The sequence below is a fragment of the Camelina sativa genome, chromosome 11 (assembly GCF_030686135.1).
Source record: "Camelina sativa cultivar CO46 ecotype springtype chromosome 11, ASM3068613v1".
Taxonomy (NCBI): domain Eukaryota; kingdom Viridiplantae; phylum Streptophyta; class Magnoliopsida; order Brassicales; family Brassicaceae; genus Camelina; species Camelina sativa.
The window spans coordinates 29465888-29582421 of record NC_141890.1 but is presented as its reverse complement, the minus strand read 5'-3'; the positions used below and the strand labels follow the sequence as shown (position 1 = coordinate 29582421).

The following is a 116534-nucleotide window of genomic DNA, read 5'->3' as shown; positions in this document are numbered from 1 at the left end:
TTCTAAAGTAGTATAACAAATTAACATAAGAAATTCTTTTAAATAGACAGACCCACTTCGTAAAAGAATCAGACTTTTTTTAAAATTTTTTTTTTTTATATAGTCCAATTTTTGGACTTCTAGCGGAGTGGAGATTCATTCCAGTAACGATAAGTATTGACGGCTGCCTTTACTTCATTCTTTCTTTCTTTGCATTCCTGAAAGAATATTTAGGTAAACCTTATTCTTTATATGAGTTTTACTTGGGAATTGAATATATCTTGCCGGTATAAGCTTGAATTCAGAGCAAGTCACGCAACAGAGTTTTCTTGAAGTAGTTATGATCGTTGTAGGAAGTGTTTTCGAAGGTCTCTTTCTCGTGGGTATCGTCTTATAAGTTGCCTTGAAGATAGACCAAGCTAAATGAGAGGAATAAACTGAAGAAGCAAGGCAAAGGAATCTCAATAAATATTTTTTGAGGAATTGGTTCTTCTGTGAATATAAGCAGTTTGACCACTTCTAGACATTTTCAAGATAACGTACAATCATTAACAAGTTGTTTTCACTCATCTTTTAGACGTATTTGTAAATGATTAATCGATTACAAATGGTAAAAATAAAATTGGACATCCGAAAATGTAAGTCTAAAGCAGTATAACAAACAAAACAAATTATTTTAACGAGACAAAGCCAATTCATAAAAGAATCATATCTCCCCTTATGTAGTCCAATTTGTGGGATTCTAGCGGAGTGGAGACGACGACTATAATCCATTCCAGTGACTATAAGTTTTGACCGCTTCCTTGGTTCTCATTCAAGGAGAGAATTAGGACATGTTAAATTTGTGATACCATAAATTGTTGATTTCTCCATTAATTCATTAATTGTTTCACATCTTATTATATAAAATATGGTTTTCAAAGTTAGTAACTCACGTGATGGTGACATGTAAATTTTGTCGATAAGAAATTTGGCAATGTATGATAAAAAAAATTAAAAATACATTTTTTTTGTCATTTTCAGTTTTTTCTTTTTTTACACAACAACAATATATTAAATTAAATTTTAACATTTTTTTTTGTCAGATTTGGATTCTCTATTTTAAATTTAGTATATAGTTTTGACGGGTAGAATTTAGTAATTGGAGTTTAAGATTTAGAATTTAGTTATTTTATATATATATATATATATATATATATATATATATATAACAGACAATAAGAAAAAGTGTTTTTGCAAAAGGGTATAGAAAGAATAGTATTTTTGCAAATGCCCATCAAAATTTAAAGTTTAGGTAAGTTTATAAAAGCATTGATTAAGAGGAAACAAAGTCTCAACATAGTCATATAAAGAAGAAAAAAACGTGAAGTGACCTTAGTGTTGTGGCAGAAAGTAAGTCCATTTGTAAAAGGCACTATCACAATCGAGTCCCGGTTGTTACGAATGTAGGAATTTGGCTAATGGGCCGGCCAGTTGTGGCCCAATGGTTGAAAAAAAAAAAAGTCCTGAAATTGGTCTTGACCTTAATAATTAAATTTACCAGTCTCCAAGTTATAAGTGAAAATCTTCAGAGCTTCATGTCCCAAATACTTCAGTGTCCGTTCATCTTTCTCCTTGTGTATCCCAAGTAAAGCGACGTAGTTTCTCTGAGATATCCTAGACATCATCGTACTGCAACTAAACCTCGGGTCAATCCTTTAATTCTCTTAGGAAAAGGCTTGTACTCGAATGTCTCGGACGATAGATCAAAACTAAAGATAGTTTTGGATTCCACTCCGTTCTCCGGGTCGTTATTCACATGCCAGAAGATTTTATTGCCTGGAAGAGTCCGATCCCTCTTTTGTCGAAGTAACGACGAATAAAGAAAATGATCAATACTCCAGCGCGAAGATGACTTCACTGTGAAAATTTCGCCTCGAGACCAATGTTTTGGAGCCATGCATTATGGTTTCAGACAATGCTGAGAAGGTCACGATCTTGTAATCATCAATTGAATGATCATAACCGAAACCTATCATATCATTAGAACTGATTGGCTTAGAAGATTTTGTTGATACCTTTCTTACTTGTCTCAGCAACGGATTCCAAACCGCTAAAGTTCTTTCTTGGAGCCGAACAGTCCATCGCAATGTCCGAGCACATCGAAGTCGACCAAACGTTTGTCACCGCACGTTAGATCAGCCTCTTCGGATGTCATTTTGGGATGACCGTTGTTTTCTTGTTCGTAAAGGATGCAACGAGGAAGAGAATCCCCATTGTCTTGGATCGCAAGAAGCTTTCTTGGAGCGTAAGTCATTTGCTATTTGATGAAGTTCTTGCTTCTTAGTAGCGATCTCCATCTTTTGCAGACACATATGAACGGGACCAGATCCCTTAACTGGAACCCTTGCGAGTATATATGTCAATGATCAACTAAGAGGGTCGTTCGATACCAGCCATCGATTTATTCTGAGACGATAGCCCTAGAGAGGAATCTGATGTATATATTTTGTAATGTATCATTATCAATTTCGAATCATTAATACTATGGATTAATGGTAAAAAGTTGTAAAATAGATGACACATATCATCAATCTTTCAAAAAATATCACTTATAAAAAAATTAAACTGAATATTAAATATTTGCTTTTAATAAACCAAGAGAGGAGCTTTATGTGAAGGAGACGACAACTCTATGGTTCCTAAAATGTCCACTTTGTCTTCCTTGGTTTTACCCCACAACACCATGTAAAATCCTATTGAGATAAATATTCCTCCTATCACACTGTGTAATCAAACAAACCAAAAAAGAGGAGAAGTGAGAAATAAGATTATGGACATAGTGAAACTAATATCATGAAGAAAAAGAGATAAGTTTGTGTTATACCTTCCAAGGTAGAGTGCCTCGCCGAGGAAAATGAAAGTTGATGCGGCTGCGATCAGTATAGATACCGGTTTGAACATTGACAAATACACAGGTCCCTTATGACTCACAGCCCACGAATGTATAACATAGTATCCCGAATTCAAGGTCCCCTATGAAAAATTGTTTATTCCATTTATCATCAAGACCAAGAAAAACCAACAAATATAATTAACAAACATCTAAAACCAAAAAGTAATGCAAAATTTTGTAAATACCGTTGCTACAACGCTAATCAAAGTTATGTCAAATCTTATGATCCATGCCTTGGGTCGTCCTTCTCAGCCAAAAGACTAACGAATGCACACACAACAGCGACGAAAACATTGTGCACGAGCGTCACAACGACCGCAGATGGGTACCGGCTCATTGTGTGAGCCTGTAATTAATCACCCGAATACCAGAGTAAACTAATTCAATGATATTCTTGATATAACATTATCTTGTAGCGAGAATGTGTTTTTTTTTTTTTTTTTAAGTGGAATAAAAATGTTTATGTGTATATACCATAACAAGGTAAGAGACGGAGACAAGGATGTATTGAAGAGCAAGAAGGCCACCGCCGATGACCCAATCGGAATGTGAAGACATTAACATTGGACCGTGGTAAAGAGTAACAACAAGTGCACCTATTATAGACACTATTGTCCCCAACACTTTGGCTATACTACTCTTTGTCTTAAGAGATATTTTCTCCATTCTCCACCAAAAAAAAGTGTGCAAGTTAATTAGTAAACGTTTCATACCTTATTAAAATCAATATTGAAATAGTTTTTGTTGTTATGATTTGATTGGTAAAGTTTCACTAGGTACCAACCCGTGTGGGATAAATCGATTTAAATAAAGTATTATGTGCAAAATTATTATTTGAGATTTAAGATTTATTTTGTGTAAAACAAAATATGTAAATAAAGTTTTTTTTGTTTATTCAAATTTGCGTTTACTTTCGGTAAAATTCGTTTTACCCGTAAAATATTTGAACTTGGAATAGAATTTTAAGGTGGTGTATAAATTTTTGATGTGTTTTTGTATTTCTAAAAATCAAATTCACATATTTTATGTTTAACATTATCATCTACATCACTATACCATTAAATAGATAAAAAATACTTTTTAGACTAATGGATTTAATTTAAACTAATCATAAGTTTAAAAATGCAATGAGAAAAATGTATAAAAGTGGTAAATAAATGAATAATTTTTTTTTGTTTGTGAAATGTAATTTATTGCTAAGAATTAAATATGTTATAAAAAATTGATAATTAAAATTTCTGGATTTTAATTTTTGATTAATTTTTTCATTTTTAAAAACTTATAGAAAAGAACATTATCTTTTATATGTCAATGATATACTTTCTCTGTCTCACAAAGATTGATGTTTTGGGATATTTTTTTGTCCCACAAAGATTGATGTTTTGTAAACTTCAAGAAGTAATCATTGAAAATATTTAAAATTTTTGAATTGTTATTAGTTTAAAATTAAATAATATATCTTTAGTCAAAGAAAAAATATATTTAAACTCATTAATTATTGTTTTCTTAAAATGTGTAAAATATTCTAAACATTAATCTTTGTGGGACAGCGGGAGTATTTATATAAACAATAATGAGGTGAGAGGAGAGGATTATAGATTTGTTTTTTTTATGATAAATTCAATGCCAAGAATTGTAAATAAGTAGATGTTTTGAAAATTATTTGATAAAAGTGTTTTGAGCTATGTAACGCTGACACATCAGTTTTTTTTTCAATTGTGCTTTTCTATTAATATATAGGAGATACCTTATTGTAATTTGCATTCCATGTTTCCACTGAGTGATGCTTTGTCAACACGTTTTCGGTAATATTAAAAAGGAACTTCTACACATTGTACAAATTTAATCTAATCCCGTGGACACAACGCAAATCTCGCGGCGAGAAACGTGCCCCTGATGTAACCATGATTGGAGAGATTATTTGGACTAACTTTGAGAATCAATAACTACATAGGCAACCAACCTTTATGAAACAGTTTAAAAAGCTAAATAATTTCAACTAACTATTTGGGATATTTAGGGGTAGGTCTGGGCATTCGAGTACCCGTTTGGGTTTGGTTCAAGTATTTCGGATTTTCGGGTTTAGAGGTATAAGACCCATTCGGGTATTTCTAGACTTCGGGTTCGGATCGGGTTCCGTTCGGGTATTTAAGGTTCGGATTCGGATTACCCAAAGTTCACAAAATTCAAAATCTTAGTATCTAATTTAGTCTAAATTATTTAATAATACGTAATATATATAAAATTTTAGAGTACTTTTTAAGTTTACTAAGAAATATTTAAATACTTCAAATTATGGAAAATATCTAAAAATCTTAATATTTTAGATACTTATATTATTGAAATTATAAATATTACTAATATATTACTACTATATATTAGTAATATCGGTATATTTGGATACCCGTTCAGATTTTGGTTCGGATCGGGTTTGGGTTCAGGTTTTCAGATTTAGAGATTTAGAACCTTTTCAGGTATTTTACAATTCGAATATGGGTTCGGATCGGATTTTTTAGATCGGATTCGGATCGGATCTTCGGATCCGGGTATTTTGCCCAGGCCTATTTAGGGGGAAAAGAGATTACCGGAAAATAACGGCGAGGATGAAGGTAAAAGCAGGATTGACATTGCTCATGGCCGAAGATAGAGTCGGCGAGCTGTATTTGATCCCATTGTCGCCTGCGATTTGAAACGCACTTCTGTTCTCTTTATGAAAACAAATTCAAATAAAATGAAAGTATGGGATGTTATTAATAAACAATATTTTTATAGAAAATTAAGAATTTATTTGAATACGTGTTATTTATGCATCGCTTTGTAGAGTATACAACACACTCGCACAAACACGGCTCAAGTATCAGATGCAAGAAGACAAGAACCATTGAAAAACTTAAATGAAATAGAAATCTTCTATATGCAATTCAAGAACCAACCAATAACTGGTTTTGAAACCTAGCTAGGAAGATGTATGAATTCAAATTGCTTCTAAATTTAGGATTACTAAATAAAATAAAAAGTATACTTACGCAATCAGACCAAGAATCCCCATGTTGCATAGGATTGAAAACGTCAACGGAGGGAGAGATCTTGTTCTGTAGAGATAAGGCTATATATAAGAGCAATTACTTATTAAAAACTTGAAACAGAGTGGTGAGAATGAGAAGTGGAACCTGAAGGAGAAGAAGGTAAGTGGAAGAAGAAGAAGAGATCCAAAAGTGTAAGAATACACAAGAACCACAAATGGGCTAAGTCCTTTGGAAGTTGCTGCTTTGACAAGAGTGTTTACTCCGACGTTAGAGAACTCCGTCGCAACCATTGCCGTCAAGATCCAGCCATCTATGTTGCATAACCTTCCCAGAGCCATTTTTAGGGTATGAATGGTAACCATTAAATGTAGTTTTGGAGGTGCGTTTTTTTTAAATATACTAAAGTCATCTTTCAACACATTTAAAACAAATTTGCGTTTTCTTAAAAAAAAAAAAAAAAAAATCGCAGATTTTGGGGAAAATTAACACAAGACCGCTTTTCTATACTAGAAGAGTCTGATATGTAGCGGTCCACTACAAATCCGCAATCAACAGTTATTTTTTTGATTTTTTTAAATTTAAATAAGCTATATATACGGATATGCATATCTCAAAAATCACAACAAATTTATCCCACTTTCCCTATTTTAACTCACTTCCCAAAAAGCACTCACAATTGAACCCAAAAAAAAAATTATTTCCTTGTTTATAACAATTAAATACTCCCTCTGTTCCAAAATATAGAATTGTTTGGCTAAAAGCACGCTTATTAAGGAAAATTTTAACACAAAATAACTCATTAATTGGACACATTAATTGACCACAAAAAAAGAAAAAAATAGAATGGATAATTAAGAATATTAAGAGATACGTTTTATTCCACTTAAATAGGGGTTGTTAACAAATTACAAGAAAAAAATTTCAGATGCCAGCCATATTTTTGTAAACACATAAAATTGTTTGACCAAAATTGTTTTAATACTTGCATAGAAATCTGAGAAAATTCTATATTTTGGAACAAAAAAAAAAGCTAAACAATTCTATATTTTGGAACAGAGGGAGAAATAGGTTATATAGCTTTTAAAACAATTCTATATTTTGCAATTTAAAAATTTGTTATAGTAGTAGTAGGTTATATATATTTCATTAATCTTTAAATAGATACATATATTTACTATAGATAGTGTTTATTAAATATTTAATTTAAAATAGTTCATAACATACAATAATATATAAATATACTAATTATTAATAAATTTATTTATAATATATAATCCGCACCGCTTTTCTTTTTTTTACCATTCACACAATTAATACTGAAGCGTAAATAGTTTTTCACCAATCAAATATCATTATGTACCGCTTATTTTGTATAAATTGCACTTGTCCTGCAAACCGCATATACCACAGTTCATACGTACCGCACTCAAAAACCGCTTTCCCCGCACAACCAAATAAGTAGCCACCATTCAAACCCTTAGTAGTACTTCTTTGCCTTCTTCTTCTCTCTCAAATTTTAGATTTTTATTAGTATTACATATATCATTATTTTGGTTTTTCTTAAATTTATTGGGGTCCTTATGAGAAAAGACCGGTGAAACAGTCCCCATCAGATTAATGATTAATGTCATCTTGTAATCATAGTTGGTTAAACATTTGTAGTGTCATCTTCAAATGCTTTAGATGTAAAATCATGGCACCTGTTTAAATGTGAAAATTGCAAGAGTAAATACTGTAATGTCATTTTTTCTTTGTTAAAGAACAAGAGAATTTATCACTAAATTTTCAAAATATCCACAACATAATGCTATCTTTTTTAAATCAAAAATAAAACATAATATCATCTTTCAACCTTTTTTTTGTGTATTCAATTATTTACTGATTAATATAGTGATTGATCAGATAGTTTCCTAGGAAGACTTTTTTTTTGTTAAAAAATAAATAAGTAGAAAGAACTGAAATCAAACAAAAGACACTGGAGTATTATATTAGTCCGTGTTAATAAAATGTATAATTAATTTAAAAGACGGAATTTGATGAAAATAATAATATACGTTTGGACATTTGGTGAGATAATCAATAAATTACAAAACCTATAACGCGTGACGTAAAATATAGATAGACAAGGATATATAGCGGACCATCTTCAAATGGTTACAAAATCAGTTAATGACTCCAAAGAGAGATAAAACTAATGTTTGTTTATAACCATGTAAAATATAGACAATAGACAAGGACATCTTCTTCTAATGGGTCCATATATAAGTATCCCACTTGCATCTACCAATACCATATCTTCATGGTAATGTTTTCATCTTCTTTGTTGTGATTAGCCAACAAAAGTGATTGCTCAAAAAGACTTGCTGTTTTGGTTGCATCCACTCTTGCTTTTGCCCCCAATCAGAGTATACAATCCAAATTAGCTCAATATCATTGATCCAATTATCACAATGCCCACAACACAGAGATGCAAAATAGTAAACATGAGGCTAAATATTTTAACAAAGTAGAAGTAACTTTTTTACCACTGATGTTTCTCAGGAAAGAGACACACTATAATCGAAAGATATGGTAGCTCCCAAGGTTGAGTGCAGCGCCAAGGTATAAAGCTCCCATGACGACTGCAATTGCAAAAGACCATGGTTTGAACAAAGGATACATAGACTGGACCCTTCAGATGCATACCCCTTGTGTGGATAACTGATCAGCCAATGATGAAACAAAATACTCCCTGAAATAGAATGTTCGTTTTTTGAGCTTAAAATTAGAGTCAGTATTTGAAGCAAGTCATATAAGGTTTGACTTCCAACTGAGTATATGACTGCAGAGAGGGCCATATTCGGTTGAAGCTACCAAGAAGTAGAGTCTTTTTCTGCAAATAGACATACCGGTGGTGAGATTAGCATTGCACATAAGTTGTAGAAGAAGATTACGGTTATTTATTCAGGGTATGATCTGATTCTGAATCATGTACAGCCCCCAAAGTTGTAAAATGGATGACACATATCAATATATCATCAAACTTTCTAAAATATCACTTATAAAATTTTAAACTGAATATTAAATATGGGTTGCTTTTAATTAACCAAGAGAGGAGCTTTATGTGAAGAAGACGACGACTCCATGGTTCTTAAAATGTCCACTTTGTCTTCCTTGAGTTTATGTGAAGGAGACGACGACTCCATGGTTCCTAAAATGTCCACTTTGTCTTCCTTGGCTTTACCCCACAACACCATGTAAAATCCCATTGATATAAATATTCCTCCTATCACACTGTGCAATCAAACAAACCAAAAAAGATGAGAAGTGAGAAATAAGATTATGGACATAGTGAAACTAATATCATGAAGAAAAAGAGATAAGTTTGTGTTATACCTTCCAAGGTAGACTGACTCGCCGAGGAAAATGAAAGTTGATGCGGCTGCGATCAGTATTGATAACGGTTTGAACATTGACAAATACACAGGTCCCTTATGACTCACAGCCCAAGTATGTATAACATAGTTTCCCGAATTCAAAGTTCCCTATGAAAAAATGTTTACTCCAGTTATCATCAAGACCAAGAAAAACGAACGAATTAACAAACATCTCAAACCAAAAAGTATTGCAAAATTTTGTAAATACCATTGCTACAACGCTAATCAAATTTGTGTCAAATCTTACGATCCATGCCTTTGGATTGTCCTTCTCCGCGAAAAGACTAACAAATGCACACACAACAACAATGCAAACATTGTGCACGAGCGTCACAACGACCGCAGATGGATACCGGCTCATTGTGTGAGCCTATAATTACCCGAATTTTGAGTTAATTATCATATATTAGGCCAAAGTATACTATTTCAATCATATTTTGGATATAACATTATCATGTAGATTGTATATTTTTCTTAATCATATATATATATATATATGTATATGTAAAGATGTGTGTTGTATATCTATACCATAACAAGGTAAGAGACGGATATAAGGATGTATTGAAGAGCAAGAAGGCCACCGCCGATGGCCCAGTCGGAATGTGAAGACATTAACTTTGGACCATGGTAAAGAGTAACAACAAGTGCACCTATTATAGACATTAGTGTTCCCAACACTTTGGCTACGCTACTTTTTTCCCTTAGAGATATATTCTCCATTCTTCACCAAAAAAAAGTGCAAGTTAGTATATATAAAAAGTCAAAAGCTACTCCAGTGTCTTTAACAACAACAAAAAGAAAAGAAAAAAAAACAAAATCTACTCTATCGATATACCGTAAAACCCCTCGACAAACTGAATAATCAGGTCTCAAACTAATACAGTATATACATACATTTCTTTCCACGCGTTATTGATAATGCTTTTCACACACATGCATCATGCATGTGCACACGTTTCAATAATATTAAAATGGGACTTGTGTGCTACACACTTTTTTTTTTTTTTTTGCTACACACTTTTCAGTTGTTATATATATTACACAATTAATTGTTAAGCTTAACTAGTAACAAATATCCCGTGGACTCATCACCGCGAGCTAGTCTATACCATGAAGAGATGTCTCTCTCTTTTCTATTATACTTTTTCCATTTCCTTTTGTCAGCAAACATATTACAACTTAAAGTTTACCGTTGGCCTCCTTAAAGTATAAGCAATCTTATAACGTAAAGCAAACAAAATCAGAAAGCTGTGAACGATTTCAACTAATTACTAACTATTTGGGATATTTAGGGGGAAAAGAGATTACCGGAAAATAACGGCGAGGATGAAGGTAAAAGCAGGATTGACATTGCTCATGGCCGAAGATAGAGTCGGCGAGCTGTATTTGATCCCATTGTAGCCTGCGATTTGAAACGCACTTCTGTTCTTTTATGAAACAAAATATCAAAATGTAAGTAAAATATCTTCCATAAACAATTTTTTATAGGTTCATTGCATAATTAGTTTTTTTTTTGGGGGGCAGAGCATTGCATAATTTAGTTTGACTACGTTTTTTTCTTCTTCTAAATAGTAATAAAACTAAGTAGAGACCTATACTTGGTTAATGCGAAAAAAAACAGAGAGTTCACTTCTAAGTCATTGCAAAAGGTAAAAAAAAATTATTTTTTTTATCAATTATCCCCTCTTTATTAATTGGAAAGTACACAATAAAAATAACTTTCATAAGGGTATAGATTTATTAATCCAAAGGATCCAAAGGCTCCCATCCAACGCACTGGGGCAGCTGTAAAGCAGGATGCACAAGCGATGGTACAGCTCCGAACGTATTTGCCTCGGGGCACAAAAACGGCAAAGAAGCAAAATTCAACTCTTTCTACTCAATCAACCAGGAATAACCCTGGAGATCAGAGTAAGAAGCCCTCTCTTAAACATTAATGTCAGGTTTCTATTGGAATGTGCGCGGTCTAAATAAATCTTCAAAACATTCCGTAATAAAACAGTGGTGGGAGGGAAATAGGTTTCAGTTTGGTTGTTTGTTGGAGACTAGGGTTCGAGAACGATAGGCGTTGAGGTTGGAAAGTCGTTTGTTTCCGGGTTGGTTTATATTAACGAATTATGAGTTCAATAGTAGGGGTCGCATTTGGGTTATGTGGAAGGACACGGTGCGATTGGATCTGTTCTATAAGAGTGAGCAGCTAATTACTTGTTCTGTGAAGCTTGATGATACAACAAAGGAGTTTTTCTGTTCATTCGTTTATACTCTGAATACAGTCGAGGCTCGTAAAGTATTATGGGAGGAGTTGCGTGAGCACCATAACTCACCTATTGTACACAATAAGCCTTGGATTATATTTGGTGATTTTAATGAAACGTTGGATATGGTTGATCACTCTAGAGTTGATGCTCAACCGCTAATATCAGGGGGTATGCGTGATTTCCAAGCGGTAGCTAACCATTGTTCTCTTCCGACATGGCTTACCACGGACCCTTGTTCACATGGTGTAATAAAAGGGATAATGATTTGATTCTAAAAAAGTTGGATCGTGTGCTAGTTAATCCTGCATGGACAAGAGTGTTTTCCCAGGCATACAGTGTTTTCGCTGCAGGAGGCTGCTCTGATCACTTGCACTGCCGGGTAATGATAAAGGGGGATGTAGATAATCCTGCTCACAGGAGAAAGCCTTTCAAGTTTGTTAATCTTCTGACTGAGATGGGGGATTTCAGACCGCTAGTGGATGGGTACTGGAAAGAAACTCAGCCTCTGTTTCTATCTACGTCTTCACTCTTCCGGTTCTCAAAAAAACTCAAGGGGTTAAAGCCAGCTCTGCGGAGTTTGGCGAAGCGTAGGTTAGGTAATTTGGTGAAGAAGACTAAGGATGCTTTTGAAGACTTATGCAAAAAGCAACAAGTAAACCTTACAAACCCCTCTCCTACGATGATGGCTGAGGAGAATGATGCTTATAAGCGCTGGGAGTTCTTAGCGGGCTTGGAGGAGAAGTATCTAAAACAAAAGTCGAAGTTGCATTGGTTGAAGGTGGGGGATCGTAATAATAAAGCTTTTCACAGAGCTGTTACTGTGCGCAAAGCCTCAAATTCTATTAAGGAGATTATGGGACCTGACGGACGAATGGTTGTGAGAGATGAGGAAATAAAAGTTGAAGCTGAAAGGTATTTCCGGGAGTTTCTGCAGACAGTTCCGACAACTTTTGAGGGCACAACAGTGGAGGAGATGGAGCTCTTACTACCATTCCGCTGTTCTGCAGCAGATCAACAGAGTTTAACTAGAGAAGTTTCTAGGGAGGAAATAAAAAAGGTCTTCTTCTCCATGCCTAATGATAAGTCACCTGGTCCTGATGGTTTCACTTCGGAGTTTTATAAAGCAACATGGGAGATTTTGGGAGCAGAGTTTGTCCTAGCTGTGCAATCTTTTTTTGCTAAGGGTTTTCTGCCTAAAGGTATAAATTCTACCATACTTCCTTTAATCCCTAAGAAAGTCTCTGCACAAGAAATGAAAGACTATAGGCCCATCTCTTGTTGTAATGTGATCTACAAGATCATTTCGAAGATCATTGCTAATCGACTTAAGAGAGTGCTTCCAAAATTTGTCTTTGGTAACCAGTCTGCCTTTGTGAAGGATCGTTTGTTGATTGAGAATGTGCTGTTGGCTACTGAACTTGTGAAGGACTATCATAAAGATTCCATCTCTGGGCGCTGTGCTATAAAAATTGACATTTCAAAAGCGTTTGATTCAGTACAGTGGTCGTTCCTCTCTAAAGTCCTCTCTGCACTGCAGTTTCCACCGATGTTCATCCATTGGATAATGTTATGTGTCACTACTGCATCATTCTCTGTTCAAGTAAATGGTGAGCTGGCAGGGTTTTTCAGAAGTTCTCGGGGGCTTCATCAGGGCTGCTCCCTATCTCCGTATTTGTTTGTCATATGCATGGATGTGCTCTCTAAATTGTTGGATAGGGCGGCGGGTGAGCAGTTGTTTGGATATCACCCTCGGTGTCGTTCACTTGGTCTTACTCATCTTAGTTTTGCAGATGATCTTATGGTTTTGTCGGATGGTAAAGCAAGATCTATTGAGGGTATTATTGAAGTTTTCACTAAGTTCGCTCAGCTATCTGGTCTCAATATCAGTTTGGAGAAATCCACTCTGTTCTTGGCAGGGGACATCGACCATCGACCTGACTCTGCATCGCTTCCCTTTGTCATAGGCTCTTTGCCGGTTAGATATTTGGGGCTTCCCCTTGTCACCAAGTGTCTTACCACCTCCGACTGTTCCCCTTTACTTGAACAGATCAGGAAGCGGATTGGCTCTTGGACAGTTCGCTCTCTCTCTTTTGCTGGTCGCTATAATCTGATATCCTCTGTTCTCTGGAGTGTCTGTACATCCTGGATGGGTGCGTATAGATTACCTAGGGAGTGTCTCGACGAGATCAACTCCCTGTTTTCGGCGTTTTTCTGGTCTGGCATAGAGATGAGTACTAGAAAGGCGAAGGTGGCGTGGGAGGTTGTCTGCAGACCGAAATGTGAGGGTGGTCTTGGCTTAAGATCATTGCATGAGGCTAATGTTGTATGTTGTTTGAAGTTGATATGGAGGCTAGTTTCAAAAGGAGACTCTCTATGGGTTCAATGGGTTTCTACGAATCTGTTGAAGCAGGATTCATTCTGGTCAATCAAGAATACTACAAGTCTGGGTTCGTGGATATGGGTAAAACTCTTAAAGTATCGTGATCTTGCAAAGTCTTTCTGTAAAGTGGAGATTGGGAATGGGGAAAAGACATCTTTTTGGTTCGATAATTGGTCAGGCTTGGGCACGCTAGCTGATGTGGTAGGGAACAGAGGTGTTCTAGATTTGGGGATCAGCTGGCAGAGCTCTGTGGCAGTGGCGTGGTCTCGCCATCGATCTAGGCGGCACCGAGCAGGCCATCTCAATGTCATAGAGGATTGTCTGTTACTTAAGTGGCAGCAACGTCAGGAGCAGGAGGACAGAGTACTTTGGAGAGGGAAAAATGATGTTTATCGACAAAAGTTTTCAACTCGTGACACTTGGAACCATACTCGTACTACATCAAGCACGGTGTCATGGCATCAAGGAATATGGTTTGGTCATGCAACGCCTAAGTACTCATTTTGTGTCTGGCTGGCGGTTCTGGATCGGTTGTCAACTGGTGCTCGTATGGTTGCGTGGAATGGGCAAGCAGCGGGACTTTGTGTTTTCTGTCAGCTTACTTTAGAAACACGGGATCATCTCTTCTTTGCTTGTCCGTTTGTCTCGACTGTGTGGTCTGCTCTCGCTAAAGGCCTGTTGCAGACATTTTATACCACAGATTGGTCCCTCCTTCTTGATCACATATCTACCTCGAATCTTCAGCTGGTGGAAGGTTTTCTAATCCGCTACTTATTTCAAGTAGTGATTTATACGGTCTGGAGGGAAAGAAATGGTCGCAGGCATGGTGAGCCACCGAAGCCTGCGGACACCATCGTTGCGTGGGTTGATAGGTAGGTCAGAGACCAGCTTCTTGCCATAGGTTTAATGGGGGATCGGCGATATGATGAAGGGTTTCAACTCTGGATGCAATCTCGAGCTTAACACCACTTATCTATTCTAATATTTTCAACACTTTTATTCTTCAAACTATGTTGCACAAGTTGTAAAAACGTTTTATTTTTCTTTTGAAATATAATTTAACATTAAATTCAAAAAAAAAAAAAAAAACTTTCATAAAAATAACAAAATTTGAACTCATTTTAAATACCAAGATCTTTTGATTTTCTTTATCCGTTTATGAATTATATATACTACCCGAGAAACATGGGCTAAGTAACTTGCTACCTTTTATATGTCATTCAGAAACCATGGAAACTTAAATGTGATAGAAATCTTTTTATATACAGTTCAAGAACCAACCAATAACTGATTTTGAAACCTAGCTAGGAAGAAGTATAAATTCAACTTGCTTCTAAATTTAGGATTACAAAATAAAAATTACTTACGCAATTAGACCAAGAATCCCCATGTTGCATAGGATCGAAAACGTCAACGGAGGGAGAGATCTTGTTCTGTAGAGGGGTCTTGTTATATATGTAAGAGCAAATACTTATCAAAAACTTGAAACAGAGTCGTGAGAATGTGAAGAGGAACCTCAAGGAGAAGAAGGTAAGAGGAAGAAGAAGAAGATATCCAAAAGTGTAGGAATAGACAAGAACCACAAATGGGCTAAGTCCTTTGGAAGTTGCTGCTTTGACAAGAAGGTTTACTCCGACGTTAGAAATCTCCGACGCAACCATTGCCGTCAAGATCCAGCCATCTCCGTTACATAACCTTCCCGGAGGCATTTTTAGTAGTACTTTTTGACTTCTTCTTCTTCTTCTCTCCCAAATTTGAGATTTTATTAATACATATATAATTATTTTATTTTTTCCTTAATATATTGGGGTCCTGATGAGAAAAGACCGGTGAAACAGTGTCATCATGTAATTTTGTTTCTTTCCTTTTACATCTAATGACATCTTCTAATTGTAGTTGGTTAAAACATTGGTAATGTCATCTTCAAATGCTTCCATTCTTATATAATTCAGTATTCAAATCATGTGATGTAACTTATTTAAATATGAAAATTGCAAAGATACAAGGTTCGAATGGTTATGGCAGGTTGAGCGAACAAATCCGGTCTACGGCATTTTATTTATCATTCATAAACTATAGTTCGTATTATTGTGAACCGAGAAAAAAAAAAAAAAACGTTGCAGACCAACTGTAAACCATTTTCACATTAAAATAAATTGAGTCAGCAACAGTTTGTTGTTCATCTAAAAAATAGAGCAAAGGATGAGTTCACATTAACCGCAATATCCATTCAAAGTTATAGTTTCCATTTATAGTTAAAATTTTAAAAGAAAATTATCAAGGTATCCATAACATAATATGTTCATTTTTTTATCAAAAATTGAATGATGTTATCTTTCAATTTTTTTTTTGGAGAAGTTTAGGAGGGGTGTATTCAACTTGACATTTTAAGTGATTTGTGTAAAATTTACAAATCATATGTTATTCAATCACGGATTTTAAAAACTCTATTAAAATTCACTGTTATTTAACTGATAATTTAAAAATCTACTTTAAAATCCATTGTTATTCAAAACAGTTTGTGGATTTGGATTTTAATAAGTTTTAGGGATTTGAGAGAATATGCAAGGATTTGTTTAGTTAAAAATACTGAAATCTAAATCTTATGGTTTTAGGTGGAATTTGAAAGAATTTTACCATAAATCATATCAATTTCCCTAAAATCTATCAAATTCTAAAGTTTCTAAATCTCATCTAATCCTCCAAAATCATAGTCAATACATCCCCTTTATTTTATTTTACAAGAGTCAAGGACTTGCACTATGTACTACTTGGTCGAGATTACATATAATATCTTAGATCATTTCCAATGGTGATTCTAAGAGGTTTTAAATCAACTTTTCTAAACTCAAAAATATTAAAGTTAAATCAAAATGTCCAACAAAAAAATAAAGATGGTTCTAAATGTAGAGGTTTTGGAACCAAAAATTTAGTTTTATATTTTTTTAATTATAAAATAAATAAAACTTCCAAATTTGGAACTATGGTTGGAGATGTATTTAGATTCAATGGCATAAATATATACATTTCTTGACCAATAATATTGAAACTTATTTTTTTTCTTTACATTCAATTATTTTACTGATTAAAATAATGAATGATCAAAATAGTTTACTATGAAGACTTTTTTTTGTAGTTTTTCTAAAGAATAATGACTATAAAGCATTGAAATCAAACAAAAGAAAAAATCTACATTAGACATTATAACTCCGGATAAAAAAATGAATAACAAATTAACAATAATAACATGTGACGTTTGCACATCAGTAATTAACAAACCTATAACATGTGACGTAAATATAGCTAGACAAGGATATATAGGGACCATTTTAAATGGGTACAAAAATCAGTTAATGACTCCAAGAAAATACAAGAGAGATACTAATTTAATTTTTGTTTATAACCATGTAAACATAGACAAGGACATCTTCTAATGGGACCATAAATAAGTACCCACTTGCATCTACCATAACGTGTTTTCATCTTCTTTGTTGCGATTAGGCAACAAAAGTGACTGCTCAGAAAGACTTGCTGTTTTGGTTATATCCTCTCTTGCTTTGGCCCCAAATCGCAGCATATAATCCAAAGCGCAATATTATTGATCCAATCACACTGCCTTACCTACAACACAGAGATGCAAAACAGTAAACATGAAAATCATGAGGCTAAATAATTTAACAAAGTAGAAGTAACTTTTTTTTTTATCACTGATGTTTCTCAAGAAAGAGACACACTATAGTTGAAAGATATGTAGCTCCCAAGGTTGAGTGCATCGCCAAGGAAGAAAGCACCCATGACGACTGCAATTGCAAAAGACAACGGTTTGAACAAAGGATACGTAGACGTACTGGACCCTTCAGATGCATATACCCCATGTGTGTATAACTGACTAGCCCAATGATGAAACAAATACTCCCTGAAACAGAATGTTAGTTTCTGAGCTTAAGATAAGAGTCAGTATTTGAAGCAAGTTATATAAGGTTTGACTTCCAACTGAGTATATTGACTGCAGCGAGGGCCATATCCGGTTTAAGCTACAGATTACGGTTACTTCTTCAGGGTATATCTCCATGACCTGACTCTGAAATCATGTACAGCCCCCAAATTTAGCTCAAGTTTATGTGTCATCAACAAAAAATCTTACTCATCAATCTGTTCAAGTATATGTATCTGAAGGCCTCCAATTATCCAATTTGACTCGTATGAAGTAAGATATGCAGCAGCAAGAATTTTTGGAACTTCATAGAAAACAACAACCAGAGCATCCATGCGAGAGTTGAACAGATTGATACTATTGTGCCAATGATCTGTGCGAGAGTTGCAGAGCTTCTTAGCATTACTTCTTCCATCCTTTACAAGTCAAGTCACCCCAGTGATAAGATTGGATGGTACCCGAAAAATACTCATATTTACTACCCGACAAGCCCAAGTAAGAAAATCTTGATGATGAGAATGGCTGCAAGAAATGTTCTTGATCTGCGAATGAAAGTATAACAAGCTCAGATGCTTTAACATTATATACCCGGAAAAGAGTAGCTAAGGAGATTACCTTCCAAAGATGAAGCAAACTGGAAGAAGGGGGAAGTGTACGACAAAGACATAATAGCTTAATCCTCTTAAGGTCGCAGCTTTGAACAGTGTGTTAGATTTGACCATGGTACACTCCACTGTGATCATTGCAGCAAATGGTACAACATCTCTGCAAAAGTATATCAATGCCTTGCCACTGTCTCTTCTCGTAATTGTCTTGAAGCTTGAGATATTCTCTAAAGTAAAAGATGAGCTCAGAAGCAAGCATAGCGAAGGTAATAATATGGCAATATCAGTCGTCTTCCATTAAAGAAAATATCCATATATATCCGTGAAATAGAACACGAATTTTTATAATTATTATATGTACAATGCAAGATATATATACGTTAACATCAATGGGGACCATTCCCATCTCTGAATGGCTCCATATTAATAAAGGAATATTATAAACAGATTCCACTTGCATCAGTCACATCTTATGATGAGGCTTCATATTCTATGGTGTGTGTAAGCAACAAAGGCAACTGCTCAGAACCATTCACCGTTATGATTGCATCCTCTCTTGCTTTTCCCCAAATCACAGTGTAGAATCCTAAGCTCAAAATCATTGATCCAATGACACTGCAAACAACACAAATATGGCCAAATATATATGGGTTATTATTGTCTAAAAGGCATGAAGAAATTATATATGGCGGTTGAGTGTGACTTAGATGATTAGAACCAGAAACCATTTAACTATCAATGTGATTTCATGAGTGTTATGTTTGTTTCTCAATATAAATATAGAGACAATATTCAAAAAAAAACTTCTGAGCGTGCTATTTAGGTAGATGGTGAAAGATATCGTACCTCCCAAGGTAAAGTGCATCGCCAAGGAATATAACACCCATAGCTACCGCTATGACAATAGACAATGGCTTGAACAAGGATATGTAGACTGGACCTTTCAGATGCAGACCCCATGTGTGTATAACTGTACCCAATGATGAAACTACGCCTCCCTGTAAACAGAGTGTTAATTTCTGACCTTACAACATAATCACTACTTAAAGCAACATTTAAGGTTTGATTCTGACCGAGTACATGACTGCGGCAAGGGAGAGACCCGGTTTAAGCATAAAAGAAGTCAAGTCTTTTTCCACATATACACATACTGGTGCCGAGATTAGTGTTGCGCATAAGGTGTACAAGAATACTACAGTTATTTCTTCAGGGTATAACTCCATGACCCCAGTCTGAAATCATATAGAGCTGCCGCATTTAGCAAGAGTTACATGTGTCACTAGTAAATTTAAAATATTCTCATACCTGAAGAATATACCAGACCGAAACAAGTAAATACTGTGTAGTGAGCAAGAGACCTCCAATTATCCAACTCGAATCGAACGAACTCAAATGCTGGTAAAGCGAAATGGTAGGTGATGGAGGTGTAAGAGATGCAGCAGTTAGAACTTTAGGGCCTTTATAAAGAACAATAACCAAAGCACCAGATATCGATACTATCGTGCCAATGATTTTAGCCTGAGTCGCAGAGCTCCTTAAGACTACTTGTTCCATCCTTTACGAGTCACACAAGGAAGCAGTAGTATAAGAGTAACATTTCCAGATGATAGTTACAAACACACCCCAAATGTACCCATATCTCTATCAGGACGACATGTGGGTGACCTTTACCATGTGTTTTGGCTTTGGTTGGTACCATACTTTTACATTGTTTAAACTACTCAGTACTCACTCACAAAAGGAAGCAAAGACTGTGATGTCAGAACATATCTTGGCCATTCAGAAAATCAAGAGGCTTATAAATTTGTACAGTTAAATAAGTGTGGAACTACCCCACTGTATATAAATTATCTATATACTATCCCAAAACGGAAAACGAAAGAGAAGGAGGTGGAACCTGAAGATAACAACAAGCGTGAATGTGAAAGCGGGTGTGAGGTTGCTGATAGCAGAGGCAAGAGTTGGAGAACTATATTCTATACCTTTACAACCAGCTATCATCGACATAAACCTGTTTCCCCGAAGTTAGCAAACTAGAAAAAGAAAAACAGGTAAATGCCCATAAATTTAGGAGTATTTCATTACCCGACTAGCGCAAGTAAGAAAATTTTGAAGAAGACAGGGGTCTTGGGTGAAGGTAATCTTTTTGACCTGCACATGTAAATTATGTTCACATTCTTGAAAATTTTATACTAGTCAAGAGTAGTTGAGGAGATCAGTACCTTCCAAAGATGAGGGAAAGTGGAAGAAGAACAAGTGTAGCACCAACATAAGTGTAGAAGACAAAGACATAGAAGCTCAATCCTCTCAATGTCGCAGCCTTAAACAGTGTGTTAGATCCAACCGTGACACACTCCACCGCGACCATTGCAGTGAACGGCACGACATCTCTGCAAAAGTATCTCCATGCTTCTGTCTGTTCTCTTGCTTCTCCTGTCATAGAGATCTGATGTCCAGACTTAAAAAAATTCTCAGAAGTCAAAGTGAGTTTATAACGAATCATAGTGGTTAATCCCATCACGTTTACTAAATGGTATCATTATTTAATTTAGATATATTAGCCCAACAACGTAACCAATACTTTACATCATTGTCACCACTAATATATACATTGACCAATACTTCACACCAACTTAACCAATACTTTACACCAACTAATAATATATACATTGTACTGGGATGATATCCAGGTAAGCAGGGATCCCAGTACAAGAAACTCTTTGAGCAGGGAGCTCTACAAATCTACTAAGACAAGAACGAAACTATTTGGCTAACTTCCACTTTAATATTTTCATCCAAGGATGAATCTACCAGAAACTTATGCAAAGATGTGACAAGATAATAAAAAAAAGACCAAATGTTTCTTATAGATTCATAATACGACCATGTAATTAAAAAAAATTATAATCATTGCATGAATCAAAGAAAAGGAAGCAGACGAAAACATATATATTCATTAACACAAGAAAAAGAACAGATATATCTTATACTGACATCTATAGAAGTTATAAACATAGAGGACCAACATTTTTACGGATCCATATTTACTATGGTATAAGCATTACACTTGCACCAATCCTATCTTAATGGAAAGGCTTCATCTTCTATGATGTGTGTAATCAGCAAAGGTGACTGCTCAGAACCAGCTATAGTTTTGATTGTATCCTCTCTTGCTTTGCCCCAAATTACGGTGTAGAATCCAAAGCACAATATTATTGATCCAATGATACTGTTCAACACAATATATGCAAAACCTATATTTGTTATTATTGTCACAAAAAGCTTATTGCAGTTACACATTAACCATGGAAATGGGGAGACAAAGTGTTTCTCAAACACAAAAATAATAAGGAATAAACCAATTATGAGAGCTCATGTTCATGTATATTAGAATCCAGACACCATATAATTCTCCGAATGTGATTACATTAGATAGATAGATGACACTAAGCATTTCAATAACCCAGTGATGAGTTCTATGTTTCTCAGTATAGATAAAATTTTCTGAATGCACTGGAAAGTTTGAAGATGAAAGAGATGGTACCTCCCAAGGTGAAGTGAATCGCCGAGGAATATAGCACCCATGGCGACTGCAATCGCAATAGACAATGGCCGGAACAAGGATATGTATACTGGACCCTTCAAATGCAGACCCCATGTGTGGGTAAGCGCGCTGAATAATGAAACGAAGACTCCCTGCAACAAAGTGTTAATTTCTGAGTTTAAAACATTATCAGTACTCGAACCAGATTTAAAAAATTTGCTTCTCACCGAGTATATGATTGCAGTGAGGGTAATATCCGGTTTAAGTACCCAAGAAGTCAAGTTACTTTCCGCAAATAGACATACTGGTGCTGAGATTAGTGTTGCAAATAAGTTGTAGAAGAAGACTACCGTTATTTCTTCAGGGTATACCTCCATGACCCGAGTCTGAAACCATTAGAGCTACCGTATTTAGCAAAACTTTTAATGTTTAGTCAAAGTTTATTTGGTGAACTTTTCAAGTATTTGTACCTGTATAATATACCAGACTGATATAAGAAAATACTGTGAAGCAAGCAGGAGTCCTCCGAGTATCCAGCTAGAATCTACTGAGGTCAAATGCTGGTGAGACGAAATGGTAAGTGATGAAGGTGTAGAAGATGCAACAGCGAGAACTTTTGGGCCTTTATAAAGCACAATGACCAAAGCACCAGATATAGATAGTATTGCACCAATGATTTTAGCCTGAGTAGCAGAGCTACTTAACATTACTCGTTCCATCCTTTAAGAGTCACCCAAGAAAGCAAAAAAGAGTTAGATAATAAGATTGATAGTAACAAACAGAAACAGACCTCATATCCACCCAACTTATCTCAGGAAAGAACAAGCAGAACATTTATAACCGACCAAGAATGACCACTAGGTACTTAATAATATTTACTTTTTGGCTTCGATAGACGTGGGAAGTTTTTTGTATCTTCTGGTATAAATTGGGACCATCAACTGATAGCAAAACCCATGATGTCCAAAAAATACAATCTTAGTCATTTAGTCATTCCACAAAGGTAAAAGGGGTAAGATTTTGTATGGTTGGTTTAGAGTGAAATCATCCCATTTTTCATAGTCCAAACTATTTCCCAAAACAGAAACGAAAGAGAAAGAGGTAGAACCTGAAGATAACGGCGAGTGTGAATGTAAACGCTGGTGTCAGATTGCTGATAGCAGAGGCAAGAGTTGGGGAGCTATATACAATACCTTTACAACCAACGATCTGCGACATGAACCTGTTCCCCCTCAAGTTAAATTTTAAAAAAAAAACTAGAAAACAAAAGCCAGAAATGCCTTTAAAACTAGAAGCAGGAGTAATATATTACCCGATAAGACCAAGTAAGAAAATCTTGAAAAAGAGAGGAGACTTGGCAGAAGGTAAGCTTCTTGATCTGCATGTGTCAAAAAAAAGTTCATAAACTTGAAAAGCTTAGACTGGAAAAAGAGTAGATGCGGAGATTAGTACCTTCCAAAGACAAAGGAAAGTGGAAGAAGGAGAGTTGTTGAAACAACATAAGAGTAGAAGACAAAGACATAGAAGTTCAATCCTCTTAAAGTTGCAGCCTTGTACAGTGTGTTCGACCCAACCGTTGTACACTCCACAGCAAACATAGCAGCAAACGGCACAACATCTCTGGTAAAGTATATCCACGCCACTTTCTCTTCTCCTATTTCTCTCATGATAGATAGATACTGATAGCTAGGTTCTCAGAAACTCTCTTGAAAAATTGAAGTGAACTCAGAAACAATCAATCATGCCTGCCACCACGCTTGTGAAAACGGTCATTGTTTAATAAATAAAAAACCAACAGTTCATCGTGAAGACGACGACAAATGTCGAAAAAAATATCAGCCTTTGTCCATAATTAATTATCCCAACTTCACCTCATATTCTAATACTCCAGGGGACCCCATGACAAGGCACTTTAGCCATTGAGCTCTAATACCTTCACCAGCTTTACTATCTTCCATTGGAATATTCTCCTCCACTGATGTAGACTTGTAGCTTTTGCTTTCGTGTTGCTGAATCATCTCTCTATCAACAAAGAATCCACCAAAATATCAATAATTCACTACAGAGCTCATAGATGATTCACCAAATCTAGAGTCACCTCACCTACAGAGAGTACAATCTTCAGATAGTAACTTAACCTAAATCAATCCTAGTTTCATTAATTTTCTTAAGCCGATTCCAAAGATCAATGTCATCGCTGACCTACGATTCCTCCAGCAACAGAAGATAAAGCAACTAAAAAGATCAGAATCGAACCAAATTCCCAGGCGGAGATGCTCACGGGAGCAGTTAATTTCTCCGGCGACTTTTCCAAAGCTGTCGGCGAGACGATGACCGTCAAAAATATTTTGATCAAACGGTTAGATTTTGAGACGCTCGTTGAGAAAGTGACACGCTTCTCATCAAAAGCGTAGATCCAGTACGATTCATTCAAAATTAACACGCTTCCCAAACTAAACCGAAAAAGACCGTAACCAAAAAATTTAAATCGAACGAAACCAAAACCATTCACCCTGATATTTTATCAATAAATCCAGTGGTCTAGTTTAAAACGTTAGACATAATAATAAAATCATATTAATTTCATTTTAGTAAAATAGATAAAACTGAAAACGAAACCAAACTAAAATACAAAGGATGTTTGTTATATATGATTTACAAAAACGAATAAGACCTAAAAACAAAGACAACCAAACCGAAGCTAAACCGGAATATTGTCTATCATATAGCTGGTCATGCTCTTAACAGTGGATTGGGCTGGATGGTCCGGCCCAGTACGGATTCTAATATAAGTCCAAAAACATAGGAAACCGTCATTTAAATTTATTTTGTCTTTGGAGTTGACCATCTGACATATCAACTCGTTCATCTCTATGCACGTGGACCCAAATCTAAAATAACACTTTTTATTTATTTATCTTCTTAAGGGTTCTATTTTTTTTTTTTTTTTAATTTTTCATATTTCAAAGCTTTTTACTTTTTTGTTTTTTTTAATTTTAATTGCTTCAATGTTGTTGTTTGCCTCGCACTTCGAGAAATTACAAAATCACTTTCCACTTTCTTCGGGTCTTCTATTTCCACCATTAAAGCTCAAGAAAAGGAAAGGTTGTAGAGATTGAGATATATAGAGATAGTGATAGAGATAGAAGAGAGATAAAAGCAAGAGGAAAGAGAGTTCCTTTACTCTCTTCTTCTTCTTCCTCTGCAAATCTGACATATATTATTATTAGCCCTCTTTCATTTAGGGTTTTGTGTCTCTCTTTTCAAGAATCATCTCTGGGGGACAGAGCTTTTAGGTGAGTTTTGTGTTTATCTCTCTCTCTCTCTCTCTCTCTCTCTGATGTTGATGTTATTGAAATTGGAACTCTTCCACTTAACTTGGAGTTGTTTGTTTTTTCTTCATTGAGCTTTTTGCGAGATCTTGAAATTGAGATTTTTTTTTTTTCATCGTTTCTGAATCTTACAAGAAGATGTCTTGGGTTCGATTCACGATTGAGCAAAAAGATGGCAACTTTGCATACCCACCACCGTTTTACAAAGACCCAATTCTTTCTCCGCCGTCTCCTCCTCCTCCGCCACCGTCGTCCGGTAACAGAATCAGTCCGGCGGTTCTCTTTGTAATTGTGATTCTAGCTGTCTTGTTCTTCATCTCTGGGCTTCTTCATTTGCTCGTTAGGTTTCTCATAAAGCATCCTTCTGCTACTGCTTCTTCAAGGTCTAATAGATTCCCTGAGATCTCAACTAGTGATGCTCTTCAAAGACAGCTTCAACAGCTTTTTCATTTGAATGATTCTGGTCTTGATCAAGCTTTTATCGACGCTTTACCTGTTTTTCACTACAAAGAGATTGTTGCTAGTGGTGGTGGTGCTCAAGAGCCATTTGATTGCGCGGTTTGTCTCTGTGAGTTCTCTGAGAAAGATAAGCTGAGATTGTTACCAACGTGTAGCCATGCGTTTCATTTGAACTGTATTGATACTTGGCTTCAGTCGAATTCTACTTGTCCTCTTTGCCGTGGCACTCTCTTTTCCCCTGGTTTCTCTATGGAGAACCCGATGTTTGATTTCGATGATATAAGGGAAGATGAAGAGTGTGTGGCTGAGAATGGAAGCCAGAAAACTATGGAGATCCAAGAGATCGTTGTGGAGAAAGGTGTTTTACCGGTGAGATTGGGCAAGTTCAAGAGGCTTGACAATGTTGGTAATGGTCAGGATCAGGATGTTGTTGTTGCTGGAGGAGAGACTAGTAGTAGTAACTTGGATGCAAGGAGATGTTTCTCAATGGGTTCGTATCAGTATATACTCGGTAACTCCGAGCTTAAGGTCCCCTTTGCCAACGATAGACTGCCGAGAGTGAAACCTCAGGACAAGGACTCTGAGCAGACAGGGAACTCATCATCAGCATCGGAAGAGAACAAAAAGATCAATAGTGTGGCTAAAGGAGAGAGCTTTTCGGTTTCTAAGATTTGGTTATGGCCAAAGAAAGACAAGTTCTCTTCAGATGCTCAAAGAAGGTTGCCTTCTTCATCACTTAACGTTGATGATCTTCCGAAACTCCCATGGATGGAAGATCATAAGAAGCTGGAGAACGACGTAAGGTAGTATCTATTGCTCATTTTTATTCAATCAAAATCATCGATACTTAGGGGTTTACTGATCATATTTTGGGGGGGGGGGGGGGGGATTCGTAATCATATGTTGTACCATATTGTTCAAAAGGGTTTTTGATTCTTCTTGATAAGAACTTCAGTTGCATTATGCTTGTTAATCATATGAGATCAAATTATAAATTACGCATGCTCAACAATAATGGATTCCAAAAGACTGATGCTTTAGCTTTATTTTTATTATCTTTGTCTCTTTATTTCTTCACTTTGGGAGTCACCGGTTCTCTTTATACTTTCCTTTACTCTCTCAACTAATTCACTGTTAGCTTTATGCATATATTATTGTATTTTGTATACAAATCTTGATAGTCATCGATTATAATATGGTTTACTTTTATATTTTTATAAGTTTTCTTGATTGGTTTTGGAATTTTTTAAGTAGGTATAGAAAACAAAAGGGAACTTTTGACTTGTGTTCAAACACAGTAGAGTCTTTGGTTTGGGTTAAGAGTCATTATTATAATCAAAAACAAATATGAAGTCTTTCAATACACCAATTACATGTAAGACTTTAATTTCAAAAGTCTTTGGCTCTAAATGGTTTATGTTGGTTGTTGTAGGGTCAATATGTTTTATTTGACTCTAACATAAAAACCATTACCCACTAGATTTTGATTGATTGCTCATATAAATTAATATAGATCCAAAAGAAAAATGAACTCTCTATTTGATCCATATACTTTTATGTTCTATAGACTATTCAAGCTAGGGTTGGACATTCGGGTAACCCGTTCGGGTTCGGGTATTACCCATTCGGGTTCAGTTCGGTTTGGGTACTATCGGGTTGGAGTCGGTTTAGGTTACAAATTTTAGAACCCGATTAGTACCCGAACTACCGGGTACCCGAAAAAATATAATTCAAATATAATTAAATTTAAATAAATTTAGTTAAATTTTGACTTATGTGCCAAAATATTTTAGATATTTTGATTATTTTTGATATTTAGGTATAAAACTAAATGAAATATTTAAAATTATAATCATAATTTTGGGATAATTGCATTATATTAATGATAAATATTATAAATATGTTTATATGTTTGGGTTTAATCGGTACCCAAACGGATATCGGGTATTATCCGACCCTAACCCGAACCCACAGATATTAGAAAATAGAACCCAATAGGGTAGGCAAACCCGTACCCAACCCGAACTTGGTTTTTCGGGTTGGGTTTCGGATTGGGTATACGGGTACGGTTTTTATGCCCAGGCCTAATTCAAGCTTTTACCCATGTTTAGAACAGAAGCTTAAAACTAAGTCTCTTGATCTATAAACTGGTCTCGGATTCGATGGCCGAACCCACCAGCTGAGTGATGATTCATCGTTCATGAACATGTTAGTGAGGTAATCTTCATTTGCTAATGGAGTCAAAGCTGTGGAAGAGCCCATAATTTCATCACCTTTGGAGTTATTAAGCTTATCTTGGAAATTTTTTTTGGGATTGGTTTAGCTTCTCAGTCAAAGTATGTAGAAACATGTCTGAATCTTGAGCTTAACTTCTGTCTTGGAAGCCATAAAATCTGTAGCTTTTACTTACTTTAGAATTGGGAATCTCATTCTCTGAGGTAACTGATTCATGTATTGCCAGGAAGGGGTCATCATAACAAGCCTTGACCTCTCTTTCGATTTGCTCAATCCTAGATCGAGCTATTCGATTCTGGAACCAAACAGCTACTTGACGTTGAGGCTATCAAAGCTTTTTTGATAACTCAATCTTTCTCCCTAGTCAAATAACCAGAAGTGATTAATATTTCACCGGAGAAAATACGTTCTTGTCAAAGTTTCTTTCATTTCGATGGCTGGTTTTGTTCATGATTTAGTGACAATGTTTCTTCCAAGTTAGATAATTTCACTGGAATTTTTCGAAATTTGAAAAGAAGAAACAAAGATTATCACCTACAAGAACAAGATTCTCAAGGGAAAGTGAAGTTTCTCACCTTGTAATTGGAGACTTTTGACTTAAAACTAAAAATAAAATCAATTAGGACTTTGAAATTAAACGATCTTGTTAAGAAAATCATGACTTTGTGGCGAAGAAACTCGTTGTCCACAACAACCTCGCCGGAGTTACCAACGGACAGAAGCAAAATCCGATCGTTAGAACACAAACTACAAAAGAGGAGAAAAAAACGACCAAAAATGTAACCGGAGAATGATTTTTAGTAAGAGTGAGCTACTTACTACTTATACGCAAGTTTCAAGGGTGATTTTTTTTTTTTTTTTTTTGGCTCAACTTCATTAACCAAAGGAATACATCCAAATTGAAGGTACATATCATTCACCTCTATAGAATTGGACCAAATGCAATGGTTCGATCTAGTATCACCCTGAAACACTAGCGGATTCAACGCTATCTGATCGAAAAACCATTGCATTTTTTAACCACAATGAGATAAAATAACACTCTACAACTCAGAGTGAAATCATCTCTTGAACCACCTAAATTTACCCTATGATACGAAAACAACTACTAACACAGAGAAGACCAAAATCTATACTAAAGATCAAAGCAATTCCAAGCTATTAGAACCTCAAGATCGGCGTGTAGGACTTGTCCAAATAGCATCGACACCAAAAGGTGCAGCATCAGCAAGACTTGGTTTCTTCGGCTTTCATTGTTCCGATCCTAAGCCAAAAACGGACACTACATCCGACTGACCCGGCCAAGGGTGATCTTAAATGACACTTTTACCGGTTTGAACTTTTTTAAAATCATAAACAACGAATAAATTAGAGAAGAAGTGGAAAAAAAAAGAAGAATATAATTCGAAGAGAACAAAAATAAAGTTTCTCGAACTAGTGCATTTATATATACTAGGTTCGTACCCGCGCTACGCCGCGGGATTGGTTTTTTATGTTATTTTTGTCATATTCTGTTTTGTTTTTCTTAATTCATAATTTAATATATGTTATTAGGAATCAATTCATAAGTTTTTGATAATTTCAATAGTATTTTTTATTAATATTATTTACATCATCATATGATACATGAGTTTTTATTTTATAAATTTAGTTTCTAAATAGATTTTAAATTTTATTACCAAATAAATTTAGGGATTACAAATCATTAGTTCTTGATTTGTTTTTCACTCACAAACCCTCTATAACAGTAAGACATATCACTCTTTGATTTCTACATTTTAAATATTATTGATGGATCTCTTAGAGTACTTTAGGTTTAGGCACTTCAACCTTTGTCTCATAAATCTGACATAAATCAAAGATGAAGCTTTTGAAATTTACTAAGATCGAAGGGAAATAAAAAATGATAATTTTCACATAGAGAATTCTAGAAGTAGTAGTAAGTAACATGTATTATACTAAACCTTGAAAAAGAAAACGTTATGGTCCAAAGCAGCAACTTGCTCAATATCATCTTCATTTAAGACCTAAGTCAACAAAGAAGAGGTTAGTCAATTTACACAAACACGAATATTTCTTCTTGAAGCAACCCTAAACGCTTGAATAAAAATGACATCTTTACCTCGATTGGACCTGCGATTATAAAAGAAATTAATGAACTTTGTCATGCCCAAGTTGCTCTTTTGTGAATTTTTTAATCTTTTGTATATAAGACGACAATTGTATGGTTAGCGAGGGGCTTACATGAGGAATTAATATCTCTGTTTCTCTTCTCTTCTTCCTTCTTCTTCACATCACTATGCGCCTCTTTCTCTATATTCTATCTTTTCAAATTTCTTCCTTATCCTATTTTTTATCCTCGCCTCTTCTTCCAAAGAGTTCTCGATAACCGGAGAATTTGATTGCAGAATCTGTAGATTTTGATGAAATTCTTGTTCGAATTAATCAAAGGTGATTTTGGTGAGATTGCTTTGCCTCTTTAACAATGGCCTATGCTTCTTCCATGTCTCTTGCCACATGAGTCGTGTGTTTTCTTCTCTTTATGTTTGTTTCATCGAAAGCAAAACTTTGTGACGATTGTTTTTTTTATTCTCTCTAACTGAATTCAAAAGCAGTCTTATAGTGTGAAGGAGAAGAACAAACAATTAGAGTCTTCGTGTTTTTTTTTATTATCTCGGCAAAGGTTTATGAAGTGAAAGACAACGTGATGTGACACATAGGGGTGTCAATCGGGCTGGCTCAGCCCGGTCCGGCCCTTCTCCGCCCGCCCCGAAATATTTCCAAGTCTTTATTTCAAAGCCCGGTCCGGCTCTAACAGGGCTGCATGACTTTTTGGGTTTTTTGGGCTTATTTTACGGATCAAAAATTCAAAATTATAAGTTAGTTTATAACATGTCTTAAAAACAATGTTTAAAGGTGCAATATAAAACAAATCAATCAAAATTTAAATAACTCATTTATATTCACTAAAACCAATTAAAAAAAACCAATTAGAATTTTATATTGTAACCAAATAAAAAAATATATATATAATTCATATAAAATATCACAGATAAAGATTTTAAAAATATTAAGTAAGGTTATTAAGTAAATATGAAATTAAGATTAGTCAATCAAAATATTTTTTAAAATCCCAAGGAAAACTTCTATCTTTTTAGTTTCTTTTTTTAAATTTTCACTCATCAATTTATATTCTAGTGTTAGATTTCATACTAATGGTTTCATCTTTAGAGGGTTTAATTAGATGATATATTTAAAATATTATATTCTTTTTCTATATTTTACTCCATTTAAACTTGAGTGCCAGAAAAGAATAGAGAATTAGACATGGATCTTTTCAAACTCATGACCTTGTGGGGTGAATATAGTAGAAGAATATTAAAAAATGATTACTTATAAGATGATAATCTAAATTAGGTAATGGAGATAAACCTTTTAAAACATCAAAAACAATGTAATATATATATATATATACATATATATATATCTTACAAATTCCAAAAATATAATTTAGAATTAAGCTTCTACAATGATATTTGATTTGATTTTTTAACCCATACAACAACAACAACAAAAAAAACACAAAACAAAACAAAACAAAAAGATTTGAGATATAGTAGAAGATGATGAGAGAATGAATGAATGAGAGAATAAGAAAATGAGTATTTATAGGAATAGAAGTGATGTAAAATTATATTTAGAAAAATAGGAGTTGCAATTCTAAGTTATTATGTGTTTTTAACTTTTAATTATATTCTTTTTCTATATTTTACTCCATTTAAATTTGAGTGTTAGAAGAGAATATAGAATCAGACATATATATTTTCAACCTCATGACCTTGTGGGGTGAATATAGTAAAAGAGTATAAAAAATGATTACTTACAAGATGATAATTTAAAATAGACAATAAAGATAAACCTTTTAAAACATCAAAAACTATGAAGATAAACCTATTAAAACATCAAAAACTACCTAATAACAACAACAACAAACAACAACAACAAAATTTGAGATATAGTTGAAAAGGATGAGAGAATGGGAGAGTGAGTATTTATAGGAATAGAAGTGATATGAAATTCTAATTTATTATGTGTTTTAATACAATTTAGTGGAGAAATATAAATAGGAGTTACAATTTTAATTTATTATGTGTTTTAATATAATTGAGTGGAGAAATTTAGTTAATGCATAATTTATATAATTTCAGTTTTATATTAAAATATGAGTTAAATGTCATAATAAAATATTTTTTATTTGTGATTTAAAATAAATATATTTTTTAATTATATTATCAAGTGGACCAATAATTACACAGTGAAACTTTACTTCTATGTATACATGATATCCGTGTACTGTGAATTATTAGTTACTTTTTTTTTTTTTTTTTTTGGTAATTTTGGCATATACTGGACCGGAATGATACCAAAAGTTCCCGAAACTCTCTCTCTTCTGGTTCCCGAAACCGTTTCTTAAACAGAGCCCTTCGTTTTTGCACAATCCTCGACCGGCGTCCGCTTCTCCGGCGTCGGCCATCGCCACCTTTCCTTCGAGCAAGTGATTTTACAATCAGTTTCTTCCAACTTCGGAGAGCAATTGTCGCTTTCCTTCCGTTGGGGCATTCCCCATACGGTTTTTGTTTCCAATCTTTGGAATTTAAAGTTCGTTTAAGGAAACCGCCATGGTCAATTGATTTCAATCTTCGATATGTTGCTTGTCGATACCCAAACATCTCTTCCTTTCAATCAGAATTGAGTGAAAATTCTGGATGCAAAGAATTATTAACCTTGGATTTGTTTATGCTTCGATTACGGTTGATGTATATGCACAAGAAATGACAATGATATACTGCCTTCTCGTTCTCATTATCTCTAGTTCATCCTTTAAGGATGATCTGATGAGCACTACTATTTCGAGGCGCTGGAAATATGTTCTTCATTGTTTCATCTTTGGTACGTGTCTACAATCTCTTCGAACCTTCCGATTAAATTTAGACTTCTCCAACTTGAGAAATGGAGTTTTAGTTCAGATATGGATCCAAAAGTAAGTGATTATGATTATTGGGTGTATATATTTGGATTTTGTTGGTTTGAGATGTCGAGATTACATTTGGATTTGGTAAAATATTGGCGAGAATATTTTATTGGTATTACTCTTATTGTGTGGTTGAGCAATGCATTTGCGATTCTTAAATGGAAATCTATCAACACGAGAGTATCAGACACTTGGGATATGTTGAAGAGAAGTACAAAGACGTCTACATATTTCAGAAAGACCATGGTACAAAAGCTTGGGTGCCACTATGTCTACAATCCATAATTAGAATTGGGCACATCGTGTTTAATATTACGTTTTGTGAAAAGAAGTGTTAGCCAAAAGTTGCTACATACAATTCATAACAAAGAGAAATCAAATATGAAGTTGGATAATAACAGATCTTGAGATCGGTTAGCGAGTAAGACTATTCTACGGAAAGCATCGTGAAAATTCATTCTGCTGTATTTTTCTTAGTGCCTGACACATATATGTGCGTCGTTATAATTATGTTAAATTAATTTTGCCTGTGTTTGTAATAACTCTTTAATTTCAATGGAATTTATTTTTGCCGAATAAAATAAATAAAAAAAATCTACTGGACCGGAATCGGATAGCAAAACCGAGATATGAAATTGAAATAATAAACCCATCCGGTTTATTTGCCGTGGCCAGCAAGTCTGAGAGATATATCATCGATCGCTCGTAGATTTTGCCGTGGCCAGCAAGTCCGAGAGATATATCGTGAATTGTGCTGTTAGTATCAAATGTTGTAATTACTTTCACAGCTGTAAAACCTATACGTAATTTCAGAGGTAGAATCAGGACGTGGCATGTAACGGAAATACTTTGACCGCACGACCACTCAAAATTATTTTCAGATTTGGAATCTTCTCAATTTTAATTATCAGAGAAAGAATTAAACAAATTTTTTTTTACTTAGATTTCAAATTTATCCATGTAATTAAGGCAATATTTATCTTAAGACTATATTACAAAAAAATAATATAAATGCAGTCTATGTTTATTAAGTTTATTTATATAGTCAAAGATTTTAAAATTATTGGTAGTTTGGTACATGTATTTTGTTTTACCAAATTATTGGATTCTTTTTTTTTTTGGTCAACAGACGTTATAATTTTTTTTAACCTTTTATTGCAGAATGTGATAATTACACCGTAAATGCGTTTTTATAGCTTTTTAAGATATTATCTGGTAAAAAAAAATAATTAAAATTTACTAGTTTTGGATAATCATATGGATAATACCTAAAAATACGACGATCATTTCCCAAAAAAAAAACACACACACATTAAATTAAAACGTTGAACAAGCCTTAATTAATGAAAAATGAAGACAGAAAAAAACTTATAATTATCCGTAAACAAATTAAAAAAAAAAAACCGATCGTAACAAACCAAATAAATGTAATTAATATTTTTAAATTTTTTTTTGATAATTCCCTAAGTTTAAGGAAATATTGACTCCTTGACTCAAACGTCTCTCTTATCTTAATCTTAATCTCTCTCTCTCTCTCTCTCTCTCTCTCTCTCTCTCTCCTATATATATGATAAGAGATGAGAGAGAGAAAACACTCACACACAATTCCCAAACGCCCTTGATTAGGTTTACTTCTACACTTCGTCTTCTTCGCTTAATAAAGCTCTCTTCATCTCTCTTCATCTCTCTCAATCTCTCTCTTTCATTGACGGCGATTTCAAAATGGTTGATGCTCAACAAGTTCGTTTCATCATCGGAGTCATCGGTATCACTAATCTCTCTCTCTCTCTCTTCTCCTTCGATTTCTTTTGCTTATTAGTTGCATCCGTTGATCTGAATCCGAAACCGTTTATTATTGTGATTCTTTTTTCCCAAATCGATCGCTTTTGATTCTAATGGCGACTCTATCTTTGTATGTATGATTCGTAAATACTATATATATATATATATATCGATCGTACGTGTGTGATGTTGAGCTTGATTCTAATGGCGGTTCTAATCTAGCTTCATCGATGCGTTGATCACATATATGTTGTTTTTGTTCAAATAGTGCGATGTTATTAGATTTGAGGTTTGAGGTTTTTGCTATAGCTTTCGTCGTGATGATTGATCAATGTTTCATTTCTTGATCCGTTCGATATACATACGAAGAGATTAAACGATGTGATTAACACAATTTTTTTTGCTCTTGTTTAATGCTGTGTGCAGGAAATGTTATCTCCTTTGGTCTCTTTGCCGCACCAGCGTAAGACTCCTTAATCCTCTTTATTAAACTCTCTTAATTACATGTATTATAATCCTAATTGTGAATATTTCGAAACTGACTGAGATGTAGTTTGAGTGCCCATATGTTTAGTATGTAGATGGTTGAGTCCATATGTATATTAGTGTTAATGTAGGTGATTATTTGATAATGTGTCGCTAGTATGCTGTGTTGTATTGTGTTGTGGTTGGTTTCTAGGATTAATGTAGCTATGATTAGATAATTATTCTATGATGATGTGTGCAAATGTGTTCTGTAACTATATATTGATTTTTTTTTTTTGGTTTATCTATTAATAGGAAGACATTTTGGAGGATCTTCAAAAAGAAGTCAGTTGAGGAGTTTTCATATGTGCCTTACGTAGCGACGGTCATGAACTGTATGCTGTGGGTGTTCTACGGTCTTCCTGTGGTTCACAAGGACAGTATTCTGGTTTCCACCATTAACGGTGTTGGGTTAGTCATCGAGCTTTTCTACGTTGGTATCTACTTGCTCTACTGTGGTCACAAGAAGAACGCTAGAGTGAGTTATTTTGATTAATTAACCTTGCAATTATTAATCGATCATGGTTTGCGTGTGGTTTCTGATTGTATTGTGTTTTGATTTGTGCAGAGGAACATAGTGTCATTCTTAGCTCTTGAAGTTGTTGCTGTTGCGGGTATTGTTCTGGTCACGCTCTTTGCAATCAAGAATGAGTTTGCTAAGCAAACATTCGTTGGTGTGATTTGTGATGTCTTCAACATTGCTATGTATGGAGCTCCTTCATTGGCCATTGTGAGTCTAGCTCCTCTCTTGACCCTTAATGATCCGATTTGTGTTTTTTGTTTTGTTTCTAATGGATGATACTTTAATGTTTTGTTAATCAACAGGCTAAAGTGGTGAAAACCAAGAGTGTTGAATACATGCCATTCTTGTTGTCTTTGGTCTGTTTCGTTAATGCTGCTATTTGGACTTCTTACTCTCTCATCTACAAAATCGATATCTACGTCCTCGTAAGTTCTCTCTACTGTGAATAAAACAAAAAAAAACTTATATTTATTTTGTAAAATTGTGTGATCAATTTTAAACAAAATTACAGGCAAGTAATGGGATGGGGACCTTGTTGGCTCTTTCTCAGTTGATAGTGTATTTCATGTACTACAAATCAACTCCAAAGGAGAAGAAGCCATCTGAAGTTGAGATTTCAGCCTCAGGGACGGACAGAGTTTGAAGAATTGTTTTTCTTCTTTTAGATATTTTCTCTTACGTACATTCATACACACAAGAGTGTTGTATGTGTAGGCCCTTTTTTGTTTTTAATATCTTTTGGATTTTTTCTTTGGTTTGGTAGAATTTTTAATAATAGACTTTCAATTTTTTTTAGTTTCTGGATTTTGAGGATTTGTCAGGATTTTTTGTTTTTCCTAATACATTTTTAGTGTGAAACATTTCAAAGGAAATATCAAATTTTGGATTTCTTTTCAAGTATCTTCTGTTATACATTTTTTATTTCTGTTATAGTGCAATTCCGTTTATATGTTTTTATGTGTGTCAATGCTTTTTTTATCTTGTTGTAAATAATTCATCATACAGAGAATTGATGAAAAAGCATTGACTAGGATTATTATTATTAAACTCTTCAAGTCTATATTTTCCTAGTCATCTTCGGTTTTTTTATATCAAAACCAGTCATATTCTGTTAAATATTAAATTTTGACCTTTATAAATACATGAATGAGTAAATCTTGACTGGGGAAAATCAGCAAGCTTTTGAACGAAACAAACCAAAAATTATACATATATGGATGAATTCAAAAATACATCAAAGATTTTGGAGTTTTTCTAAAATTAGGTATTATTCAATTTGTGATTTTAAAATCTCTCTGCAAAATAATTCATGCAAAATAATTCACAATCCCTTGTTATTCAATCAAAAATTTATAAAAATCATATCAAATCTACTGTTATTCAAACTTAACAAGTATTATTCAAAAACTACTAAAAACTGATTTTGAAAGATTTTGGATACATTTCTACTTGAAAAATAGGAATGAACAAATCTCACCTCTAAAGGTGTTATTTTGAAGGATTTTTAAAAGAGTTCACAAAGACGGAAGATATATTCTCATCATCACTCTCGTCACAAAATAAAGAAATAAAATAATCTCCCACAAGTCTTCACTATCCTAAAACTGAGCTTCAATGGAGAGATTCTCTTTTCAATTTCAGATTGAACCCAGATTTTGATTCTCCAACCAACTTCATATCTTCCACTCTTCTTCTTCAAATCCTCATATTACTTTACTCAAATACCAATTGATCCTCTGAATGAGCTTTGAGGATTCCATTTCATAAACTATATTATGTAGGCTCAACAATCTAACTTATCAACAATTTTCTCTATTCTGATAATTTCCACCTAAGCAAAACAAAAAGTTTTAGATTGAAGATTTTAAGGCTATCCACACCTACTTATATTTATATTATTCCTTATAATTCTTAAGCTGATAAACAAAAGCAAAAACAATAATGTAAAATGATAATAGTCATTTCAGTTTTTGTTATTTTTGTCTATTATTCCTGTGTTTCCTTATGGTTTGCTCATTTTTCTCATGTTTGTCAATTATTTTTCAAAAATCCCATCTCTAAATAGCATATTTCCATCATTTACAACTATAAAACACCATACCACCAATTTGAAGGCGGATTGCCTTGCACGGTCGTCTAAATCTTTAATTTCTGGAACTTCCTTTGTAAACATTTATCAACCGGTTTGACAACCAATAGTAGTATTCTTTTCTAAATAGTGTTTGGTTGAGGAAAAAAAACACCATACCACCCACTAAAAGAAAAATACTTAGGTTCACCCCCTCTCCTCTCAACCAATCAAAATCTTCTATCTAATATTTCATTTAAAAAATAAATCAAAATTAAATTAAAAATCAAAACAAATTAAGGAAACAAATTATGTATACTTTTAATTAAGGAAAGTTAAATATTGGCTTGGTTTAGATTTTTAAAATTAGAACAAAATTATTTGTCGGTTTGGATTTATAATAAGGTGATTAGAGTTTAGATTTTACAATGAAAACGAAATTATATGTCGGTTTGGGTTTACAAATGAAGTGGTTAGGGTTTAGATTTTACAATGAAAATGAAATTATATGTCGGTTTGAGTTTACAAATGAAGTGGTTAGTGTTTAGATTTTATAATTAAAACGAAATTATATGTGGGTTTGGGTTTACAAATGAGGTGGTTAGGGTTTAGATTTTACAATTAGAATGAAATTTAATGTCGGTTTGGGTTTACAATAAGATGGTTAGGGTTTAGATTTTACAATAAGAACGAAATTATATGTCGGTATGAGTTTATAAATGAGATGGTTAGGGTTTAGATATTACAATTGGAGTGAAATTATATGTCGATTTGGATTTATAAATGAGATGGTTAGAATTTAGATTTTACAATTAGAATAAAATTATATATCAGTTTGGGTTTATAAAAGAGCGGTTTAAGTTTTTAATTTTATAATAATGTATACAGATTTTATTTCCTTATTTTATAAGGGGGGTGAATGAATAGGTTCACCTTAGAGGTGAACCCAAGTATTGTTCCCATTAAAAACATAATACCATAACCACTATATGTAGCTGATCAAATCGATATATATATATCTCTAAATTTTATTTTGGGATAGGATTTTAATATGAACCCAATCTATTTTAATTTAATTATTATTTTTTTCTCGAACTCTAATTTAAGTTGTATCCAACAATTTTTAAAATGTTTTACCTTTATCAATTTGCGGTATTACGCTATTATTAATATTAGGAGATATGAACTATGTTTTTCCCAAAAATTATTGTGACATTTATTTTAAAAAGATATTTTGTCTGAGATTGTATTTATTTTTAATATTGAAATTGTTTGGTAAATTTACATACATCTTTTTGAATAATAATTATTTTAGAATAATATAGTATTTTAATTTGTTTGATGTATGTTACAGTTTTATATTTTTTGTTTATTGTATTTTGCATTATTATTTTGTGAAATATTTTAATGTAGTAATTATAATACTGTAATTGTGAGAAAATAAAATTTCTTAATTTATCAACAACATAAACTTATTTTTAACAACACACATTTCTTTTTCATATTGAGTTATATATCTTTGTTTTTAAAAATTCAAATCACAACATATGCAAAACAAATTCTACATATTTATTAATCATAAGTATTATATGATAATTCAAAACAAATTGTAAATAAAATAAAATAAAGATGATAGGAGAATCATAATCAACAAAATCTTCCAAATATAGTTATTAAAATAATCACACTGTATACTTATATATAAAAATCTTAGTTTTTAAAATTCTGATTGGTTTATAAGTTTTGAATTAATTAGTAAATTTCGTCAATAATTAATTAGAGGGAAAATAATTTTTTAACTAATAATTATTTAAAAGATTTTATTAGTCTAATATATTTTTAAATTTATTAAAAAAATAAACATTTGCTTTAAGACCAATTGCATGATAATGTAATTTACTAATTTTTTACATTTTGTAAGGTTAGTTTTATTTTTGTACTTCTCAGTTAACATAACAGGATATATAGTTGACTATGCCATGTACATACTTTAGTTGATATCAAAGTTGTCTACATCATATATAAATATAAAGAAAAAAGATGGGTAACTACACGAAGTATAGGAGAATACATGGTCACACATACCAAGTATACTATTGTATACTCAACTACACGAAATATATGTATTACATGGTCACATGCATGAACTATATGACGTTATGTGATCAACACCATAGACATACAATCCGATACACCGGTCGATTGACTCCGGCGCAGACCGACGTTGACTCCGGCGAAGACCGACGTTGACTCCGGCGTTGACTAAAAAAATTGTATTCTAAATTTTTTTAAAAAAATTATATTAAATCATTAATAGTTTTTCATGATTAAAAACATATTCAATTCAATCTATTAATATTTTTATATATCTCAAATGTATTCATTCTTATAATTAGTTAATTTTTATTTTTAAAACATAAACTAATAGTTAAATAAAAATCATTGATAATTATTTTCAAGATGTAATATAAAGGTATTTGCAAAAATATTCTTATTTTATACCCTTTTGCAAACATACCCTCTAGATTGTTTAGCTAAAATCAATTTTTTGTATGTTTATCTTTTATATATTAGAAGTAAATATTGTGAATTTATTTTGTTGTTGTATACATGTTATTAAGAGTATGCAAATTTTATAGTAAAAATATCTAAAATTTTATACAACATTTACTATGCAAACTATAAAGTAAAGAGTCATATACTCAACCTTTTGCATATTATTTTTTATAATGAAAGTAGTTGAATTTGATTTTATGATTTTGTAGTATTTAAATAATCTTATTATCAAAGATTTATAATTAATCATTATTTTAGCTTTAAAAATAAAAATAAACTAATTATAAGAATGAATAAATTAGAGATATATAAAAATATTTAGATATTGAACTGAATATATTTTTTAATCATGAAAAACAAAAATGTTTACATAATATTTCTTATTTTTGAGTTTTAATAGAAAAAAAATTAATACATTTTTTTGGTCAACACCAGAGTCAACGTCGGTCTTCGCCAGAGTCAACGTCGGTCTTCGCCGGAGTCAGTCGACCAATGTACCGGATTGTATGTTTATGGTGTTGACTACATAACGTCATATAGTTCATGCATGTGGTCATGTAATATATATACTTCGTGTAGTTGAGGATATAATAGTATATTTGGTATGTGTGACCATGTATTCTTCTATACTTCGTGTAGTTAACCTTCTTTTTTCCTAAATATAAATACTGTTCTTAGAAAGAAAGGAAAGATCATATCAAACTGAAAAAGCAAGTGTTAAATATTTCAATATATATATTAAGCAACCAAACAATATTAAAGGGAATACTTAAAAATTTACTGGTTACAAGAAGTTTCATACTCGACTAGGAGCAGTATAATGATGTGCAACACAATTACAACTAAAAGATAACAATGACTAGATAAGGATAATACTATAGGCCTTCCCCAGTGGGAGGTTTTAAGGGAGGTTTTAATACAGTAGAAGGAAAAAAATAATTCAGATAGAAGAAAAAAATATAAGAGAGCCTCTAATTTAGTAGACTCGAATTTGAAATAAGAGCCCTTAGGTGTCACTTATCTGTTGGGCAATCAGATTAAAAGAGAAGAATTTTATTTTGATGGACGATCGGGTTTTTGTTTCTTTTCCTCTGTAAATCTCTCTCTTTCTCTCTCGATCGGAAGTCTCCGAATTGACGAAGTCCCGAATTGACAAAGTAAGGAGATGGAATCAAAGGAAGGAGATTGGGGTCGGAGGAGATGCGAAGCGTCGGATTGAATCGGCGGAGGCCAATCAGAGGAGATACGACTCCAAAACCTTGAAGCGTCGGATTGAATCGCCGATTGATTTCTTCTCACTGGACGTTGATCCCAGGAGTAATGATAACGACGTCGAGCCTGTAACCCCGGTGGTGGTGGCGGCGGCGTCGTGTTCGAAGAAGAAGAGTAAAAAGAGGAAGAAAGATGAAGAAGCTGAGCAACCTAGATTGGAGAGTAATTGGTTTAGTGAGAATAGTTTCTCTAAGATCCCAATGCTTCAGTTGCATAAAGGTAATGAAGCTCAATATCATTCAAAAGTTTGAATCTTTTGCTAAAATGTGGCTATGAAATTTAGGTTCTTGTTAGTTCGATTACTTTGTTGAAAGTGAAAAGCTTTGACTGGTGTTTGATTATGCTTTTTGGTGTTGTATCTTCACAAAGAATCTTGTTGAGAAAGCTTTGATCTTGATTTGTTGCAGAAATAGTAGATTTCTGTGATTTTCTGTTACCAACACAAGCAGAGAAAGTTGAGCGTGATGCGGCAGTGGCGAGTGTGTCAAGTGTTATTAAGTATATCTGGCCAAGTTGTAAGGTACAAACTTTCGAAACTTCAATCTCTCTTTGAGCATTGTTTTATTTCAACAACTGCAATCTCTAATCTTTGCTTATTCTCTTTGTTGCAGGTTGAGGTTTTTGTGTCATACAGGACAGGGCTTTATCTTCCAACAAGTGATATGGATGTAAGTTTATAACACCACTTTGACTATGTGGTGTACATAATTAACGAGAATACCTTAGAACAGCTTAACACAACGTTTATCTCCACATCCATTTTGGAGTTATTATAATACTGTTTTTGATACTTAGACGTTAGTTGCTGTATAGATTAGTGTTAGGAAAGATCTTCATGTCTAAATCTTCATCCCTTTTTGCTGTATATATAGGTGGTGATTTTGGAATCAGGTCTCACAAATCCACAGCTAGGTTTACGCGCACTCTCCAGGGCATTGTCACAAAGGGGAATTGCAAAGAATATCTTGGTATTTTGACTTTTTATTACTACTATTATATGTCAATAATTAGCTCTCTAATTGTTCAGGTGATTGCTAAGGCTTGTGTACCAATTATCAAGTTCGTTGAGAAGAAAAGCAACATTTTAGCATATAGTTTTGGTGTATCCTTCTAAACAGAAAGTGGTTGTTAATGTGAAGTCAAAGCTAAAGTCATTATGGAAAGTGGTGATGTTCCCTCATTCATCAAGCTTCTCAGCTCTCCCAGTGAGGAAGTCCGGGAACAGGTATCAGTTTAGATTTTGATTTTTGTATAATGTTTTGGCTAAGAAGCTGTTATATCATATTGTTTGATGACTCTAAATTATGAAATGCAATAATTTTATAAACATTCTTCTAAATATGCAATAGTTTCATATTGTATTTTCATTTATTTATTTTCAAAGAAAAAAAAATTCAAATTAAGAGACTCAATATTATAACTCACCATTGGAGGGGAACATTTTGATTAGAGTTCCCAAAGTTCTTATTCAACCAAAAATATAAAATATATTAATTAAAAATTTTAAGAGCCCAAAAAATATAACCTCCCATTGTGGATGCCCTTATATATAGTTGCTAGATATGCCAAAATAACAACTAGTACAAAGGAATTAAGGAAGTAACGATCAGCAAGAAAAGTAATGTTGGGGTGTCGTCGGGTATTATCATGCTGTGCGAGGGTCCTGAAGACCACCACACAGACAGCAGTATATGTTACACCAGCCGTTAAAGGCCTATTAAAACTTGACCAATAAGGCAATAATAAATGAATAAATAAAATAATGAGATTGACTGACTATTATAATCTGCAAAGCTGTGACTAAAAAATATATGTTTAAAACGGTTCCGAAATATTAAGAAAAGGTGCCTTGCTTTTTCCTTTACGTGTAAAAGAGTCGCTGTCTCTAAGTCCAAGGCTTCGGGATCGTGAGTCTAACGCATACTAGTATATGTACACACATCCGTATATAAAAAGTTCCTAGACGTGAAATAACCAAAATAAAACCATGAAATGAATTGCGGCCACGTAACTACATAATACGCCTTTTCTTTTTCTCAGGTGTTGCGTGTACTTGAGCTTTGATTCCATACGTTCTCATTTGGAAATTTTCAAATGCTTCCGAAACTGCTTCCACCTGTTCATAAATTTTGCAAAACCAATAATAAAAACGTTACTTCCTGTGCTTCACTCGAAACAGTAATGTAGAAAGATAATGATGATGAGGGTTCATAATGATAACAATCACATACCAATTCTGGTTTTTTGGCATATACTCTCACTATCTTGTCTTGATATGTTGTTGGTAACAAGTGACTGACTCGGTCCTCGGGTATCACAAACTTCTCTGTACTATCATAATCCTGTAGACACCATAAAAATCAATTGGTTTATTGAGAGATTCTGTGTTATTTTCAAGTTTTCCTCTTTACACATTTAGAGAAACAAAAATCTGCATATCAAGAACATAAACTTTTCATGTATGTATGTACCTTGAAGAAGTTGATGCTGAAGAAGTCAGTCAGATCCACCACAAAGATAAGTTGGTTAGAATTTTAATGAGCGAAATTGAGAAAACAAAGAAGCTAACTTGTGCTTTGTTTACCATTCAAGAGGATTTTCTCTCCCACGAGCCAAATCAATCTTGACGTTTGAAACAGCGATATCTTCTTCTTTTAGTGTCAAGCTTGTGTGTTTCTGTTAAATCAAAAGCGATCTAAGTATGGCAACGGACTGTAGATATAGTCTTCCTCTATGTAAGTGCTAAAGATTACAAACCTGAGAACATATGATATCTTGAGCAGTGACAGCTTTGAAATGATCGATTTTGTCCTTTGGAACCGCATACTCGTTACAGAACTGCAAGTAAAAATCCATACATCAGTCTTTCTTCAGAAGGGAAATTCTTAGCCTAATTAAGCATAAGAAAAGAAGAAACCGGGTGAAATTGTATATACTTGGTACAACTGCCTTCTGCGAACACGGAGTATCAGCTCTTTAGCTTCTGCAAGCTCTGGATCTGGAGCTATTTCGATCGTTTTGAGGATTGTGTCGTCTAGCTGCATTTGTCGAGAATAAAAACTATGAAAACTGACAAAAATAATTTTTATTGAGAAAGGGAAAAATTTGCGTCTGAGGAAGAACTGTACCTTCCAGTATTCAGATGGGTCATTAATCAAAGAAGTAATTTCCAAGAAACTGTTGGCTTTGACCATGGCATCTACTATCATAAGCTCTATCGCCTGCAAATGAATGGAAATAGACAAGTGGGAAAGAGAGAAACAATAGAGAACAAATAGAGAGAATGATAATGGTACAATACCTTTACTTTCGGATGCATGTAGACAGTTCGATAAAGATCAGCTCGAGTTGCAAATAACTTGTGGACATTACGATCTGCAAAATTCACCCCGTTTTACAAGAGGACAGAAGCAAACGCATATACAAGAATATCAGCTGGACAAAACTCACATTCCTTGGCGGGATAGCAGATTTCATTATCAATGACTTTCATCGTCTCTGTTAGTCTAGAAACATCTGAAAATTAGCACCTTCCTTATTAGCAAAAACTGAAATGACTTTGAGTAGTATGAATACCTCTGGAACTGAAAATTGAACCCCAGTCCACAAGCTCGAGAATCACGAACAATGTAGTCAAACCTATAAAATTTTGTATACATTTAAAGTTGACTTCTCAAGAAAAAGGTGCAGAACTAAGCATCATGATGAGTGAAACTGAAAAGGGGAAGAAAGCAACTGTAGGCAAGTATACAACTAAGGTTAGATCGAATTACTTGTCCACATCAATCCCGTTTCGGCCATTAGCAACAATATCATACAAGAAACGTTTCTCTGCATTGCTCTGCATATAATGAAAAAGGGAAAATATATACAAAAGCATAAGTAGTTGTTCATGTTTGACTAGAATAGAGTACATGACTGTTATAAAACTTACTTTCAGCTGTGAAAACTCAGTACTAGCTAGTATCATATCCTGTTAAGTAAACATTTGAGAAAACTATCAGCAAAGTGGGAAAAGAAGCAAGAAATATTTGATTAGATTTGTAAAGACTGAAAATAATGTCACAGTTTCCAGTTTCAAATTCCAGAGGTCATTTGAAAGAAGCTAAACAGTCTTGAGAATGAAAACTACCTTCACTCTTTTCAGCATTTGTGCATCAACATCAATGTGATGTGTATCAACCATATGGTCAATCATGTTTACAGACATTAACTCATGAGACCTGCATCGAAGAACTGGCATATAAGGAGCTGGAGATAATCCATAGATACCAAACACTAATTTTTAAGGCATAGTTCTTATATCATATCAAGTACACCATGCCATTGATCTTTTCAAGGAATGTGAAAACATACCACTGACTGTCACTTATGACCTTTGGAAGGAATTCACGCTCAAACATATGACTGAAAGGCCCATGACCAATATCGTGGAGAAGTCCTACATATACAAACAAATATCAGAAATTCTATCAAGTAATAATGTAGTCATTGAGCAAAGAATAGTTACCAGCCAGTCTCACAGTCTGAAGATCATAATTGTCAATACCAAGCTCCATTCCCTATAACAATTTAAGCACCTACATTACAATCTTACCACACTTAACCAAAATGTGACTGTACCACTGACATTTGTCCAAAATATCCAAATACCTGGAAATTTTTTAGCTTCTGAACATTTTCGCCTGCAAGCCAATACACGCCTAGAGAGTGCTCAAATCTAGAATGCACAGCTCCTGGATATACCATGTTCGTCACCCCTAAACCATGCAAGAAAATTTTCTCTCAACGAAAGAAGATAACCACTATAAATAAATCCTTGCTGCTATAAGGAGTAACCAAAGAAAATAATCTTACATACTGGATAAAAAGATTTCAATGAAAATTTTCTATATTTGAACCTAGCATTTCATACAGTGATTCTCACAATAAATACTACTTCATCGAGGAGTAAAAAGATAGACATAACAAGACCATCAACTTAAACAAGAGAAGAAGGAAACATGAGTTGAAAGAACTCACCGAGTTGCTTTAGTTCACGAAGCCTGCCACAAGGAATTGGAATAAAAGAATCAGAACACAGTAGTAGTCATTAAAAATAATATAACCATGGAAGTGAGCACAATCCAACAACTTACCTCTGAAACTGCTCAGTGTCAATGAATTTTAAACAAAGCTGCAAACCAAAAGTGAACTATTAGTATAGATTACATATTTAAAGCCAATAGAAAACGTATGAACAGTCGTTAGAGAATTTTGAAACTTACTCTAAATTGGAAAAAAACTCACACAAGTGCAGTAATACAATTACAAACAAGAATCACCGAAGATTCAATTCGATTTCTAGCCAAAATCCAGCAGTTAAATATTCCGATAAACAACAATCTCTAATCTAATCCATAACTCGACAGTTCCATAAATTTCGGCGATAAAATTAGAGATGACGATAACATTATCCAGATTAACAAAAGCTACCGGAAATTTCACAGAAACCTCTCCGTCAAAAAAAAAAAAAAAAACAGTTACAGAGGGAACTCCTTATCTCGCAAACGAACCATTAGGAGTCACAGAAACAAGAAACGAAGGAAGACTATAAAGAAATCAATCACTTACAGGATCGAGATAGATGTTTCCATGAACGTTGTCGTATACATGCTTGCTGAACCGGAGCTCGTTCGCCGGAGCGCCGGAAGAGTAACCCGGTAAGCTAGTTAGGTCTTCGTTACAATACGCTCCCATCAGTTGAAATTTCACGTCGAACTCTCACACAATCGCTCGCTCGATGTTGGGAGGGAGAGAAACTGTTATGGTGGTACCCGACAACGAGAATTGAGAAAGGGATTTTAAGCGCTGCTGCACAAGTCGCCAAAGAGGAGAGAGAGAGAGAAAGAGAGAGTCTCTTTTATTAAATTCCTTTTTGACGTTTGTACGCGATTAATATTCCCATCATTAATATGGGAAAGTTGTAAAACGAGCCCTATACTTTTATTTAATTTTAAACAAATCCATATCCTTTTAAAGGTATAAACTAAACCTGTCAAGTTTTTTATTTATTTGAAGCGTTTCTGACAAACAGATTAGCAATCACACAGGCATATGCTTATATTTGAAGCGTTTTTTACTATTATTTTAATTCTCATTACGTCGTTTTTAATGTTATCAATATTCTGATTACGTCGTTTCTTTAGACTATGTTAAATAAATTATATAAAAAAAAAGGAACTTTAAAAATTAAGTTTCATAGTACACTCGGTCAAAGTCAAATTGAATAAACAAAGCTGTCGCTCTTACGAGCCTTGACAAATCAGCAGATTCTCAACACCGTTTGTAGAAATTGTGTTGACGTTTTTTGGTCTACACATTACTGACTTTGTGGTTTTGTTACGCAGTTTTTAGTACAGGTTTGTTTTTACATAAATTAAAAATATAGGGCTATATTGCAAATTTCTCTTTTTATGTAGAGGTTGCTTTGGTGGTGGTAGACTGGTAGTGGAGACGTGGTGACGGTTCAGAAAATCCGGAACGTGATAATTGTTTCTGAACCGAACAGCTATGCGGTCAATTAATTTCGGTACCCTTAACAAAACCGAACCGGCGTTTAACCGGAACCAAATTGGCATTTTAGAAGAGCGTTTAAAGAGTGATAGGACTCAGACTTGACCGGAGTGGACTCAATCGGCGAATCTGACTCGGACGCGGCGGAGTGATGGAAGAGCTTCCGATCGAAACAGTGAGTCAGCGCGAGTAGTTTCTGGTGGAGAACGATGTGTTCGGGATCTTTGGATACTTCGACGCCAGCGATATTTCTACTCAGGAATACATGTAAGTTCGCCGATTATGATTTGATTTGATTTCCGAGTTTTTTTTTCTTTTTTCTTCATGATGATGAGTTTTTAGCAGCTGTTTTGAAGTGTGGAATGAATCATATTGATGGAAGTTGTTGTTGTTCCTAGGTTGAATCATACTGATCACTTGGATCTAGTCGGATAAGATGAATCAGATACACTTGTGGATTAGAAAATTCTCACTAGTTATGATCAGTAAAATCGAACTCTCAGCTTAACAAGGCCAGATCTCTCGAATAAGTCGGAGATTCTCACGCCGATTACAACAAACCTCCTAAGGAACAGAGAAAGAAGGATAGCAACAATATATGCTAATTTATCAGGTCCAATAATAGATTTGTTGTTGCTCTCAACGGGACTGTAACGTCATTGTACTCAAGGGGACTGTAACGTCATTGTAACGTCATTGCTCTCAAGGATTTGCTGATAGTCTCCAGCACAAGTCTGACCAGGCTAATTTAATCTCAGTGAAGGTATAATTTTAAAAAATTCAAATATTTTCTTAATCCGGCTATTTCTGTTGTCTGTTTCCTTTTGCTCCTAAGAGTGGTGCTGCCAACACACGTGGCTGTTATATTCAGGAGGCTGCCATAAGAAAAAAGAAGACGCTCTGTGTTAGCAATCTCCCTCTCACAACTACTTTATCAGATATGTAAGTAGCAAACCTTCATTTTCCACTTTCCTTCTCTGGGAGCAAGTTTTTTATTACTGATATTTTACCCTCCACTTTTACAGCCTCCATTTCTTCAAAGATGCTGGAGAAGTTGTTCGTGTTCGAACTATCCCGCAAGTTGGCTAAGAAGTTGTGCTTTGGCCGTGTTGACTTTGCATCTGCCAACGAAGCAAAGAAGGTGAGAGTAGTTTATACTTTATGGTTATGATGAAAAAAGTATTCAAGTAGTAATTTGAAAAGTAATGTATTGCTTATGATAAATACCTGATTAAACCTTTTTATACTGTAGGCGCTGGAAAAGAAGAATGGTGAATATTTGCACGACTATCAGATATTTCTTAGAGAGGATTATAACGCTCCATACCCTTTCCGACCCAAGTAAAATTATTTTCCATGTTATGGAGATTTGTTTCTCTAACTTATTGCTTGAGTTTTGATGCCATTACAGAAGACTAACGCTATTTAATTTTGCTAATTAGATATTGCATGGAACACAAGGTCTGGTAAGGGATTTAACTATTTACCCCTCGAGTTTGTTATCAAGGATTTGGTATGATTTGGTATACATGGAGAGATCACTAGAGTTTTTGAATTTTCCAGGAACCTTCGACAAGAAAGCCTTCCGATAGAAGAAGATGGCACACCTCCCGATTTTGTTGAGGTACCTCTTCTTTTTATCTTCGAACTATCTCAGGCTCAGAAGAAATACTCGGCATTTAATAACACAACTGTTCCCACAAAGATTACTTATTTTTGGGATGAATCGGCTACTTTTTTGTTGTTATGCTGTTTAATTCTTTTTCTTCTTATAGTCGTTCTAACACACTTGGCTGTTCAATTCAGGAAGTACTCTTTGTTGCCAATCTCTCTCCCCAGACTAAAATATTGCATATGTAAGTAGCACCTTAGATTTCCGCCTTTCCTTCTCAGAGGAAGTTTTCCAGGACTGATATTTTGTCCTCCACCTTTACAGCAAAGACTTCTTCAAAAATGTTGGAGAAGTTGTTCGTGTTAGACTTATTGTAAACCACGAGGGTAAGCATGTGGGTTATGGCTTTGTTGACTTCGCTTCTGCTAACGAAGCAAAGAAGGTGAGAGTAGTCTTATGATAAAAAAATATATAAGTAGTTATTTGGAAGTACGATTGCTGTTTACACCTTTTATACTGTAGGCGCCGGAAACGAAGAATGGTGAATATTTGCACGATCATAAGATCTTTCTTGAAGTGGCTAAGACAGCTCCAGACCCTCCACGACCCAAGTAACTATTTTCCATGTTATGGAGATTTGTTTGTATAACACTGGTTGTGAGTTATTGGTAAAGTTGTCATACCATTCAGAAGACTAACCCTCCCTCTTATTCTTGGTAATTAGGTACAACCTTGCAGAGAAGCTTTGGTAAGGGATTTTACTATTTGCCTCTTGAGTTTTGTTATCAAGAGCACAGTTGGTGAAGTATTGGGTATACCTGGAGGGATCACTAGGATTTTTGATATTTCAGTTACGAAGACTATCTTCGACGACAAAACCTTGTGATAGAAGAGGACGTGGCAGTGGAAGGACTTGACGAATCTCCCAATTTTGTTGAGGTACCACAAAGTTCTTATTATCTTCAAAATATGTCAGGCTTAGACATTTAATAACAGAACTGTTTCCGCAAAGTCGAAAGTTGTCTAATTCTTGGGATGAATCTACTTTTTGCTGTTATCCAATCTAAGTCCTTTCTCGTTAGGGTCGTGCTAACTCACTTGGCTGTTAATTTCAGGCAGTTGCTGTAAGAAAATAGACGCTCTTTGTTTCTGGTCTCTCTCGCGAATCTGATATATCACATATGTGAGTAGCACCTTTAATTTCCTCTTTTGTTCTTCAACCTCTTTTCATGACTGATATTTTCTCCTCCGTTTTAAAGCATCAATTTCTTCATAGATGTTGGAGAAGTTGTTCATGTTCGACTTATTGTAGACGACACGGGCGAGCATGTGGGCGATGGCTTTGTTGAGTTTGCTTCTTCTCACGAAGCAGAGAAGGTGAGAGTAGTTTATAGTAATGATTAAAAGTATTTAAGTAGTCATATGAAAAATATACAAGTAAGTTATTATCACAGCATCGATTTCTTCAAAGATGTTGGAGAAGTTGTTTGTTCTCGACTTATTGTAGACCACAATGGTGAGCATGTGGGCTGTGGCTTTGTTGAATTTGCTTCTGCTAACGAAGCAGAGATGGTGAGAGTAGTTTATAGCAATGATGAAAAATATACAAGTTATTTGAAAGTACGATTGCTGACTAAATCTTGTATACTCTAGGCGCTGGAAAAGAATGGTTTCAAATTGCAGGATAATAAGTTTTTTCTTGACGTGGCTGAGATTGCTCCATACCCTCTCCGACCCAAGTAAATTAAATTTTCCATATGGAGATTTGTTTTTCTAACTTATTGCTACAGTCTTGATGTCACCACAGAAGTATAACGCTATTATTTTTGGTAATTAGGTACAACCTTGCAGAGAAGCTTTGGTAATGGATTTAACTATTTGCCTTCTGAGTTTTTGGTATACATGGAGAGATAGATAACTAGGGTTTTTTTGATATTCCAGGTCGAAGGTAGAAAGCCTTCTGATAAAAAAAGAAAAAGAAGAAGGAGAAGAAGAAGATGATGAAGATGATTTGGAGACCAAACCGAATCTGAAGAAACATGAGGTACCTATGATGGGTGGATACTGCAGTAAGAAGATTATTTTCTGTTTCAACGACTTATAGAAGAAGATGAAGCTCTTTGGTGTTTCTAACTGGTGTGATACAATGCAACTTTTTTTTTTTTTTTTACTACTTCGTTAAATCATAATCTGCCTTCATTATTACCTAATAATAAAGAGCTGTTTGAACTAATTTGGTTGACGAAACCATTATCTCCCGAGGGACAGAAATTTGATTTGCGAAACCATTAGTCGCAATTTTATTTGGGTTGATTCAGTCTTTCACTTCTTTCACCAAAGTAAAAAAGAAGTATTGGCAACTCAAGACCGAGACATTAGTTTTTGACGACGACGACTGATAGAAGAAGCTCTTTGGTGCTTCTAATTAATACTTGTATGATACAGTGCAACCTATTTTTATTACTTTGGTCTTTCTTATGTTCGTTTGTGTGAATATAAGTTAGAATACGCTTAACTATGAATGGTTTGGTGTTTAAATCATTATCTGCCTTTATTTATTACCCAAGTAAAGAAAGCCGTATATGAATGATTTGAACTGATTTGGCTGACGTAACCATAGTCTCCCGAAGGACCCAAAAATTACTTTTCTCGTCTCGTCTCAAATTTAATTTAGTCATATTAATTTCGGTACCCTTAAACCAAACCGAACCGGGCATAAAATCGGGACCAAATTGGCATTTTAGAAGGCCCAGCCCAGTTACATGGAGACGCTCGAGCGTTTTAAGCGTGATAGGGATCAGACTTGACCGGAGTGGACTCAATCGGCGAATCTGACTCGGACGCGGCGGAGGGCAATGGAAGAGCTTCCGATCTTAACCGTGAGTCAGCGCGAGCAGTTTCTGGTGGAGAACGATGTGTTCGGGATCTTTGGTTACTTCGAGGCCAGCGACGTCTCTACACAGAGATACATGTAAGTAAGCTCGCCGATTTGATTTTGATTTTCGAGTTCTTTACTGATGATCTGATGAGTTTTTACTAGCGTTTTGAAGTGTGGAATGAATCATACTGATGGAAGAAGTTGTTGTTGTTGTTCCTAGGTTGGAGATTCAGCGAGATAAGCAGTTGGATTATCTTATGAAAGGCTTCAGGCAGCTAGGTCGGGAGTTTTCTTCCTTAGATGCTAAGTAAGTGAATAATGACGGCTTGTTGTGTTCAATGGCTAGAAGTTGTAGGTTCAAAAGTTTATGTTCTTTGAATTCTTTTCATTTAGCCAGTCATTGTGTCCTCTTCGAGATGATTTGGGTGTTTCTTATGGAGTTTTGCACATATATTGTGGTTTGAGAGATGTATGAGTTTGTATGGATTTTATGATGCCAAGAGATTAAGTTTGGTTTTGGATTTTTGGGTTTTTGAACAGTCGACCTTGGCTTTGTTACTGGATTCTTCATTCAATAGCTTTGCTTGGGGAGTCTGTGGATGATGAATTAGAAAACAATGCCATCGAGTTTCTTGGACGCTGCCAGGTTAGGCTATATTTCTATTCTTCTTGTTTTTCTTCTCCTTCAGTTCAAGCTTTTGTCCCCATTCCTATTATTGTTACCTGTAAACGTTCAATTCGTACGTAGTTTTCTTTCACACGTCTCTTGTCAGGGCTCTGATGGTGGATACGGTGGTGGTCCTGGCCAAGTAAGTATATGCCTGTTTCTTTAAACTGTGTGGATCACTTTCATTTCATGAAAATAAGGACTAGAATTTGAGACCAGGTCGTTTCATTCTGCCCCATCTCTTTGGTGTACTTTGTTGATGCATCATCTCATTGTTTGATTGTGATGCCTTTAGTTCAATCAGCACAAGTAGTTTAAGTTTAAGTTTGGTTCTGCAAAGACATGGGCAACATGGCACATAAAGTTAGGATATATAATTATCCTGCGTTTTTTCAATTTCCGTTTTTTTGCTCTCTCTCTGTCTTCCACTAGTAACGGAGATCTTTTCTTCCCAGCTTCCACATCTTGCAACCACTTACGCTGCAGTGAATGCACTGGTTACTATAGGAGGTGACAAAGCCCTTTCTTCGATTAATAGGTGGTGCATTCCTTCTTCTTTTTTTTTATGGTCAGTTTCTCTTCAATAGGAGACAACTGATGCTTCCTATAGAAGAGACTTATATGTGACTCATACTTTTCAGAGAAAAAATGTCTTGTTTCTTAAGACGAATGAAGGATAGAAGTGGAGGTTTCAGGTTTGATTCTTTTTCTGCTTGAACTTTTTAAAGGCTTCATTTTTACTGACAGAACACTTTATGCATTCTTATCGTTGTTATTGTCATAGCTTCTGTCATATTGATTCTTCAATTTGTGCTTGTCTACTTTTCTATTTTATGCAATTTTTCTCACTGATTGTAGTCTTGGAGCTAAATTCTGACTCACTCACTGATTGTAGGATGCATGATATGGGAGAAATGGATGTTCGAGCGTGCTACACTGCTATTTCGGTGAGTTTACCAATTCTTAAACTTCTTGTTTTTTTCTTCTTGCGGACACCAAAGCTTTATAGGCTGAATAAGATTAACATACTCAGGACCCATTATGCTATGTTTATTCCAGTTTTATGGCTTAAACGTAACATTAGGATACTTTTAACTATCTTTTATTTGCACACTTGCGCCCAGCAGATACTTTGCTGAGAGATGACTCGTATTGATACTTACAAGTCTTGCATCCTATGGCTGGTTTTCTCCCTGTATGTTTGACTTTTCTTGTGACGCAGGTTGCGAGCATCTTAAATATTATGGATGATGAACTCACCCGGGGCCTAGGAGAATACATCTTGAGGTAGCTTTTTTGTATCACTTTTTATCTTTTAAGTTCATGATTTATTTTTTTCCCTTGTAAAGCTCTTTTAAATCACTTTCTTTGAGCAGTTGCCAAACTTATGAAGGCGGGATTGGAGGTGAACCTGGCTCTGAAGCTCATGGTGGGTACGGTCTCCTACTTGCTTCAATGAAGTAAAGTTTATATCCTGAAATATTGATTTGTTACTAAGGGAATTTATTATTTAGGAACACTTACTGTGGGTTGGCTACTATGATTCTGATCAATGAGGTTGACAGTTTGAATTTGGATTCACTAATGGTAACTACAATGCTGTTCAGTGATTATTAATGGAGTACTTTGATAGAGATACTTTTCTTGCAAATTAATTTCTCTATGATTCTAGAACTGGGCTGTACATCGACAAGGAGTAGAAATGGGATTCCAAGGTAGGACCAACAAATTGGTCGATGGTTGCTACACTTTTTGGCAGGTCAACTTTCTAATTCTCTTTTGTGACATTGTATATTCATTCATTCTTTTTCGATGATTATATATCCTATTTCAGAATTGTCCTCCACTCATTCTCGTTGTTCTTTTTTGCATGGTATGTGTTAAACAGGCAGCACCTTGTGTTCTACTACAGAGATTCTATTCAGCGCATGATCTGGTACATCATGGATCATCACATATATCACAAGGGACAGATAAAGATCACGAGGACCATCATGATCCTGAAGACAGTGATGATGATGATGATTCTGATGAGGAGGACAGTGATGAAGGTATGCACACGACTTTCTCATTCTCTCAGTCCATCTGTTAATCCAAAGCCACAACTGAATTTTGGTTAGCTTATATCTGCAGGTTCAGTGAATGGACACGGAGTCCATCATACATCCACATACATTAACAGGAGAATGCAACCAGTTTTTGATAGCCTCGGCTTGCAGAGATATGTACTCTTATGCTCTAAGGTCAGTTCTTAGTTTCTTGAACACCAGAACTACACTTCCCGACAAGTTTTTGTATTTATAACACACGCACACGCAACATACTTGTATGCCCAGATGCCTGACGGTGGATTTAGAGACAAGCCAAGGAAACCCCGTGACTTCTACCACACATGTTACTGCCTGAGCGGATTGTCTGTGGCTCAGCACGCTTGGTTAAAAGACGAGGACACTCCTCCTTTGACTCGTGACGTTTTGGGTAGCTACTCTAATCTCCTGGAACCTGTTCACCTCCTCCACAACGTTGTCATTGATCGGTACAATGAAGCTATCGAGTACTTCTTTAAAGCAGCATGACCGGTCCTCGCCAATGTATGGGAAACTCTTGGCATCAGAGAGTTTTCATAGTGTTGTACTTGTATGTAAGTTATCAACAGAAGTTTCAAGTTTCACTAATCTGCTAAAGTTTAAAAATTCACTAAAAAACGAAACATTTTTAATGGAACACAAAACGCCTTGGCTCTTATTTCTTCGATCACTGTTTCATCTCCGTTGAGGGTTTCGGTTTTTAAGCCATAAAAATTACGTTGCATCAAAATCTCTTTTCTAGTTGAGAAAGCCTCGCCTCTCAATCTCTCCTCAACATCACCGGTGAACTAGAGACAAAACGATTCCGACCATATCTAGGATCACACGATGTCTGTATTTCTATGAGAGTTTTCATAGTGGTTGTATTTGTATCGGCTTCATACATATGTATAGCTCCTTATTAATTGCCCAGCTCTGTATATAGTTCAGGTTATAGTTGTCTCCCTAGTTATATAATCTAGGCATAATTTTCATGGTAAACTTAAACTATTTGATATTTTAAATGCTCATCAGCTGCAAGACAAGCTTACAATTTTGAAAGATCGTATCTAAACCCAAATCAAGTTGAGACTAAATATGAGAAATATTATATTCGGGTCGAGATTATGCTTTTGTCAACCAAATCATTTCAAATCGTATACGGCTCCTTACATAGGTAATACTAGTGAAGGCAGATAATGATTTAACACCAAACCATTCATAATTAAGCATATTCTAACTTGGTTTCAGACAATAAAAAACTTAACTACAACATAAGAAAGAATAAGCGAAGTAATACAAATAAATTGCATTGCACCTCGTCTTCTATCAGTCGTTGTCGTCATATGAGAGGATAATCTACTTACCACAGAATATGTCCACAGAATCTTCTTTCAGACTCGATTTGGTCTCCAAATCATCACCATCAGTCGTCATAAGAGAAGATAACCTTCTTACCGCAGAGTCCTCCCAGCATAGGTACCTCCAGTTTCTTCAGATTTGGTTTGGTCTCCAAATCATCATCTTCTTCTTCTGCTTCTTCTGTTTCTTCTATTTCTTCTGCTATTTCTTCTTCTTCTTCTATCAGAAGGCTTTCTACCTTCGACCTGGAATGATAAAAACCCTTGTCAACTCTCCATATATACCAAATAAGCCACCCAATGTGCCCTAGATTATAAAACCTAAAAGGCAAATAGTTAAAATCCCTTACCAAAGCTTCTCTGCAAGGTTGTACCTAATTAAAAAAAAATATATAGCGTTAATCTTCTGTAATGACATCAAGCTATAGCAATAAGTTATAAAAACAAATCTCCATATGAAAAAACAATTTACTTGGGTCGGAGAGGGTATGGAGCTATCTCAGCCACGTCAAGACAAAACTCTTTATCATGTATTATTCGCAGCGCCTACAGTATAAACGATTTAATCAGCATTCATACTGCCAAATAACTTCTTGTATATTTTTCATCATAAGCATATGCTACTTTTTTATCTTCAAATGACTACTTGAATACTTTTCATCGTTACTATAAACAAACTACTCTAACCTTCTCTGCTTCGTTAGCAGAAACAAACTCAACAAAGCCACAACCCACATCCTCACCCCTGTGGTCTACAATAAGTCGAAGAAGAACAACTCGTCCAACATTTTTGAAGAAATGGAGGCTGTAAAAATGGAGAATAAGAGATTAGTCACGAAAAACTTGCTTCAAGAACGAAAGAGGAAATTAAAGGTGCTACTTACAGCTTTGGTATACTAGTTTCGCAAGAGATATTGGCAATAAAGAGCGTCTTTCTTCTTGTAGCAACTTCCTGAATTTCAATTGCATAAAAATAAATCACCCTTCAACTTTATGGCAACACTTCTGTTAGTAAACTCCTAAGCATTTCTTCTGACCTCGACATATTTTGAAGATAATAAGAACATGTACCTCATTATAATCGAGAATTTCATCCTGTCCTTCCACTGCCTCATCTTCCTCTATCAGAAGGCTTTCTCTTCGAAGGTAGTCTTCATACCTTGAATATCAAAAAACCTTTGTGATCTCTCCATGGATACCACAAACTTCACCCAATGTGCTCTTGATAACAAACTCAAGATGCAAATAGTTAAATGCCTTACCAAACCTTGTGATCTATGAAATACCTAATTCACAAAAATAATAATGTAAGTCTTCTGTAACGGCATCAAAATTCTAGCAAAAGTTAAAACCAGTGTTACAGAAAATCAATTTACTTGGGTCGTAGAGGGTATGGGGCTTTTTTAACCACATCAAGAAAAATCTTACGATCGTGCAAATATTCACCATTCTTCTTTTCCAGTGCCTACAGTATATAAAATATTAAATCAGCAATCGTACTTTCAAATAACTTCATACATAAGGTGAAGTTATACATAATCTTTACAAATTATATTCACCACATCGAGTTTTGCTTTCTATCGTTACATGTCAACTTTCAAATAATCAGCAATCGTAAAATTTTCATCATAAGTATACACTACTTTTCATCACTACAATAACTACTCTCACCGTCTCGGCTTCATTAGCAGAAGCGAACTCAACAAAGCCATCGCCCACATGCTTGCCCGTGTGGTCTACAGTAAGTCGAACATGAACAACTTCTCCAACATCTTTGAAGAAATTGATGCTGTAAAAACGGAGGATAAATTATTAGTCATGGTAAACTTTCTCCAAGAACGAAAGAAAAAAAAATAAAAGATGCTACTTACATATGTGATATTTTAGCTTTGCGAGAGAAATGGGAAAAAAAGAGCGTCTTTTTTCTTAAAGCAACTGCCTGAATTCAACATCCAAGTATGTTAGCACGACTCTAAGGAGAAAGGACTTAAATTGCATAACAACAAAAAGTAGATTCTTCCCCAGAATAAGACAACTTTCGACTTTGTGGCAACAGTTCTGTTATTAAATGTCTAAGCCTGACATATTGTGAAGATAATAAGAACAGGTACCTTAACAAAATGGGGAGTTTCATCAAGTCCTTCCACTGCTGTCCCATCTTCTATCAGAAGGTTTTGTTGTCGAAGGTAGTCTTCGTAACTGAAACATAAAAAAACCTAGTGACATCTCCATGTATACCAAAAACTACCCCCAATGTGCTCTTGATAACAACACTCAAAATGCAAATAGTTAATCCCTTACCAAAGCTTCTCTGCAAGGTTGTACCTAATTACCAAAAAATGATAGTGTTAGTCTTCTGTAATGGTATAAAAAACTCTACCAATAATAACTCCATAACATGGAAAATCAGTTTACTTGGGTCGTGGTGGAGCTGTCGTAGCCACTTCAAGAAAAATCTTATGATCATGCAAATATTCACCATTCTTCTTTTCCAGCGCCTACAGTACAAAATATTCAATCAGCAAATGTAGTTTCAAATAACAACTTGTATATATATTACATACTTCTCAAATGACCACTTAAATACTTTTCATCATTACTACTATAAAACTACTCGCACCTTCTTTGCTTCGTAAGCAGAAGCAAAGTCAACAAAGCCATAACCCACATGCTTACCCTCGTGGTTTACAATAAGTCGAACACAAACAACTTCTCCAACATCTTGGAAGAAGTCTTGGCTGTAAAAGTGGAGGATAAAATATCAGCAACGGAAAACTTGCTCCGACAAGGAAAGGTGGAAATTTAATTAAGGTGTCACTTAAATTTGAAATAGTTTAGTTTGGGGAGAGATATTAGCGACAAAGAGTACTTCCTGAATTGAACAGCCAATTGTGTTAGAACGACTCTAAGAAGAAAAAAATTTGCATTAACAAAAAAATAAGCCATCTTTCGACTTTGTGGCAACATTTGTGTTATTAAACGCGGAGCGTTTTCTTCTGAGTGTGACATATTTTGAAGATCAAAGTAAGAACATGTACCTCAACAAAATGGGGAGTTTCATCAAGTCCTTTCACTGCCTCACTATCTTCTACCGGAAGGCTCTCTGGTCGAAGGTAGTCTTTGTAGCTGAAATTTTCTTTTAAAAACCTAGTGATCTCTTCTTCATGCATACCAAAACTTCACCCAAGGTGATTTAGATAGATAACAAACTCAAGAGGCAAATAGTTAAAATGACTAACCAAACCGTGTGATCTATGCAAAACCTACAATTAACAACAAAATAAAAGTGATAAGTCTTGTGTAATGGTATCAAAACAACTCTAGCAAATAAGTTAAAGAAAACAAATCTCCAAAACATGGAAAGTCAATTTACATAGGTCGTCCAATGTTTGGATTTTTTTTATGCACTTTAAGATGAATGCGATAATCAAGCAAATATTCACCATTCTTCTTTTCCACCGCCTACACAGTAAGAAGAGATTTAATCAGCATTCACCATTTTTCAAATGAGTTACTTAAATAATTTCTTTTTGTTTTTGTTATTCATCATAAGTCATAACTATAAACTAAGTCTTACCTTCTTTGCTTCGTTAGTAGAAGAAAACTCAACAAGGCCACAACACACATGAGTATGCTTGGCGGTTACAAAAAGTCTAACACGAACAACTTGTACAACATCTTTGAAGAAATCGATGCTGTAAAAAGGTGGAGAAAAAATAAAACTATCAGTCTTGATCGAAAGTGGAGATTATCGAAGGAGCTACAGAAACAGAGCTGCTACTTACATATCTGATATTTTAGTTTGGGGACAGAGATGGCCCATAAAGAGCGTCTTTTTTGTTATGGCAGCTTCCTGAATCGAGCAGAACAGCCAAGTGTGTTGGCACAAGATACTTAATTGGGACATAAAGAGAAAAGGAACAACAAAAAGTAACTGAACAAAAAAATTGTACAGAGATGATCATTCTCAAAGAAGAAGAGGAATCAGAGATGATCTTAGGTTTACCTTCTCCTCGGATGTTTCCTTACGTTTTTTGAGAAACGGTTTTGTCTCCAAATTATCATCTTCAGGGTTTCGCTTACCTGAATGAAAAAGAAGAGCAGCGAAAACCAAAATCAACAACCTCTTCTTCTTCTTCTTCTTCTTCTTCTTCTTCAGCCAAGTATAATAAAACATTAGATAAAGAGCTCAGAGCCACCAGAAAACAAACCCAATAAGTTAAATTTCACGGCCGATTTCTTGCTAGAACTGGCCATGGAGACCGCCGATTTATTTTCTGGCAAGAGTTGGGAGCCTGGAGCAGTGAGATATAACCTCTGTTTTTAAAATTGCTAGGCGTTAGTCGGGCGGTGAGGGAGGGTCTATCGATTAATCGGGAAATCGGATTTAAATCGGGTATTAATCGGCGACTAGTTTTAGGATTTTCTATTATTATATATAATAAATAAATAAAATATTTAAGTTTTAGGGTTATATATATTGTTTATTGGTATTATAAAAATATTTGATAGTTCAAGCGGTTTAAGGCTCTCTGTGAATGGTTAAGCTTGCGAGTTCAACTCTTCTTAGTGTCTTTTTGTCCATTTTTTGCCCTTTTTATTACCAAGGGCAAAACGGTAATTTCTCTGGTCGTCTTCTCCATCCGATCCCGCTGCTGTCAAACCCTAATCTACACCCACAATTTTTTTTAATCTCAGTTTCTACCCATTTTATCTTATATTCAATTAGATATGAATCATATGATATACAAATAGTAGATCTTCACACTCAACACTATATTTAAGTAGAAAATCAAATCAAAATTTTTTTTTTTCCGATTTTCTTCCCTATTTGGGTGTAATCGCGACGGCTACTTGGTGCCTAGCGATTCCACGCCGTATAATCGGCCGATTTGACTGATTTTTGGAACAGGAGATATAACTAATTCCTTCTCAAATAAATAACCCTATAAAAAAACTATATCTTTTTATACTTTTTATAAAAGAGTAATCTGGTTTGGGCTGGGCTTTTACGTTTCTTTTTCAAATGAATTACAAAAATTTATTTAAGAAGAGAAAGAGGTAAGAAAAATTATTTTTTTTTTTTTTACAACAGCTTACAATATTAACTCAAACAAGCCAATGCGAAGGAAAATTGTTAACAAAGGTAACTAAATAAGGAACTGAACGAACACGTCGAGCCAAATTATCCGCTTTACCATTCTGAGTTCGAGAGACATAGACTAAAGAAAATGAAGTAAACTCCTCTCTATCCGCTTGTATGTCCTCCAAATAAGGTATGAAGGTTGGCCACTCAGAAGGCGAAGACACCATCTTCACCAGGTCAGAGCAATCAGTGAGAAAAACGACACATTGATTGTTTGCTCCAATCATACATCGCATTGCCCAGATAAGGGCCTCGATCTCCGCATGAAGAGGGGAGAGACTTCGACGAAGATTAGATGCTCCCATAGTGGTTTCATCCCCCCTGGGTGAAACACAAAACCATCCTCTACCGGCAAACTGGTCCGTCACTTTCCATCAACCATCCACAAAGCATAGAAAGCTCGAGGTTGGCCAAGAAAACCTTGGAACTCTGATGCCTCCATCAGAAGATATACCCAAAAAAGGGTGATCAACCTCTTGTCCTACAACCTCTGTCTGAGCCAGAGACCAGGCGTTAGCCTCATCCTCCGCTAACCGCAGTATTGCTACTGGGTTGGAATCCAAGTTGCTAAAAAGTTTATCATTACGTGCTTTCCAAATATAACACAAAATCCATGGGAATCTATCCTGCAAAGGAACGTCCTTGAAACGCCAAAAAAGAAAGTCCATATTTGTGAAAATCGATTCCGACAGGAAAGCACCCTGTACCGTCGGAAACTGTGATAGAGCCCAGACCTGTCTGGCTGGCGGGCACTCAAAAAGAGTATGATTTATCGTCTCTTCCTCATATCCACAAAGACCACACCCTAAATCACAATTTATTCCACGTTTCCGTAAGTTAGCTGTAACTGGCACACAACCAGAAATCACTTGCCACATAAAATGACGAAGTTTTGGCGGGCACCGGATTTTCCACACAAAAGCCTGAAGAGGTACATAGTTCGGCGCAACCACCGACGGAGCAGCCGAAACCGCGGTGTAAGACCGAAGGAGATGGTACCCTGACTTAACCGTATAGTTCCCTGACTTTGTAAAATGCCAACCTAATGAATCCGGTTTATCGGGTAACCGCAACGGTAAGGCAGAAATCAAAGCAACATCTTCCGGTATAAAAGTAGCCGAAAGAAGAGTCATGTCCCAAGAATTAGAATTCCTGTCAATGAGGTTTTGAACGGAAAGCAGAGGGTCAGACAACAACCCTGTGCCTATAGCTGGTCTCGGGGATTGGGCAGGGATCCACGGATCATTCCATACAGAAATGGAGGCCCTAGATCCTATCCGTTTAATAAGTCCTTTGTTAACCAGAGAGCGAGCAGAAATAGTACTTCTCTATCCATAGGATGGTGAGTAAGATTTAATTGGATCCAAAGGATCCGAATGCCTATAATACCGGCCTTTGAAAACCCGTGCAAAAAGCGAGTCCGGAACGGAGATCAAACACCACAGCTGCTTGGCCAGCAGAGCGGTGTTAAAATCATCCAAACCGCGAAAACCCAATCCTCCCTCATTTTTATCCTGACATAGTTTATCCCAAGCCACCCAATGTAAACCCCGCGATTGGTCAGATGAGCTCCACCAATAGTTGGAAATCGCACTAGTTAACTTCCTCGTAATCGTCCTGGGTAACCGAAAGTACGACATCACAAAGGTAGGAACTGCCGTGGCCACCGACTTAATCATTACCTCCTTGCCTCCTTTTGAGAGGAGACGAGCCGGCCAACTACTGGCCCGTAACTGTAAGCGATCCTGAACATAAGAAAATATTTGCGTCTTAGCTCCCCCTAGGCTTTCCGGGATGCCCAAATAAGACCCCATACCCCCTAGATTTGTAATCCCTAAAACCCCCTTTAAATAGTTCATTAAATAATGCATATTAAAAAAAGAAAGAAAAAATGCATGAATATGTTAGAAAATAATCAAACACCATAGTAGGTAGTCTTGTCTCTTCATATTTAATAATTTAATTTGGTCTCCAAATCATCTTAGTCTATCAGTCATTGTAAATAAAGATAGTCTTCTTACTGCAGAATCCGCCAATCATAGGTACCTCCTCTTTCGTTTTGGTCTCCAAATCATCATCATCTTCTTCTTCTTCCTCTTCCCCTTCCTCTTCCTCGTTCTCTTCCTCTTCTTCTTCTTCTTCCTCTTCCTCTTTCTCTTTCTCTTTCTCTTTCTCTTCCTCTTCCTCTTCCTCTTCCTCTTCCTCTTCCTCTTCTTCTTCTACTATCAGAAAGCTTTCTACCTTCGACCTGGAAATATCAAAAACCTCCTGTCATCTCTCCAATGTACTTCACCAAAAAAAACTCAAGATACAAATAGTTGAATCCCTTACCAAACCTTGTGATCTATGCAATACCTACAATTAACAAAAATAATAGTGTTAATCTTCTATGATAACATTAAAACTCACAACCAATGTTTACAGAAACAAATCTCCATAACATGGAAAATCAATTTACTCTGGTCGTGGAGGATATGGAGCTTTCTTAGCCACATCAAGAAAAATCTTATGATCGTGCAAATATTCACCGTTCTTCGTTTCCAGTGCCTACAGCATAAGAGATTTAATCATATAACTGAAGTGTATATTTTCAAATAACTGAAGTGTATATTTTCCATCATAAGTTTGTAAAACACTAAACTACTCTCACAGTCTCACCTTCTCTGCTTCGTTAGCAGAAGCAAACTCAACAAAGCCATCGTCCACATGCTTGCCTGTGTAGTCTACAATTAGTCGAACATGAACAACTTCTCCAACATCTTTGAAGAAATCGATGCTGTAAAAATGGAGGATAAAATATTAATCATGACAAACTAGCTCCAAGAACGAAGGAGGAAATTACTTACATATGTGAAATTTCAGCTTCGTGAGAGAGACTAGAAACAAATAGCGTCTTGTTTCTGACAGCAACTGCCTGAATTTAAAAGCCAAGTGTGTTAGCAAGAAGGAGAAAGGATACTTAAACTGCATAACAACAAAAAGTACCCAGAATAAGTCATCTTTAGACTTGGTGGCAACAGTTCTGTTATTAAATGTCTGAGCCTAACATATTTTGAAGATAATAAAAAGAGGTACCTCAACAAAATTGGGAGTTTTATCAAGTCCTTCCACTGCTGTCCCATCTTCTTCTATCAGAAGGTTTTGTCGTCGAAGGCAGTCTTCGTAACTGAAACATCAAAAACCCTTGTGATCTCTCCATATATACCAAAAACTACAACCAATGTGCTCTTAATAGCAAAACTCAAAATGCAAATAATTAATCCCTTACTAAAGCTTCTCTGCAAGGTTGTACCTAATTACCAAAAGTAATAGCGTTAGTCTTCTGTAATGGTATCAAAACTTTGGCAATAAGTCACAACCAGTGTTACAGAAACAAATATCCATGACATGGAGAATCAATTTACTTGGGTTGTGGAGGGTCTGGAGTTGTCTTAGCCACTTCAAGAAAAATCTTGTGATCATGCAAATATTCACCATTCTTCTTTTCCAGCGCCTACAGTAAAAGATTCAATCAGCAATTGTACTTTCAAATTACTACTTGTATATTTTTCATACTTTTTCAAATGACTACTTAAACACTTGTCATCAATACTAGAAAACTACTCTCACCTTCTTTGCTTGGTAAGCAGAAGCAAAGTCAACAAAGCCATAACCCACATGCTTACCCTCGTGGTTTATAATAAGTCGAACACTAACAACTCCTTCGAAGAAGTCTTGGCTGTAAAAGTGGAGGATAAAATATCAGTAATGGAAAACTTGCTCCAAGAAGGAAAGTGGAAAATTAATGTGCCACTTACATATCTGAGATTTTAGTTTGGGGAGGGAGATTGGCAACAAAGAGTACTTCCTGAATTTAACAGCCAAGTGTGTTAGCACAACTCTTATAGAGAAATAGACTTAAAAATTTGCATTAACAGCAAAAAAGGGCCTCAGCTGAAGATTCATCAACAAAAGAAGTCATCCTTAGTACCAGTTGTGTTATTAATCGATGAGAGTATCTTCTGAAACTGGCAGCCTATTTTGAAGATACTAAAGAACATGTACCTCAACAAAATCGGGAGGTGTCTCATCTTCTTCTATAGGAAGGCTTTCTCGTCCAAGGTAGTCTTTGTAGCTGAAATGTTTTATTTAAAAAACTTCACCCAAGGGCCAAGGTGCGTGCTCTAGATAACAAACTCAAGAGGTAAATAGTTAAATCCCTTACCAAAGCTTGTGTTCTATGCAATACCTACAATTCACAAAAATAAAAAGTGTTAGTCTTGTGTGATATTTCAGTATCAAAACTCTAGCAATAAGTTACAGAAACAAATGTCCATAACATTGAAAATCAATTTACTTGGGTAGTGGACGCTTTGGAGTTTTTTTAACGGCAAAAAGTTTTATCTGATTACCAAGCAAATATTCATCATTCTTCTTTTCCAGCGCCTACAGGGTAAAAAAGATTTAATGAGCAATCGTAGTGACTAGTTAAATTAACTTTCTTCATCATTACTATAAACCACACTCTTTTACCTTCTTTGCTTCGTTAGCAGAAGCAAACTCAACATGGCCATAGCACAAATGAATACACCTGCGGGTTACAGAGAGCGTCTTTGCTGTTACGGCAGATTCCTGAATTGAACAGAACAGGGCCAAGTGTGTTGTTTAGCAAAGAGGAAAAGGAAGTCGTAGCCTCATCAGAAAGATTTTAAGAACAAGATGCTTAATTGAACATAAGCTTGTACAATATATATATATATATATATATATATATATATCAAACAAACAAGGTGCTTAGGTTTACCTTCTCGTCGGGTGTTTCCTTGTGTTTCTTGTGGATGTGTTGTTTGGTCTCTAAATCATTTTCAGGGTTTCGCTTACCTGAATGAAAGAAGAGCAGCAAAAAAGAAAAAAAAAAGACCTCTTCAACAACCAAGCAAGTGTGTATAAAAAACATTAGATAAGAAGAGCCAAACCAAAAACAAACAAACCCAACAAATTAGCTGTGGCCATAGAGAGAAGATGAAAAGAGCTATAGAGAGCGGCTTGATTGATGATGTGTATATTCCAGGAAGAGTCCCGTTGAGAGCAAGCAATGTCTAACTAAAATAAACCCTAGACAAGGAAGAAGGTACATATTATTTATATAATATAAAAAACATTGATCTGATTTGGGCTGGGTAGGGCTTTTACTGGTACCTGATCAACCACCATCACCAGCATCTTCATTCTTCGTCTTCCTCTTCTGCTTTCGTCTCTGCAGCATTAGTGCATTACCAGTGGTTTCATTAGGGAACATCCTCATGTTCAAAAAAATTCTACAAAAATTAAACTCAAGTGAGACGATTCGATCTCCCAAGGTCAAACAAAATAAGAGGCGATTTGGGGGTTTTGAATATAGAGCGTGACTAACCCATGACGGGGAAAAGATGATAGAGAGACTCTGCGAATTCCGACCGACGCCAAATTTGAAGACTTTGGTGGGAAAAAGGTGAGACCTTTAGGCTTGTTCTCGACTGTCGTCGTCGAGTGGTGTGAGAGATTGTGAGAAGAAAGGAATCAATACATAAACCGAACTGAAACCGATTAATTAATTCTCTTGTTGGCTAATCTAAACCGGTTAAGAATGAATGAACATATAAACCGCAAATAACCAAGCCAAATTGAACAATCATAACTAATCAATATAATAATAACAATCCGAATAAATACGACCAACAGTAGTGTTTTTTTAATCGTACGTTTTGGATATTTCCAAAAAAGTTGTGATGGATCATTAAAACGGTTACTTATGAAAAGTTACAACTATTCACTGTAAAGTTGTGTTGATTGGAATATTCATATTTTTTGAAATCTATATATATTTGCATATTTGAACTGTTTTCATTTTTTTTTGTCATGACACAAAATCAACTAAAATTTCAATTTCAATGATTTATATATATTTTTAAATTATTTCTAGCATTCATTTTTTTAACAAAAGATTTTTAGAATGATGAATCTAATTTACATCTTTTAGTTCATTTTAAATATAAAAATTTAACGAAAATAGGTTAGAGTGTTTTTCCAAGAGTTAGATTACTACCATTGATAATTAAATTAAAAATAAAAATAAAAAAAGGAAAAAAATTAGATAAAAAAGGAAAAAAAGTTTATATATCTCTTATCTTACGGTTTCCTTTTTGTGATTCGATTCGTTTTCTCATTCTGATTCTTCTTCTTTTTTTTTCTACATCCTCATCCATCTTCTGATTCGATTCCTCTTCAAGCAAAAAGGGAAGAGCGGGAGAAGAAGGTCCGGACCTTAATGTCAATGCGATGATCTATTAAACCTTAACTTAGTTATCCAGGGATACGAATAAGTTAAAGGTTTGATTTTTATCTGATGTCGCATAGTTTTGGCTAGATTTGGTTTCGTATCAAATTTGAAGATTTCTCTTAAAGATAGCCGGTTAAGCTATTAGAGTTATCAAACTGACAAGGAATTAGACTAAGTTTAAGTTTTTATTTTCATTTGAGGTCAGATACGTTTGGCTAGATTACTCTGGTTTGGTTTAAATCACTGTGAAATTTGAAGCTTTCTGATGAAATTAGCCGTGATTCTTTCTACAACTACAGAGAGTTCAGGTTAAAGTTTCAAACTTTTTAGTATCTGAAGACGTTTTGGAGGAGCATTAGCTTTTAAATAGTTACCTAGATATGATATGTTAGTACCTTTAAATCTAAGTTTAGGTTTGGTTCTCGTCTGAGCTCAATGTGTTTCTTGCGAGATGAGTTTGATCTCACAGGTCTAATTACTGTGCCATATTTGAAGTTGCTGATGAAGCTTTCCAATGTTTGATTTTTATCGGAGTGTCAAGTATATTTGGTTAGATGACTCTGAGTTGTTTAATCACTGTGTGTAATTTGAAGCTTTATCTTGAAATTAGCCGTAGAAGTCGTTTAAGCTGATGAAGTTATCCAGGGATATGACTAAGTTTAGGGTTTGATGTTCATCTGATGTCGCATAGTTTTGGCTAGATTTGGTTTAAGTTAGCCGGTTAAGCTAATAAAGTTATCCACTCACAAGGAGTAAGACTAAGTTTAGGTTTTTGTCTACTCAGGTTTTATGATATGTGATCTTGTATACCTGTTATCTACTAGCATCCGGAGATCACAACATAATCTGCGGCATTTCTTGGAATTATGGTCTTGATCAACTATGTTCCTTCTGCCTCTCTTTGATTAGAAAACTCTGTGCCTTTAAATCAGTCAAATGGTTAAAAAAAAAAAAAAACAAAGCTTGAAACTTGATGCATGCTATAGAACTAACGAGAAGGTGAGGCTGGATTTTTAGTGAATCTCATTTATCTTTTCTGAATATCGATAAGACTTCATATATATGCAACTTTAGTCAAATTTGTTATCAACTAAGTTTCAGGATTTTTACATGGCTGGCTTTAGATACTAGATTCTTTAGGTGGAAAGCTAACAACTTTAACTCCATTTTGGCAAAGTATTGATTATCATTCGCATTTGTTTCTACACTTGATTTTTACCTTTCTCTAATTTTGTGACATGGTGTGTAGCTTGACTGATCGGAGCTCAATCTTTCTCGATTTATAATTGTGATGATTGCGATGATTGCGTTTAAGTTGTTAGCTTTCCACGTAAAGAATATGGTATCTTAACCAATAGAATAATATGCAGCTTTTTGCATCTGTTTTCTAGAGTTCGTTTTATCTTTCTCTAAGTTTTGTGACATGGTGTTATGCAGGAGGATACGCTGTGCAGCCAGATAAATTGCCAAATTACGTAGTCCCTCATCTCACTTCGTAAATAGCCGATAGTATGTTGCTTACTTCGTAACTGAACAGGAAAACAATCTTTGAGAAATCTTCTTTCAAGTCGTATTGGTCGAAGCTCCTTAGGGGGGTTTGTGATCCTGATTAATATATTGGTTCGTTGTAAGTTTTTGTGTTAGGAACCTGAAATGGGAATGCATACTTTAATTACGTTATGCTTGTTATGTGATTTAGCTGCTCTACTGATGAATGAATATATATATATTGGATTTAACAGCTGAAACCATATGTATCTCAGTGTCCTATACAAGTGAACACAAACGAGTCAACCAAGCTTCCAAGTAACCATCAGGAGATAGAGATCAAGGGGAGTGGGAACCTGCAGCAGACATAATGGAAGGGAACGAATCATCCGAAGACGAGACATAATAGCAGTATGAAGAGTCACTTTTACCATTTCCCTTTCATCTGTTTTGTTTCTTTGATGATAATATGAGTGTGAAGCTTGCTAGTTGCAAATAGTGTTACTTTTAGTAGATTATAAATGTATACAGTACGTTGATTATTAATTTTCAGCACAGAGAATCACTGAAACAGAGTTAAAAACAGAGGAAAGCCATTGTGCAGGACTCAGAGCTTAGCCACACATGATGAAGTGTCAAGATAGTTAAACAGCTCGATTTTCTTCAATCACTTACGACGTCTGCAAATTAATTTATCCATAAAAGGATTGAGCTATAAGGTTGCAAAACAAACTGCATACACAATTCTAAGTATTTTACAGAAGAACAACGTGCAGAAACAATACCATAATACCAACTGCAGAAACAATCTTGAGGATAAATTTTTAAGCTAGCCACAGTTAAGAAAAAGCATACACAATCTTGTTCATAAACGCAGAAAGCATACACAATCTTGTTTATAACTCCCTCTTTGATGGGTGTAATTTGGTAACTTTTTATTCATCAAGAGATAGAGAGGTCAAAGGGAGTGGGAAGCTGCTGCAGACATAATGGAAGGGAACGAATCATGTGGCATAATAGCAGTATAAAGAGTCACTCGTAATAAGCTTGCAAACAGTAGCTAGTAGTCAGCATAAGTTGTATATGTTATTGTTACTATTAGTAGATTATGTAAACATAAGTTGATCACTATACTGAAACAGAGTTGAAAACAGAGGATGGTGTTAGATACTTAGTCATGCGTTATGCAAAATCCCATATAAATAAAGTAAAACATGTATGAAAACTTCATTAGGCATCACAGGTTTTAACAAGAAAGGACTAAACAATGTGTATGATTTCGAAAATAATAGACAAGATTGGTTGAATTAAGATACAACAACAAGACATACGATTGTTACAGCTAAACAAAAAGAGATGTTCCTAAACAAAAAATACATAAAAAGGTTTTCTTGCAAATTAAGACATGTTGTGTCCATTCTTCAACTGAGATTCTTGAAGTAACGCTGAGAAATCCTGATTGAGATTTGATGCAGAGACTGGGATCTGAGAGAGAGTATTGTCTCCATGGTTATACACAAATAGCGAGAACTGCTGGCTAGGGTTCAAAGATGGGGTCGTGAGAGAGGATGATGATGTCGATGGTACGAAACTCTGATGATGATGATCGAGTAGTTGTTTGTGTTTCTCTTGCGAAACAAGAAATCGAAGCCTTTGTTGGAATGTAGAGAGATTGAGTTGCAAGGACTGAATCAATTGGGGGATTTGGTCGGGAGAGTAGTGATCAGAGATTGGATACTTCAATACATCCACATAATTCTTCTTCGGACTCGTCGTCGTCTTCCTCCTCTTGTTCGGATTCTCCAAACCCTTGTCCTTGAGGAACTCAGAGAGACTAACCCGTTTTTTGCTTCTCAAGGAATCGTTTAGCCGACTGTACCTCATAGCCATGTTTCTCACTTTCTCTTTCTCGTTTGGAAACGTTTTTAGGTCTCCTTTAGGTCCGTAATAGATGACACAGACATCAATTTGACACAGAACCGAAAGCTGTTCTGCTTTCCTAAACACGGTTTCAAGTCTATTGCTCAAAGCGACGAGTGGGTAAGAAGAAGAAGAAGAGGAAGAAGGTAAAGATCTCATCTTTGTCGATTGCGGAGACAAACTTTTGGCTTTCGTGAAAACAAAAAAAGATGATGATGAAGAAGACGTATGAAGAAAGTGAGAGAGAAACTTTGTGAGTTAGAGATATATTTATAGAATTATTGATAACTAGCTAGGGTTAGAATCAATACGTTTTTTTTTTGTTATTTCACTCTCTCGCTTTTTAGTTCTGATTTCCATATCTTGGCATATATATTGCGTAATTAGCCGTTAAGGGTTAATAGAAAAAGGCAATATTTACTTATTTTTTTCACACTCTCTTTCTTCATTAATGAGAATCATATATAATTAAAAGGGAAAAATTGTCCATATTTCCTAATAACTTTACCTATTATATTATGATGATCCTGTAAACCGCTCTGACTTGATAATTAAATGACGTTAGAGAAGTTTACAACAAGTACTTAAAACAGGAATATAATTTTAAAATATGTAGAGAGAATTTGTTAAATGGTTTTTTCTATCAAATAAAAATAAACTGTTAAATGGTAAGAAACAAGTTTTTGTTAGGTGTAAAATGAAAGAAAAGTATGAAACTCTCTATAACCAAAGCACACAAAAAATTGGTGTGTGAATTTCTCTGCTTCCACTGAGTTGTACGAAGTTAGTGACAGACATAATCCTCAGCTCTAAGTTCAACCAGGTGAGTTCAACTTAATGATAACACCATATGCATGCTCACAAGGGATTCTTCTGATCTCCCACTTCCTAAAACTACAAGTTCTATAATTCAAACTCACACGGTAAGAACAACCATAGCTAGAAATATCTATTTTTTGCTTATGTACGTTAACCTTAACCTCTGCAGCATCTTAAAGTTCATTTGCAATATATTCTTCCACATATGATCTTCACAAACCCTTGTGATCATGAGATTTAGCATTAGCAATCATTTCTAACATAAACATCAATGGCTTATCTCTTTCTTTGACTATTCCGATATGGCTAAATGACAGATTTGTATCATCCATCATGTAATGTAAAAGCTGTTACTACCATCAATAAACTAAGATTGAAAAAAAATTACAACAATACACTCAACGAAGATAAGAGAATAGAGATAAAATAAATAACCATGTTGGCCTCGTCCTTTTTGCAGAGTACTCCTTCTTATCATTACATCTCGACTTGTTTTGGTCACATGGACGTATAAGTCAAACTTGCTTCGTAGTTGTTTCCTCCCTATAAACTCTTCAAGGAGACTTGTGGATTTACACTAAACTAGGAGTATAAAGAAAGCACACCAATCTATATATATAAAGTTAACTTTGCTCACTTCTCCTTCCTCCACATCAGCATCCACCTAATCAATTTTATTTTTTTTCGTATAAAAAAAATTATTTTTAATATTAATTCATTACATATATATTAATTATAATTAATAATAATAATAATTAAATAATAAACGAATTAATTAAAATTAAATAAATTTTAAAATAGTATAAACAATAATATAATTTTGTAGTAAATAATAAAAATAATAACTATCTAAAAATAAATTAAGTAAATTAAATGCAATAATATAATTTTGTAGTAAATAATAAAAATAATAACTATCCAAAAATAAATTAAGTAAATTAAATGAAAATTTTATAATAGTAAAAATAATACTATAAATTTGTTTTAGTAATAATGTTATTATTAAAATTATAACCAAGAAATGATTATATTCCAAAATTTAGAATGGATTAATGAGTTTTAGAATGGAAGTAAGATTTTAATGCATGGTGGAGTAAAAAAACAAGTTGTGTCATTGTATTTATAAAAATCTAAACATGAAAATAAAATTAAAGTGAAACATTAGTTTCTAAGAAACATATACCATAAAGATTTATTATTAAATTTTACTTATAAGAAAAAAAGATTAATTACTTAAATTAATTTAACTTAAAAGTTTTGATTCAAAACAAATACATTGTAAGGGGCACACTTTTTTTTGGAAAACTATGAAAATAAATTTTGAAAAAATAATCTATCTAAAAAAATAAAATCAATGGTGAGGAAATATAGAAAAAAATGATATGCAAGCCATTACAAAAAGTGGCATGTGATTTGTGTAGCATATCTCATACGGTATATTATTTGTAGCTACAATTTTATAACATGATATAAAACATATATAACAAATATAACATATATATATATATAAATATATTATCAAATACTTTTAACCCAAAATATTGGCAAAACCAACATATTTAAAGTACACTATTTTTTTTTTTCAGAAGAAGAAGTTGAGGTTGCATCACAAAATTAACATCTGCAAATAACATATGAAATTTTAGAAAAATATGTAGCTTGGATTAGTTTATAGATATTCATTGTGGGGTTTAAATGTTTCGTCATTTAAGCATTCTTGACTTAGTCTGAAATTCTATTAGGGTAGATGATGCATTTGGACAACCGCATTGTAGCGACATAGCAGTAAAACTGTTCATGAAACTTTGTATATTCAATGTAGGATATCGATATGTTTAAATAATCTCTATAGGTAAGTCATAATTAGGTTAAAGATCGACATTGACATTAGAACTTTTAAAATTATGTTTTCATGCGATATGAATATGGAATGAACTCTTTTAAAGATAAAATGTCAGAAGATTGTCAACAATATTATTGCGACACTAGACAATATATGTTATATAGATTAGTAAAATAAGTATGACATTTATATAGTTTTATCTTTTTATCTTCAAATTATATTCATATTCAATGATTCTTATTGATAAAAAATTTAACTAAAATCCCACTTAAGATCGCAAATAGATATAATAAAGAAATATTATCTTAAATATATATATATGTTGTATATCACTGAGTAAAGTAAGTTATATATATATATATATATTTATACTCAAAAGTTGGAATGATTATATTTGAGATCAATAATTTCTATTAATAAGAAATATTTTAAATTAAAATCCCGCGCATGCATAGGTACAAATTCTAGTTATATATATATATATATATATATATATTGCTATGAACATAACCGATTAAATTCTTGGTTTTCATTCCAAAAGAAAATATTATCATAGTCACTAGTCAGAGTTTGTTGGCTAACCTAAACCGGTTAAGAAAGAATGAACATATAAAACAAAAGTATCAATGCCAAATTGCAAAAAAAATGTCGAAATAAGAATCGAAGCAAGCATAATTATTACACTATTGATTCCAATTTTCTTATAGTGTACAATATAACACTATAATCATAGTCAGAGTTTGTTGGCTAACCTAAACCGGTTAAGAAAGAATGAACATATAAACCAAAAATAGCAATGCCAAACTGAAAAACATCGAAACTAGAATCAAAACAAACATAACTACTACACAATTGATTCCAATTTTGTTATAGTTGTTGTGAAAGTCAATAAAAGAGGCAACACAAAAACCTCTATATAACTTAAAATCATTCGTTCTTTATTATTTTCTATGAACCCATTATCACTATGCACATATAATAACTTAATTTTTTACCTCTGTATAAATGATCGAATTCGATCGCTGCAACATACGAATACAATTTACAAAACTTCAATTACAAAAAAAGTAGAATCTCTTTCTTGTCTCTCTTTTATTCATTATCCCGATCTTTCTACAGGTATAAATTTCTCTCTATTTATTTATTATATTCACCACAAAATCAAACACTTATTTATAACACGTTATCAGCACGATCACTCTATGGTGGGTTATAATTATATATTTCTAATATATATGTCATTATACTCTATATGTTATTCTATCGGCGGTATGTCGCCTCGTTAAAAAAAATATTTTTCAGTGGTTGTTCAAAACACCATTATTTATTTATTACTATAGTGGGAGGTATTCCGTCCCTATAAGTAATTATTGTAGTGGCTGCTTCACGCACCATAATAATGGACGGCTCAGCCGCCGATAATGTGGATGACTTCGTTACCATAATTTATTTACTGTTATCATATGGATGACTCTATCACCATAATATTGCCGTTAAATTATATTTACATTATGGTTAATATATAAGGAGGCTTAACCACCTGTATATTAACATATATCTGAAATTGCTAAATTTTAATTGATTGATCGTTCAATATATGATTTATTTTATGCTTAATACTTTTTACCAACGGTCACAAAGAAAAAAATTTCAAAAATATTACACTTTTCAAACGGCTATGAACAGTAATTTTTAATCTATAAATACACTCATATTTTCACTCTTTCATTCATCTAAAACCGCATCACCCCTCATAAAATTTTCTAAAGAAAGTTGTTTAAGTTTGCATTTTGGAAAATGATTAGCTTGTTTTTAATTATTTGTTTAATTGCAATTATCACTTGTATTTATGGTCTCTTCGTTGGAGAATTTACTCACGAAGAATTTACCATTAACATTGGTTTACTTTTCTATGCATTTGTGTTCTTTGTAATCGTTTGCATTATTAATATAAATGGTGCATTCTAAAATAAATAAAATTATATTACTAATAATATTTATTCGCTTTTGTGTTTAGATAACTAATGGCAAACATTGAGAAGCTTAAGCTTCCAGCTCTCAAACTTACTGGAGCAAACTACATAGCATGGACGACAGATGTGGAACTCTATTTAAAGTCGCAAGAATTGTAGGAGACCATAAAATTGGAAAATATGTCGCCTTCCAAAGATAAGGCCAAGACAATAATATTCCTGAGAAAACATCTCGATGAAAATGTGACGCATGACTATGCACACATAAAAGACCCAGCAGAGCTGTGGCAAGCTTTAAAAGCACGGTTTGACAACCAGAGAGAAATAACTCTCCCTCATGCATTAGAAGATTGGAAAAATTAGAGATTCCAGGACTTTGAAAAAGTGGAGGATTATAATTCCTCTATGCTGAGGATTGTATCACAATTAAAATATTGTGGTAAGCCAATTACCGAAGCTGAGATGCTCGAGAAGACTTACCTCACTTTTCATTAAGAACATCGAGTTCTCCAAGAGATGTATCGAAATTGCGGATACAAGAGATTTTCTGAGTTAATTGTGACTCTCATATTGGCAGAGAAAAATAATGAACTTCTCCTCAAAAACCACAACTCTCGTCCGACGGGAACAAAGGCATTTCTAGAAGTGAATGAAACGGATGTGAAAAACTCTGAGAGAGGAAATCAAACCTATTGAGGTCGTGGTCGTCGATTTAATCGCGGACGTGGAAGATCTTTTCACCCACAAAACAAGAGGTCTTATAAATGGGTTCGATCTGAACAAGGTCCTAAGGGAAAAGAATCCCAAGGAAGTAACGCACAGAAGCGTGAGAACATCTGTTATAGATGTGGATCGAAAGGGCATTGGGCCCATGTGTGTCGAACCCCCGAACATCTTTGCAAATTGTTCAAAGAGTCCCAAAAGGGAAAAGGGAAAGAAGTGAACCTCACAGAGCATTTTGAGGGTACATCGTACCTCGATGCATCTGACTTCGTGAACGAGTTCGAAGAGACCGCTCATGCGGATAACTGAAATGCTTGTAGTGAGACTAGTAGTCTCCAGTAATGCCATTATATAAATATTATGTATTTCAGTTGTTTTAAAATAATGTTGTTTTTTAAAATAAGATAATGTATAATCATTATATGTTTCTCTATAAATGAAATTTACTTATATTATTAACGTTTATGTTTATTACAGAAATGGATGATGATTCAAACAAAATAATTACAAGGAAAAATATCAAAGAAATTTGTATACCAGATAGTGGAACAACACACACTATTCTGAGACATAAGAGATTTTTCTCTGAGTTAAAACCAACAAAAGTTATTGTCAATACAATATCCAGTCCTACAGACTTGATTGAAGGAAGTGGCAAGGCTAACTTTGTATTGCCTAATGGAACAAAGTTTTCCATAAAGAATGCCTTATATTCTTCGAATTCTAAAACGAATTTGTTGAGTTTCGAAGACATATACCTTCAAGGATATGAAACTCAGTCTGCCACTGAGAATGGAAAGAAGTGTATGTATATGACTTCTAATAAATCTGGAAAAATGCATGTGTTGGAAAAATTTCCAGAACTTCCTTCTGGTTTGCATCATACTTATATAGATGCAATAGAATAGTATCTTGTGATCAAAAGAAATCCAGAAGATTTCACATTATGGCATGATCGTCTTGGTCACCCAGGCACTACAATGATGCGAAAAATTATAGAGAGCTCACATGGTCATTCACTGAAAATTAATGAGATATATCAGGGGAGTAAAATAACATGTGAAGCGTGTTCTCTTGGAAAATTGATCATAAGGCCATCGCCAACCAAAATTGATAAAGAATCACCAAAGTTCCTTGAACGAATTCAAGACGATATATGTGGACCGATACATCCACCATGTGGACCATTCCACTATTATATGGTGTTGATTGATGCATCGAGCAGATGGTCACATGTTTGTTTATTGTCATCTCGAAATTTGGCATTTGCGAGATTTCTAACTCAGATTATCAAATTAAGAGCTCAGTTATCTGATTATCCTATTAAGAGAGTTAGACTGGAAAACGCTGGTGAATTCACATCCCAAGCATTTAATGATTATTGCATGGTAACAGGAATTGAAGTTGAACATCTTGTAGCTCATGTTCATACACAAAATGGTTTGGCGGAATCATTAATTAAACGTCTGCAATTGATTGCAAGACCATTGATCATGAGATCAAAACTTCCAATCTCTGTATGGGGACATGCCATCTTGCATGCAGAAACAAAGTGCATATCATAAGTATTCCCCTTTGCAGTTAGTATTTGGTCGAGAACCAAATATAGCCCATCTAAGGATACCTAGAACGACAGACTGGTGATGTCTTTACGGCACGTTTTGCCGATTGTCACTTTGATGAGAAAGTTTTCTCGGTCCTAGGGGGAGAAAATAAACAAGTAGGAAAAGATATCAAATGGTGTGTACCATCTTTGCTACACCTTGATCCTCCTACCAAGCAGTCTGAAATAGAAGTTCGACGAATCATGCATATGCAGAGTATTGCAAATCAACTTCCTGATGTATTTGCTGATACCAAAACGGTAACTAAATCATATATACCAGCTGCAAATGTTCCTGCTAGAATTGAAATACCACAAGAACGTGGAAAAGCAGATGATACACGAGAGTCTAAAACACGCTTGAAGCGTGATAGACCAGTTGGTTATAAGGATAAAAATCCTAGAAAACGAAAGGAAGCTGAAAAGCATGATATGCCAAAAATAGCAGAAAGCATTTTGGAAGAAACAAATCATGAGTCTAATTAAAGTATTGAGCATCATGAGCCTGAAGAAAATCATGAGATTTCTATCAACTATATTCATACTGGAAAGATATGGAATCCAAATAAAATCGATGATATTGATGACACTTTCTCTTACCTTGTTTCAAGGGAAATAGATGAGGAAAGTGAGGATCCAGAACCAAAGTCTGTATATGAATGTCAAAAGAGACATGATTGGACAAAATGGAAAGATGCAATACAAGTCGAACTTGGCTCGCTTAATAAACGAAATGTATTCGGACCTATTGTACTCACACCTGAAAATGTGAGACCAGTTGGATACAAGTGGGTATTTGTTAGAACTCACAAATGAGAAAAATGAAATTACGAGATATAAGGCTCGCCTTGTAGCTCAAGGATTTTCTCAAAGACCCGGGATTGATTATGAGAAAACATATTCCCCCATTATGGATGCAATAACGTTTAGATTTCTAATGAGTCTAGCAGCTGGCGAAAATCTAGAGATGCGTCTCATGGATGTCGTTACAACATACTTATATGGATCATTAGATATTGATATCTATATGAGAGTTCATGATGGATTTAATATGCCAGAAGCATTAAAAGCTAAATCCAAAGAGTTATGTGCAATAAAGTTGCAAAAATCATTATATGGGTTAAAGCAGTCTGGACGTATGTGGTATAATCGTCTCAGTGAGCATTTAACAAAAGAAGAATATGTGAATGATCCTATATGCCCATGTGTTTTCATCAAGAAAACAAACATCGGATTTGTGATAATCGCGGTATATGTTGATGATCTTAATATAATCAGAACTCAACATGAAATACAGAAAGCAACAAACTATTTGAAAGGGGAATTTGAGATGAAAGATCTCGGACAGACAAAGTTTTGTCTTGGTCTACAAATTGAGCATACTCAAAAGGGTATATTTGTGCATCAATCCACATACACTAAAAGAGTGTTAAAATGCTTTAATATGGATAAGGCAACTCCTCTTAGTACTCCAATGGTTGTTAGATCATTAAATGTTGAAAGTGACCTTTTTCGACCACCTGATGAAAATAAAGAGATACTTGGTCCTGAAGTACGGTATCTAAGTGCAATTGGAGCCCTTATGTATCTTGCAAATTGCACTCGACCTGATATTTCCTTTTCAATTAATCTTTTGGCTAGATTTAGTTCGTCCCCAACAGGAAGACATTGGAACGGGATTAAACATGTCTTTCGTTATCTTCAAGGGACTATTGATTTAGGATTATTTTATCCTAACAATTTAAATGGTAAAATGATTGGTTTTGTAGATGCAGGATATCTATCAGATCCACACAAAGCTCGTTCACAAACAGGATACGTGTTCACGATTGGAGGTACTGCTATATCATGGCGTTCTCAAAAGCAGACACTCGTAGCTACTTCTTCGAATCATGCTGAAATTATCGCACTTCATAAAGCAAGTAGAGAATGTGTGTGGCTAAGATCGATAAGTCGACACATTAAATCAAGTAGCGGAATTCATCAGAATACAGAGCCAACTATCTTATATGAAGACAATGCTGCATGTGTTGCTCAAACAAAGGAAGGGTATATCAAAAGTGATAGAACCAAACATATCCCTCCAAAGTTCTTTTCATACACCCAAGAACTCGTGAAGATTAAAGACATTGAAGTAAGATATGTTCGATCATCCGAGAATTCTACAGATCTCTTCACAAAGTCATTACCCACGACTATGTTCAGGAAACATGTCCATAACATTGGAATGCATCGTCAACAAGACTTGTAAGATGAGATCCTGATCAGTCGAGGGGGAGCTTGCGAGGTTGTACTCTTTTTACCTTACTAAGGTTTTTCCTATTGGGTTTTCCTAGAAAGGTTTTTAACGAGGCAACAAAAGATATTACGCAAGGGACATAGTGACATTGGTCTTCAAGGGGGAGTGTTGTGAAAGTCAATAAAAGAGGCAACACAAAAACCTCATGGTTAAAATCATTCGTAGTTTATTATTTTCTGTGGAGCCCATCGTCATTATGCATACATAGTAACTTACTTTTTTACCTTTATATAAACGATCGAATTCGATCGTTGTAACATACGAATACAATTTACAAAACTTCAATTATAGAAGAAGTAGAATCTCTCTCTTGTCTCTCTTTTATTCAATATCTTTTATTCAATATCCTGATCCTTCTGCGGATATAAATTTCTCTCTATTTATTTATTATATTCACCACAGAATTAAACACTTATTTATAACAATAATGTATATAACCTGAACGGCTATAACCACCAATTATTCTTATAGCGTAACCTTAATCGAACAAACCATAAAATCTCATAGGACTGCGGAATAGTATACATGGGCTAGTTTTTATCATATAACAGGCCCATTAACAAATTTAGAAAGGTTTCGTGTAGCCCACGTGACTTTTTCTTTGGTACGTGCACAAAAACCCTAATCTCCCCTTTAAATAGCCAATTTTTTACGAAAACCCTAACCGCAGTCGATTTGCTTCTTTCATTTTTTTTCAGGGGCAAAAAAAAGAGAGAGAGGAGACTATGAAGGTTATTGCGGCGTACCTCCTTGCCAAACTCGGCGGAAATGAGAATCCATCCGTCGCTGATCTGAAGAAGATCTTCGAATCTGTTGGTGCAGAGATCGACCAAGAGAAGATAGATCTGTTCTTCTCTCTTACCAAAGATCGCGATGTGACTGAGCTTATCGCTGTTGGACGAGAGAAGATGGCGGCTCTATCTTCCGGTGGTCCTGCCGTTGCGGTTGCTTCCGGAGGAGGCGGTGGTGCTGCTCCTGCTGCTGAGCCTGCTGCGGCTGAGAGTAAGAAGAAGGAAGAGGAGAAAGAGGAATCAGAAGACGACGGTGGAATGATGAGTCTCTTCGATTGATCGTAGCTTGTGATGATGGTAGAATGTTTCGATCTGCCGTATTATCTTATCGTGTTGTCTTTTTCTTAATTAGGGTTTCTGGATTTGTGTGGTTTCCATTGATTATTATCGTCTTTGGTTACTTGAGTTTGGTGCGAATAAACTATTTTTGTTTCTGATGAGATTGTTTTGCTCTTTTGAACGTTTATGCATTTTACAGTGGATGCCCTAGTCTAGATCTCAAAAATATTTTTTTCCATTGAGTTAGTATTCTATAAGGGTTTTGCAGTGTCCAATTTCTCCAACTTCTTTTTTATCATTCATTCTTTAAAATGTATATGTGCAGTGACTGATATGAGTTTACTTACGATCGAATTTTATATTGATTGTTGACATTTTTCATATAGAGTATGGATATTTCCTTTGTGTAGTGTGCGTTTAAACATTTTGTTTCTGATGTTCTTCAATCCAAATTCTACCTTTGAACATCTATGCTTATCACTAGAAGTCGTAATGAGTGACAATCATAAATCAAAGATCGCATTTTATTGAACAATGTCATTTTCCATGGGTTACTTGATGTTTTGACAGTGTGAAAGACTTGACTTTGTTAGAATGTATAAACTTCTCTTGTTGTTTCTTAGGTATGGATATGGTACCTCAATCCATTTTATTCTAGTGAACATACTCTAAAAACCTCCCATGTTTTATTGGATTGAATAGTAACATTTTCCATGTACTTGTGGACTTTGCTGGTGTTGAAGATTTAATTTTCTGTGAATAAAATGTCATAGGTTGTTTCTGAATTAAAATCTGATGTTCTTCACTCCAATTTCTTCATTCTTTCGACTAGAAATCAAATCCGTGATCAAATTTTGTTTTATATCATGACCTTTTTCCATTGTTTATCTAGGTGTGGTACATTCTGAAAGTTTTTGGCACTGTTTGTTTCTAATGTTTCTCAATCGGTCAAATCCAGTTTATTCCTTTGAATATCCCATACTCTTTCTACAAAATCTTTGATCGAATAATTGCATTTTCAGTTGAAATATATGATTCCTTTCTTGTATAAGCCAATCTAAAGTAAAAAACTCTTCTTTCATCATGAGCCACCATAGCAAAAAAAAAAAAAAAGGTGATTACAAGTCATTGTCATTTAGGTATTGTCTCATCTCAGTTTTCTTTTCAGAAATTTTATATTCTCTCGGAAAAAAGTTTTTAGCATGAGAGAAGAGAAACATTCTGGAGAAAAAAACCGACGTGTCGTCGCCAGAAAGTTTCATACCCAATTTATTGTTCACCCTTAGTATTCTATAAAATTACATGAAATTACCACTGCTATATATATATATATTGTCAACTGCCACTACTATTCAGTTATTTATATACATAATATGTTGCTCCTATAAATTTTAAAATTGGTAAATATTATTCAAAAATTGATAAATATTATCTCCTACATATTTTTAAATTAAATTAATTTCACTATGTATTGTAATATAATAATATAATTATATTATGAGATGTAAAAAATATATATTTAAAAGTATATCTTCATAAACACTATAACTATAAAGGGGATGTTATCTTTCTAATAATTTTATAAAGCTCTGATGGTGAAAGAATCGAAGATTATTTGAAACTGGCTCAATGTTTATTCTTTTGCTAAAAACAATAACTATATTTACCCAAAAAAACATATGATCACCAATTAAAATGACATGAATATATACTTTAATTTGGATAACTATGTAGTTAAACATTATATATAAATATGTAGTTATAGTGTTTTTACAGAAATCTTAAAATTTAGAAAACCCACTCAAGTAAAAATGAAAACAAGTAATAATATTATACCAATAGCTGAGATATATAGGGATCTAATGACCAATTAAAATTTATAAAATCCAGTGACATAATACCATAACTAAGACCAATTATATAAGAGATCTAATGACCAATTATAGTCTTTCCCCTCACGAACCAATTTTGTAATTTTTTTTCTCCAACAATTACATGCACATATATTACTTAAAAAAATTAATAATATCCAAATTAATAGAATTCTCCTTAATAAAATATCTTCTGGTATCTCCTATATAAAATACTCACGCTTTATATCCTATTTTATTATTTGCCCTTTTCTTACTATATTATTTATATTAAATTGTCATTAGTATAACTAAGGAATATTTCATTCAATAATTGAAAGAAATCTATACTATTAATTGGAAAATACACTTAAGGGTTAAAAAAAATCATATCAAATATCCATGTAGCCAAACTGACCCAATTTACATATTAAGAAAAAAAAAACAAGATTAAACAACAAATTTATTATATTTAAGGAAATCTTTCAAATTAGTTCCATAGTAATCAGGTTATGAGAATTTTGTGTTGGTATATTCATGTATGATAAAATACGGGATAAGAATTTTGGGAACAAGAATTCAAGCAGAACATATGCGGACATACTATTTACTCATATGAATTACGAGGAATGGGGTTTTTTCAGGTCAAAAAAATTTAAACGTTCCAATCAGACATAGACGGATTTGATCGCTTGACAATTATACCTTTTAAAAAATTACGCAAAAATAACTCCGCACGTAAGTGCGGGTCCGAACCTAGTAACTCTTATTAGAAAGAAAAAAAAAAAGTAATTTTGTGCGCACAATGAATTGCAAAAAAAGCTTTTAAAGCCAAACATACAAGAAAAAAGCTAAAAAGTTTGGTGTGGGGACTAACATATAAAGTCTATTCATCTGTAAGATAAAAGTTTTGCATTTTTTTAATTTCACTTTTCTCGATTACACAACACACAAAAAAATGAATCTTTTTTTTTTGGCTCCTGCAACAAAAGACTAAAAAGTTTATTGCTTTTTTCCTAAACCATTTTTCCCAAAATCTTTGTGTTTTTATGAACTGCTTGAACCTTTATGAACATAAGTAGATATCAACCAAACTATTAACCTAACCGCAAATGCAAAATTGTTGCTTAATACAGAGGAAAAAAAAAACGAAACAACCCGAAAAGGGGAAAAAAAATAATTTATGAAGAAGATGAATACATATACGACTACCAAACAAGTGTGTCATCAAAAGAACTCAAAGTCTAAATAAGGACCTGATGATGAATCTGATTGTTTTGAATGCTTGCCTTGTTGTTGAACTGATGATGACTTGAGGGTTTCGTTTAATACCGAAAGATCGATAGGTTTCGGTATCTCTGGTGGGGTTGTGCTTCTTATTAGTGCCCAGTTGACGTTAGCGAAGAAAGGATGTTGCTTTATCTCTGTAGCACCTTTCTTGAACCCTAGTCTCTTTTTGGGATCTTTAGTTAGCAAACCTCTGATCAAATCTTTAGCTGCAAAGCTTATAGATCCTTCTGGAAACTTAAGCGGTTGTCCAACTACATTGAATAGCGTTTCGCGGTTACCGTTTCCTTTAAACGGCGTTTTCCCGGTTAATAACTCGTAGAGGAATATACCAAAAGTCCACCAATCAACTGAACTTCCATGACCATCTCCTCTTATGATCTCTGGAGCTAAGTACTCATGCGTGCCCACGAATGACATAGACCGAGCATCCGTTGGTTCGGCTATTAGCATTGGGAATGAATCTGAACCGGCTTTTTCGGTTTTCGCCTTTCTTGGTTTGTTGTTGAGGAAACGAGGCTTGAAGCATGATGGTTGGATACATGCTACAGGTAGTTTGCATGATGGATCTATGCAAGGAGGTTGGATACAGTACGAAGCAATATGACAAGATGGTTGTGATGTTGATTGAATCAGTGTAGGACTCACGAAACTCTGCAATGAAAGATCGAAATCTGAAAGCATAATGTGACCATCTTCTCTCACCATTACGTTCTCTGGCTTTAAATCTCTGTACACTACACCCATCATATGAAGATACTCAAGTGCAAGAAGCACTTCAGAAGCGTAAAACCTGCAATATTCAAAAACATAAGAAACAGACAAAACAGAGGATCCATTAGAATGTGAAATGTTTTCAGATTCTTGAAAGCTGTACAGAACAATCAAATCAACTTGATTTTTAAACTCTCACACAACAAACACAAAGACATTACCAAGAAAAAGACAAAACAGAGGATCAAGGTATCAATGTTTTTTCAGATTCTTAAAGCAACACATATGGATAAAACCAATTTGATACTACTCTCACATCAACACAAAAGCATCGCCAATAAATAAGACAAAACAGAGGATCAATGTATAAATGTTTGCCAGATTCTTAAAGCTACCATAGAAGAATCAAAGCAATCTGACTTCACTCTCAGACAAAACCCCAACACATAACCATAGAAAGACAAAACAGAGGATCCACTAGAATGAAAGCAAGAAACTTTTGTTCAGACAAAAAGTGAAAACAAGAAATTAACCTTGCGGCTTGTTCGGAGAAATGTTTTCCGGGCTGTTTCTGCCGGAGAATATGAAGATCTCCGCCGCTACAAAACTCCATAAGAAGACAAGAAAACTTCTCAGTCTCGAAATGAGAGTAAAGAGTAGGCAAGAAAGGATGATCCAACAAACCCAAAATCTCTCTTTCAGTCTGAGCTCTAACAAGTTTCTTCCTACCAATCAGCATCCCTTTATCCATCACTTTCATGGCGAAGAAACATCCCATCTCTCTAAGCTCAGCTAAATACACACTCCCAATATCTCCACACCCCAGTTTCTTCAACAGCCTGAAATGCCCTAGACCCAGATCCTCGTTTTTACTACATTTCACACTCTGAATCGCGTCCCATCTGAGATCGTTCCCTTTATGCGGCTTCGAAGGAGCGAAGACCCTTTTGTAATCAGCCTCGTTTGCATCGAAAGATCGAGTCTTTTCGAGATTAGCTTCGCTGCTTACACTGTTACTGCTACAGAAACTTAAGCTGACACTGTTGTTAAGCCTAACGTCTTCAGACCCATTACTGCTTGTTTTGAAGCTCGCGGATCCAGAAACTGGACTTGCATTGGTAGTATTATTATTGCAACTGGAAGAACAGTGATGTAAAGATTCAAGATTTGGAGCTTTTCTACTCATAACTGAAGAAGAAGAAGAAGATCGACAAGTGAGAAGTGGAGAAGTGAGAGAAGTGAGATGTTTCCTTTAAAGAATCTATGGGTTTTGTGTTGTGTTGTTGATGGTCAAGGTTCTGTGATGTGACTCGAGGTGGTCAAAGAGAGAGAAAGAGATAGATTTTTTTTTTAAGACATTGAGATTGTGGAAAAAAAACAAAAAACAAAATGTGTTTTAATTTTTTATTTTAATTTATGAAGGAGAGATTTTCAAATTTTGAAACAGTGGTTTCATAAAACTCTGTGTGTGTGTGTGTGTGGAGGGTAAAATGGAGATTTACGTTTATTGTTAAATAGCAATTAATATTACTGTTAAAATCGATGAAGCTACTAGTGGATAATACTCGTATCGTGTGTCACGGTGAAGATTTTTATAAAATAATATAAAGTAGAAATGTGATGTTAAAATTACATTATCTAGACCAAATTAATCAAATGTTTCACAGAATTTTTTTTTCGTCATTATATATACAAAACGAAAGAAAACATACAGATAGAAACATACATAACACATTAACACTTAACCAACTAAATTTCTTTGCGTCATGAAGGATTTGAAACAACTTATGTTGGAAACACCAATTATTCTAAAACGTGAGAGGAGAGGCGTTGGAAATGAGAGACCATACTCAATGTTGTTTGTTGTTACAACATGATGTTTATCAAGAACAAATTTGGTGTTTCATTCTATATAAAATATTCAGTCTCTATCATTTTATTTGATATGTAAGGTTTTAACACAAATTAAGAAATTATTTATTTTTATTTTTAATCAAAAATAAAACATTATTTGTTAATACTTAAATACTATTTTAACCAATGAAAATTTGAAATTGTTAGAAATACAAAATATAAATAATTAATTAATTTTACATTGAAAATATAAAATATTGATACAATTATTTTGGGTTGAAAACATCATGTATATTATTATAACGAGGAAGTAACGTTAGCCCAACTTAAAGCACAATTACCAATTACTATTTTGAACCTTTATTTGTAGAATTTTGGCATTTGTTTATAAGTTTTTGTATTAATATGTCCCAAGGACATATATATATATATATATATATATATATATATATATATATACTCTCTCTAACCACTATCTCCATTGGAAAACTAATTTACATATTATACTTCTATATAAATTATGTCCAAAATTGTTTTTGTAAATGTATGAATCCGTCCATTTAGTAAGTTTTCATTAGAAGATATTGCATATTGGTAGGGATTTTTACACAAAATGCCATTTATTAGGCCAAATCTTTTTTTTTTTTGCTACTTGTCTCAATTATTTTCAGTTTTACTACTTTTGCTATTTTTAAATCTGAATTATTTCATAATTTGTTTTTGTGAAATACATGCTTCATAACAAAAACTATACCCTAAAAAAAATTATAACCTAAAAACTCAGACATCATGTGCAAACTTGTGTTCTTAGGTATAAAAAGTGGCATTTTTGAAAGTTTGGACAAATGGCAAAACTTATAAACACCCCTCAAATAAATCCCTATCTAGTAATTAACTCCATATTGGTATCATCATCTAATTATAAAAGAGGTTTTTGTTAGAGTATACATTTTTTTTTCGAGAATTTGTTATAAATATCCCTTTTATATACCAATTACAACAATTTAACCAATCATAGAAATTACTTCAGACTATAATTATCACACTCTCATATATGGATTAAAATTTTGCATAAAATCTTACAAAATATCTAATAAAACGAAAAGGGAAAATTTTGTAGAACATCTTATAAGAATTTGACATAGAATAATAATATATTGCCAAGAATTATATACAAATACAAACATTGCTATGAGTTTTCAATTACTATAGACATAGCTTTTTAGAAACCTATTCTTTAAAAGAAAATTCTGAACATATAAAGTGTAGGGAAGTTATATTTATCATTTTGAAAAAATCTTGGATAGTAGTTAGAACCTAATCTTCACATTAAAATTCTAACATATAAAAGTGTAGGAAAGTTACGGTTATCATTTTCTTAAAATATGGATAGTAGTTGGGTGAACCAATGTTTAGAATACTTAAATGTCTTCCAACAAACATTCAATAAAAGTTAAGTAAAAGTACGTACAAGCACCAATAAAATTATAAAAACATCTGATTAAAAAACAATGGACTAATTTAGAAACTTCTTCTCGTGGAAAGAGTAAGAAGTTTTTTTAAAAACTAAAGTTGGCAAAAAAAATAATACCAAAGTAAACTAAAAAAAAAGGAAATAAATAAAACCTTAACAGTCAAATCCAACGTGAAAAACAAAAAGCAAAGTGATTTTTTTTGTTAAATTAAAAATAAAGTAATTAGTACTCTCATAACTGATAACAAGAGAATTGAAGTCATGCAAATATACTAATCTACAATTGTCACTCAACTACCTCCAATAAGCAACGTTATAAATGTAAAATGTGGCTCAAGGCTAATGCATAAGAAATCACTAGTTTTTGACTGGATCCTCCAATTACTAACTTATAAGATTTATTTAGTATTATATTTTTTTTTTGGACTGGATCCTCTGAAAGATTTACCAAAGATGCGAGAATCAATCATAAAATTTCAACACATACATTGCCGGGATAAGTACTTTCAATGGAATTATTAACCCTCCTGGAGGCTTGGACAATGGTGTCGCAAGGTTTCGTTACCATCCTACGTTCCAATGCTTTTTTATCTTCTCTAAGGTGATATTTGCTATTACGACATTTAATTTTACCTTTCTAAGCAAAGAGACGCCTCTAGATGCTACTCTTAAGGCCAAAAAAAAATTCTAGAGAGACAAGTATTGGTAAGTTCCATTTTTCTTTGGTTGGGATCCGCCTTCTTGTTAGCCACCATCACTAGGAATTGAACCTGCCATCGGATTCATGGGTTCTATAAGTGTTATATCTTTCTATATTAAATTTAAAATTAATATTATTTATATGTGTACATTTTATTAACATTAATTTAGTTTTTAAAACTAACTTTTGCTCATACTTTGTTCCTATGTTTATGATGTCGTACATACATTATCTTAAGTTATATATTGTATTAGAAAACCAAATTAGTAATTTTCATATTGCTAATAATATATAGACTAAAACATTTTAATAGAATCAAAACACACTTCAGTCTATAACTAATTCTTCCAGTAAAACAAGCCAATCACACAACAAACATTAGACTCTTAAAAGCGAACGAGAGATGATCTCGACCTTTTTGGAATCATTGTAGAGTTAGTAATTTAGTAGTAGTAGAACCAACCTATGATTCAAGTATACAATACTTGTACATACCACAAGAGCTAGCTTGTAAGTTTCAATCTCCAATGTTGTTGATTCTTTCCTTTTTCCACATAAATAAATTTAGATTTTGCAACTTTTTTTTTCTTCTTCAATTAGCTTTTGTAACTAAGAAAGGGAAATATATAATGTGTTCTCTCAAACGATTTTTTTTTAATTTATTTTTTTAATTAAGATTTTATGCAAACAAAAATGAATAAAAAAGGAAAACTTAAAACGAAACTATGGGCCTATTATACTCTTTAAGCCCGTCAAAATTGAGCCCAATTCATTTCAACTTTGTAACGGTTACTAAAATTTAGAGTTCTGTCTTGTATAAGAAGAGATTACGATTTAACCCTTTCGGTGGAGATTCTCACAATTGCAACTCTCTTCCGACGCTCTCGTTTCGTTCGCTTTCGCTGGAGCGATAACGAAGATCTTCGTCGTCTTTGCAAGGTTTCGTTTCTTTTTTCTTTTCACGATGAATTTATTTAGGGTTCTTGATTACGCATAACCAAATTCCAGTTTTTGTGTTTCGGTTTTGGGGTTTGGTAGTTTTGAATTTGTATTTTTTTCTTAGAACCGAACCCTTTTTTCAAAATCAAAACTTTGATTTTGCATTCTCGTCAAGCAAAATCCAAAAAGCCCTCTTTTTTCGTTGTGCTATTCATCTTAGGGTTTATGATTATTTTGTTTCCGAAAATTAAAAATCCCTCTTTTGAATTCGTGTTTTCTGTTTTTATTTGGGGATTTTTACATTCGTGATTTTAAACTCGAAACCTTTTCTTGCAAGTTTCGATTGATTTGTAAGAAAGAAAGAAATAACTACTCTTTTGGTTTCATGTTTTCTCTTTTTCGAGGGACTTTTTGCTTCAGATTTTTTAGGTTTTCAAAAGTTGTGTGTTTCAATCTTATGGCTTTCAATTTTAAAACGTGTATCTCTTAAAAAGTTTCTTCGGTTTTAGTTTTGTTTAAAGTTTGATGTTTTCTTTAAACCCAAAAGAAAGGGACTACACATTATATGATTGTGTCTGTCGGGTTTCTAACTTGGGGAAATTGTCCGATATCACGTCCGTAAGTTAAAGAGCTTGTCAATCTCCTACTGTCTTGCTGGGGCTGGGACAGCTTGACAGAAACTTCAATACAATCTGCTAAGATCAGTCTTTCTTAAGACTTGAGAAAATTCAATTCTCTGCCTAAACTATATGGAGTACAAATTCAATATTCTGCAAATTGATGGAGAGTAAAAGTCTTTTAGTAAGGCTATTTTAATGGCTTTCTAAAGTGATTGGAAAAGGGAGTATTGTCCGACTGGTTTGTTTTAGCTGGGACAGCATGTTTAACATTCAATATTCTGTTACTATAGAGAAAACTTCAATCTCTGCTAAGATTAGTCTTTGTTAAGGCTTAGGACAATGATGTCCTGAGAAAATTCAGTATTTCTGCTAAGATTAGTCTTTATTAAGGCTTGGACAATGAATGATGTTCTGAGAAAATTCAATATCTCTGCTAAATTAGTCTTTGTTAAGGCTTGGACAATGATGTCCTGAGAAAATTCAACATTTCTGCTAAGATTAGTCTTTGTTAAGGCTTGGACAATGATGTCATGAGAAATTCAATTCTCTGTTTAAACTATATGGAGTACAATTCAATATTCTGCAAATTGATGGAGAGTAAAGGTTCTTTAATAAGGCTTGTTTAATGGCTTTCTAAACACAAGCTAGATGTGCTTGTAGCAGAGATTAGTGTCTCTTCTTTTGATCAGGTTAGTGTCTCTTACCTCGTCTAAAACAAGGTATGATTTTCATAATATATTCCCTTGATGGGTTTTGTACTTCCTTTATTGATTACATCTTTTACATAGTCTTTTATAACTGTTATGAGTGGTTAATTAATCTGTCTTTTTAGCTTCAGAAGACCAAGAACTGGAGTGTGTACATGATCTTTCTCAGGTTCGACTTATCTCCCTCGGTTTTGAATGTCATTTTGTTATTGGTTATGTTTGAATTGTTTAGTGGTAAGGTTGTCGGAGACTAGCTTTTCGGTAACTTCTGGTGCACAACAGGATTAGCTGAACGAGCAGGTATGTTTTTGAATCCTATTAACTGTTTCTTCTTAAGAAAAATTCCTTATAAGATTTCTTCTCTACGTTTCTGTTTCAACAACTTTTGTCTCCGAAAAAGAAAACTTTGGTTTCTCAGGTACATACTTCTCGATACTCAATAGTATTAGTGGTAGTAAGGTACATCCTCTGTATATTGCATCTGGTGCATAGCAGGGATAAATTTTTGTAGTAGTAGTAGTAAGATGACTTTGTCTAAAGGCTTGAGTTTAGACACTATAAGGGTAGTCAAGAATGATATCTCATGGTTTTTCAATATCATCTATTTCTTTTTGGACTAACATCACTATATTTATGGCTAATACTCAATATACCAAAGTTGTAAGAAACGAAATAAATCTCGGTTAGGGGAACTTACCGCTTGCAATCCCCTGAAGTTTTCTTTACATATATATCTTTAGTACCATTTGCAGAATCAAAATTTGACATTTTTGTATGTTAACTTCACATTTGTCTTTGGGCTAACAAATTTATGGCTTTATTGCAGAAAACATAATATAGTTTTCGACCCCTTTTCAAGCATGATTTGAGTCTTGAATCTAATTATTCCTGCAAGTTATGTTTATGTCAAAGACTCTTAATCGTTCAATGTGATATGGTAGTTTATGAATAAGGCATCTTTGGTGGTCGCGGTGTGTACATGAATGATCTAAAATCTTAGGTAAATGTTAGTTTTCTCTTCTTAAAATTATATTAGTGTTGCTTCTGTGTTGCTTGGTGTAGTAGACAGTGATATTCCCTTAATCAAAGCTGTAATTCATATATTGTTTATGTAGCTGCAAAAGTTGAGATCTCATGATTTTTTAACATCATGTGGTTGCTTACTTGCTTCTTTGTCTTTACTATACTGACTTAATGTATATATCAAACTTGCAGGAACTATGTGTGTTTTTATCTCCCCAAGTCCATGCGACACTAAACTACTCCCTTTGTCATCTAAGACTTGCCTTTGAATAACAACATTGTGAGGTCTCTAGCTATATTCACCTCTGGTACAATTTCGAGCCTTAGGTATTATTAAACAAAAGTATATAACTACTGTATATGATTTTTATATCATCAGAGGCATAATTGGAGTTTATGCGGTACACATCATCTTCAACACTCCTCCTTCCAAGTACGTATGTATGCATTTGATTCCTAATTTTACTTGTTACGTACATTTGAATATGCATGGATTTTTGAGAAATTTGAATATTTTTGGCTCTAGAAAAGCAAAGGTTTGTTTTCTTTCTCTTTTTGGCTTTCAGTTTTAGTAATGACTTGCACAAGTTCAACTTTTTGATAGGTAGAAATAGAATGAGTTCGGTTAAGGTTTGACAATGAGTTTTTTTTTTTTTTTGTTTCTCAGGTGGACTGTTTGCTTTAGGATTAATTAAAACCTCAATTAAGCTGCTCCAGTGCTCCCACATCTCTAATGCCAACACTGATACAAACATAAACGCATTACACCAACACCCACATACATGAAAAAACGTAAACTTAAAAAAAAATAAACGAAAAATTTGTGCCCACACTGATACAAACATAAACACGTTTCACGGACACATACCATAAATGTAAGCGCAAGCGCAAGCGTTAACGCTAATACTTGATCACAAATGCAAAAGAAAAAATGAACATGAACTGATTAAGTCGTTAATTAATCAGTAAAGAAAGTGATAGACACAAGACATAATTGAGTTTCTTTTCTTGTTAATACACACAGTCACACACATTCACATACATCATTCGAAATTTCAGAAGTACGCAGAGATAGATACAACAGAATTAGGAACGAGTGCTTTGCTCAATCTACTTTGTCTCTCTCCGTCTCTCAAGATCAAACTTCATCAACAGGTTCAAGTTTTGATGGTTCGTAAGCTTGATATGACGTTGCTAATGACTATGAGGGCCTATGATCGTCTTGTGGTTTCTCTCCATTGCTTCCTCTGTAATAAACCACCCCTTATTTTCTGTCTCACCACATATGACTCCTTCACTATGGATGCATCAATGGCTCTTGACGTATCTTGTTTCACCTGTAAAGGGAAATCACATCATCATTATCTTTACAATCAAACATATGGTTGAGATTATAAGATACAAGTTGCCACAAATAAACATAAGAGCAACGCAAAACCTCTTGTTTGGATGGAACGGTGCGTCGATTTTCCCTGGTATTTGTAAAGATTGAAATAAACCACTCCAACCTGATTGTGAAGTTGTACCTGGTTGTGTAAAGGAAGCATCATATAATTACAATAGATGAAATCAAAATATACCAAGGCAAACACTAGCTTCAAAGTTCTTATAGACATTGCGGGTCTGGCCTGTTTTTAATAAATAATAAAAATTAAAAACACCACTTAAACAAAACTATAATTTTCCGGGATAATACTAGTAATAGTTGTAGATTACATAATTATCACGAAAATTATCAATTATTTAAGCATGGTTGTAGATTACATAATTGATAATTTCATCATACTAGTAAATAGTTTTTTTTTCTCACAAATTGAGTTCTGCAAACTCAACTCTATTACTAATATGAAAACTTATGTTTTTAATTTCTTCATATCAATTAGAATTGGGCGTATTTCTTATAATAAATTTTATTCCCCGAATGTAGTATTTTGGTTTATATGCCCAAACAATAAGAATCCATATTTTACCAAAAAAATAATTCTTGCATTTTTTCATGGTTCCATTGATTTTCGTAAAAGCAACATTTACCAGTCAAAAGTTCTTTAATATCATCGGAAGCGATCAACTCCCTTGTCTTAAAGGATCAAATCTAAACTTACCCATAATCCAATCTTAAAGCATAGTTAAAGATCGAAAACGACATGATTATTTTTTTTTAAATCACGTCTCTGGTCACTTATAAATACTCTATAACTTGTATCCACCAATATGAAACGATTTAAGTTACAACTATAATTCCAATGAAATTCTACTCCACCTCCCTGTTACAACTTTTTATTATATCGAGTTGTATAGTGTATGGTAATTTTCTTCCTTATTTTTTGTATCATATTGTTGGTATAGTTGATTTTATCGTAACTATGATCGATGATATCAATAGGCAAAGTAACAAGTCATGAAGTAACATTTTATGTGCAAAATAAATGTTCATTTCCAATTTGGCCGGCGGTTGCCCCCAACTCCGGCCATCCAGTGCTAGCCTCTGGTGGATTTTATCTGCCATGCGGAGGTATTGAACGCATTGATGCTCCCTGGGGCTGGAGTGGTCGCATTTGGGCTAGAACTGGCTGTGACTTCACCTCCAACTGGAAACAAGCTTGTGAAACAGGTAATTATAGCTCTTACATATAGTACTATGACTATATAGAGAGTTTCATAGAGAATATTAAATGTTCTGTTTATATATTATATCCCAATGTAATATGTTTATGATTTGATAAGGGGAATGAGATATCGGTTTATAAACACAAGATTAAAAAAAATTGACAAAGAAAAAACACAAGATTAGAATTGTAATCATTATTGAATTACAACATATTTTTTAATATACACAAGATTATAATTATACTCATTTTTTAATTACAATGAATTTTAGGTGATTGTGATGGACATTTGGAGTGTAATGGATTGATCGGAAAACCGCCGGCAACACTTATTCAAATTGCGGTACAAGCCGACAAATTCAAACCTAATTTCTACGATGTAAGTCTCGTGGACGGTTATAATCTCCCTGTAGCAGTGAACTCCAAACCCATATCATCCAAATGTGCCATCTCAGGCTGCCATAAAGATCTCAAAACCACATGTCCTGAAGAACTACAGGTGACATTTTTTGTTGTCAACCATTTGTTTCAAAATCAGCAAAATTCAACATTCTGAAAGTAGATATAAAGATTGATACGTAGTTGGACTCGTTACATCAAAATGATGAATATCTGAAATCCATCTTACGTAAAGAGACGAATTATTGCTTTAGAAATAAAATCAAATATTGGGAAATAACGAGTTGCTTTACTAGTCAGTGTGGTCACAAACAATGAAACAAACTACAAATCTTATGGGATAAACAAACAAATGTTATCAGTAAATATTTTAATCCTTGGTTATTTGAATTTATCTTAACTAATACTTATATATATACTCATCTGAATATAATTTATAGTCTTTGAAGTTTTGTTTCGTACGTTTTCTTCTCTATCTTTAAAGGTTTTGAACGAAGAGGGACGAATCGTGGCGTGCAAGAGTGCATGCTTAGCGTTTGATAACGACAGGTTTTGTTGCCGGAACGCGTATGGAACGCCCGGAAAGTGCAAAAGAAATATGTACTCCATGTTGTTTAAAGAGGCTTGTCCCAATTATTACAGTTATGCCTACGACACACCTCCGCCTTTGGTCACTTGCTCCGCCAAAGAATATCTTATCACATTTTGTCCATCGAGTTGGGGTCACAGTTCCACGTAAAAAAAACCTCTAATAGAAATGATATCATATATCAAATTATGATTGTATTTTTTACTCATGAACGTATAAGGTTCGTATAGTTCGCTTGGATTCTTTGTTTCTGCCTTTAAGTGCGTGATAATAAGATGTGTGAGATGTGTTATGGACCGGTGATCATATTAATAACTAAAGTGAAATTAGTTTCGATTTTACTTGGCCACGTTCTATTCCAAACTAGAGTAAACCAAAGCGTATTAAATTAAACTAAGCCAAACGTAAAATTGCATAAAATCAGTTTGAGTCAAATAGTGCATTTAAAATTAGTTTTATGCAGAATGAGAAAAAAAAAAAAGTGATGCCTCATCACGAAGCATATGGGATATCAGGATATGGTACTACTTTACGGTATCAGGCCAACACGGAGCATATCGGCATATGTAAGAAATTTTTAATGAGACATAATTGTAATTCATGTATGGTAGATATTAATATGAAAAAATCAATTTCGGGCAATGTATTTTTATATGGAGACACATTTGTTGTATAGTGTAGCAGTAAGCAAGCAAAGATATATTTGTCCATCACTAACGAGTAGTACAGAGTTTCGAAGACTCAAGAAAGATTAATTTGGACCTAGAAGACTCATTAAAGATTAGTCTGGACCATCTAAGGAGATGATTAAATGCATGCTATTAAGTTGGCTAATAATCAAATGTTTCATGTAAAAGAAGAAGTAAATGGAGTTAGACTGTTACTATTTTGTAAGGTCACAAGTAAGTATTGAAACAAATCCAACTTAACGCTGCAGATACATTCACCAAAATGGTTACTAAGAGCTGATTCGAGTTATTCCACTAAAAGCTTAAATATTTGGTTTATGACCCACGCATCTTTTTTTAAACAAAAAGAGGAAATTTTAAATATTTTCTAGAGTCTTTTTCTATTCATTGTCATTCGTTGCCAAGTCTTTTTCTATATAATTTTCACTTTTCAAAAGTTTTTTTTCTTTCTTGTGTAGATAATAATAAATCGGAAACTTAATGGGATACACGAAGCAGCGTGGTCGGTCCGTGTACACTACAAAACAAGTCTTTCACGATCAGGTGGTCCAAACTACTATATTTGCAGTCTGCCTGTCTCTTTGAGAACGTAGTAGGGTCTCGTTATTGAACCATTATAACAGTTTGAAAGAGAGAATATTTGACGTCAACCAGGATTTAAAGAGATACACAATTTGTCCAAAAAAAAAAAAAAAAAAAGAGATACACAAAAAGAGATAATCTAATTTTAAATTAGAGTTGTCAACTGATTGTTAATTTAAAAATACATAAACTTTATAATTAAAATGGTTAAATACGATATTTTGATGAGATTGATACAGGATAATGTACGATGTTAAAAAGTCATTTTATAGTTGTTTATCAAAAGATAATTAATTAATTCAAATTATACATACAGAAAATATATAAACTAATGAAACTATTAACATATCTTCTATTTTATGGAATTAATGCGTAGTATTTTTTTTTTTTTGAAAAATTTAATGCGTAGTATTTAAAATTTAAAATGTATATTTATATAGATATATATATATAGTAATAATGACATGGAATGTAATATCTACAGACTGAAAATATTGTTTTAAACTTTTTTTCTTCTCAGCATCATATTATCATTTAACATTGATATATTAGGATAATCTGATGATGAGAAGAAAAAATAATTCGTAGAAAATATATGTATCCGTTGTAACATACGTCCTCCTAAGTCCTAACAACAACGTGTCGCCATGTTATTCTTAGTTTCTAAGATTTGATTGTATGTTCTCTTTTCTTAATTGATAAGATTTTTTTTCCAATTATTTTGTTAGTTATAATTGTCGTTTCCGAATTGGTTACCACACATGTGACATATGTGAAAACTAAAAGTTTGACAATTTCTTGGTTGTTTCCCTCTAAGGTCTTTTTGTAAAAAATGTTTTTATCTTTATTGTAATTTATGAGCTTTATTATCACTCGTGAATTGGACAATTTCTTGGTGGTTTCCCAAAGATATTTTATTATCCGTCATCGGCACTTTACTTATCTATTCTATATATATATCGAAACTTGTGGTGTATCAAACTCATTTTCTTCTTCATTAAGCATCACCATTTCTTCTTTACCAAATATCTCATCTGAGACTTATCTTTGAAACGTTTCTCTCTATCCAAGAAACCACGAAGCAGAGCACCTAAAAAGAAATGGGGACAATGAGTGAAGTATGGACTAACACAGGCTCTGCTCTCGCAAGCTTAGTTTTTATATACACAATCTTCGAGCGATTCTTCCCTGCCCACCGTGTCCGAGAGCACTTCGAACCATTAGCTCAAAGGCTCGTCGGTCTTGTCTACCCTTACATTCAGATAACGTTCCATGAATATAGCGGTCAGCGGTTCAAGCGAAGCGATGTCTATGATGCGATCCAGAGCTATCTTAGCAAAGACTCTTCTTCTCGAGCCAAGAAACTAACGGCTAACAGAGTCAAAGGAAATAACTCTATCGTCCTTAGCATGGACGACCATGAAGAGATCACTGATGAGTTTGAAGGGGTCAAAGTTTGGTGGCAAGCGAAGAAGCATCAAAGCGAAAGCCGATCTATCTCCTTTTACCCTAAAGCTGAGGAGTCAAGATTCTACATGCTTAAGTTTCATAGATGTGACAGGCAAGTAATCACAGAGAGGTATCTTGATCATGTTATGAGTGAAGGCAAGATAGTTGGGGTTAAGAACAGAGAAAGGAAGCTTTATTCAAACAATCCAAGCGAGAATTGGTCTGGCTATAAGCAAACGAAGTGGAGCCATGTCACTTTCGAGCATCCTGCTACATTTGATACTCTTGCTATGGAAGATAAGAAGAAAGAAGAGATCAAGAACGATCTGATCAAGTTTAGTAATAGCAAAGATTACTACAAGAAGATTGGGAAAGCGTGGAAACGAGGGTATCTCTTGTTCGGTCCACCAGGAACAGGAAAGTCAACAATGATTGCTGCCATGGCGAATTTCTTGGAGTATGATGTCTATGATCTTGAATTGACAACGGTTAAGGATAATACAGAGCTGAGAAGGTTGTTGATTGAGACCTCAGTGAAGTCTATAATTGTTATTGAAGATATCGATTGTTCTCTTGATTTAACTGGTCAGAGGAAGCAGAAGAAGGAGGAGGAGGAGGAAGACGGAGATGAGACTAACCCTATTGAGAAGCAGATGAAAAAAGAGAAAGATGAGAATAAAGGAAGTAAAGTGACATTATCAGGGCTATTGAATTTCATTGATGGATTATGGTCATCTTGTGGTGGTGAGAGGATCATTGTGTTCACTACTAATTTCATAGATAAATTAGACCCGGCTTTGATTCGAAAAGGGAGAATGGACAAGCGTATAGAGATGTCTTATTGCGGTTTTGAAGCGTTTAAATTGTTGGCAAAGAATTATTTGGATGCTAAGGAAGAAGATGATAGTGAGTTGTTTGATGAGATCAAGAGGTTACTTGAGGTAGAAGAAATCAAGATGACGCCAGCTGATGTGGGAGAGAACCTGCTGAAGAGATCAGAAGTTGAGACTAAGGAGTTTTGTCTGAAGCGATTGATCGAAGCGTTGAAGGAGGAGAAAGAGGAAGCGAAGAGGAGGATCGAGGATGAGGAGAAGAAGAAGAAAGAAGAGGAAGATTCTAAGACGAAGAAGAGAGAGGAGAAGAAGACTAAATCAGAAGAGAAGGAAGAAAATGGAATAGCAACAAAAGAAGTCTGATTTGAACAATATATTGTACGACCTTATCATTCGAAATTGCAATAACAGTATCTTTGTTTGCTTATGTAAAAGCTAACTACGGTGAAACTAAATATGGTTATGTATGTATATGCTCCTATATTACACTGACTTGTTCTTTTTTGGTAAAGATATTGATGATCAAGTTATTAGTTAGTATAGGTGTCGATATTTCAGTCGTAGCACTGTTAGAAAATTAATTGTGTGTATCATTAATATTTTACTCTAGTCTATTTTACAAAAATACTTAGGCTTATGCTAGCATTTTTTTTTTTCTTTTTTTGGACAACGATGATTCTATTCATTCAAACTGAAGCATTACAAAAAGAGGATAAAGTATCCCAGAATTTAAACAATTACAAACATAAGCTTTCTCCAAAGCCATAAACATGATAAACATGAGCAAGAATAAAGAAAACATCAAGCAGAAATCTATGAGGACTATGAAACAAATGCTAAAAAGCAGTTGGAGATATGTGGGATCATGGTTGCAGGATTGGACATCGTCGAGGGACTCGAGAGATGACAAATAGGTCAGGGTCAAAGGACACAGTGTCATTGGTAGGGTAATCAGAGCCAAGGAACTCACTGGAGTGAGGAGCACTAGCAGAGACAAAGCCATGGCAGGGATTCGGGGGGGGGGGGGGGGGGGCAATAGCCCGAAAGGTGATGGAGGTGCGGGTGATTGTTTGCTTAACAAGGTGGTACCTGAAGTAGTTAGCTAGAATCATCGAGGGGTGGTTGTTGGTAGAGAAACCTCTAGGACCATAACCATAGCCTCGACAATTTGAGATCAGATCTAGTACGCCATGAAACTTCAAGAACTTAGGAGCAGTAAATATCAGGATTGAAGCTAATACCAGGATTCACAAAATATAAGTGTAGAGCCATAACATAACAGGTGGATCCTCTCTGCCATGGAAATGATGATCAAGAATTCCACACAAAGTTTGTAGTCGGTAAGACACTGACGAATAAAAAGCAGACTGGAGCTTCGGAGGAGAGGTTTGTTGCAAGGCATTGGAAGCAGGAGGGTTCACCAATGAAGCTAAAAACAGGTGCAAAGAAGTAATGTAAAGCCGTAATAAACCAGGTGGGTCCTCTCTACCATGAAAATGGTGATCAAGGATTCCACACAAATTTTGTATTCGGCAAAACACGGTGACAGAAACAAACGGCCTGAGCTTCAGACGAGGGTATGAATGCTGGAAATTGGGAAATACATGATAACTCCAGATTCGGGGACCAAAAGACAATGTCATAAGTTGAGCAATAGTCATAGTTCTAACATACCCTTTGTACATCCAAGACAAACTAGCTAAATGGAATCTCTGATGCAGTCTTCGAACACCGAGGATAGCCAAGCAAACTAAGAACAGTCTATAGGTTAACAGAGGGCTAGATAGATAAAACCTGGGCTTTTGGAGGTTTGACAAGACCAAATGGGAAGCCAACAAGCCGAGTTCGGGTCCAAAGCTCATCCGCAGAGATCCGGTGGATGTTGTGGATGGCCAGGGGAGTTGATTCGCGCAGCGGCTAGCCGGAGAGGAGAAAAAATTCTGCTTCTCTGGTGGGTGTGGCCATGGGTCTACGAAGCTCTCAAGGTGACATGTATTTGTAGCGGGAGTCCAATAGCGGAGGCAATTCGCAGCTCTGTAAGATTCCCCGCCAAACATCAGCTCCGACGCCACCTGGGAGGTTCAGATGATGTTGCGGAGAAGGGTTCTTCAGAGGTGGAGCACAATCCGGATCGAGAAATTGGGAAGTGTAGGGACTTTAAAGACGTCAACGGTAGGACTGGGCGATGATAGTTGAGGATGGGGTTCGCCGGACTCCACGTCCTTCAGTAGGAGAGCAAGGGCAAGCCTTCTTCGTTTGGATCTGGGGTAATGGTCGAGGATTGATAGAGATTCAAAAGGGGAAAATAAAAGGGGAAAACAGATCTAAAAAAGAAAACGAAGGAGCACATGAAGCAGCAGAGTAGCGTAGATGGTGAGAGGACCCGACACCGGCGAGCCGGAGCCCTACCGGCGTCGAAGACTAATGGTGATCGCGGCGCCTCGAAAATAGTGTCTGGGAGAGAAATATTAGGGCGAATTTAAGCTTATGCTAGCATCTCTATATCTATAGTCTATACTATTAAGAGGCAAACATTTTTAGTTAAGAGACAGAGGACTAGAGATTATTACATATAATGCCATTAGATTAAGCCTTGAAAACGTGTGGATCTCAGGTTGACCCGGAATATTTGTATTCGGATCGTGTATAATGTGATTAAACGGATCAGTTATAAATGCTTATCCAAACAGAATTTAAAAAAAAAATTAATCAATTAATTTTGTTTGCTAGATAAGGAAATCAAAATTTAATTCTACATGCCATATAAATAGAACTGATAATTACTCAATATCTTTGAAAGCTGTTTAAAGTTTGCTTCCATAATAACCAAAAAATTTAAATCGAAATTATATATACTAGGTTAACACCAGTGCTACGCCGCGAGATATTTTTCGTAAATATATTTGAATTCTTTTCATACCAAAAAAATAACTTAAAAAATTAATCTTATGTAGTTTAAATCATGCTTAGTTACACATGCTTTCTTCTAAAAAAGCAAGAGGATTAGTGATCAAAATCATTTTCTACATGTTTTCATTGGGATCATGGGATCCAAGTCCAAGAGTAAATCAAAACAACCTTACAAATAAAATTAGAGAATCACAAAATCAGTTTCCATAGTCATATGTTAATTAAATCTTAAATATTCAATAAAATACTTATTCTAATCATTTATTTAAATTCTTGTATTGATTAACTATTTATTAATTTCAGAATTTGTATATATTTCATATTTATAAATGTTTACTTGTGTAAAGCTAAATATATAATAGCTTAATAATATAAAATTCTCTCACATATCACTAATTATTTACCATTGCTCTCCTTCGTCTCTCCCCTCTTGTTGTTTTCTCTCTCCCTCCAAGTCGGCATTCTCGTCCCCGATGTCATCTTCTTCCTCCTCTGTTTCTTTAACGATACAGATCAAAGAGACAATTTGCGGAGAAACTCAAACTTATTCAACCTCAGAATCTTCGATGAAGCAATATAATATAGCAGATCTGTGTGCACCAACACTTTCCAATCTCCGATCAGCTTAAGATTAGATATGCAACTTGGCTTCTCCGTCGGAGATAAAATGCTCTCACCGTGATAGATACATACAATTAAAACAGACAGAAATAAACCAATTCGCTTAGTTCACTGGATTATATACAACTAAAGCACCAATATTTATAGGTCAAATCAAGTACCTCTCTTGGACCATAGACAGCTGCAATTACTTTGGTATTGCCTATCTCGAAAACAGCAGAACTAAAAACAAAGTTGAAATTTTTGTGTTCATATATAAGTGCCAAATTTAGAACTGAGATGGAAATCAAGGTAAAGAGAGAATAATTAATTAAGTATACCCGTCAGCCTTAGAAACTATTCCAACTTCAGCTACGATTTGCCTCATCTGAGATTTAATTACAAGACGCATCATGAATTGACTTGTGAAGGCATCATCAGCAAACAAAGACAAGGAATAGAGAGATGGTAAACATAGCTCATTGAATCGGCGACCATTTAATCAAAGACCTTCTGGGTTTACGCACTCCATTGTTGTGAAATCCACCACAACCAATCGACCAACGATGGGGCTAACATCAGCTTGGGATCTGCTCAGATTGGTAGAGAGAGTCGGTCGAAGGTTGGTATCACGGCGACGAAGAACACACATAAACTTAGCAATTGATTAAACACAGTGTTCCACAAAGTCTTATCGATTTGCTTTGTCCACATAAGACAAAAAAGGAGTCTTATCGATTTGCTTTGTCCACATAAGACAAAAAAGGTTTACGTTGTACTTTTATTGTATTGATATCTAAACATATTTGATTTGATTTTAAATTGTGAGATACTTAGCGAAACAACAATAGCGAAACAACAAATCAATTTAATATAATTAAACAAAAATAAATAATCATTTAATTTAAATTTTGCAATATTTCTTTAAAAAATGAAAATAATCAATTATGATTAGTATAGATGAAAAAAATTAAAAATCAAAATTTTATATATGTAAACAAATTGTTCGAGTGGCTTTGACTGCTTCAAGGAGACACTACATCCACGTGAGAATCCCAATGGCTTTAGTTCTATGTTGAATCTCGCTCCTCCCCATTGGAGAGACTCATCGGGAAAATTTGCTGGATTTAGCTTGTATCAGCTGATTGAAAATCTATGTTCAACAAAGAAGAGAGGCAGTTAAATGAATCATGATAAAAATATTAAGAAACAGAAACAGTCCAAGAAATTATAAAGAGTAGAGAAAGATCTTGTTATATAGCACTAATCTAAAATTTTGTTTCAAAATTAGCACGTTTACTTTCAAATTTTTCAAAACTAGCACTTGTAAATACTATATTATTATTTATTTTAATAATAAGAAAAATAATTATAATATTTTATACCAATTTTTGGATTTATTAAAATTATGATTTTGATAATTTCGGTGAAGCTGAAGCACCTGTGAAATTAACTACTGACGAAGTTTCTTTTTTATTTTTATAAATTTTTTCTTTATGTATCAATTTTGATCTTAGATTTTAAGATTGTCGACCAAATCGTAATTTTTATATGCCTTTTAATTGAGAAATTTGTAGTATAATGGTTTTTGAATATAGCTATCTGTCTCATCACTAATCGGATCCCCATTTGGATTCGTAGCTCGATTGTTGTTTCCTCGCAAAGTGTAATCAGATAAAATTCTAGGGTCTCGGTTAATACAAACTGGTATTGATTAATAGGACGGTATCTTTACAAATTTAGTATGGGCCATTTTTTGTTAAAGTATTTTTATAAATTTAGTATGGGCCTTAGATGCCTAGTCTGCCACCTCCAAGACGGGCATGTGGTGATGGTTTTGCGGATGTCCAGCGACAAAGCTGTGGTATGATCGTGGATCTGGCCAGCAAAGACGTGTCAAAATGTCCCCTTCTCAGTTTTTACGGTGTTCTTCCTAAAGATACGTGGCACTTTTTAATTTAACATTATCATTAAATTGGGTTGGGATAAAATATTTTAATTTGTGTAATTAAACGTTGCAAATGTTGGGGATTTGGGTTTCGACCCATCACTTGTAAGGCCTTGTTTAAAACCTTCAAAACCACCCGAGTCTCTTAAGTCCAAACCAAACTACCGACTACATCTTAAGTAAAAAGTAACAAACGCATCCCTAAATTGCCCAAAACTAAATGAAAGTTTAATGATTTAACGAAAGACAAATAATATAATATACTTTTATTGTTCCATTCTAATTCCTTCATCATCTCAACACTAACAAACTAAAACTATCGAAAAATATTATTTTTAAAATCACCGAAATTACCAAAACAAACTGAAATGTACCAAACCAAACCGAAATTATTCAATAACATATATACAGAACCGAAATACTAAACATATATAATTTGGGTTTATATGACATTTTAATTGTCTATACGACATTATTAAAAACATTTATTTATCTAAATAATGAGGAATACTGAGTATAACATCGAGAGAGTGATGACCCTTGGGTTGAGGTTTCCTGAGACTTGAGCATCTATAGCATTTACTTCAATCCCTACCATGAAACAGTATCCAAACGATACCCAGCTCAGCGTATCCATCTGATGTGGTGGAGGGACTTGGCGCCGAGGATTCCTCTGATCAAAATGATGCGGAGCGAGGTTGAGGAATGAGTTGTTCCTGGCTTGTCTCTCAACAGCGCGAGGTGGTGAGGATGATGAAGAAGGCTGACTCTGATTTTTCGTTTCCTCTACACGCTGAGAATTTGAAGAAGAAGCACGTTCGAGATCATCTTGATCACCAGAAGATGATGTCTGTCGACTTTGGTTACAGAGAACAACAATGAAAACCATGAACGTTATCGATCCCGTGAATGTCACCATTTTGTGAAGAACAGAGCGAGAGAGAGAGATATGAAATTGCTACGAACAGAGAGAGAGAGAAAAGAAAATAAAATCGCTAAGAACAGAGGAACAGATAACAGAGAACAGAGAGAGAGAGAGAAAAGTAATGGATTTTGTTATATATAATGAGTTCCCTTCAAATAAAAATGTTATTATGATTTAATTTTTTTTTTTCATTTTTTTTTTCATCATGCATAAATTTTATCGTTTGGAGTGTTATCAGTATATGTAGAATTATATCTTTCAGTAACAACTTAATACATAAGTCTTTTACCCAAAAAAGAAAAACTTAATACATAAGATATTTTCACCAAGTAAACTTCCGAGACCCATTTTGTTGCCATTCGAAAGAGATGTTTTTATTGTAGATAAAAATACGTATATGGGAGCTAAACCGTTTAATTCAGTACTGGAAAATATATATATGTATCCTATTAACAGTTTATTTAAATTAAACTAAAATCTTTACCAAAAAGATACAAATTGATTACCGAACTAACTATACAAAAAAGTCATAATTCTTAGTAAAATAAATGTAAATATAACATATACATATAAACAAACTATCAAATCTAAGAGGATATATTTACTATGTGCATTCTCGACTCTACACGTTAACCCGCAAAAAATTCTATTTGAAACCAAAATTATGCAACAAAAGTCAATGATAATTCTATTAAAACTAAATGAAAAATCAGCTTCGTTTTATATAGTAGTTCCAATGTTTTTAAACCTGACTCGAAAGGTGAACCAGACTACCTTCTCGGTCACCGGATTCGACCGCAGGTCAATTAATTAATTTTTTTTTAATATATATATATATAGATTATATAATTTTATAAATATAAAAATAAAATTAATTATACCATGTTTAACAAATTACGAAATCTAAAAATAATAATAAGGCGATTGAAACTTTTGAATGGAAAAAACACTAAGATAGTAGAAGCTGCTATTTCTTCATAGTTTTCATTTGGTTATGTTTCCATTACTTGTTAAACTCACAATAAAAAAAAAAAAACAGACTTCAGACGTAGTACTATGAAATTATTAAGAGATGCACACACGAAGATCAATTATTTATAATAAAAGTATACACCATAACCAATTGCTGAATATACGATGATTAATCATATTGATGACGATCACATAAAAAATTCGAAATAAAAGACAGATTGAATAACCAACCGTTTGTTAAGCACGTTAAAAGGAGATGAGAATTGTAGAGAAGAAGATGAAGCGACCAGATATGTGTCGCTCATTGAGAGGAATACAAATTTTGAAATTAACAAGGTTTAAAGAATAACTGAAACGGTGAAACAATGAAATCGAATAAATTTTCTTGAACGGTGACCCCGCCGGTTCGACGGGTCTACCGGGTGGCGGGTTTATAGCGGGTTATTTTGGGTTTTTTCGGTTTTGAGTTTAGCGGTTATAAGCAATTGACCCAAACCAGAGAAGTGTCTGGGTCACAGTTCAACCGGTCGGACCGGCCGGTCTGGGTCTAAAAACATTGAGTAGTTCTATTTAGTTAAAACAAACATGTAGCTCTTTTAAATAAAATATTTTCTTGCTTAAATATTAAATCAAATGTGCTTATGAAACCCATGAAATATCTTGCAGGTCTATGGAGGAGTTTGAGACTAATTTCTGGGGGAGGTGCAGCCCACGGATAGACCTTCTCTGTGGGTATTCAAATGGGTCGTAAACAAGGACCCATATCCATATGACCACATAGTAAATAAGCAGCAATTCCGCATTTGGGGAAAATTGATTCCTAACCTAGACCAACATGGCAACTCTTCTAAGCAGATGGGAACCACTAGCCTACCAATATCTTCCATATCTTAAAACATTGATTTACTTATTAGTTATCAAAGTCAATTAGATCTTCAAGTGTACAGAACCTATACCGAAGATCTGAACCTTAAACTGATATTAAAAATTGACAATTTATCTTTTCATAACTATATATTAATTGTAAGAAAATCTAAAATATACATTGCAAAAAAAAAAAAAAAAAAAAACAAGATGATGAAGAAGAAATATCTAGAAGTTGTTAGCAATATATTTATAGAGGACTGTATTCCTACGCAATATGTAATTAATATTTGTATCCAAATTTCAACATCAACAATTTTGTTACCGTACCCCAATAAAATTGTTTTAGACTCTATAGTTTTAGAAACTTTTACGAAAATAAACTGGAGCAAATATCTTAAAATATTGGCATGTGCTACTGAAAAAAAAAAAAAGGTTATAAATATTAGAAAACAGAAACTGCATAGTGTAGACAAAGTTGACAGTAACCTTTTTTTTTCTCTCCTTAATAAACTGTCAAAATCAATAACCATTTATCTGTTCTAACGATTAATTACATTTTGATTTTCGTCTTATAAAAATTGAAAAAAAAACGATTAGAATGTTTTCTCACATAAAAATTGAAACTGTCAATGCAAACGTTAGGAGCAAAAAAAAAAAAAAACTCCAATAGAATTCAATTATCTACATATGAACAAAAGAGATGGAGCAAAAACTATTAAAACAATAAAACCCTAGAACGTATTTGTTTTTTTGAGTCCGGATATATAGTTAAAGTTGAAAGTGACTATTACTTTTTTCTGATGCTATTATTATAGAACAGATAATGAGCGAAATAATGCTAATATATTATTTTTACCTATGGAAGAAATATGGGGTTCTTGCTGACGTGATAGTCAAAAGTCAAAACCATTTCTTTTACGTGAACGCGTTAACTTATTAATATGCTTTTTCTTCTTTCTATTGGGTTCCCTTATATAGTTTTGGCTTTTGGTTTGAAACATACTTTGTTAGTTCACTTTGGTGATATGTTTAAACATTTGTTGTTAAGGTGTGATGTTTATAATATATTAATACATTACAAATAATGACAGAAAAAAGTTTTAATTTTGAATCGATCAGGTACGGATAACGGTTTATACTGCATTGATATATTTCTTGAATTCTTCTATCGAGATTGATCAAATTGTAGAAGAAAAAAGAAACTTTATACAAATATCTTATTATATAAAGTTTGATGTCAAAATTACTCAGTACAAAATCGTGACACGTGTCAAATATATTGATTAGATGTTGACACGTGTCAAAAAAAACTTTTTTATAAACGTAGCAAGTCAACTAATTATATTTACAAAATTTTAGATGTTTATATTTTAATTTTTTAAAAAAATCAGAAAGGAAAACTAACAAAATCAATATATTTTCCATTGTATGCTAATTATATTATAGCTGTGTTCTCAATAAAATTTGACATCTGTAAGCAAAAACTTAATTTATTAAGCATGTATATTAATCAATAAATACAAGATCGTGACATGTATCAAATATATTGATTAGATGTTGACACGTGTCAAAAAACATTATTTTTTTATAAACGACAGCTAATTATATTTACATAATTTTCATGTTTATACTTTAATTTTTTTTTTCTAAATCAAAAAAGAAAACTAACAAAGTCAATATATTTTCCATTGTATGCTAATTATATGATAGCTGTGTTCTTAATAAAATTTGACATGTATCAGCAAAAACTTAATTTATAAAGCATGTATATTAATCAATAAATAATGAATAACAAAGTTAAAAAGAATGACATAAATTATTTAACATAATTTTAGTCAGATAAAAATTGTATTTATCATTGTAATATAAATTTTTATTGTAAGTAACTATACAAAACCTTGAAAGAATAATGAACTTTAAGAAAAATTCAATACTTGATGTGTATTAGTATAGTTTTACATGTTTATGTCATTTAAATGTGATTTTACGATGAAATAAATAATTAAATGTGATTATTAAACTAAATGACTAAAGATGAAATTTATTTAGATTAAAAAAAATTTCAAATATTAATATGTATCATTTAGAAAAATATATTTAAGAATATTAGTAATTATTTAATGTTTGATTTATAATTTCAACACATGTATTTTTTTGTAATGCACATGTCAAAATATAAGATAATTTGAAATAAATTATAATTTATGGGAATAAATCTTCAGTTATTTGATGAGAATGTCTCAATATCTTTATATATGTTTTTATTTTATAAATTTCACTCATTTAAAATTGATTAAGACATGAGGTAAAATTCGTACTTATGAGATAAAAACATAACATATATATATCTTAATTACGTTGCACAATATATATATATATATATATCTTAATTAATGGTGATTCAGATTTTTGTGAATTATATTTTATTAATTTTTATTTGTATTTTCAATTCTTACTAAGATATAGATTTGATATGATGTAATAATTGTGTTTGATATAAAATATTTATTTTTATGCATTAAGATAAAATGTGTAATTAAACTTAAAATATGATTTATTATGATGGTATATATATATATATATATGTATATATAAATGGTACTCCCTGTCCTATAAGAGTTTTTGTGTAAAAGCACAAAAATTAATAAACAATAATAATTATGTCATTTATAAAACTTCAACCAATAGGAAAATTTATTGCATATTTTAGTCAGATATTGTTATAGTAAAAAAAATTGTACATAGAAATTTGAGAAAATATTATAAAATAGAGCAAAAAAAGCCTTAAAACTCTTATATAATGAAATTGAGAGAGTATTAAAATGAAATATGAGAGGTTCATATTCAATATTAAAATGTTACAAGATAATATCTAAAACATGTATATTACTACTTAATTATTCTTAATAATTTTTTTAAAAATTTTATCCGCGTAATAACGCGAGCCTTATCTAGTCTCTTATAAAGCCCATATAACTAATTATAACAGTCCATCCCAACTTGGAGCACTTAAGTGGATTGGTTTTATGGTTTTGATCCACAACGGGACGAAACAATGTAATGAGGAAAAAGTAAAAAAATTTAGTTACTATTTTCAAAGGTAGTAATTCGGAAATAGAAAGAGTAATTTCCACAAAATAGTAGGAAGAGTAATTCGGCATAGAAAGTTGGAGACACGATATATTTTCAAAGTCTTGCGAATTCTTTAAATATTCTGAAAATCCATGTCGTTTAGAACAGATCCAATAGATATATGTGGAAACAAAATTATGATGATGCCATGAAAGTAAAATCAAAATAAAAAAGATTCAAACTTCATTAAGATAAAAGTAATCTAAGAATCAAATTAGATAAGCTCATGAAGAATTTTATTGTGCCATAAGGTCCAAAAAGGAGAGTGATTTAAGTTGTCACCAAGTAGGCAATGATTCATGATTCAAGAAAACTACTCTTAAGGCTACCTTACATTTCTATTGTAAACAAAAATTTATATGAATTTCCACTTGCTAAAATTTTAGTTACATGGACTAATAGAGTTCTCATCAGATTATTTTTGAGCTTCTTGTGGATCTTCTAATAATAACCGACGAAATTGCAAAAAGGATGAATAAAGAATATACAAAAAAAGAATCCGATAAACTAAGTGTCAACATAAAAATAACATTTAAACCCGTCCAATATCCACTATAAACCCTTGTTTTAGAAATCGCTAAGCGCTAGTCAGACGGTTGGGATGGGCCTAGCGACTAGCGAGAAAATCACAAAAATACATGGATTAATTGGGGACTAGTTTTAGGGTTATTATATTGAATTAATAATAAATTAAAAATATATAGTATTAAATATATGTATAATTCTGTTTATGTGAAAAGAAAATTATCAAATAAAATATAAAGCTATAATATTGTCTTTAAAATTACGGTAAACACATAAAAACGTAACTTTTTAAAAAAAATTATGATTTTTTTTTTGTACTAAATAAAAAAAAAGAAAATTATGATTTTAATTAAAAGTTTGTACATTAGTTATTGTAAAAACATCATAAACTCTTAATTTAAATGTTTAAATAACAAAAAAAATATATATTTGGCTTATATTTGGCTCTAAAAATAATCGGTATATACAAAATTAAACGGGAATTAATCGGATTATACGATATAATTGGATAATCGATGCTAGGCGGATATTAATCATTAATCGAGACAGAGAAGATGAGCCTAGCGATTTCATGGAGCGTAATCAGTACTAGGCACGGATTTTTAAAACAGGACTATAAACTAAGAGTCGGCATAAAAATACCATTTCTTATTAAAAAAACATATTACAAAAAAAAAAAACTCACATGTCGTATATCCTTTACGTGTACTATTATACAAAGAAAGATACTATAAGATCCTAAATAGTATTCGGTTTAATTCTAACAGTGAAGGTCATGATTTGGAAATGTAGTCTAAAATTACATATTAGTTAAGATAATCCAAATAAAAAAATCTAAAATTACAGATATGTAATTAAGATAATCCAAATTTAAACAACGTGAAATCAAATGGTGGACTGATTTATGTGCATATGTGATGAAAGGCTTGCCTAGCAATCTAAGCACAAAGATTTGGAGTTGTTCCACTAATTAATGAGAAATGGATCCTAATTAGCCATAATTTTTGTGATTAATAGAAAGCAAACATTAGAGAAAGCAATCATCAGCGGAAACTCAAATGTATTTTGTAGAATTATTATTAAATTTATTTTGTTCTCGACGAAATAAATAATACTGGTCTTTTAGTTTATCATTTTCTCTAATCTCTATTATCTTCTTCCGAAGAGGTTGATCCTTAAATAATCCTATTCATGGAAAATTCATACGCGTCGGTCTTTACACTGTTTAATATTGGAAGTTGGATCCAAAGAAGAAGGAAGAGATCGTGTGAATGACCCCTTCGCCTTCAGCAATGGAAGGAGTATTATTACAAGAAGATCGGTAAAGCTTGGGAGAGACGTTATTTGTTCTATGGACCGCTGTCCACCATGAACAAGTAAGTCCACCATGATTTCAGCCATGGCTAATCTTCTAAAACTATGATCTCGAACTTACCGCGGTAAAGAACAACTCGGAGCTGAAAAAACTGCTTACAACAACGTCAAGTAAGTCCATTATTGTGATTGAAAACAGACTTAGATTGTTTTGTAGAATTCACCGCAACCGAATCAAGAAAGAGAGCAACTCAAGGGAAAGATATCAAAAAGATGATAAAGACGAAAACTCGGTTACACTCTATGGGCTAATCAACTTCATTGATGGTATTTGGTAGGCTTGCGGACAAGAAAGGATTGTTGTATTCACAACAAACCACTTGGAAAACCTTGATCCAGATTTGATCAGGAGAGGAAGAACTGATAGGCACATTGAGTTGTCTTACTGCACTTACGCAGCGTTCAGGATTCTTGCCAAGAATTACCTGGATCTTGATGGTGATGATGCTCATCCCTTATTCAGAGAAATCAAGGCTTTGTTGGAGAAGACTCTAGAGGAAAAGAAGGACAATCAGAAAAGCCGACAAAAAAAGTTCAAAATATTTGGTTGAAGATTACTATTTAGCTCAATCTCGTTTGATGAACTTAAAAGCGTATTTTGTTTTTCTTTTACTATTGATTCCACAATGTTTGAGTTTAACAGGTATAACCCTTTCTCTAATAATAAAAGAACAACGTAAGAAGATATATACAATTTGGTGAATTGAGAAACTGAAAGAGAGAAACTAACTTAAATTGCAGGGTACAAAATCTTAACTATAAAGGACATATGAATTAAGGATTGTCCCACCATGTGAAGTCCATGAAGGGTTTTGAGTTGGGAAAGCTAACTGCGCCTAGGATTATGTTTGCTAGCCAAGTGATCGCAACGGTCGTGCTTGGAATTCATGGTGACGCTTTTAAGTTTCTTCTTGTTATACAGAGCATATAACATTGAAAACCCTAAATGGCTAGTTTTAAAAAAATTACTGCTGTTTCTTATTCATACATTTTAGTATTTAATTCAATCCCTTGGATGCTCCAATGGGTTTGAGCGGGGAAAGCTTGGCTTCGCCTACGACTAGGTTTGATTACCAAAGTGATCGGAATGGTCGTCCCATGGATTCTTGCTGACGCTGTTAAGTTTGTGTTTTTCACAAAACGTATGACATTGGAAACCCTAAACGGCGAATTCACAAGGCTCCTTACGCCTTGATTTACAGAAACATGGCAATTCTACGGGTGCAAGGCTTCTCTGCTGATACAAATCTTGTGCTTAGGTTGGACTTGCGTAGATTTGGTCACCATTTTAGTTTTTGTTTTGTTGATCATACAGATTATTTCCCATAAAGTAACGGACCTTCACATTATATAAAACACGTATGACAAAACAAAATCAATCTTATATGTCGGATAAAGTTACGAACGATATATAACATTAAACCAGCCAAAAAAAAACATTTATTGATAAATATTGCAACATAGCATTATATTATCGATATCTACTATTCTATTTCTAGAAAAAACCATCATGAAATATTTCATAAAAAGCAAAAACCAAAAGAGTTTGTTCAATAAAAAACCAAAAGAAAGAATAAGTTATAAGCATGATATAAATAGTTAAATATTAGAAGTGGGTTTAATCTGTCTTAGGCTGTGATTGGAAACAGCCATATGCGGAATTCAAAGCGTTTTTTTTGTGAAAAAAGCAACCTTTACACCAATCATAAGTATTCCTTTGAATAAAGCTTTGGACCGCTTTCCTAAAGAGAAGCACAATTTACCCAGCGGTTTTCAAGACAAAAACGCCAATATATATATATATATATATAGAATATCATAGATTTTAATAATAATAATAATTATATACTTTTTTATCCACATAATACCTATACAACTAATAAATAAAAAATAACTTCTTTGTATTCTCTTTCTTATTCAATTAATTTTTAGAATGCATTAAAAAAACAAAATCATTTCTAATAATAGATAGTAGTAATTTTAGTAGTATATATGCATATATAACCATTAATAAAACAAATAATAACCAACATAAGTTTTACCAAATTACTGTATGCTAAAGATATATTTTAATTTAAGCTATTAAAGATTCTCATAAATAATTTATTTCTTAAATGTGTTGTTTTTGAAAAATATGTGTTATTACTATTTTAATGAACAAAATTCACTTATTTACTTCAAAATAAATTTAAATAATAGATGAAAATATTATTTTATTAAAAATAACAATTTAAATTTATAACTATATAATATATCTGTTTCTTATTTATAAAATTATTATATCTTAAGAACTGCTTATTGTATAAAAAATATTTATTTGTTAATACAAAACAAACTAAAATATATAATTATATCAATTATTAATAATATAATATGAAATCCGCACCGCAAATAATTTACCACCAATCAAACAATCTTGTGTACCGCTTATTTTGGAATAACCGCACTTGTCCCGCAAATACATTTGTTCCGCACGTACCACAGTTGAACCGTACCGCACTAACAAATTTTTTCCCGCACTACTAAATCCGCGGTTACCATTCGGACCCTTAGTCTCCGACCTGTGCAACACCAAACACATACAGTTGCTAACATGGTGATGACCAATACAGCTACAAAGGATCCAATATATTGGATGAGAGCAGACTCCATATCGTTCTTCACCAACACACTCAAAACTCTGTTCTTTCTAACTTTTTTTCTCTTTTTTTTTTCCCTCCCTTTTTCCGAATGCAAATTGTAATACTGTATACTTAGGGGGTTTTATACGTGTATTTACAT

The 116534-nt window shown here is 33.9% G+C and overlaps 15 protein-coding genes, 2 long non-coding RNA genes and 3 pseudogenes across 49 annotated transcripts; 10 read left to right on the top strand and 10 right to left on the bottom strand.

Moving 5' to 3' along the window:
• Positions 1-2487: 2487 nt before the first annotated feature.
• LOC104724371 (WAT1-related protein At5g40210-like) lies at positions 2488-6408 on the bottom strand (annotated as a pseudogene). The gene is made up of 7 exons (XR_015572637.1): positions 6085-6408; positions 5941-6006; positions 5500-5613; positions 3389-3581; positions 3100-3260; positions 2846-2994; positions 2488-2743 (listed from the first exon to the last, which is right to left on the bottom strand). The product of XR_015572637.1 is annotated as a WAT1-related protein At5g40210-like (transcript).
• Positions 6409-8859: 2451 nt separating this feature from the next.
• On the bottom strand, positions 8860-15910 carry LOC104724370 (WAT1-related protein At5g40210). Of its 7 annotated transcripts, none has more exons than XM_010442838.3 (7): positions 15513-15858; positions 15365-15430; positions 10668-10781; positions 9888-10080; positions 9565-9726; positions 9316-9464; positions 8860-9213 (listed from the first exon to the last, which is right to left on the bottom strand). In XM_010442838.3, the coding sequence occupies exons 1-7, from the start codon at positions 15704-15706 to the stop codon at positions 9018-9020; spliced, it is 1074 nt and encodes a 357-aa protein (XP_010441140.1). In that variant the 5' UTR covers positions 15707-15858; the 3' UTR covers positions 8860-9017. The 7 variants fall into 7 exon arrangements, with proteins under 7 accessions (XP_010441140.1, XP_087331792.1, XP_087331794.1 ...); XM_087475666.1 differs by having other exon boundaries at positions 10668-10786; positions 15513-15769; XM_087475668.1 differs by having other exon boundaries at positions 10668-10761; positions 15513-15769.
• Positions 15911-17331: 1421 nt separating this feature from the next.
• LOC104724367 (WAT1-related protein At5g40230-like) lies at positions 17332-21318 on the bottom strand. The gene is made up of 8 exons (XM_010442832.3): positions 20759-21318; positions 20622-20687; positions 20434-20547; positions 19842-20091; positions 19610-19768; positions 19383-19534; positions 18547-19151; positions 17332-18473 (listed from the first exon to the last, which is right to left on the bottom strand). The coding sequence occupies exons 1-7, from the start codon at positions 21052-21054 to the stop codon at positions 19007-19009; spliced, it is 1182 nt and encodes a 393-aa protein (XP_010441134.2). The 5' UTR covers positions 21055-21318; the 3' UTR covers positions 17332-18473; positions 18547-19006.
• A 152-nt stretch (positions 21319-21470) lies between these two features.
• LOC104724369 (WAT1-related protein At5g40240-like) lies at positions 21471-24728 on the bottom strand. Of its 4 annotated transcripts, none has more exons than XM_019232776.2 (9): positions 24184-24728; positions 23952-24102; positions 23533-23825; positions 23393-23458; positions 23189-23302; positions 22551-22800; positions 22308-22466; positions 22081-22232; positions 21471-21765 (listed from the first exon to the last, which is right to left on the bottom strand). In XM_019232776.2, exons 3-9 carry the CDS (start codon positions 23745-23747, stop codon positions 21615-21617), a joined length of 1107 nt encoding a protein of 368 aa, XP_019088321.1. In that variant the 5' UTR covers positions 23748-23825; positions 23952-24102; positions 24184-24728; the 3' UTR covers positions 21471-21614. The 4 variants fall into 4 exon arrangements, with proteins under 4 accessions (XP_019088321.1, XP_010441139.1, XP_087331795.1 ...); XM_010442837.3 differs by having other exon boundaries at positions 24337-24694; XM_087475669.1 differs by having other exon boundaries at positions 23189-23289; positions 24337-24642.
• Positions 24729-24961: 233 nt separating this feature from the next.
• Positions 24962-26866, top strand: LOC104724366 (RING-H2 finger protein ATL46). Of its 2 annotated transcripts, none has more exons than XM_010442830.3 (2): positions 24962-25376; positions 25551-26866. In XM_010442830.3, the coding sequence occupies exon 2, from the start codon at positions 25551-25553 to the stop codon at positions 26676-26678; it is 1128 nt and encodes a 375-aa protein (XP_010441132.1). In that variant the 5' UTR covers positions 24962-25376; the 3' UTR covers positions 26679-26866. The 2 variants fall into 2 exon arrangements, with proteins under 2 accessions (XP_010441132.1, XP_010441133.1); XM_010442831.3 differs by having other exon boundaries at positions 25073-25376; positions 25548-26866.
• A 7866-nt stretch (positions 26867-34732) lies between these two features.
• On the top strand, positions 34733-36865 carry LOC104724364 (bidirectional sugar transporter SWEET8-like). The gene is made up of 6 exons (XM_010442828.2): positions 34733-34903; positions 35347-35383; positions 35701-35923; positions 36014-36175; positions 36271-36393; positions 36480-36865. The coding sequence occupies exons 1-6, from the start codon at positions 34861-34863 to the stop codon at positions 36609-36611; spliced, it is 720 nt and encodes a 239-aa protein (XP_010441130.1). The 5' UTR covers positions 34733-34860; the 3' UTR covers positions 36612-36865.
• Positions 36866-41485: 4620 nt separating this feature from the next.
• Positions 41486-43203, top strand: LOC147934583 (uncharacterized). The gene is made up of 4 exons (XM_087475663.1): positions 41486-42083; positions 42272-42384; positions 42476-42532; positions 42737-43203. Exons 1-4 carry the CDS (start codon positions 42065-42067, stop codon positions 42839-42841), a joined length of 294 nt encoding a protein of 97 aa, XP_087331789.1. The 5' UTR covers positions 41486-42064; the 3' UTR covers positions 42842-43203.
• Positions 43204-43661: 458 nt separating this feature from the next.
• LOC104728386 (uncharacterized) lies at positions 43662-47820 on the bottom strand. Of its 3 annotated transcripts, XM_087475660.1 has the most exons (19): positions 47478-47820; positions 47003-47040; positions 46887-46909; positions 46518-46624; positions 46375-46426; positions 46221-46305; positions 45997-46087; positions 45799-45837; positions 45638-45705; positions 45441-45503; positions 45315-45370; positions 45166-45239; positions 44993-45085; positions 44801-44902; positions 44622-44702; positions 44449-44540; positions 44336-44351; positions 44096-44206; positions 43662-43980 (listed from the first exon to the last, which is right to left on the bottom strand). In XM_087475660.1, the coding sequence occupies exons 1-19, from the start codon at positions 47601-47603 to the stop codon at positions 43876-43878; spliced, it is 1422 nt and encodes a 473-aa protein (XP_087331786.1). In that variant the 5' UTR covers positions 47604-47820; the 3' UTR covers positions 43662-43875. The 3 variants fall into 3 exon arrangements, with proteins under 3 accessions (XP_087331786.1, XP_087331787.1, XP_087331788.1); XM_087475661.1 differs by lacking the exon at positions 45799-45837 and having other exon boundaries at positions 47478-47786; XM_087475662.1 differs by lacking the exons at positions 46221-46305; positions 46375-46426; positions 46518-46624; ... (1 more) ...; positions 47003-47040; positions 47478-47820 and having other exon boundaries at positions 45799-45861.
• A 1293-nt stretch (positions 47821-49113) lies between these two features.
• LOC104724363 (polyadenylate-binding protein, cytoplasmic and nuclear) lies at positions 49114-52264 on the top strand (the record flags this gene model as incomplete). Its single annotated transcript, XM_087472685.1, is given in 17 exon segments — positions 49114-49182; positions 49291-49361; positions 49445-49501; positions 49503-49560; positions 49672-49760; positions 49862-49885; positions 49983-50043; positions 50226-50275; positions 50356-50473; positions 50554-50642; positions 50756-50779; positions 50883-50970; positions 51147-51214; positions 51291-51408; positions 51685-51770; positions 51869-51892; positions 51973-52264. Coding segments are annotated over 17 exon segments (1257 nt in total), but the record flags the coding sequence as incomplete, so codon positions are not given.
• Positions 52265-52732: 468 nt separating this feature from the next.
• LOC104724361 (protein farnesyltransferase subunit beta) lies at positions 52733-56321 on the top strand. 4 transcript variants are annotated; one of them, XM_010442821.3, is made up of 14 exons: positions 52733-53002; positions 53130-53216; positions 53450-53555; positions 53683-53718; positions 54032-54114; positions 54218-54271; positions 54472-54523; positions 54799-54863; positions 54953-55009; positions 55091-55163; positions 55249-55335; positions 55465-55627; positions 55710-55819; positions 55913-56321. In XM_010442821.3, the coding sequence occupies exons 1-14, from the start codon at positions 52887-52889 to the stop codon at positions 56150-56152; spliced, it is 1329 nt and encodes a 442-aa protein (XP_010441123.2). In that variant the 5' UTR covers positions 52733-52886; the 3' UTR covers positions 56153-56321. The 4 variants fall into 4 exon arrangements, 1 of the variants encoding a protein (XP_010441123.2); XR_015572632.1 differs by having other exon boundaries at positions 52782-53002; positions 54953-55005; XR_015572633.1 differs by having other exon boundaries at positions 52782-53002; positions 54953-55005; positions 55697-55819.
• A 505-nt stretch (positions 56322-56826) lies between these two features.
• On the bottom strand, positions 56827-61355 carry LOC109127671 (polyadenylate-binding protein 2-like). Of its 3 annotated transcripts, XM_087475654.1 has the most exons (22): positions 61215-61355; positions 61010-61086; positions 60789-60856; positions 60581-60698; positions 60377-60465; positions 60243-60266; positions 60042-60129; positions 59826-59875; positions 59624-59741; positions 59419-59501; positions 59305-59328; positions 59115-59202; positions 58875-58942; positions 58675-58792; positions 58380-58468; positions 58266-58289; positions 58075-58162; positions 57888-57955; positions 57691-57808; positions 57476-57549; positions 57354-57377; positions 56827-57249 (listed from the first exon to the last, which is right to left on the bottom strand). In XM_087475654.1, exons 1-22 carry the CDS (start codon positions 61258-61260, stop codon positions 57069-57071), a joined length of 1725 nt encoding a protein of 574 aa, XP_087331780.1. In that variant the 5' UTR covers positions 61261-61355; the 3' UTR covers positions 56827-57068. The 3 variants fall into 3 exon arrangements, with proteins under 3 accessions (XP_087331780.1, XP_087331781.1, XP_087331782.1); XM_087475655.1 differs by lacking the exons at positions 59826-59875; positions 60789-60856; positions 61010-61086; positions 61215-61355 and having other exon boundaries at positions 60447-60465; positions 60581-60676; XM_087475656.1 differs by lacking the exons at positions 59826-59875; positions 60581-60698; positions 60789-60856; positions 61010-61086; positions 61215-61355 and having other exon boundaries at positions 60377-60407.
• An 825-nt stretch (positions 61356-62180) lies between these two features.
• LOC104728385 (polyadenylate-binding protein, cytoplasmic and nuclear-like) lies at positions 62181-67729 on the bottom strand. 4 transcript variants are annotated; one of them, XM_087475659.1, is made up of 19 exons: positions 67542-67729; positions 67328-67446; positions 67120-67243; positions 66933-67009; positions 66662-66760; positions 66486-66574; positions 66354-66377; positions 66194-66263; positions 65947-65996; positions 65759-65867; positions 65554-65642; positions 65418-65441; positions 65225-65315; positions 64996-65063; positions 64808-64925; positions 64608-64696; positions 64481-64504; positions 64171-64397; positions 62181-63894 (listed from the first exon to the last, which is right to left on the bottom strand). In XM_087475659.1, the coding sequence occupies exons 3-19, from the start codon at positions 67139-67141 to the stop codon at positions 63869-63871; spliced, it is 1296 nt and encodes a 431-aa protein (XP_087331785.1). In that variant the 5' UTR covers positions 67142-67243; positions 67328-67446; positions 67542-67729; the 3' UTR covers positions 62181-63868. The 4 variants fall into 4 exon arrangements, 3 of the variants coding, with proteins under 3 accessions (XP_087331785.1, XP_087331784.1, XP_087331783.1); XR_015572634.1 differs by lacking the exon at positions 62181-63894 and having other exon boundaries at positions 64029-64397; positions 64808-64863; positions 67328-67385; positions 67542-67692; XM_087475658.1 differs by lacking the exon at positions 62181-63894 and having other exon boundaries at positions 64029-64397.
• Positions 67730-68023: 294 nt separating this feature from the next.
• LOC104724359 (uncharacterized) lies at positions 68024-70506 on the top strand. 11 transcript variants are annotated; one of them, XR_015573162.1, is made up of 5 exons: positions 68024-68497; positions 69232-69446; positions 69697-69789; positions 69885-70067; positions 70211-70506. It is a non-coding gene; the product is annotated as an uncharacterized LOC104724359 (long non-coding RNA). The 11 variants fall into 11 exon arrangements; XR_015573155.1 differs by having other exon boundaries at positions 68313-68497; positions 69885-70074; XR_015573158.1 differs by having other exon boundaries at positions 68313-68497; positions 69885-70074; positions 70190-70506.
• An 827-nt stretch (positions 70507-71333) lies between these two features.
• Positions 71334-72014, bottom strand: LOC104728384 (agamous-like MADS-box protein AGL75). Its single transcript, XM_010447368.1, has one exon. The coding sequence runs from the start codon at positions 72012-72014 to the stop codon at positions 71334-71336; it is 681 nt and encodes a 226-aa protein (XP_010445670.1).
• Positions 72015-76541: 4527 nt separating this feature from the next.
• Positions 76542-77522, top strand: LOC147934582 (uncharacterized; annotated as a pseudogene).
• A 4258-nt stretch (positions 77523-81780) lies between these two features.
• Positions 81781-82346, top strand: LOC104724358 (large ribosomal subunit protein P2v pseudogene; annotated as a pseudogene). Its single transcript, XR_015572630.1, has one exon. The product of XR_015572630.1 is annotated as a large ribosomal subunit protein P2v pseudogene (transcript).
• Positions 82347-85116: 2770 nt separating this feature from the next.
• LOC104724357 (serine/threonine-protein kinase D6PKL2-like) lies at positions 85117-87427 on the bottom strand. The gene is made up of 2 exons (XM_010442815.3): positions 86570-87427; positions 85117-86115 (listed from the first exon to the last, which is right to left on the bottom strand). The coding sequence occupies exons 1-2, from the start codon at positions 87220-87222 to the stop codon at positions 85263-85265; spliced, it is 1506 nt and encodes a 501-aa protein (XP_010441117.1). The 5' UTR covers positions 87223-87427; the 3' UTR covers positions 85117-85262.
• A 6707-nt stretch (positions 87428-94134) lies between these two features.
• On the bottom strand, positions 94135-94899 carry LOC147934581 (uncharacterized). The gene is made up of 2 exons (XR_015570305.1): positions 94792-94899; positions 94135-94690 (listed from the first exon to the last, which is right to left on the bottom strand). It is a non-coding gene; the product is annotated as an uncharacterized LOC147934581 (long non-coding RNA).
• A 2-nt stretch (positions 94900-94901) lies between these two features.
• Positions 94902-97283, top strand: LOC104724354 (thaumatin-like protein). The gene is made up of 4 exons (XM_010442814.2): positions 94902-95657; positions 95737-95964; positions 96232-96458; positions 96843-97283. Exons 1-4 carry the CDS (start codon positions 95597-95599, stop codon positions 97095-97097), a joined length of 771 nt encoding a protein of 256 aa, XP_010441116.1. The 5' UTR covers positions 94902-95596; the 3' UTR covers positions 97098-97283.
• A 1832-nt stretch (positions 97284-99115) lies between these two features.
• On the top strand, positions 99116-101011 carry LOC104724353 (AAA-ATPase ASD, mitochondrial). The gene has a single exon (XM_010442813.3). The coding sequence runs from the start codon at positions 99319-99321 to the stop codon at positions 100861-100863; it is 1545 nt and encodes a 514-aa protein (XP_010441115.2). The 5' UTR covers positions 99116-99318; the 3' UTR covers positions 100864-101011.
• The last annotated feature ends 15523 nt before the right edge of the window (positions 101012-116534 follow it).

Coding starts and splice junctions, on each gene's coding strand:
- LOC104724370 (XM_019232774.2), bottom strand. CDS start 15,706: ATGCCTCCGGGAAGGTTATGTAACGGAGATGGCTGGATCTTGACGGCA. Junction 9,727..9,887: donor CCGTCTCTTACCTTGTTATG/GTATAGATATAC, acceptor GGGTAATTATAG/GCTCACACAATGAGCCGGTA. Junction 9,465..9,564: donor TGATTAGCGTTGTAGCAATG/GTATTTACAAAA, acceptor ATTTTTTCATAG/GGAACTTTGAATTCGGGAAA.
- LOC104724367 (XM_010442832.3), bottom strand. CDS start 21,054: ATGGGATTAACCACTATGATTCGTTATAAACTCACTTTGACTTCTGAG. Junction 19,769..19,841: donor CGGTCTGGTATATTCTTCAG/GTATGAGAATAT, acceptor ATATGATTTCAG/ACTGGGGTCATGGAGTTATA. Junction 19,152..19,382: donor GATGCACTTTACCTTGGGAG/GTACGATATCTT, acceptor TGTTGTTTGCAG/TGTCATTGGATCAATGATTT.
- LOC104724369 (XM_019232776.2), bottom strand. CDS start 23,747: ATGAGAGAAATAGGAGAAGAGAAAGTGGCGTGGATATACTTTACCAGA. Junction 23,303..23,392: donor TTCTTACTTGGTCTTATCGG/GTAATATATTAC, acceptor GAGGGGGAACAG/GTTCATGTCGCAGATCGTTG. Junction 22,233..22,307: donor TCACTGCAATCATATACTCG/GTGAGAAGCAAA, acceptor ACTTTGTTGCAG/GGAGTCTTCGTTTCATTATT.
- LOC104724366 (XM_010442830.3), top strand. CDS start 25,551: ATGTCTTGGGTTCGATTCACGATTGAGCAAAAAGATGGCAACTTTGCA.
- LOC104724364 (XM_010442828.2), top strand. CDS start 34,861: ATGGTTGATGCTCAACAAGTTCGTTTCATCATCGGAGTCATCG. Junction 34,904..35,346: donor TTTCATCATCGGAGTCATCG/GTATCACTAATC, acceptor TGCTGTGTGCAG/GAAATGTTATCTCCTTTGGT. Junction 35,384..35,700: donor GGTCTCTTTGCCGCACCAGC/GTAAGACTCCTT, acceptor ATCTATTAATAG/GAAGACATTTTGGAGGATCT.
- LOC147934583 (XM_087475663.1), top strand. Junction 42,385..42,475: donor ATATCTGGCCAAGTTGTAAG/GTACAAACTTTC, acceptor TCTTTGTTGCAG/GTTGAGGTTTTTGTGTCATA. Junction 42,533..42,736: donor TTCCAACAAGTGATATGGAT/GTAAGTTTATAA, acceptor CTGTATATATAG/GTGGTGATTTTGGAATCAGG.
- LOC104728386 (XM_087475660.1), bottom strand. CDS start 47,603: ATGGGAGCGTATTGTAACGAAGACCTAACTAGCTTACCGGGTTACTCT. Junction 46,306..46,374: donor TCAGACTGTGAGACTGGCTG/GTAACTATTCTT, acceptor TTGTATATGTAG/GACTTCTCCACGATATTGGT. Junction 44,703..44,800: donor GCAGAAGGCAGTTGTACCAA/GTATATACAATT, acceptor TTTTACTTGCAG/TTCTGTAACGAGTATGCGGT.
- LOC104724361 (XM_010442821.3), top strand. CDS start 52,887: ATGGAAGAGCTTCCGATCTTAACCGTGAGTCAGCGCGAGCAGTTTCTG. Junction 53,217..53,449: donor TTTTCTTCCTTAGATGCTAA/GTAAGTGAATAA, acceptor GTTTTTGAACAG/TCGACCTTGGCTTTGTTACT. Junction 54,115..54,217: donor GCCCTTTCTTCGATTAATAG/GTGGTGCATTCC, acceptor CATACTTTTCAG/AGAAAAAATGTCTTGTTTCT.
- LOC109127671 (XM_087475654.1), bottom strand. CDS start 61,260: ATGGCCAGTTCTAGCAAGAAATCGGCCGTGAAATTTAACTTATTGG. Junction 58,469..58,674: donor CTGCTAATGAAGCCGAGACG/GTGAGAGTAGTT, acceptor TATATACTGTAG/GCACTGGAAAAGAAGAATGG. Junction 58,290..58,379: donor CCATACCCTCTACGACCCAA/GTAAATTGATTT, acceptor TTTGTGAATTAG/GTATTTCATAGATCACAAGG.
- LOC104728385 (XM_087475658.1), bottom strand. CDS start 67,141: ATGGCCACAGCTAATTTGTTGG. Junction 65,868..65,946: donor CAAACTAAAATCTCAGATAT/GTAAGTGGCACA, acceptor CCACTTTTACAG/CCAAGACTTCTTCGAAGGAG. Junction 64,505..64,607: donor CCATATCCTCCACGACCAGA/GTAAATTGATTT, acceptor TGTTAATTGTAG/GTATTGCATAGATCACAAGG.
- LOC104728384 (XM_010447368.1), bottom strand. CDS start 72,014: ATGAGATCTTTACCTTCTTCCTCTTCTTCTTCTTCTTACCCACTCGTC.
- LOC104724357 (XM_010442815.3), bottom strand. CDS start 87,222: ATGAGTAGAAAAGCTCCAAATCTTGAATCTTTACATCACTGTTCTTCC. Junction 86,116..86,569: donor TTCTCCGAACAAGCCGCAAG/GTTAATTTCTTG, acceptor TGAATATTGCAG/GTTTTACGCTTCTGAAGTGC.
- LOC104724354 (XM_010442814.2), top strand. CDS start 95,597: ATGAAATTCTACTCCACCTCCCTGTTACAACTTTTTATTATATCGAGT. Junction 95,965..96,231: donor GAAACAAGCTTGTGAAACAG/GTAATTATAGCT, acceptor AATGAATTTTAG/GTGATTGTGATGGACATTTG. Junction 96,459..96,842: donor CATGTCCTGAAGAACTACAG/GTGACATTTTTT, acceptor CTATCTTTAAAG/GTTTTGAACGAAGAGGGACG.
- LOC104724353 (XM_010442813.3), top strand. CDS start 99,319: ATGGGGACAATGAGTGAAGTATGGACTAACACAGGCTCTGCTCTCGCA.